Here is a 144,179-nt window from a genome sequence, read left to right as displayed (position 1 = left end):
CAACGTTGTACAGAACATTCCGAGTCTACGCTTCGGTGCCAAAGACTACGCTGTGATGGCTTACGTTGCCGCGCCGGACAATTCCTGCAAAAGAGTGATCCACGCACTGGACGTCGGGACAACACCTACCGAATTGCTATCCCATCTTAGGGTGCATATCCATGCAGTGAAAATCCTTAATGCACGAATGCTTGCGAAATCTCAAAGCGCCGTTATAATAGTCGAATGGGAGATCATCCCTAGCTACGTTTACTACTACGGCGGCGAGACGCGTTTCAACCTCTACAGATCATCGCGGCAAGTTTGCTATATATGCTTCAAGCCTGGGCATAGGGTGGACGTATGCTCGACACCTGACGCCCTTGTCTGCTCGACGTGCGGTGAGCCAGTCATCAAGGACGGCCATTCGTGTGAGCCCAGATGTGCGCTGTGCACAAACGCGCATCATACAGGGGCGAAGGTGGGCGAGCAACGCCTAAAAAAAAAACGAGGAGTCCACGGACCAGAACGAAACAGGAGACCGACAGCGGAGCAAAGGGCGATGGCGGCACGGGAAGACGCGGCCGGGCTCGGAAGCGCTGGTTTAAATCAGATACTACTTCTCCATCAGGGTCTCGATTGACGTCGTGTTCAAGATCAATGGCCAGGGAGCCCCCAGAAGCAAAACAAAAAAACAGCAACAGAAGAAAAAGACAAAAAAGGAGGAACAAAGTTGAGCTGGGCAGCGCAGCTTTTCTCTACTTCTCCCACTGCTCTAAAGAACACGAACGGGCAGACACAATTCAGTCAAAACGCTAGTGGGCAACCTAATGAAGTGCAAGAACTAAGAGAAACCATGACAATCAGGACGGTAAATGCCGAACTGAGAGAGAAACGTAACGACCTTATAGAAGAACTCAAGGCCCAGAGAACAGGGCTGACTGACACCAACGCATAAGCAGATGAGACTCACCCAGCCACCATTGGGCGGCAAGAATTCGCAACTGTCATGACAGCCATTAACAACTCACTAGCGAATCTTAGTAACCTCATTTCTAACATCCAAGCAGAGGCGCGCAGACATAGAGAACGCCTAGTACAATTCACGAGCTTGAAATCCAGAGGCAAACCCTATAATAGGCATGGCGAGCATGGCGAGGAACCGTAAAAGCTCAGTCAAGTTGGAAACCCTTGAAATATGGCAGTGGAAGTGCCGCGGGATACGCATAAAGCGGGGTTTTATAAAACACATAGCGAATTACACCGTACCACCAGACATGATCGCTCTACAGGAAACCGGCTGCTCACCCACTCTTCCGGGCTACTCAGCATATGAGGGGCAGGGGGAAAGCAAGGTCGCCACGCTGGTTGTTAAAGCTGTCATCGCAAACAGATACGATATCGACGTAACGGACATTGACCACGTTCTTATCGAAGTCATTACCCAAAAGAGAAGCCAAGAAAGCATCTTCCTGCTTAACGTATACAGCCCGCCCAGCCAAAAGAACGCTAGCTTCAGCTACCTGCTGGGCAAGGCAGAACAAGCAGCAGGCAAGAGGGGTCTTCTCACCCTGGGGGACCTTACTGCCTGGCATAAAAGCTGAGGCTATGTCACAGAAACTCAGAAAGGCAGGAATCTAGCCAGAGAAGCTGATCGCAGAAGGCTCAGCTTAATCATAGAACACACCCAGCCAACGCGAGCGGGAAATAGCAACAACCGCGATTCGTGCCCAGGCTTAGCGTTCGTCACAGGAATAAGGCAGGCAAGGTGGGAAAACGACGGAGAGACGCTAGGCAGGGACCACTGCATATCGCGCATCGAGATAGAAACCCTCCCGATCAGGAAAAAGTATGGCCAGGCTAGACTCACTCACTGGGAAGATACAGAGATCACCGATATTAAGGACTGGGTCGCGGGTATCAAATAGGACTGAGAAAAAGTGACCAGGAAGGTCGCTCTCACCACCAACACGCCCAACGTGGATAAACATCTCTCACACCTCTAGGGTGCTAGACGGGGTTTGCTATGGAGATGTAAAAAGCAGAAGCACAATAGAAAGCTCGCACGTAAGATCGCCGAGGTCACAAAGCAAGCCGAAGAGTATGCGACGAAACCCTCAAGACTGGACTGGGGCCAGAAATGCAGCGAGCTGCAGGGAACCCTGGGCTTGGCCAAGACGTGGGCTTTGCAAAGGGCTCCCATAGATTCAACTAAGACCAAATTCTAAAATGAAAAGACGATACAAAGAATCGCGCACCAATTCCAAGGTACAGACCGGTGACTGCTAGAAAACATCAAGCACCGATAAATTGGCGACAAAATGGACACCGACTACAGCTCGCCATACACGGGTGAAGCAAATTCCGCTCTCGACGAACCCATTACCATAGAAGCAGTCAGACGCGCTGTGCTGTTTGCCGCAAAAGAACACCACCCCAGCAAGGATGGCATTACCAATGCCATGAAAAGACACCCGGACGAGAAATAAATCAACAGATTTATAGATGTCATCGACACACACTGGGAGTAGGGGACCATCCCGAAAGTCTGGTCGCATGCGGAAATAGAAATGATTCCGAAATCCGGAAAACCTCCCAGCCTAGAACATTTACGACCCATTTCGTTAACGTCATGTTTGGGAAAGGTATACGAAAGAACTGTGCTTCAGAGTTTACAAACCGACCTGAAGGAGAAAGACCTCGTGCCGCATACTATGCTCTAATTCCGAAAACACCTCTCAGCACAAGCCATCCTCCTGCATATCAAGAAAAGGTGATCAACACTGTCCCGAAATACGGATAAGACATCTTGGTCGCACTCGACCTTAAAGCGGCATTCGACAATGTCAGTCACAGGGCACTGCTGCACGGGCTCTGTAAATCAGATTGCGGGCAGAGAATACACAGCTACGTGAAAGCCTCCCTGAGTAACAGAACAGTCACCATTGGAATAGGAAGCGCCAGGACAGACGCCTTCCACACCCTCAAAAAGGGAACACCGCATGGTTCAGTGATATCCCATATGCTCTTTAACATTGTTATGATCGGCTTATCAAAGAAACTCGAAGAAATTGAAGAAGTCAGACATGCTATCTACGGTGACCAGGGGATCCTCAGGAGAAACACAAGACTGTCTGCAGAGAGCAGCAGACACTGTCAACGCATACGCCCGACATTGCGGACTTGAATGTTCCCCGGAGAAATCTGAGGTGCTCAGAGTCCACAGAAAAGGGTACGATCTGCCCAACTCCATAGACGTCCACATATGACGGAATAAGATGCCGGAAGTGTCGCAAATCAAAATCCTAGGCATGCGGATACAAAGCAACTGCCGTATAGATCAACCAATCAGGCAGCTAGCAAACACCACACCGCAGATCACGCAAATCATCGCAAGAATCTCCAACAGAAGACGAGGCATGCCCGAGGAGGACACATGCAGGCTGGTATAGGCCCTTGTTGCAAGTCGCTTTGTATATGGCGTCCCCTACCAAATTGCGCTCGAACAGCAGAAGTAACAACTGGAGGCAATACTGAGGAAAGCCTACAAATTCGTTCTTGGACTACCGGTCAACACCTTGACGGGATAATTCTCTAAACTGGGCATAAACAACACAGTGCAAGAGCACATCGAGGCCCACCTCCTCGTGCATAAATAAGACTCATGCAGACGCAAACGGGAAGGAACACACTGAATATACTGGGCATGAGAGATGCTTGCACAGAAATACCACGGGGAGCATACCGAAGGAGATAAGAGAGATCATTAGGGTCAAGCCGATTCTGGAAAACATGCATCCGTAAATACATAGGCCAGAAGAGAGGCAAGATCGGAGGCACACGAAAAAAGCTTCGCGGGAAAAAAAGCATACTGTACGTCGACGCGACCCCATACAAAGTACAATACGGAGCGTTAGCCAGTGTGGTTGATCACCAGCTTAAGGAAGTCAACTGCGCCTCAATCAAGAGCAGCAGCATTCTCGAGGCTGAGGAAGCGGCTATCGCTCCAGCTATCACCCACCAGGGTGAGGAGGCTATTACAAAAATAATTACGGACTCGCAAGAAGCATGCAGAAGGTATAGCAGCGGACGCATATCCACTGTGGCCATCCGCATACTCAAGGCAAGAAAAATCATCTTTTCGAGATGCTTCATAACCTGGACACCAGGCCATGAGACTACCTACCAAAGGTAGCCTACGTGCCGACGCCAATGCCCGAGCTTACGCCAACCGGGAAGCGCACAACGACTTGGAACTGGACGCAGTCACTAGACGCTATGGAGCCATCCTTGAGCATCAGTCTTAAGGAGGACCTACCCACCTACCCTCGAAGACCTTAATAGAGTGCAGTCGGTTGCCTTGAGACAGCTACAGACTAATACATACCCCAACCTGGGTCTACTCAGTAAAATCTATCCCACAACATATGAGAATAAAAGACCACAATGCGGGGAATCCTCTACACTCTACCATGTTACATGGAAGTGTTAAAAAACGCAGATAGCACCAATAAACACCACACCAACACCCGAAGCAGTGGGAGGTTGCGCTGTCCTGCTCGACGCCAGATTAACAGCTCGAACGGATTGACAGAGCGCGCAATGAAGCAAAGGCCACTTGGGGCCCTGGAGTGAGAGCCCCACCCACGCCGGGAGAATCACGTTTGTCAAAATATAGTTTTGATTCATTCATACGCATCAAACAAGTTTTTATCTGCAATTAGAAGAGGAAAAATATCAAAATATTCTCGTCATGTAGCTGGTGTAGCGAGGCTCTTTAATTCCTTGCTGCTACATACTTCAAACACAGAAATTATGACCCAAGAGAAAGCCATCATAATTTTCTGGCCCAGCGTGTTTCGATAGCATTGCCGGAAGAGAACTTAGAAGACGCCAAGGGCCTATTAGTGTACGTAGCGCAGATCGGACAGCTGAGCTGCAAAATCGATTTTAATCCGGATCATTTTTATTTTGTAGCAATACCAGATTCGACAACATTTGAGTATTTGGCAATGACGAGACAGACAACCAATGACGGCAAGGAAATTTGCTTATTGAAAATACATTTATCAATACATTTATCCTTGTTGAGAGGTTGTCAAGGCAATGCTTATAAGTTGTGAGTTCTCATATCTAAATTTAGCGTTGGCTACGTACAAGCTCTCCTCAAGCAGGTCAATGAAAGAGTATTTTGCATGGGGGTGACGACTCGGAGTTAATGCAAAGAGAGCAGACATCATAATGACTGCAGAGAAATTCGCCAAGCAAAATGATCAAAAAATGAAAACATCATAAAAATAACTAAGCATGCGGCGTAAAAAATGTATGCTGCGAACTGCGGCAGCTGAAAGGGGAAAAAAGCAAATATCGCAGTTAAACTAGATGACTTAAAAATATCAGAAGAAGATCCAGATAAGCGTCTACAATGCCTTCTAGGCCTGCAACGGCTGGCAAAAAAAGCGCTTGCTTGGCCTGAGGTATGATGCCGAATGGCATCATAACCAACGTTTATAGTATCTATAAACGTTGAACATAACAGTATGTTCGTAAGGCTGGCAAGCACAAAAGTGCGGCTTCCGAATGAGCTTAAGATATGCTACCAATCAAGCATATGAGCTCCTAATTCACGTATTGATGCCCATTACCAGAAACTATGGCTTTTACTGTTGAAGCAATGAAAAATCACATTCAAAAAAGATAGCAGGGAAAGTTAGCCACGTATACGCCCATTTTCCATCGAACAGAGTAGAGGATTATGCTGCCCACTCAAATATTTCCCAAAGGACGTATAGTGTGCTCCTCTGAATTGCTTGCAATCTTCCGATGTGTGTCTATATTTACGAAATCAAGTTAGGGTTGTTTGCTTCATTTGATTTGCATACATTAGTGTTGTTCACACAATCTCATTTTTCTCATTGTTTCTTGCAGCTTAATAAATATTGCATTCATGATTCTTACACCATTTGCGGCACTGTAGATGCCCTGAACATCGTGTGTGAAACCTCCAGTCCAGTGCTAGTTTCAAATTACATTATTTCCCCTACAAGCAGCAAAATTATGTCGTCGCAACTTTTCTCTATATCTGTGTGCGTGTCCGTGCGTGCGTGTGCGTGTGCGTGTGCGTGTGTGTGTGTGTGCGTGTGTGTGCGTGCGTGCGTGTGTGTGTGTGTACGTGCGTGCGTGCGTGCGTGCATGTGTGTGTGTGTGTGTGTGTGTGTGTGTGTGTGTGTGTGTGTGTGTGTGTGTGTGTGTGTGTGTGTGTGTGTGTGTGCGTGCGTGCGTGCGTGCGGGCGTGCGGGCGTGCGTGCGTGTGTGTGTGTGTGTGTGTGTGTGTGTGTGTGTGTGTGTGTGTGTGTGTGTGTGTGTGTGTGTGTGTGTGTGTGTGTGTGTGTGTGTGTGTGTGTGTGTGTGTGTGTGTGTGTGTGTGTGTGTGTGTGTGTGTGTGTGTGTGTGTGTGTGTGTGTGTGTGTGTGTGTGTGTGTGTGTGTGTGTGTGTGTGTGTGTGTGTGTGTGTGTGTGTGTGTGTGTGTGTGTGTGTGTGTGTGTGTGTGTGTGTGTGTGTGTGTGTGTGTGTGTGTGTGTGTGTGTGTGTGTGTGTGTGTGTGTGTGTGTGTGTGTGTGTGTGTGTGTGTGTGTGTGTGTGTGTGTGTGTGTGTGTGTGTGTGTGTGTGTGTGTGTGTGTGTGTGTGTGTGTGTGTGTGTGTGTGTGTGTGTGTGTGTGTGTGTGTGTGTGTGTGTGTGTGTGTGTGTGTGTGTGTGTGTGTGTGTGTGTGTGTGTGTGTGTGTGTGTGTGTGTGTGTGTGTGTGTGTGTGTGTGTGTGTGTGTGTGTGTGTGTGTGAAGGGGAGAGGTGCTTCTGTAAACCGCGCGACTCAGAGTAAAATTACAACTTTCTGTGATTAATCGCGATACTGTTTTGAATAGACTGATGCTTGCTCAGTCATTTCCTTTCCCTCAGTGCGCACGCCTTTTCTCGCTGATCCCTGTTTCAGTAAACTTGTTAAATTACTCTACACATCTGATGTTCTTTTAGACGAGCCAGCAACAAAACGTTTTTAACATTGATATATGCGAGAGTGCCGATATGAAGCTGTGTTCTAGGCCAGTCCTCTAAACAGGACATTAAGAAAATAGATTCTAATTGAACGACGATGGCGACCCTTTGTTCGTATTCTGTGTTCACTATATCATTTCTCACGAGTGACCAAACGCCATGCACTGCATGAACAGGCTGCCCAGGCTAGCCGCTTTCTTCATGCTATGAAGGCAATCTGCGCAGCGCAGCAGTGAACGTGACATCCACTGCGTTACCTTCAAACCTTAGTGTGCTCCTATGCCTTGAACATTTGACTAATTTGCTTGCATGACAGGAACTATGCCCTGAAAGAACACACTACAAAACACAAGCGAGAGAGTAATGCAAGAAATACTGATTATGAGCAATCCAATGTCACTGTCGAACTTGTTTCACTGCACTGACAAGGGAATTTCGCTTAGCGCAAATGCGTTCTCCAGGCTGATAATCATCATCATCATCATCATCATCATCATCAGCCTGATTATACCCACTGCAGGGCGAAAGCCTCTCCCATTTTTCTCCAATTAACCCGGTTCTGTGCTAGCTGCATCCACTTCACCCCTGCGACCTTCTTAATCTCATCCCCCCACCTAACTTTCTGCCTCCCCCTGCTACGCTTTCCTTCCCTTGGAATCCAGTTTGTCACCCTAAGCGACCATCGGTTATCCTCTCCTCGCACTACATGTCCTGCCCATGTTCATTTCTTCTTCTTCATTTCTACTAGAATGTCTGTAACCTGAGTTATTTCTCTGACCAACTCTGCACGATTTCTATCTCTAAATGTTACCCCTACCATTTTTCGTTCCATAGCCAGGCTGACGCGTGTCTTCAAAACAAAAGCTGTTGCAAGGAAGTTATAACTTTACTGTAGCCGTGTAGAGTGCAACGGCAGCAAGTAACAGCTAAGTGTGTGCCAGGCACTGCACGCCTCTGCGCCGCGTTTAGCAGACGACGCGCCCGGCAAGAAGCAAGAGTTGACTGCAGTGCCGTTAGTTCTCGCCACAGTCACCCGTGACACATTCCTCCATTGGGCGGAATTGGGAGCTATAAAAATTCGTTTCTTTTAGTTGCTTTGCACATGGCTCCGTGCGTACATCCGTGCCATTTCAAAGGCACAGCAAATATTTTGATTACAGGAGCACATTTTTAGGCTTGCACCGCTGTTTCCGCGTTGGCGTCTGCAATGTTAGCCCAGTCCATTCCTTCGGGCCTGTTTGATTGCCTTAATTTCTCAGTAAACTTGGGTATAAAAAATGCATTCTGTAACACTTTGGACCACTAAAGTGCGATAAAGCCCAGTCGAAAAATACTTCAGAACTTTGTCAAAAATTCGACAAAATATCCTGTAGTTCTGTCGTAACCATCAGGCTTTTCTGCAGTTCTGTAGTACTTTCCTGTAGTTCTGTAGTTTTTCTGTAGTATATTTCTGTTGTCTGTAGTTCTGTGGCACTTTTCTGTTGTAACTACAGAAATTTCTGACGTTACTACAGAATGTTCTGTTGTCACAACAGGTTTCCCGTCAAAAACCGCACAGAAATTCTGTCGTAACATCAGAAAATTTTCTGTAGTTTTTTTCGACTGGGAGCGAAAGCCTTTGTTTGAAACTTCGCTGATTCCTGTTTTTACTACATCTGCTTCTATAGGCCCTGCTGTGAGGCGTTCGAGGAAGCGCCAAGTGAAAGGCGTCACACGGACGCCGGAATCGATATGACTAGATAGCGTAAGCTACCAGCCAATATATAAAGCCCCGCTTTAACGAAGCCGTATGGGCGTGTCTGCGTGGCCTAGGGATAACATGAACGCAAGGGTCTTGGCAGGCTAATTTTGATAATGTCACCCTCCCATGTCAACGGAGAGGCCCGAGTTGGCAGCGCCTGCCAAACGGTAGTGCCCTGTGATTGATCGAGACCCCTATGACGTCATCCCCACCTCAGCCAATCACAGCGCCGCAAAAGCGTGACACTTTTGCTTAACCACGCGATAAGCAATTAAAGGCTTTCGCCTTAATAAACTTTTGATACAAAGTGAAAGTGCTGCTCGCCATTATTGCGGGACGCGAAAATGTTGCTTTCCGAGAAGGTGCATTGAAGCTGCTATATTTAGAGCACTCTCCAGTAAAGTTTGGCTGTTCTGGAGGGCAAGTGTTTAGTGCGCGTCGCTGCTGAGGCTTCTTTAGATAGAAGGCAACCAAAAACACTTCGTACAAATGCGAAAGCATTTCTTGCTCATAAGAAACCTGTGAACAAAGCGTATCGCCAAACGTGCCACCACAGGTTTCCCAGTGAGCTTTCTATCTTTAAAAAGGAAACATGGCCGTGTCCACGAATTTCATCCTTCTTTGTCTCTACTAAGCGCGCTATCCACGTTTGAGCTTTGATCCCTTGGGCATGGGCTCCAGCGTCCGCGCAGATCACAGCAGGCATCCATCCACAAACAAGAGCAATCAAATAATCTTTCCTCGTACATCCTCTCACTCACACATGCAAACATCGGCTCACCACGAGTGCCCTGAACAAGTTATTGCACCGAAAGGGCCGGTGTGGGCTCTGCATGCATTTTCGTTTTCACTATGTTTCAAACAACAAAATGCCTTTAATTGCGAGAAATTACCTCTTAGTAAGCTGAACTCCATTGATGTTAACCACATACCAGAACTTGAGTTTATCTTCTATATGATTTCAATTCCACGATTATGCTACAGCTGTAACAAACAATCTTCGCTGAAAAATTTTTCTCTTTTTTTTTGCTGTTGATATTCAAGAAATGGCAGGGTTGTGTTAGAAAATAGAGACTTTTAGTATAGCGTACACGGACACACGCAGAGGAATAGCACACGCCAAAAATATCGTGACGCGCACTGCGCATGCGCTATACGATACCCGGGACCGAGCTCTTTTGTACAATCGGCCAGCGTACGACGAAACTTGAGTTTATCGTGCCCAGCCCTCACGTACGATGGGAGATCAGCGTTGACAAGATGGCGGCGTCTAGGCCGCCCGCTTCAGAGTGAATTTGTCTTCGTTACCGCATTTTAGGGCGCACTGCCGTCTATAAATGGCTCACGGGGTCTTCGCTTTGCCTCGTGTAGCATTCCGCTCAAATATTAAGTGAATAATTTGCTTTGTTTTTTTTTTATTTTGAACGGTGGCAGCGCAGTCCCTAAGCCTGACAAGTAGCGTTGCTTTGTTGGCATCGCAACGCCATGAAACGGATCGCCTTGGCTTGACTGCTTACACGTGTGTATCCGTAAAAATGTGCTTGGCAGTACGGGGCTGAAAGGAGGTCGGTACTCACCATGACGGCAATACAAGGTAAAAGTGTTCAACATGGAAATACCAACGTTGGGGAGTACAACGAAGCTGCCGCAACACAAACTGGTTAAAATCCCGATGCGACTCGGCTAGTTTTGGCTTGGAAGTAAAAAAAGAAAGCCTGAATGTGTTTTTTAATTTTAAATCAAGATGTCGCCACCGCAGTTTTCGTTCGCGCTTTCGTACGGCCAACTAAAAGCGGCGATGCAACACACGGAGTAGTGTCCCATAATTTGCTGGCGTTTATCGTACGACAGCGTCCATACGCTATACTAAAAGTCTCCAATACAACGCCCAAAATGAGGGTGATGTGAACCTAACATTTCTAATCATACTCATCTTCCTCTCGGTAAACGCCCAATGCAGAATGCATGCCGTTCAGCATCGAACGGTTATGAATGCCTCAAATGCTGCATGTATAACAACGGGACTGAGCAAAACCCCATATAAAATATGCAATCCTCACCGTTGGGTGGGCGTGAATCACATAGGCTACCCTTAGAAGGTCCCGCATGACCTCAAATGTCATTAGCATAGCAAATCCGGAACAGTAAACGAAGTATTTCTCTCTTGGGAAGTCCTTTATCGGCACGTAGAAACGGCTGTGTGGATCCCGGATCACTTTTCCGCCGACGGCATTACAGTGGAGAGACCGCGACTGCCGTTCCACCGTAGTCTCGAAGTAGCTCAGAACCTGTAAAATAGCAGATTAGTTCGAATAGTGACAAAACAATAATTGAACATCGTGTTTTGAATGAAGCATTAAAATACAAACATATAATGCTATATAGCAGCAAGCAGCAAATAAATATTCTGCAGTATCAATGTAAATAAAATAAAGAGGCACGATGTAAAACCAGTACCATTTTCTTTACCATTTTCTTTGAAAAAGACTTCTAGGTATATCTGGTTATGCAGATAATGTTTTTTGAAGAAAAACTGCCGATATAATACTCGATAAATTAAAGCGTTAGCTCTTCTACTTTAGAAATAGAAAAACATTCAATGCCTATTGTCCACAAACTAATTAAATTAAATTAATATATAATATTAATTGGTTCACAGGAAATGAAAGGCGTAGTATCTGCCACACTTGTACCGTAGACACCTGCGACGGCGTAAAGGAAGGGGGCAAGCGGAGAGCGAAAGTGAATAGAGAGAAAGAGGATCCGCAGTGCAGGGCTACGGAGTAATTTCGACCACACGGACAGCTCTATGTTTCGTCTCAATCGAAACGCAGCAACCGGTGGTCGGGATCGTACCAGGGTACTTCGGCACAGTACTCTGGCGCCTTACCCTTGCACCAACGCGACGGACGCCTATTGTACCTACATTCCTGTGTGGAGCCATCAGCCTAGGACCCTATGTGCCGCTACGATCATGCAGGCTCGCCCGAGGAGCTGCTGCTTGTCCTGCAGTTTGGTGCTGGTCAGACCGGTCTCAGCAAGAAACGTGAGCTCTCAGTCTATATAGCCCCGTTTCCTACGCTTCCTTCTCAACGCGTTTGATCAGTCGGCTCTGGTTTGTCGCCTCCGTGCTGGCCAATACATCTTCCGTAAAATAAAAAGTCGGGATGAGTTAAGAGTGACACGCCTGGCGGCGTGTCACTCAAGTCTGAGTGGTATCTTGTAGCTCGCTCGGTGTTGCTGACAGCCGGGCATATCTCTACGTAGACGGTGAGCAGGAACAAGGTTAAGATACGTGTTAGTTTGAAGTAGATGCCATGCCAGAGCTTCAACCTTTTTGAGTGTTTGGCGAGGTCGTTGCAGTCTTGTTCTTTGCGAACGGTATTATTGCTGTTATCTCTTTCACTGTCTTGATGGGGAGTAGTGAAGTTGCATGTCGTCGGCATGAGGATGTATTAAAACAAAGGTCTAACGGGGTCACATATTACAGAACAATCATGACCGAACCATGTCTAGCAGTCAGCTCGCACAACACACGCTCGTAAACACACACGCACCCTGTCCCAAAAGTCGCTCTCCCGTTCGCAAATTCCGTACATGATCCATGACAATGATAGCTCTCTCGACGCGCCACCAGACCGAATTTGTGTCCTCTAATGCCGGAGAGGGAGAAAGTCACTTGCAGGAAATTGTTTAAAAAATAACTAACACTCGGTCCTCCTTACAATACAAACTTAACTAAAAGCAAACGACGACTTTTTCTACCCGCGCCTCTAAATTCTTGCAAGACTTGAGGAAAGTGCTCGATCAATCATATCACTCCAATCTCTTGTTGGAATTAATGTCATCTAAAAAGCAATTCACGATAGTGCCTTTTAGTTGAGCGAGCACTCTGTTCATAAGCCGTTGGAAAGCAGCGGGTGCATTTGCTGCGAAGAATATCATTCGTTCGAACTAACTATAGTCTCATCTGGAGAGATGAACGCTGTTTTCGTCTTGGCTTCTTCTGTCAGGGGCACTTGCAAGTAGCCTTGAGCCAAATCAAGAACTGTGTAAAAGATAACTCCTGCAAGAGCCTCAAACTGGTCGTCGACGTTCGGAAGAGGGTACTTCTCTTTCACTGTAGCCTACGGTAGTCAACAACGAGCACAGGGCTAGCGGTGTCTAAGTTGGTCTCAGTCACCAAGCAAAGACCATTCAACCCTTTACCAATCATTCAAATTGCTTTTCGCCCTCCCGCGTTTGCGTTATGTGGCCACCAGTGAAACAGGGGTGCTGCCCAGAAATTCAAAGACTTTCATCTCCACGATTGTCGTGCAGTCCAACTCTGAAGAATACATTTCGAAACACTCTCGGAATCTTCCTTTTTCACAAAATGTGGCGCCTCTGGGAGTGTTTGAAAATTCGTCTGCTACTGGTTCAAAACGTCCTTGAAAAATGCAGCCGCCAGCTAAATATGTGTGTATCTTGTTGACAGTTACCGCCATCTATTGATTACGCCTGTCACGAGTAATGGCTGCGCCAATCGCAGAGGTCAAAAAGTGCGCATGCGTAGCTTGAGTTGGTAGTTTGTTTTCAACCAGGGGAGCGGCGCGCATGCGCAGAGCGGCTTTGTGAAAAATGCGAATAGTGTTAAAAGAACTACAAGTTCTTGATACCGTGAATCGGTCACGGAGGGTCCAACCTTCACTTCCGATCGCAGTATTCGCTGTCGATCAGTTAGCACATGCAGTTCATTTGCAGCGCTATTTTCCTCCTCAGTAACTACTAGCACCGCCACTGGCGATGTTTAACCAAGCAGCTGACCCTTTTGTAAGACAGCCTCGCTGTCACCCGCTAGCTGCATGGGAACACTTACTTCCCCAAGCACAATGCGTGCAGAATATCTTTCCCGCCGTGTCTATAGACTGTGTTAGTTTTAAGCGTTTGCTCAGCAGTCAATGATATCCAGTTCATGGTACCCCATTTTAGCACGGACCCCTCCCAAGCTTTCAAGCGGAAGCTTCGTTTTTGTAGGGCTCTACGTGGGCCGAAAGGACAGTCATTTTGAGGCCAAAGCCGAAGAAGACATCCCACTCTTGCATATGTAGGTAACTCAATAAATGTACACCCAACAAGCATATCTACAGACTGGGCTTTATCATGCGCAACAAGGACTGGGACATCCTTCGCCAAAACACCGTCAACGCTCAAGTCCACGTTGCATCTTCCAATATTCTTGGTCGCATGCGCGGCACTAATTGCAAAACCGTACAGGGCTCCTACCTTGGATACAATGCTGCCGATGCACGCATCAAATAACCAGAGCAACCTGTGTTAATGAGTCCAACAAGTGTTAAGCCGATCCAATTTCCTTCAGCCCATCAACTGCACATCCTGATATATTGGCTCACTCAGCGTCCTTGCTTCACTGTTTTTCCCAGCTTTTTGCAGTAACACTGCACGTAGTCTGTTCCGTTACACCGAAGGCATTGCATCAGTTCTTTCGGCTGTGGACAGTATCGAGCAATATGTCCATTAGGGTGTAGTTGTAGCATTCTAAAACTCCCTTTCTGTTTGACAGAGGAGGACGTCTGACCTTCGTACTTCTTTCTACGACTGGGGAAGCATGCAATGCGCTAGTGCCATGAACGCGTTGTTCATTTTCGCGGATCTACGGCCACGCCATGACAGCCAAAAATTCAGCCTTTATCGTTCTTACGTCTCGAATTTCCGTACGTCGTGCAGTATGTCATCATCTTCATAACGTTTCTAAGAACATCGTCCTAAGGCGTTTTGCACGTAGCTTCATGAACACTTGCTCACGAGTATCCGAAAAATTCAATCTCCCTGCATTCCCGCATCTCGGCGTGGAAGTAAGCAACAGTTGCCTCGATGCGTTGCTGAACGCGTCCATGCATCTTGAACCAACGTTCGGCCATACGCGTCAGACTAACGAATGTCTGCCGAAAACATTGCTTGAAATATTGCCATGTTTTTATTTCAGCTCTTTAGCACGCAGCCAATCTCTCGCAGTCCAGTCAATCGTGATGTTTCGGTCTCTAAAATGAATGACTATTGTCAGATGTACAGCTTCATTGTTAGGGGGAGATTTCCAATGCAACTTATCGCACAGGATGCTTCCTTGCGTCCCTCTAAGCGCAAAACCTTCCCGCAGCCACCAACGTTCCTCTTCTGAGGGCGTCTATCCTTGGCCAGCTAGCCGTCACTCTCGTCAGCACGAATGGTACAGCGGCAGCAGGCGTACGCCGCTGCGTCGGCAGCTGAGACGCAAGCGCGGAGCTCTTTGCTTGTTTTGTCTGAGCTCGGTGCACGGAACCCAACAACGACACAAAAATCAATACACGACACTCTTTAACAAAATATACAGAATGTTTCGGGAACCCTTTATGTAATTTTGAGACATAGTAGATTCAAAACAGAACAATATTTTCAAGAACACATTTTCTGTCCCAGCGGACATCACTTGCTGCAAAACACCTTTAATTATGAGTACATTTAACAAATTTTACTAATTAACTTCTTAAAAACTGCCCTTTGGATGTTAGTTTCAATAGACAGTTTGATGCCGTGAACCATGAGATACCATATTTGTTTTAAAATGAAGAAAAATTCATTTTCTGTAGCTCTGCACCTCGATGGAACCCTACAGTTTTCCCGCACGCGACCGAAGCTTAGCGCACGAGTAGCACCAGAAATGTGGCGCAAGCGGTACGTCCGCTGGTGATGTGTCGTAATGAATGCAGCGCCCAATTCGAAGCGCGTGTGCTAATTTCCCTGGCTAGGGAGCATAGGCGCTTGAACCTATCCGCCGTTATCGTCTCCTTCGTTACTCGGTACAAGAAAAGGATAATCACCGCCAGCCGCAAGGACATCGGTTCTGAGAGCCCCGATAGGCTGAGCTGCAGTTTTAATTTTTTGTTCGCCACTCCTGTTATGGCTGTCTGGGGAGCTTGATTTGAGAAGTCATTATGCATTCAGTTACTCATTAGGTTGAGCTTCCAACTTCCTATAATCCCTGCATATGGGGTGAACGGTATTGGAAAAAATGGCTGAGGCTTAGCTTGGTTAAGCCTGGTCAGATGCGAAGCATATTGATGGTTAAACTCGGCTTTCCATGGTTACACTTGGCTAAACTTTTCTTTCCTTGGTTAGATCTCCTCTGTCGTGACGTAAGCGTATCACTTGGTGTGACGTCACCATACCACGTGGTCCGCACGGCGTGCAACCGCAGCCGACGGCGCGAGCCGGTCCCCAATCTTTCCTCTCTCGTGACGTCAGCGTATCACGTGGTGTGACGTCACCATACCACGTGGTCCGCAGGGCGTGAAACCGCAGCCGACGGCTCGAGCCGGTCCCCTGTCTCTCCTCTGTCGTGACGTCGGCGTATCACGTGGTGTGACGTCACCATACCGCGTGGTCCGCAGGGCGTGAAACCGCAGCCGACGGCTCGAGCCGGTCCCCTGTCTCTCCTCTGTCGTGACGTCGGCATATCACGTGGTGTGACGTCACCATACCGCGTGGCCCGCACGGCGTGCAACCGCAGCCGACGGCGCGAGCTGGACCCCCGTCTCTCCTCTGTCGTGACGTCAGCGTATCACGTGGTGTGACGTAGCATTCTACATTCTTTGCATGGCGTGTAACCGTCACGAAGGGCTGTGGTTTACCTCTAGCAATACGCTTCGCATAAAAGTTTCTCCGCGTGGGGGTTTGCGTGGCATTGGTTATATGCTATCAGACTGTTCTTGCGGTTGTTGTAAGCATGTGTTTCTCAAAACCTTCTGGCGCTTTTTTTAGGTGTGCATGTGACAAGACCATTACCGTGCCAGTGTTTCAAATCATTTCGATGTGTGGAAGTGCCGCCCTAGTACAAATAGTCACGTCGTATCAAGTTAAATATGGGAATGGCCACGCCAGCGCAACTCCGAAACTCCACTGTTGAGTAGGTGGATGTTGTGGTCGCTTATTCCAGCGCGGAAATTGATGAGGAGCTGGCATCCAGACTGCATGCTGTCCAACATCCTCGTCGCTGTGTGCCAACTCGTACCAAGATCACATCAATATTTAATCGATTTAAGCATACAGTGAATCAGTACATGTTCAGAAAAGCAAAATGCCAGGGAGTGGAACCGATCATTTTGGCATCTATGTCCTCGCTTACGTTTTATAAGGCGGAAAGCTTAGCGTCAGGTAAATTTCTAATGGGTCCAGAGCTAGCGCTGCTTAAGTTTTCAGGTCACTTTAAAGACACAGCCGCAAACCTTATAATGTGTGTTTTCACGAGGAACGCTCATCGAATGACTTTGAGAAATGGCTCAGTTTTTAAAATTGTGCATATTTAAATGTTATGAACACCCAGAATTTCTAAGCATAATAATTTGGACAGATGAGGTCCAATTTTGCAGGCACTGGAATGTCATTTTTGCACAATGCCCATTATTGGTGCGACAATATAACCCACATTGGCTACAGCAGCACAAGAACCGTGTAAAAAGGTCAGAATATCCTCGGTGTGGCATGTGTAGCAGCCGTATTGTTGGTCCCTACTTCACCGATGGAAGCATTAGTTGGAAAAAGAACACACATACTGCGTTCTAAAAGGCGCTGTCTCTCAATTTCCAGCGGAACTACCAGTGGTCGTTTAAAAAAACTGAATTTAGCATGGCGGAGCCTCGAAGATACTTTCTTTTGTCCTTCCTGGCAGGCATCTTTCCCAATCAATGGATTGGGCGAGAAGGGGGGGGGGGGAGAACAGGCCTCCAATGTCGCACGATTTGTCACTGCTGGATACGCTCTTCGAATATGCTAAGAACGAAGTTTTTTTTAGATAACGTCAGTGAACCCTAAAGACTGGAAGCCGCATCTCAACATAATTGCTGAGGAGATACCCGGAGAGATGCTCATTTCTGCATTGAACTTCTTTAAAGACTGCACTCTTCTGTGTAGCAAAATGAGCAGCAATAAGTTCAAACACGTCCTGTGAAAATCATTTCCTGTCATCCCCAGCGGTATTACTTTCACGGGGTATACAAGTACAGCTGCAACGAACTTACTCATTAAAGCTAACCTATTCAGTTTATTCTCATTTGTTATACAGGCAACTAGAAAGTGCATGCTTAGCATCGGAAGTCGAAGCCTACCAGTTGGTACAACACGAGACGAGTGTGATCCAGCACACAACAACCGTATCCAACTATCTTGTGCAAACCAGTGTATAGCGAATATACTGATTTTTTTCAGCAATCTTTCCAACTTACGAAGAAATTCTCAACCTTTTTTAGCTGTCAAGACAATACTGCGTTAAAATCAATAGAAGTTCGACTCAAATAATGCAATGCATGTCTGTACACCGGCAACGTTTAGCCTTAAACAGCCATCAACATGCTGTCACATAAGCATAGCGTTACTTTTTTGTCACAATGCTAGCGATGAATTTAAAAAAAGAAAAGATGGAAATGTTTCTTCCCAAGGTTATAGGACAGACAAAGCGGCATTCCAGAACTTATCAGTGTTTCAATAATGCAATGCATGTCTGTACACCGGCAACGTTTAGCCTTAAGCAGCCATCAACATGCTGTCACATAAGCATAGTGTTACTTTTTTTGTCACAATGCTAGCGATGAATTTAAAAAAAGAAAAGATGAAAATGTTTCTTCCGAAGGTTATAAGACAGACAAAGCGGCATTCCAGAACTTATCAGTGTTTCAATAATGCAATGCATGTCTGTACACCGGCAACGTTTAGCCTTAAACAGCCATCAACATGCTGGAACATAAGCATAGCGTTACTTTTTTTGTCACAATGCTAGCGATGAATTTAAAAAAAGAAAAGATGAAAAGGTTCCTTCCGAAGGTTATAGGACAGACAAAGCGGCATTCCAGAACTTATTAGTGTTTCAATAATGCAATGCATGTCTGTACACCGGCAACGTTTAGCCTTAAACAGCCATCAACATGCTGGCTCATAAGCATAGCGGGTCTTTTTTGTCACAATGCTAGCGATGAATTTAAAAAAAGAAAAGATGAAAATGTTTCTTCCGAAGGTTATAGGACAGACAACGCGGCATTCCAGAACTTATCAGTGTTTCAATAATGCAATGCATGTCTGTACACCGGCAACGTTTAGCCTTAAACAGCCATCAACATGCTGTCACATAAGCATAGCGTTACTTTTTTTGTCACAATGCTAGCGATGAATTTAAAAAAAGAAAAGATTAAAAGGTTCCTTCCGAAGGTTATAGGTCAGACAGAGCGGCATTCCAGAACTTATTAGTGTTTCAATAATGCAATGCATGTCTGTACACCGGCAACGTTTAGCCTTAAACAGCCATCAACATGCTGGCACATAAGCATAGCGTTACTTTTTTTGTCACAATGCTAGCGATGAATTTAAAAGAAGAAAAGATGAAAAGGTTCCTTCCGAAGGTTATAGGACAGACAAAGCGGCATTCCAGAACTTATTAGTGTTTCAATAATGCAATGCATGTCTGTACACCGGCAACGTTTAGCCTTAAACAGCCATCAACATGCTGGTACATAAGCATAGCGTTACTTTTTTTTTTCAAAATGCTAGCGATGAATTTAAAAAAAGAAAAGATGAAAAGGTTCCTTCCGAAGGTTATAGGACAGACAAAGCGGCATTCCAGAACTTATCAGTGTTTCAATAATGCAATGCAGGTCTGTACACCGGCAACGTTTAGCCTTAAACAGTCATCAACATGCTGTCACATAAGCATAGCGTTATTTTTGTCACAATGCTAGCGATGAATTTAAAAAAAGAAATGAAAATGTTTCTTCCGAAGGTTATAGGACAGACAAAGCGGCATTCCAGAACTTATCAGTGTTTCAATAATGCAATGCATGTCTCTACACCGGCAACGTTTAGCCTTAAACAGCCATCAACATGCTGGCACATAAGCATAGCGTTACTTTTTTTGTCACAATGCTAGCGATGAATTTAAAAAAAGAAAAGATGAAAAGGTCCCTTCCGAAGGTTATAGGACAGACAGAGCGGCATTCCAGAACTTATTAGTGTTTCAATAATGCAATGCATGTCTGTACACCGGCAACGTTTAGCCTTAAACAGCCATCAACATGCTGTCACATAAGCATAGCGTTACTTTTTTTGTCACAATGCTAGCGATGAATTTAAAAAAAGAAAAGATGAAAAGGTTCCTTCCTAAGGTTATAGGACAGACAGAGCGGCATTCCAGAACTTATTAGTGTTTCAATAATGCAATGCATGTCTGTACACCGGCAACGTTTAGCCTTAAACAGCCATCAACATGCTGGCACATAAGCATAGTGAAAGGGGGTGTTTCTGTCCTTTAACAGGGATAATAGCCCTCTCCAAGTTGCACAAAGAACCACACAAGAGCACAGCCAGTCTAGGCATTCCACAAGCGAGCTCGAGCAGCGCAGCGGCACTTTGTCGTCCTTATCCTCGTCTTCGTGGTATTCTCGCCTACTTCATCCTTGTCTTCGTATATCCTCGTGTAGTTCACTACAATTTCCCCCGGGGCGAGGTGGAGCCATCCTGGCGACCTATGGTGAGGGCAAGAGGAGCGGATCGTAGTACGTTTTAAGGCGGTTCACGTGCACAGTTTCGCGGCCGCGATGACGCATGTCCGAAGAGGTAGTGAGTGGCTCCACGATGTAATTCACAGGGGAGGTTTGACGGATAATGCGGTAGGGGCCGTGATACTCGGTTCGAAATTTTGATGACAGTCCCGGTGGGGTGCCGGGAACCCAAAGCCAAACAAGGGATCCTGCAGGAAAAACGTGTGGCGTCTCATCTTTGTCGTGGTGATGCTTTTGGCGGCCTTGAGATTCCGATGTAAAACACCGGGCCAACTGGCGACATTCCTCCGCATGTTTGGCAACGTCTGAAAGGAGAGTACACTCGGAGGAGTCAGGACGATATGGTAAAATAGTGTCCATCGTGGACGACGCCTCACGCCCATAAAGGAGGAAAAAAGGGCTAAATCCAGTAGTTGACTGCGTGGCGGTGTTGTAAGCGTATGTCACGAAAGGAAGAACAGCGTCCCAGTTCGTCTGATCGGCGGCAACGTACATCGTCAGCATATTTCCGAGAGTACGATTGAAGCGCTCAGTCAGCCCGTTAGTTTGAGGGTGGTAGGCCGTTGTGGTCCGATGTATGACGCGACATTCGGCCAGTAGAGCTTCAACGACGTTGGATAGGAAGACGCGTCCTCGGTCACTTAGCAGCTCTCGCGGTGCGCCGTGGCGAAGAACAAAATGATGGAGTAAGAACAGGGCAACTTCACGGGCAGTAGCGGCGGGTAAAGCGGCGGTCTCGGCATACCGGGTGAGGTGGTCGATGCCGACGATAATCCACCGGTTCCCAGAAACCGTGCAGGGAAGTGGCCCGTAAAGATCAACGCCAATGCGGTCAAAAGGCCGGGCCGGGCATGGAAGTGGTTGTAAGGGGCCAGAAGCACGAGGTGTGGATGACTTCCGGCGCTGACAGGCGATGCAGGAGCGGACGTATTTGCGAATATAACCGTACATGCCGCGCCAATAGTAGCGTTGAGAGATTTTTTGAAACGTCTTGACGACACCAGGATGGGCACACTGAGGGTCGGCATGGAAAGAGGCGCAAATTTCATGTCGTAAATGGCGAGGAATGACGAGAAGCCATCGTCGACCATCAGTCATATAATTGCGGCGGTAGAGAAGGCCATCTCGTAGGGCAAAGTGTGGTGCTTGACGGCGTAAAGTCCGAGAAGGTGCAGCAGCGTTAGAAGTGGACACGACGTCGATAAGAGAGGCGAGCCACGGGTCTTTGCGCTGCTCCGCAGGCATGTCAGCGATGGTTAGAGAGGAGAGGACGGGATCAGCCGCCGTAGAGCAAGCAGGTTCGTTGGAGAGGGGAGAACGAGACAGTGCGTCGGCGTCCATGTGTTTACGGCCAGAGCGATATATAACGCGGATGTCAAATTCCTGTAGGCGGAGAGCCCATCGTGCGAGGCTGCCGGACGGGTCTTTAAGAGAGGACAGCCAACATAACGCGTGGTGGTCCGTGACGACGTCAAACTGGCGACCGTAAAGGTAGGGTCGGAATTTCGTCAATGCCCACACAATTGTCAAACACTCCTTTTCCGTAACTGAGTAGTTGCATTCGGCTTTAGAGAGGACACGACTCGCGTACGCGACGACGTATTCGTGAAAACCATTTTTCCGTTGTGCCAAGACAGCTCCGAGGCCAACGCCACTCGCATCAGTATGGACCTCGGTGGGTGCTGTCGGGTCGTAGTGGCGAAGGATTGGTGGCGAAGTCAAAAGACGGCGCAATGCGTTGAACGCTTCGTCGCACTCGACCGATTACGCAGTTAAGTCATTGTTTCCTCCGAGTAGTTTCGTCAGGGGTGCAATTATTGAAGCAAAATTCTGCACGAAGCGCCGAAAATAGGAGCATAGACCTATGAAGCTTCGAAGTTGCTTGAGCGAAACCGGCTTAGGAAACTCCGCCACTGCGCGCAGCTTGGCCGGATCAGGGCGAACACCTTCCTTAGAGACGATGTGCCCCAAAATAGTCAACTCCCTGGCACCGAAGTGGCACTTCTTGAGATTCAGTTGCAGGCCGGCGTCAGTAAGGCAAACCAAAACTTGCCGCAAGCGCTCTAGGTGCGTAGCGAAGTCGGTGGAAAAGACAACAATGTCGTCCAAGTAGCAGAGGCAGATGTGCCACTTGAACTTCCGCAAGATGTTATCCATCATCCTTTCGAATGTGGCGGGCGCATTGCACAGACCGAAGGGCATCACATTAAATTCATAGAGGCCATCCGGCGTCACAAATGCGGTCTTCTCTCTGTCACAGGCGGCCATTGGTACTTGCCAGTAACCTGAACGTAAATCAAGAGATGAAAAGTACTCGGCACCTTGGAGGCAATCAAGAGCGTCGTCTATACGCGGAAGGGGGTAATTGTCCTTGTGGGTAATCTTGTTGAGGCGCCGGTAGTCGATACAAAAGCGAAACGAGCCATCTTTCTTTTTCACTAGCACCACTGGTGAAGACCAGGGGCTTTGTGATGGACGGATTACACCACGTTGTAGCATGTCCTCAACTTGCTCATTGATCACGCGACGTTCTGCCGCTGACACACGATAGGGGCGCTGTCGAAAAGGCGAGTTAGAGCCGGTCTGAATGTGATGCGCGACTGTGGAAGTACGGCCGAGAGGTGTGTGGGCGGCGTCGAAGGCGAAGCGAAATGTCTGTAAAAGGGCCACAAGCTGAGTCCGGTAGGTGGAAGGAAGAGCGTCATCGATGGCGGTTCGGAAGAAGTCGTCTGGCAACGAATCAGGCGTCGGATCGGACTGCAGAGCATCAATGTAGTTGCTGCGGTAGGTCTCGGAGGCGTCCAGGCCAGAGAGAAGGTGGGCTGGTTGAATAGAACCCGGAGATTCCCCACGTAGCAGAGTAATCGGGTGCGGAGACGGATTGTAGATGAGTAGCTTCGTGAAGCCACCGTGAACATTGAGAACAGCAGATGGCAGCGGCAGGTGCTTGCGGTGGATGAAGGATGCAGACGGCGTAAATAAAACACTAACGTCTGACACAGCAGGACACAAAAGAGGCACAAGGGCACAAGCCTCTGGTGCTACGTCGACATCTTCAGCGATGGTGAGCTTTTGAGGACACACTGAACGGTTGTCGTCGGGCAGTGCGTCGCACAGTGCAGAAAATTCTACTTCAGCTCGGGCGCAATCGATCACGGCGTTATGTTTAGACAAGAAGTCCCATCCGAGGATCACGTCGTGGGAACAAGATGACAAAACGACGAACTCGACACTGTACAAAATACCTTCAATGACGACACGCGCTGTACATGCTGCTAAAGGTGCAATTCTCTCTTCACTGGCAGTGCGGAGTGACAAACCGTTAAATGACGTCGTAACTTTTCGTAATCGTCGGCAGAGTTGCTCATGAATCACTGACACTGCAGCACCCGTATCGACCAGCGCATATACGGACAGACCATCGATAGAAATCATTATAACGTTCGTGGGAGAAATATGAGGCCTTGAGCTTTTCGCAGAGTACGCAGTTCTTGCCTCAGGAACCGCGGAGCTTAGTTTCCCTCGTCAGCAGGTGGTGGTCGCCGGCGCATTGGTGACAGTGACCTGCGACGTGGAGAAGGAGAACGATTGGTCGTGTACGAACGCTGTTCGGCGGCGTATGCAGGAGAAGACGGAGTAGAACGAAGCAGCGGTGGGGAGTACTCCGAAGACGCAGGCTCGGGACGCGCAGCCATGCGGCGACGGCACCGACGGGCCACGTGTTCAGGGCAACCACAGTAGTAACAAATTGGGCGATTGTCAGAAGTACGCCACGGGTTGTAATAGCGCGGAGTCGCAGGATGAAGCGGAGCCGTTTGAGGAAGCGGTGCATGGCGTAGGACAGGCTGCACGGGTGGTAACGGCTCAGGCGGAGGCCGCGCAGCCACTGCCGCGTAGGTCAAAGGGGCTGGGACAGACGGTTGGCTATATTGTAGTGGTGCTCCGACGTATGTCAAAGGAGCGACGGCAGGAGCTTCAGGAAGCGTAGGAAGTGCTTCTGCGACTTGTTCGCGGATGACTTGCTGCAACTTTGGCGCCAAAGAAGAGGAAGCGTCTGGACGATGGGGAACGAGGGACAGTTGACGGGCAACTTCTTCTCGAATGAACTGCTTGATTTGTTGCAGCAAGGGGGACTGTTCTGCGTCAGCTGTTAAAGCTGCAAGAGGCTCCTGGTGTGAGAGCGAAGAACGAGTGATTTGACGGCGCTTGCGTAATTCCTCAAAATTTTGGCATGCATTGATGACGTCGACCACGGTTGCTGGGTTTCTGGCCAGAAGCATTTGGCACGCGTCATCGTCGATTCCTTGTAAAATATGACTAATCTTGGCCTGTTCTGTCATTGAAGCGTCCACGCGCTTGCACAGATCTACAACATCTTCAATATAACTCGTAAAATTTTCGCCGGGTAGCTGTGCACGGCGGCGCAAGCGTTGCTCAGCGCGCAGCTTGCGCACTGCAGGCCTACCGAAGATATCGGAAAAAGTAGTCTTGAAAGCAGACCACGAGGAGATATCGGCCTCGTGGTTGCGGAACCACAGGTTGGCAACGTCCGTCAGGTAGAATATCACGTTATTTAATTTGAGACCGTCGTCCCATTTGTTGTGCGTACTGACCCGCTCATATGATGACAGCCAATCTTCCACGTCATGGTCGCCGGTTCCGCTGAAGATAGGAGGATCACGCTGGCGCGAAGCTCCAGCGCAAAAGACGGCGGATTAGGGGCCGGTTGGACTGGGGGTGGTAGCGTCGGTCATTGCTTGTGTCGGGAGTGTGCGGCTTCGAAGCTCCAGGACGGCAGGAAATCCTGACCTCCACCAAGTGAAAGGGGGTGTTTCTGTCCTTTAACAGGGATAATAGCCCTCTCCAAGTTGCACAAAGAACCACACAAGAGCACAGCCAGTCTAGGCCTTCCACAAGCGAGCTCGAGCAGCGCAGCGGCACTTTGTCGTCCTTATCCTCGTCTTCGTGGTATTCTCGCCTACTTCATCCTTGTCTTCGTATATCCTCGTGTAGTTCACTACAATAGCGTTTCTTTTTTTGTCACAATGCTAGCGATGAATTTAAAAAAAGAAAAGATGAAAAGGTCCCTTCCGAAGGTTATAGGACAGACAGAGCGGCATTCCAGAAATTATTAGTGTTTCAATAATGCAATGCATGTCTGTACACCGGCAACGTTTAGCCTTAAGCAGCCATCAACATGCTGGCACATAAGCATAGCGTTACTTTTTTTGTCACAATGTTAGCGATGAATTTAAAAAAAGAAAAGATGAAAAGGTCCCTTTCGAAGGTTATAGGACAGACAGAGCGGCATTCCAGAACTTATTAGTGTTTCAATAATGCAATTAATGTCTGTACACCGGCAACGTTTAGCCTTAAACAGCCATCAACATGCTGGCACATAAGCATAGCGTTACGTTTTTTGTCACAATGCTAGCGATGAATTTAAAAAAAGAAAAGATGAAAAGGTTCCTTCCGAAGGTTATAGGACAGACAAAGCGGCATTCCAGAACTTATCAGTGTTTCAATAATGCAATGCAGGTCTGTACACCGGCAACGTTTAGCCTTAAACAGCCATCAACATGCTGTCACATAAGCATAGCGTTACTTTTTTTGTCACAATGCTAGCGATGAATTTAAAAAAAGAAAAGATGAAAATGTTTCTTCCGAAGGTTATAGGACAGACAAAGCGGCATTCCAGAACTTATCAGTGTTTCAATAATGCAATTAATGTCTGTACACCGGCAACGTTTAGCCTTAAACAGCCATCAACATGCTGGCACATAAGCATAGCGTTACGTTTTTTGTCACAATGCTAGCGATGAATTTAAAAAAAGAAAAGATGAAAAGGTTCCTTCCGAAGGTTATAGGACAGACAGAGCGGCATTCCAGAACTTATTAGTGTTTCAATAATGCAATGCATGTCTGTACACCGGCAACGTTTAGCCTTAAACAGCCATCAACATGCTGTCACATAAGCATAGCGTTACTTTTTTTGTCACAATGCTAGCGATGAATTTAAAAAAAGAAAAGATGAAAAGGTTCCTTCCGAAGGTTATAGGACAGACAGAGCGGCATTCCAGAACTTATTAGGGTTTCAATAATGCAATGCATGTCTGTACACCGGCAACATTTAGCCTTAAACAGCCATCAACATGCTGGCACATAAGCATAGCGTTACTTTTTTTGTCACAATGCTAGCGATGAATTTAAAAAAAGAAAAGATGAAAAGGTTCCTTCCGAAGGTTATAGGACAGACAGAGCGGCATTCCAGAACTTATCAGTGTTTCAATAATGCAATGCATGTCTGTACACCGGCAACGTTTAGCCTTAAACAGCCGTCAACATGCTGGCACATAAGCATAGCGTTACTTTCTTTGTCACAATGCTAGCGATGAATTTAAAAAAAGAAAAGATGAAAGGGTCCCTTCCGAAGGTTATAGGACAGACAGAGCGGCATTCCAGAACTTATCAGTGTTTCAATAATGCAATGCATGTCTGTACACCGGCAACGTTTAGCCTTAAACAGCCATCAACATGCTGGCACATAAGCATAGCGTTACTTTTTTTGTCACAATACTAGCGATGAATTTAAAAAAAGAAAAGATGAAAAGGTCCTTCCGAAGGTTATAGGACAGACAGAGCGGCATTCCAGAACTAATTAGTGTTTCAATAATGCAATGCATGTCTGTATACCGGCAACGTTTAGCCTTAAACAGCCATCAACATGCTGGCACATAAGCATAGCGTTACTTTTTTTGTCACAATGCTAGCGATGAATTTAAAAAAAGAAAAGATGAAAAGGTCCCTTCCGAAGGTTATAGGACAGACAGAGCGGCATTCCAAAACTTATTAGTGTTTCAATAATGCAATGCATGTCTGTACACCGGCAACGTTTAGCCTTAAACAGCCATCAACATGCTGGCACATAAGCATAGCGTTACTTTTTTTGTCACAATGCTAGCGATGAATTTAAAAACAGAAAAGATGAAAATGTTTCTTCCGAAGGTTATAGGACAGACAAAGCGGCATTCCAGAACTTATCAGTGTTTCAATAATGCAATCCATTTCTGTACACCGGCAACGTTTAGCCTTAAACAGCCATCAACATGCTGGCCCATAAGCATAGCGTTACTTTTTTTGTCACAATGCTAGCGATGAATTTAAAAAAAGAAAAGATGAAAATGTTTCTTCCGAAGGTTATAGGACAGACAAAGCGGCATTCCAGAACTTATCAGTGTTTCAATAATGCAATCCATTTCTGTACACCGGCAACGTTTAGCCTTAAACAGCCATCAACATGCTGGCCCATAAGCATAGCGTTACTTTTTTTGTCACAATGCTAGCGATGAATTTAAAAAAAGAAAAGATGAAAATGTTTCTTCCGAAGGTTATAGGACAGACAAAGCGGCATTCCAGAACTTATCAGTGTTTCAATAATGCAATGCATGTCTGTACACCGGCAACGTTTAGCCTTAAACAGCCGTCAACATGCTGGCACATAAGCATAGCGTTACTTTGTTTGTCACAATGCTAGCGATGAATTTAAAAAAAGAAAAGATGAAAGGGTCCCTTCCGAAGGTTATAGGACAGACAGAGCGGCATTCCAGAACTTATCAGTGTTTCAATAATGCAATGCATGTCTGTACACCGGCAACGTTTAGCCTTAAACAGCCATCAACATGCTGGCACATAAGCATAGCGTTACTTTTTTTGTCACAATGCTAGCGATGAATTTAAAAAAAGAAAAGATGAAAGGGTCCCTTCCGAAGGTTATAGGACAGACAGAGCGGCATTCCAGAACTTATCAGTGTTTCAATAATGCAATGCATGTCTGTACACCGGCAACGTTTAGCCTTAAACAGCCATCAACATGCTGGCACATAAGCATAGCGTTACTTTTTTTGTCACAATGCCAGCGATGAATTTAAAAAAAGAAAAGATGAAAATGTTTCTTCCGAAGGTTATAGGACAGACAAAGCGGCATTCCAGAACTTATCAGTGTTTCAATAATGCAATGCATGTCTGTACACCGGCAACGTTTAGCCTTAAACAGCCATCAACATGCTGGCACATAAGCATAGCGTTACTTTTTTTGTCAAAATGCTAGCGATGAATTTAAAAAAAGAAAAGATGAAAAGGTCCCTTCCGAAGGTTATAGGACAGACAGAGCGGCATTCCAGAACTTATTAGTGTTTCAATAATGCAATGCATGTCTGTACACCGGCAACGTTTAGCCTTAAACAGCCATCAACATGCTGGCACATAAGCATAGCGTTACTTTTTTTGTCACAATGCTAGCGATGAATTTAAAAACAGAAAAGATGAAAATGTTTCTTCCGAAGGTTATAGGACAGACAAAGCGGCATTCCAGAACTTATCAGTGTTTCAATAATGCAATCCATTTCTGTACACCGGCAACGTTTAGCCTTAAACAGCCATCAACATGCTGGCCCATAAGCATAGCGTTACTTTTTTTGTCACAATGCTAGCGATGAATTTAAAAAAAGAAAAGATGAAAATGTTTCTTCCGAAGGTTATAGGACAGACAGAGCGGCATTCCAGAACTTATCAGTGTTTCAATAATGCAATGCATGTCTGTACACCGGCAACGTTTAGCCTTAAACAGCCATCAACATGCTGGCACATAAGCATAGCGTTACTTTTTTTGTCACAATGCCAGCGATGAATTTAAAAAAAGAAAAGATGAAAAGGTTCCTTCCGAAGGTTATAGGACAGACAGAGCGGCATTCCAGAACCTATCAGTGTTTCAATAATGCAATGCATGTCTGTACACCGGCAACGTTTAGCCTTAAACAGCCATCAACATGCTGGCACATAAGCATAGCGTTACTTTTTTTGTCACAATGCTAGCGATGAATTAAAAAAAGAAAAGATGAAAAGGTTCCTTCCGAAGGTTATAGGACAGACAGAGCGGCATTCCAGAACTTATCAGTGTTTCAATAATGCAATGCATGTCTGTACACCGGCAACGTTTAGCCTTAAACAGCCATCAACATGCTGGCCCATAAGCATAGCGTTACTTTTTTTGTCACAATGCTAGCGATGAATTTAAAAAAAGAAAAGATGAAAATGTTTCTTCCGAAGGTTATAGGACAGACAGAGCGGCATTCCAGAACCTATCAGTGTTTCAATAATGCAATGCATGTCTGTACACCGGCAACGTTTAGCCTTAAACAGCCATCAACATGCTGGCCCATAAGCATAGCGTTACTTTTTTTGTCACAATGCTAGCGATGAATTTAAAAAAAGAAAAGATGAAAATGTTTCTTCCGAAGGTTATAGGACAGACAGAGCGGCATTCCAGAACCTATCAGTGTTTCAATAATGCAATGCATGTCTGTACACCGGCAACGTTTAGCCTTAAACAGCCATCAACATGCTGGCACATAAGCATAGCGTTACTTTTTTTGTCACAATGCTAGCGATGAATTTAAAAAAAGAAAAGATGAAAAGGTCCCTTCCGAAGGTTATAGGACAGACAGAGCGGCATTCCAGAACTTATTAGTGTTTCAATAATGCAATGCATGTCTGTACACCGGCAACGTTTAGCCTTAAACAGCCATCAACATGCTAGCACATAAGCATAGCGTTACTTTTTTTGTCACAATGCTAGCGATGAATTTAAAAACAGAAAAGATGAAAATGTTTCTTCCGAAGGTTATAGGACAGACAAAGCGGCATTCCAGAACTTATCAGTGTTTCAATAATGCGATCCATTTCTGTACACCGGCAACGTTTAGCCTTAAACAGCCATCAACATGCTGGCCCATAAGCATAGCGTTACTTTTTTTGTCACAATGCTAGCGATGAATTTAAAAAAAGAAAAGATGAAAATGTTTCTTCCGAAGGTTATAGGACAGACAGAGCGGCATTCCAGAACTTATCAGTGTTTCAATAATGCAATGCATGTCTGTACACCGGCAACGTTTAGCCTTAAACAGCCATCAACATGCTGGCACATAAGCATAGCGTTACTTTTTTTGTCACAATGCCAGCGATGAATTTAAAAAAAGAAAAGATGAAAAGGTTCCTCCCGAAGGTTATAGGACAGACAGAGCGGCATTCCAGAACCTATCAGTGTTTCAATAATGCAATGCATGTCTGTACACCGGCAACGTTTAGCCTTAAACAGCCATCAACATGCTGGCCCATAAGCATAGCGTTACTTTTTTTGTCACAATGCTAGCGATGAATTTAAAAAAAGAAAAGATGAAAATGTTTCTTCCGAAGGTTATAGGACAGACAGAGCGGCATTCCAGAACTTATCAGTGTTTCAATAATGCAATGCATGTCTGTACACCGGCAACTTTTAGCCTTAAACAGCCATCAACATGCTGGCACATAAGCATAGCGTTACTTTTTTTGTCACAATGCCAGCGATGAATTTAAAAAAAGAAAAGATGAAAAGGTTCCTTCCGAAGGTTATAGGACAGACAGAGCGGCATTCCAGAACCTATCAGTGTTTCAATAATGCAATGCATGTCTGTACACCGGCAACGTTTAGCCTTAAACAGCCATCAACATGCTGGCACATAAGCATAGCGTTACTTTTTTTGTCACAATGCTAGCGATGAATTAAAAAAAGAAAAGATGAAAAGGTTCCTTCCGAAGGTTATAGGACAGACAAAGCGGCATTCCAGAAATTATCAGTGTTTCAATAATGCAATGCATGTCTGTACACCGGCAACGTTTAGCCTTAAACAGCCATCAACATGCTGGCACATAAGCATAGCGTTACTTTTTTTGTCACAATGCTAGCGATGAATTAAAAAAAGAAAAGATGAAAAGTTTCCTTCCGAAGGTTATAGGACAGACAGAGCGGCATTCCAGAACTTATCAGTGTTTCCAAAGCGACGTTATTACAGTTGGCGATGACTATCCTTCTCCTTACTTCGGTTGACGAAGCAGACGATAGCGTCGGCCGCGGTCTAAGCAAAGCGCCGAGGCTCCCTAGCAAGGGAAATTAGCACACACGTTTAAAATTGCGCGCTGCATTCATTGCCGAGCGTCACCAGCTGATGTTGCGCTTCCGCCATACTTCCAGACTTCTTGCGCGCTCAGTTCCGGTTGCGTGTGGAAAAAATCGTCTGATTTCATCGAGCTGCATGCCTCTAGAAAAATGAGTGTTTCTTCGTTTCAAAAATAATTTGGCATCATCTCATTCACGGCATCAAACTGCCCATGAAAACTGTAAGCCCATCTGCAATAATTAAAAGTTAATTAGTGTGATTGTGTTAATTAGACTCATAATTAGAGGTGTTTTGCCGCACGTTATGTTCGCTTGGTCAGAGAGTGTGTTCCTGCAAATATTGTTTTTTTTCTGTTTCTAGTCTACTATTTTTTTTTTTAGTTGCATGATGTCTTCCCCGAAACACCCTGCAAAATAGAAGCATAGTTGGGACCTGCGAGAACAATGATCAGACCGTGCACTGTGGTGATCTTCCTCGACGAAAGGAGAAGCGTTCTTGTTTGGTACCCTCGGGAGGCGAATATAAAGCGGATAAAATATCCTATTATAAGGGAGACGATTACTGTACCGGCCACCAAAGCAACTAATAATTTCCCAAACTAGTTGCAAGTATGTCAATGACAAACCACAAATGAAAACTATGCAAAACGAATGGTAACAGTTCCTACGCGTGTGAGAATCGATTTAGACTGAATTACAATCCCGGGTAATTTGGCTCCATCTAAAGATTGCTATTGCCATAATCTCACATCGTACCATCCGTGCTAAAATTGTCAGAAACACACAGATGCTTTGTCAAATCTATAGACAGCATACCAGCTTCACTCAAGTATTTTCAATATCCGCGTTGTTGTGTCGTTTCAGTGAAGGCAGAACTCAAGACACCTTTGTACTGAGTGGATTTAGCGCGCATTAAAAAAGACCAGCAGGTCGCAGTTTACTGTGATACATCACTACTGCCACTTGCATTTCATTCTTTTATTTCATTTGTAGGCACCTGGCTTACCGGTATTGAAGTCGTACACTAAGAATTTAGACATTTTCTGTGCCTTTCCAATGCCCAAAAATATTTTTTTCACGTGTCCGTTGAAAATGACAAACTGCGTTTCTCTTTCCGAAAAATCATACATCATTTGACAAAGCAGACACCAGATCTTACTAGGTTATCAAAATTTTCAATTTACACACGTTTTTCGAAAGCATAGATACCAATCGTCTCCTCTACGCACCTTAAATGGGTCAACCATAACGTCGTCGTCTATCTTAAGGATCCACTTGACGGTGGGACAGTGGTCGGCTACCCAGCGCATGCCTCCCAGGAACTTGGGCGTTATGTTGAATTTCCCGTCTTCAATCGGGAACACCACCAGGTCTCCTGTCATGTCCGCCTCCAGATCGAGCCATGCGTCCAGATCCTTTTTGTTGGTACGCCGTCCCACGAAGAAGACTCCCGCCGTGCTTAAATTACGCGCTGCCGCCTCTTCGAAGAGCGTATCCCGTAGCGCTGCCCGGCGTCTCCACTCGTACGCGCAGGCGTGCACGAAAACAAGCAAGTCTAGTGGTCGGCGACAGCGCTGCGCCACGGCCCAGCCTCCTCGGTGCGCCAAAAGCGGCTCTGTCCAAATTCTGTATTGGGTGACACCTCCAGCATTGTACATCCAACCCATTCCAAAGCGGCTGAACATCTCGGCCGAAAAGGGACTTGGAAACATCGCTGGCGAACATACCATGAACACGTAGAAGAATACGCCGCACGCCTGAACTCCCAGTGCGGTCGTCCTCAAAGAGCGCAAGCGCATCAACTTCTTCACGCCTTTTTTTCCTGTAGTCATGGTAGCAATGACCACAGTCATCAGTAATGACGCATAAAGTGCCGTTGAAGAAAAGCTTGGCTTCTCATCAGTGTAGACTTCTTCTTTGTCTCGCTGTGGGAGTGGCTCGTGAGCAGCAGCGTGGGCAAGAGATCTGCACGGGTCCGTGTTCCCTATACAGCTTTAGGTAATTTGAAGAAATTTTTGGAGAAATTATTTTGGGAACTAATATAATAAACCTGTGTAATCGAATCACAAGTCTTTACATTAAATTCTCAGTAAACATAAGGAGCATACCGGATGATATGGAGAACAGCTTCAAAGGAGTATAAACACTTCATTTTAGATTTCCTGTCCTATCGTCTGCAATGTTACGTAACAAATTTCAGCACTTAAATCGCCTCATAATGTTTGCCTACGGCCGCTGAATAATTTATAATCAAATTTCTTTTCTCACCAGCTTCAGTTTCGGTTTCAATAGTCAAGCGGTGGCCGTGATGTCAGTCAAGTCAAGGTCACAGGAGGGGTGAATGAAGCAGAGATATAATTGTTCCTGTTTAGTTTTAATTCACCACAACACTAAAGCTAGCATGCCTCAAGGACAGAAACTTTAAAAGGTGAATAGTCAGCGATCATATCGCTGTTTATTCATTTGCGCATAACCTAGACCTGATTGTGACATCACAGCCATCTCTCGGTTCCTGAACCCTACAATGCTCCACGTCTTGGATAGGTTCATGCCCTTTTCCATTCCTACCAGATCCGGACAAATAAGAAATGCAGGCAAACATCAATCAAATCAAGGCTAGGCACGCGTTCGAAAGGTTGGATGACCAGCTAATTGACAAATTATTCGAAATACACATAGGCCGAATAGAAGCTGAAACGATACCAAAATATACAGGTCAATCCAATCTTGAACGAAGTGCTCCCATCAGAGAAGGTGAGGTTCGAGCCGAGGTAATCGGCTTGAAAACGAGATCGGCTCCGGGACTCGATGGAATCCCAAACACGATCCTCAGAAACCTTGAAGATCAATGAATACCAGCGTTTACAAAACACATCGGTGAAGTATGGGAAACCGGAAGTCTTCTACAAACATGGAAGAAAGCGACTGTGGTTCTTATACCGAAGCCGAGTAAACCACAGATATTGTAAAACCTGAGTTGCAGGCGAGACTCTCAAAATTCATAAACAAGAATACTTCTGGCCACATAAAATAGTGGGCTTTAGGCCGGGCCTCGGCACACAGGACGTTATGCTCGGGCGTATGTACGACATGCTGAACCAACATACTCTGGACACAAAGGCTGTCCTCGGACTGGACCTAACCAAAGCCTTTGACAATGTCAAACATGGGGCGCAGTACTCGCTGTACTTCAAGAAAATGGAGTTGGCGAGAAAATATGCAACTACATTAGAGACTTTCTCTCGAACAGAAAGATTGTCATGAACTCCCGTGACATCAAATCCCCTACAACCACACTATGGTGCAAGGGAAACCCCAAAGGCTCAGTCCTGTCCTCATTTTTGTTCAACTTAGCAATGAAGGAACTTCCCAATATATTAAACCCATTTCAGGACTTAAAATTTGCATGGACAGTGACGCGGAGATAGAGTGGAAGCTGCAGGCTACCGCAGATGCGGTAGTCAAGTACGCAGCCGACCGAGGCCTATCATGTTCTCCGCAAGCATAGGTGTTCTTTATCTATAACCCAAAAAGCTGAAAAAAGAAAGAGACAGATATAAAAATTAAAGTCGAAGATTCTCTTGTCCCTCGAACACGTGACATCAGAATATTTTGTATGTTCATTCAAACGAATGGCCAAAATATGTAAACGTCATAAGGAAACTGGAAAATTGCGCGGCGCAGGTTACGGGCATGTTTAGTAGAGTTGCGATCAGAGGCCACGGCCTCAAAGAACACAGCCTCCTAAGGATGACGCAGGCTTACATCATCAGCCACATATATTACGCCACACCCTTCCTCGATATAAGGCAGTTGAATGGGACAGAATTGACATCGTGATTAGAAAATGCACCAAGCGGGCACTAGGACGTTCTATGAAAGCTAAACATTTCGACAGATTTGCCTGTCTGGTTGGGTTGATAACTAAATAAGACTTGAAATTTCTCCAACCAACACTTTTATTTTATAAAACCCGACGTTTCGGAGCCGGCTCGGCTCCTTCTTCAGGGGTGCATGACGCGGGGCTGCGTGCAGCTATAAGTAAAGGAATGGTCGAGGGGGAGAAGAAGGTGGGGGGGGGGGGGGAGAACCTAACCCGAAAAAACAACCGCCTGCGATTCTCCGTATACCGAAAACCCACCCACACAGGGCGATATCTGCATTTCACTTCGAACCACCCGACAAGCCATAAAGCGTCAGTTGTGAAGACCTTATTACAAAGAGTGGAAACACATTGCACCACAGAGCCCGACAAAGCAAACGAAAAACGCTTAATATTCAAGGAACTAACCATGAACGGCTACCCAAAAAAATTTATCCGGAAAATCATTCGCCGCCAAAAACGCAACGACAGGCCCCGGGAAGAAAATAACCAGCAGCAAACAACTACATCTCAAAAGTACGTCACTGTCCCCTATGTCCGAGGCGCCAGCGAAACCATCGCCCGTATTCTAAGAAAAGAGGGAATTCGAGTGGCGCACAAGCCTTCAAACACTTTGGGGAGCTTGCTACCCTTCCCCAAAGATCGACCACCAAGAGAAAGAGCCCAAGGCATTGTCTACAAAATTCCCTGCGCCGACTGTGATGCTAGCTACATTGGCGAAACAAAAAACCTAAAAGAAAGAATTCGGCAACACAAGAACGATGTACGAAATTTTTCAAGAGAACGCAACCCCATAGCTGAACATTCAGAAGATTCCGACCACAGAATAAATTTCGAAGAAACGTTCATCTTGGAGACCGAGACCAATTACCGCAAAAGACGCCTCCTCGAGTCATGGCACATACAGTCTACCGCAAATAACATCAACCGGACAACAGGCAACCTCCCTGCTGTATACTTGCAAGGTCTTCGCTCTCTCCTGGCCACTTCACAGAAGAAAAGAAAAAAGTCGCCAGCGAGCACACCTGCACCTGCGGCACCCTCACTCGTCTAAACCCCCCTCCTTCCTTCTCATTCCTTTCACACACATTCCACCCCCTCCCCATTCTCCCCCCCCCCCCCCCCACCTTCTTCTCCCCCTCGACCATTCCTTTACTTATAGCTGCACGCAGCCCCGCGTCATGCACCCCTGAAGAAGGAGCCGAGCCGGCTCCGAAACGTCGGGTTTTATAAAATAAAAGTGTTGGTTGGAGAAATTTCAAGTCTTATTTAGGACGTTCTATGTTCACTTCGACAGAAAAGCTGGAAAAGATGGGGATTCGCAGTACATGGCAGTAATTTACTGAGGTGGTCTAAATCGCGCAGCTTGAAAGATTAAGCCAGACAAAAACGTAGAGAACCATCCTAGAGTGGATAGGTCTCCAACCAAATATTCTCCGCAGACACATGTACCACGCCGTGAGGGAGGGAAGAAAGGTAGGAGTGAAAGAGGAAAGGGAGATAGAAATGCCGTGGTTGATTTGGATTGGAAAGCATTTATTGACAACAATGAGCGATTTGTGGGCGCTACACTTAAATGGCCTCAAGTCCGTCGCTCTCGGCGACCTTATGAGCCCACTCAGAAGCCCGAACTTGCGTCAATGGTTCTGAGCTGGCCAGTATAGCCTCCCACCGTTCTAGAAAAGGGACTGGTAGTAGGTCCGCCGGTGGCGGTGCTTTTTTGCACCTCCATAATATATGATAGTGCCAGGCTATTTCGCCGCAGTGTTGAAAATTTGCATTGTATTGTGCTGGGTACATGATTGCAGCGCTCGTAATTTGCAATCATGTACCAACTAGCTCAACTTTCCGGGTTACTGCTGGGTACATGTGCGCTAATTTAGGTGGGCTGAGGAAGGTACGCGTCTGGAGCCGACGCCAGATTATTTCCTGCCTTTTGTCAAGTTTCTTGTCTGGTCGAGGATATATCCGCCTTTCTAGTTTAAAGTGATTAGCGTAGTCATGAAATGAGATAAGTGCATCTCTCGAGAAATTGGGGGAATCAACCTAGCTCACTGCTCGGCTGGCATAACCTCAAGCTATACTGTGAGCAAACTCGTTTCCCTTGTTCCCCGAGTGTGCCTGCCGGCACCCATATTAATTCCACCTTTTTTTTATTCCAGTATTTATATCCTAAAATTCGCTCTGTCCCTTGGGCTACGATCCACCGCACAATAATCACTTTCGCCTCATCGCACTTTAGTGGTCCAAAGTTCCCTATAGAATTTTTTATCTCCTAGCGTTAGCGGACATGGAGCTTCGACTATTGCTGCCGGTTGTTTCGATTGGCTTACCTTCTGTATTGTGAACATTTTGCACATTTCCATAAACGTTGCAACATTTTCAAATTTAATACACCGAGCCAGACAGCATCTGGCAAACGAGTAAGGGATATTTAAGCGGCTCTCGTGAGGCTCGTTCTGATGGACGACGACGAAGGTTCAGGCATCCACGCGACCCACGTGAAGAGCCTTGCTCAGTGCTGAATGCCATCACTGGAGCTGCCATTCGCTGGATTTTTTTTCTTGCCTTCGCATTTACAGCGTCTTATCAAGGAACGGTACTGGTAGTACCGAGATATACTGCAGGTCCAAGCCGCTGAGACTAAGGTAACCCGCACACGGGAACCCGTGAGCACACCTGAAGGCAAGGACAACTTCGCTCGGCGCTTCTTGCTCGTTCCTGGAGGCCTGTGCAACCGTCCCGTGCCGAAGAAGACACCATTCTGGTACCGTAGCTGCTCCTCTTTATATACGCGCATTAGCACGCTACCGTTAAAGACGTGCGCTCTCCTGAAAATTCGGGGTGGGCGCTTTGAGCGAAAAATCACAGCATGACTTTCTCGCTAAGAGCCCCAAATAAGTGTTGAGGGGGAGCCTCAGATCACAAGCTAATGTTTCGAAAAGACTCTTGTCTTCAATAATCATTGACTGAGATTTGTACGCTTCTTCTTCCGAATAAAAGATGGGGATGTGGGAGAGGAGGAGAAGGAATGAAAGGTATTCTACAGGGGCGGATTTCTGTTAACTTGGAGCAGCTTCTGGCCTGAAAATGCAAATAAAACGGCGGCTTGAACAGGGAAAGTACAGTGCGAAGTACCTGAGTGAGCAAAAGACGTTGGGGAATTCGTAATTATAAGGGCGTTGTTCGAAGTCATAAGACAACGGGGTATTACCAGGTTGGCAGGCGTTGCCAGCTCGGACCTAAGGTAGAATAGTGAGATGGAAACCCATCCCTCCAAGGCCCCTTGGTTCCCGAGTTAAACATACGCTACCGCTACACAACGTACGCACTTTTGTAAGGTTTGCTTAAACGGGGCTTTATGTTGGGGGGTCTTACACAAACTGTGGTAGCTGTGGTAAATAAGTATAGTGTGAGACAATAGAGGCAGGTAATAATTATTTGCGAATAAAGAAATATTAAAGTACATTTGTGCGAACGACAATCCGCAAAGAGAGCTGCAGATGGGTGTCATTTGCACTGCCGCATCATAGCATTTAAGGTAGAGCTTACAAGGTGTTTTCTTCTTCCTTGTCCTTCGTCTCCGCGCTGTTATTCCTTAAACATGTACCAACAAGCTTCACTCTCCGTTTTATTGAACCTAAAAGAATATGGACACTTATATTTGGAGTTCGCTTTTTATTCTTTGCAACAATGCGCAAGACATTACTATACATTGGTCACCGCGTTATACTTGCATACGACTGGTAAAAAAAAATTTATAATGTTCCTTTTCTCACCTCTTTCAATTTCGGGAGCTTCAACAGCCGAGTGATTTCTCAGACTTCCATCTAGATCAGGTGATGGTTGAAAAGCTGTGATAAGCGCTCCTGTCGCTTTAAATCACCATACTAAAACCAGCTTATTTCACGAACAGAAATCCCAACTGTAGGAGTGGTGATCATATCGTCGGTTGTTTTTCGCTCACATTACCTAGACTTGACTTTGACGTCTCAGGCATCTCTCAGCCGTTGATACCGAAGCAGCAAACTGAAAAACTGCACAATAAATTTTCAACAATCGCAGTTAACGCAGTCATCAATACAGCGCAATTATGTTTTATACGTCGTTTGCAAGCAGAAATATGTAGCCAAAGTTCGATGCCTGTACTCCTTTAGAGGATCCCTGATATGCTAATAATTGTAAAATTCCAATACAATTACTAGAGGTGGTCTTTGTGAAGCCTTTTGCACAACACGAAAAACAAAAACAAGGGAACACACACAGACAAACCAAGTCCGTGTTTGTTTCTTTTCCGATTTCCCACCTCTCGCCCGGTATTCAGTTTTCTCTTTGTTGAGTCATATTTCAAGTCCTTACGTGTAGGTGATAATTAGCAAGTAATTTTTTAAATGCAATCTTGGCGACCACTTGCAATCGATTTGGGAGGCCCATGGCCGAGCGCAGGCCTCCCCACTTACATCAGAGGTACCGCTGGGCGCGCTGACTCATTGGATGCTCCGAAGTTAGGCGAGCGGGACGGGGCCTTGCGGGGCACCGTCGCAACCTTTCTTTTTTTAGAGCACAGCTCTTTGGCGCCCGTTCCTGGGTTTCGCGTCGGCGTCGCCATCGGCGTCGGCCTCGTAGCCAGCTCCGCCCCCTTTTCAACCCCCCAGATCAGCCCCCTCTTCCTGCATGGCGCCGACCACGCGTGTTATCTTATAGCTGCGCACGCTCCCCCTTTCTTCGCTGCTTATACCCCCCTCCCCACTCATCCTGCGTGGCGGCGAGGATACTCTCCGGTTGCCGAAACGCCGGCTCGCTATCAGCGGATCCCGGTGCGTGCATCCCAAGCCGAAACACAGAGCCACGTTCTCTTCACTCGCTAGAGGCGTCAGGGGCATCAGTCAGTCGCTGCTATCTGTTCGTCGTGCAAAGTTACTATGGGCCAACGCGCTGCCTCATGCAACTTCCCGATAACTTAATTGCTATCTTCATTTCTCCTACCACAATGCTTCTTTCGTGGCAGCCAACTGTTAGTAGAGTGTTTCTTGAAGGAATACGCGTGAAAAATTAAAAAAACGGTGTCTATAATTGTATATACGTGTCTTGCTCGAAATCTGTGCCTCCATCTATCGAAAAAGTGAAGCAGCTGATGAGCTTCGCTCAAATGTCATGGTAAGATGCAACGTAATCGTCGGCAATTTTTTTTCTTGCGAGCCTACATGGTTTGATTTGAGGGAGAGGGGGGGGGGGGCGTTATATTTCGGTGCTAATGAAGTTAGCTTTAAAGCATTTGCATTGGAGAGAGGATTGATTAGGCGCCTATTACCAGTGCGCATTTTATGTTCCTACTAAAAGACTTTTCACGGGCCCTTTAAGAGTTTTACTGCTCCCCATTAGGCCTCATGCGCAGAAAAAGCGGCGTCGACATCACCGTCGGCGTTGGCGTTATGAGCGGGAAAAGTTGGGGGAGGGGACTAGGCAAGCGTGGCATGAACTTAGTAATAGAAGTGAGATCGCTGCTCAGTACGGTTATGCATGGTTTGACAGTCTGAATTAGGGGACGTTCAAGCTTCGCTTTAAACAGCCGCATTAACTCCTCTAACTAAGACTTTTCAATCCATGCTTTTTTCATACTTTTTTTTTAAGTTAGGTTTTGAGGGGAAGTAGGCACACTTTTCGCTAAGCATTACGGTACGTTGCACACCTACGCTTAATCTAGTGAGGGTCACAGCGCCTTTTTGAAAGTCAAGCGGCCGGAACGGTTGAGCTGGTACATGGCAGAGTGAAGATTTCATTTCAATATGGCGATCATGGAGCTGACAGGTTCTCTAGCTGGCCGCTGACATGATCGAACAATACCTGGACGTAGGGCTGACTATCGTTACGTTTAGCAGTAGCTGCCAACTCTGGCTCCTCTTTTCATATGGGAAGGTAGTGTCAGAATCAGCCTGCCAAGATCTTTGCATTCATGTTATCCCCAGGCCAGGCAGGCACGTTCCTACGGCTTGGTTAAAGCGGAAATTTATATTTGAGCTTGTACACCACGCTATCGCGTCATATCCTTAAAGACGAAGCTTAAAGAGACACTAAGGACACCCAAATATGCTATCAAAGTTTAATAAACGGCATTTGGCGACGCAGTCACCGCATATCCGGTAGCAAAAAATCAAATTATTGCTGAGATATTGCGATAAGAAGTTGAGGTTTTTTTTCGTTCCCGCCGGTCGAATTTAAACTGTTTTCTGCTACTCTTAGTAGGGTAGGATGACGCACACTATGATGCAAGAGGAAACTGCGTGATAGCTGGCGCGCGGGGAGCGGAGAATACTTCGCACGTGCGTACCGAGTCATGATATTCATTCGATACGCACTTAGGGTAGACACATCTGCTGCTCCGAGCTCGTATTTCAGGCGCCGCAGGCCCAAACCAAACTATGTGAGCATGCACGAAGTGGCTGAGCCGCAACATAACGAAACTCGAGTGGACGCCTGCAGCGCTGTGTTAGCTAAGAGACTAGCAGCATCTACCGACAAGCGGACGAAATGAGTATATTTTGATATTTACTTTGCAATATTTAGCTTGTCGTTTTGCTTTTTTGCCGTCGTTTATGTGTGATAAAAGTATGTTATCATATTCGAGACAAAACCTACGACTGCGTTCAAACGGTCAACGTAATTCGCATTTGTCAGCCTCCGGGATCCCTTTCGCGTCCCGTGATATATAGTTGCAAGCACCGGCCGTTTCGGCTGTGGTGGTGATACCTGTATTTCTGTTCTTCCTCTTTACTACCTTATAACAGCACTGTTATCAGTAAGAGTGGCTTTTTTGTAACCAGGAACTGGCATTCTATCGATGCAAGCCCCCTTCATTTTTCTCTTTAGTGTCCCTTTAAGTGTCCCCCTTAGTTTCCTATACTCCATTTGTAAGAGCTTTTTCTTTATAAGGCATGCTTCTGTTGGCTCAGTAGGATCGGCCGAATGGACGATATGGTCGAGCGCTGAATATAAATGAGAAACGACCGATAGTAAATGCAAGAAACATTTGCCTTACCAGTCATTCTTAATGTACTGTACTGTACATGTAAAGTGGTTCGGGCTCTCAGCGGTATAAGAACAATCTGCTTGGATAGAATCGCTTCATCTTGATATAGTAAAGGAATGGAGGTCTCCAATCAGAGACAACGACAATTGAGATGTGTTACAGCGCGGACTGCAATACATTTCTGCGCTCAGCAACTGTGCGATTGCAGTGCGGTTGCTGGCTGGTTCCTATACGAGGTAGGCATGCGCGCCGCTGACTTACCTGCGCTTGAAATGGGATATGCACATGAGATATGAGGTCCGCGGTATCGAATCGATCGCGGATCGTAAAGAGCAATGAAATTCTTTGAAATGAAGGCTCCATTTTGAATTTTTCATCCTTCGTCGCAGGTGTCCTGTATAGGCTGTTCTCTGAATTACCATGCAATCTTCTAAGCTATTGCTGATTCGTCCGTGTTCCCCGCATGCATAGACCTCATGCAAAAAGACACGGGTAGTTCACTAGCCTTTTAATAAAATATTAAACAGATAAAGTGCGAGGTGGGAGGTTTGCCCCTAATTGACTCATGCCTAACGCCTGCGGCCAAGCAAAACCAGCGCTGCTCGAAAATAGTTCCAAACCATCGTTTGGTGTGCTTTAAGGCCCGAAGAGAGCCAACCCTTAAAACGTAGTCTCGGTAAAAATCCTGAAGCCAAATAATTTCCGTCTCAACTGAAAAAGGAATATCAGTGTACGAGAAGCGCAGTTACCAAGACACACGAGAAAGGAGACACACTAGCGCTGACACTCACACAGCTCCCGTGTGTGCGTCTCCTTTCTCGTGTGTCTTACTTCACTGCGCTGCTCGTATGCTCATATGCACTACCAACTAGCCCTTTACATCACCCTTGCAAAATGAAGCCATCATGGCGCCATTAAAGACTAAAGAGCAATGAAATACTATGAGAAAATTTTATAGAGTGATAAGAAATTATTTCATGATATTTTAAGCGTCCTTTATAGAGTGATAAGAAATTTTATAGAGTGATAAGAAATTATTTCATGATATTTTAAGCGTCCTTTGGCCTTTGATGATGGCACGAAGGCTCGAGTTAGCGGCTGAGACGAAACGCCTTTAGCTTCGGGTGACCAAGACTGTACATGCGTTGGCGGCCATTTGATGGGTGCGTGACCGTCAAGATATCATATGGTCTTTCTTTTCAAATTTATTTTTCCGCTTCTCGCTTTGACAAATTTAACCTTGCGCCAATAATAATTGGAGGGCAGGGAGAAGCAGGAGCTAAAACGCCGCATATTTCCTCTTCCCCTTCCACCGTACATCCCTTCCACAAGTACCGTATTCGTTATCAAATACATTTATGACGTGAGTGCACCGGTGTTCAATAAGGTATGAACAGTGTAACAGTGAGCGAGGCCGCAGTTCTGAAACGCAGCGCAGTCTCTCGTTCCTTGCTTGATCAGCGTCAGCGGAACCGATGGACAGCTATATGGTGACAAGGAGCCACCCTATCACAGTCGGCACTTCTAAGCACAGAAGCACGATTCTGCTTGCCTTCCCGCAATTACCTACCATGCATGGTTACTAGAAATGTATAGGTCTCGTAAAGTTTGGTAAATTGAAGCATTAGGATCCTGAGAGACTTTAATGCTATCGTTCCCTGACAGAGGCGAAACTTCAGGTTACAGTCAGGGACAAAAGTTTGGTGGGCGCTATTTAATGGAAATATATCGTTCTGTGGGGTCGACCAAATATTAAGAATGACATGTACTGAATCACGAGGGGTGATTAAAAATATCAGAATACAAACTAGCGATGCAACGAAGAAATAACCTTTTTTCATATATCTGCCTCCCGAAAACTTGAATCTCTGACTGTACGTAGGACAGGATGCCCCAATTTGTCACCCTATTGCAAGCGTTGTGAACCGCACTGATTAGAGACTTGGAGAGCGAGGTGAGCGGAGAAGGTGACAAGGTGGAAGAAGGAGGTGGAAAGCGGAGGAGGAAAGTAGGCGGTGTGTACTGTAAGAAAACATGAGCACGTCTCTTGTGCGTGGGACTTGGCAGGGGACATGGATTGCAGGCATAGAGGTGATACACTCGTACATTGCCCCCCGAATGTCCAGTTGTCAACGTGGTAGCTGCCAGGCGAGAAAGTGGTACGGGAATGAGCCATGGACCGTTGAAGACCGAGTCAAACATGCAATCTTCTGTCCAACACGGGCATTTGAACGGCTTGCTTAGAGCGGGAGGTCGTCTTTCGCATAGTTATGCGAATCGACTATATGCGATGTGTTTTCGAGGGGATGTGCGATATGATAAGGGCGCAAATTTGGATTAGTGACGGAACGAGTCAAGACCTGCATGAATGGGAACGTAAATTGGAAAGGGGAACCCCAAACACGAGCAAGCAATGCGATTGCATCTTAAGACTATGCGTGGATAATCACGTTTCCGCTGAGTAACAACGGGGGCATGTCAAACCATGCAACGCTCAAAGCGACCTCATCAGCGACCTCAGTGGTGCTGACAGGTGTAGAAGACACGAGCTGCAGAAGCTTTCAATGTTATTTCAGATATTGGTATGGCAGACAATATAGAGCAGGCTTAAATTGCTCATTTAGATATTATGCTACTGAAATTCTTTACCTCAACATATTACAAAACTAACATGCTTGCAGAGCTACGCTTTTATTGTCTTTGCCGAGTATCACATCGTCGGCAACAATTTGTTATACTGCCGCTTAAACACATCCGAAGCGCAGATCTCGAGCCGTTGGGAACGTCGCTGCTGTAGCATAACTTCTGGAAATGGACTGCAGTTCCTCGACCATGAAGCAGATTTACCTGGTGGCGTGGCACCATGTGTGGCTGGTGCGCATCAAGCGCCACTACCTGGTCACGCTGCTAGAGGTTTCGTGCATGCTGCTGATGCTGAGCTCGGTGTGGGAGGAGTCTGTGGCACCGTTCCGGGCGCGGCCGAGAAGGGACCATTTCTTCGACACGGCAGGCGCGTTCGAATACTGGGGACGGCCCAACGAGTCCTGGTCGCACGGCTCCCTCGCCTTCGCACCCAGCGAGCACCTCTTCACTGAGCTGGCAACCAGGGTGTGCAAGAAGTTGGGAAGCGGTTGGAGTAAGTGTTCACGGCGTGGGGGAAGGAGAATGCGATGGTAGATGCCCAAGTATCCAGTATAGTCAAGACTTGCACGTTTCTCACCAGGAAAACTGCACGTAATACAAAAAGTGTTTGCTGTGTTCAAGATTCAAGTTACCTGTAACTTTCTGCTATTTATACAGGACACTCCCTTTTGCATTCTTCTTTCTATCAAAGGAGCCTACGGAAGGAACTCTGCTCGAGCCTCTTTAACTCTTTCTTCGTCGTCGTCTTAAGTGCAGACAGCAAGCTAGAATAGTGCTCGCAGAGGAATTCTCATTAATAGCGTTTTCTACTTGCGCATAAATAACAATTTATTCAAAACGCGTGATCGTCGTGAAGAAATTCGAAATTATTCAGAATTTTATAAGTTAAATACAACGGACTATCGTTGCGAAACGTTTCTAGCTTGTTTTATATGACTACAACAGATGAATGGGCTTGCTTGCCATTTATCGTGCTAAAACAGCGCAGCAAATACACAGCGAGGAAGGAAACATGGCACAAGTGCTGTTTTCAACAAGGTTTATTGGAACGAACGTCAATATATACATGCGCCATAAAAAAACAGACAACTGAAGTACGCCTTGTCACATTCACATTACATGTGTCGAAAAAAAATCACTGATTAAGAAGTGTTTAAGAGCACAACATCTTTCTTAGTGAGCGATACAGGAGGTGTGCTAGCACAATGATTGTGAATTTTTTTGCGATTTCAGTAGCCTCGATTATCTCACGCACCAATTTTTCTGTTTCTAGCAAGAACTCTGGCTCGCAATTCAGGATCTGGCAATCGCTTACAATTACGACAGTAAGTCATCAGTTTCCCCTGACAACTTGGTAGACATCGCAATATTGGGCTTTTAACCTTTCATTGGCGCATATTCTGGTTTGGCCAATGTATACTATGGTTATGTGCAGTCAACAAAGTGATTACGATGGTTGATGAGGAACCTTCGTTGCTTTGTCTACCTTGATTGACACGGTTACACAGGTACTGAAGCTTTTGAGGTGCGGAGCAAATATCAACGCAAACTCGGCTGCCTATTTACTTTAGCTGGTGGGAAAAATTGTGAATGTAGGGAACAGATACAACCTTTCTTTTGGGAGTTGCGGTCTCGACGGGAACGCTACTCGCCTTTTTCAACTTGTGACTAAGGCACTCGGCTGCAGATATCAAAAAGGGTTCAGGATAGCCAACGAAGGCCAAATGGCTTACCTTATGGGCAGAACTAGATTCTATGGCGTTGACACAGGATTTCATCAAGGCATTTTGAAGCAGAGGTTAACGTGAGTTGTTTTTTTTTCACCAGCTTCGAGTGATACGAAGGAAATGGTAACAGCGGCTTTGTTTGCCCTCGGCTAGTAGGCCCCTCAAGTGTGGTGTCCCAGGAAAGAGATCTTGAGATCCATGAAACGGAGTGAATCGTTCTCTGCAATGTGAGTGGGAATTAAAAGCAGAGGCTTTGGCTGAACTGCCCTATTACATTTTGCCAGTGCTTCGTCAGGATCGGAGACTTTCCCCTCGCAGAGCACTAGGTAGTCATCCACGAATCTAAAAACTTTACAAACACAAAATACCGCTAGTTCATTTTCTGAAATTCAATTTCTTCCAGTCAGAAATAAGTCACTCAACACCGGCACCAGACAAGACGCAATGCAAATACCAGTTTGTTTGTTTGTTTGTTTGTTTGTTTGTTTGTTTGTTTGTTTGTTTGTTTGTTTGTTTGTTGCAAAAACACGCTCTTTTCAAACTTCTCATTGGTGGACGGAAGGTATGAGGTTAACGGCGCGACAAATTCTTCGCTGAAACTCCCGAGGCGTTTTGAAATGAAACTTCTCTGTAAAGGTCATTAGCTTCGTCAATGTTCTTTGTTCTGCCTGAAGGATGGTATAATATAGGTCATCGAAGTCAACAGAGCACCCGTGAAGCTGGTGCGAGCGCTTTTGAGAATGGACCGCGTTGCATCTTTTGAAGATTTTACTCGAAAAGGGTGATCAATGCTAAGCACGTTAAGTTTCTGTAGCAAGAAAACGGCGATTTGTTTCTACCCGGTTCCCTTCTCTGAACCTGTACCGTGTTTCCTCCCTTGTTCGTGTCTATCCTGCGGTGTTTTATTTGAATGTGTTATATGAAGCAACACTTAAACTGAAGAGAACTGCGTTTTGCTTATTTGTTCTTTAGGTTTTCTCCTTGTGTTCCTGCGAAACATGTCCTCATTCTTGATTTCTGTGGTTTTCATTGTTTTTCACAACAGACGCGTTTCCCGTCTACCATATGCGCCAGTTCTTTCCGACCGCCAGGCTGATATTTCATCTTCGTCTCGCACTCACCAATTTATACCAGCAAGAACACATTTTCCGACACACACGAGGCCGTTTCAATGAGCAAGCGGGAACACGTCTGTCGCTAAAATTCAAAACAAGCGCGATGCCACTATTTACATGCCCTTAGCTACTAGCTATTGGCTATTTAGCTATTAGACCGGTATGCATAAACCTGTACTTCATTTTCTCACTGTAGTACACGCTTTCCACCTGTTAGATGAAGGAATATGACAGGGGCCCTCACAAGTGCCCTTCGCATAGGCCGCGCTTTAGTCATCGCGGACAATTCGCAGTCTTCCCAGGTGGACTGCTTTACCTGGCAACATGGTATCTCGTTCACACAGGAATCATACTTAGTAACCTTAGATGGCGCAGTAAGTGTTTAATTTTTCTATAAAGGCTACTACCATGGAATCAGGGAAGGAGAGAGCCGAATAAGGCCTGTAGTAGAGTGCAACAGAATAAATTTGATCATCCAAGGTTTTTCAGGTAGCATAGCGCACGGTAGCCCCATGCATCTCGACTCCACCGAAAGTCAAAGGTGTCCGTATGGTGCCATGTCAGACAAAAAGGTTCACGCGAGGCTTCCGATCGAGTAGCCTCTAGCCGCGAGTAGCTGGATGCCGTTGAGACATTGGCCGTGATTATTTGCAGGAAAGTCACAAATTAGCAATAAGTATTTCGTTGTCATTACATTAAGCGATTGTAGTTCAAAATTTAAAAACGACTGTTAATGAGCCGTTTGCAGTATTGACAATTGTGCCAGCCTTTCAGTGAACGACGCATATAGTTCAGTGTTACCAGCAGATAAGAGTCAAGCCGTTTTGCAAATAAACGCTTATGAGCTCTTTTCAGATTTTAGGATCTTTTCGATGAGTGAAATTAGGGTTGACTTCTGTGGTGCTCCAACACGTGAGGGCTGTGGGTTCCGGTAAAAACCTAGTGGAAAAACTAAAGGCCTCATGAGTAACTGGTCTCCTGGTAAATAATTACAATAATTACATGATAAATACCTGACAAATAATTTAGAATGTGGCTCGAATGTTTCCAGGGCTTTCGTCTCGATGGCTTCCATTGTCACATTTGCCGCCATCACTGAAATTTCGGCTCTCATAGCTGTGCTGATGGTCTGTCGTAAATACACCCCCTTGGAAGAAATAGGCATTTTCAAGGCAAAAAGAAAGAAGCTTACATAGATAGGGTACCTCGAACGGTGTGCGCTCTTCAAGAGACGAGTCTTCGCTCAAACAAAGCTTGCTCGATTGTTTCTGCATCTTAAAGAAACAACACGTCCAGCGTTTCTTGAACCACCTCAACGGCATAGAAGCCTCAATCAATTTCACCGTCGAAGAGGAAGTGAATGGCTGTTTCTTGTTTCTCGACACTCGAGTGACGCGAAAACCCACGAGCCTGCATTTCACCGTGTACAGAAAGTTTACTCAGGTTGTTATCTCGACTTTATTCTGCCCGTTTGATGGCACACAAACGATCTGTCGTCTTCTCCTTAATCAAACGAGCAATAACCACGTGCTCTAACCTGCAATCCCTGAAGGAAGAGATAGGACTGTCGAAAGTGATTTGACTAGAAATGGTTACCCAAGACGCTCTGTGGCAAACACAAAAAAGAAACTCCTACAGTAACCGCCACCTTATGACGTTTCCGATGCCTCTAAGCCAAAATGCGCAAGCATCCCTTACACCCCACAGATCAGTGAAGCGTTTTGTCGGATATTTCGAAAGTACGGGGTGCAAGTTGCTCACGTCCCAACGAGCTCGTCAATTTGAAAGACCCCATTCCCCTTAAGAGATATCCTGAAGTTGTGTACAAGATTCGTTACGCAGATTGCAAGCGCAGTTATTTCGGATAATCAGGAAACTGGTACAAGCAGTACAAAAATGATGTTGCGAAAGGACACAGTGCTACTAACGCTCTGGCCGAACACGTGCAAGAAACTGGACACGCCATCAACTGCGACGTGGCATGTGTGACTGTCAGGGTATTGGAGCGAGTGCTCTCCCTCTACGGAGGCCCGAAAGGGAGCTCGTCTCGAATTTTTGGTCAGTCTAACTCCTACGCTGCCCTCCCCTCCAATTTCCCATAACCCTATCCTTACTCTATACTTCCCTTTACCCTACAACCCATCCCTTCCGCTACTTTCCAGGGGAGATACGTGGGTTCTCCCCAGGCCCGCTTCCTCGGCTGTGGGTCGCTTAGTAGCTCTCCGTTTTTATTTAATAACTTCCAATCAAACACTTTTGCCCGGATGGACCTGTTCATTAATTTCTCCAATTTCGGAACTTTCTCTACCCGCGATACATAAGTGGTGCGGGCGGAGTCTGTCTTTGGACTCCATCTTACATTCTGTCAGGGAACGATCGCTTTTATACGCTCGTATCTAGAGTCTTTGGTGGCTCATACCACTCATGGTACACTAAATCGGACGCAAGGGAATATGCCATCTGATTACACAAATCATTACGATGCATTTTGAAGTAGCTATAAATGCATGCTTTCTGTCTGGTTTCCCCATTGTGAACAAGGAAGCCGTAAGGATTTCGAAACATCATTACATTTTCATTAAACTCACTTAAATTGGTCAGGGAACCTATACTTTTCTTCATGCCACCACCTGACCAGACGATCTTTCGTCAAACTCTTGATTACAAGACAAATGTCGCTTTTGAGTCTTTACAGCACCAGGAAATACGTTATGGGGTAGACCAACGCACAACTTCATCTTCGAAAACAAGACTAAACGACAATAATGAGGAAGGAACAGAGGTAGAAAGTAGCGACAGCTGATATTAAAGTGAGGATTGTGAACAGACGTAGGCGTAAAGCATTATAAAAAATGTGGTTCACGCAGCTATTGTGTGCAGCAAATAGAATGTTTATACGAGGCTACAGCCCTTCTTCTCAAGTTCAGAGCCTGAGAGGTTTTGCTTCTAAGGCAACTGCAATATCAATGGATGTCCCACGTTTGAGAGCGTTCAGGATTGGAGTTGCTGTCATCTGCTGGAAGGTCAGGTCGCATTGGTCAGCAGGATGCGAGATGAACTGAATGTTTTGTTTGCTTTGCTCAATAAATAATTTGATCTCTCTCTTTAGAAGCGCACCTCACCCAGAGCATCACGCACAGAAGATTAGACAACCTGTCATTTTCACATTTCACGTAATGCTGAGAGCATACAGGCGGCGGTTGCTCAGTATAACAGAGCTTAATACCAGAGATGGCAAATTGCGACAAAGGAAGAGGGGGGCGGGGGTTAGGGGGGCACCGATGATACAATATGAAGGGCGATGTGCGCAGGATCATCATCAGCAGAAGCAGCATCATCATCATCATCAGCCTGACTATACCCACAGCAGGGCGAAGGCCTCTCCCATATTTCTCCACTTAACCCGGTTCTGTGCGAGCTGCATCCACTTGACCCCTGCAAACTTCTTAACCTCATCCGCCCACCTAACTTTCTGCCGCCCCTGCTACGATATGATAGGATATGAGCAGGAGCGGCGTAATTTTTATGCAGTGGGCTACCTGGCCTGACGACGGCGATGACTATAGTAGAGTGTGCGTACTGAGTCTACTGACTACCGAGGCAACGTATCGAACTTGTACGACAGCACCTTTACTATACTAGTGCCCTATTTCCTGAGAGATGTCGGTGTCCCAATGTCATTGGCGTAGGTGACGAAATGTGTTTAAATCCGGTCATGGTCTCGTGGAATGTTTGCAGGTGTGAAAAATGATCATATTCACCGTGGCTATAGAAGCTGCTCCTGGCAAATAAAGTTGAATATACAAATAGGTGACCATATATTTACTAAGTTATACTATACCAGCTTTAAATTATAAATTATTTGTTGCACTAAATACGTCCTTTCAACTGCAGCCATCGCACCACGGTGGCGTTGAAGTTAGGGAGCTTGACTGCTGTAGTCAAGCATTCGGCATCGAATCTCGGCCACGGCTGCCGCTTTTAGATGGAGGCGAAAAGCATGGTGCCTGTGTGCTGTGCGATGTCAGTGCACCTTAAAAACACTATGTGGTAAAACCTTCCTGATCACCCCAGTACGGCGTCTCTCACAGCCTGAGTCGCTTTCGGACGTTAAACCCAGTAAACTAATCTAAGCTAAAGTAACCTGTAAAGTAAATACTAAGAAGTAAATACTGTTCATTCAAGACGTAAATACTGATCATGAAGTAAATACTGTTCATTGACAGCAACAGCTTTCGTTTCAGGGCGATAACAGTGTTGAGAGTCGTAAGTGGACGGCACGTTTATACTAACCGTTGATTGAACCGTTCTTGGGAAACCATTTCATCTTGGATGACCCCTCTTTAATTAACCTAACATGTCGCAGAGCCGGTGCCCTTCAAAGATGCGGAAGCAGCAGTCAATTTCGTTGACGTCAGCGCCGCGCAGCGGAAGGAAAGAGCGCGCACTGGCGACACACAGCAACATCAGGAGCCCCCTGTGGTGCACCGTCGCGTGGCCGTGCTGTTCGAGCGCGAGGCAGCGGACAAGCTGACGTACCGAGTCCGCTTCCGCGACGCCTCCTTCGACATGGAGCGGCAGTATCTGCGCAGCCTGCTCGTCCCCGGACCTCTCGACACGGACCGCTTCGACGAGATGAGTTGAGCGAACGGGAAAACCATAGGATTTGAATCTTCAGCTAGCATTTAGCTCCGCTTAACAACGCCTCCTGCAAGTTCCGCGCCGTTCACACGGTTCGCTTCGCAGTGAACAGATTTTGGACAGATCTGTTCATTTATTAGCGCTGTAGTGCCAGGTATCAAGAGCCGAAGCTTAGCTGCGGGCAGGCACGGTCTTTCACTCCGTCAATATGGTATGGTAGTGCTTCTCTCTAAAGTACCGCGTCTGAAAGCAAAAACAAAACTTTTGGGTATTTTTCGCACTATCTCTCATCTGTTACATAGTGTTATCGCTTCTTCACTGTACGTGCAGAGAATGCATGGACACATGTTATCTGGAGAACGTAAGAAAGGGCAGTATGATAACATCTGAGCTGCATGAACTGATAAGGCTGGTATAAAGTCGAAATCCTTTAATGTCTCGTACTGTTTGCAAATGTGTCCGCGTTTTCGGTGCATTCCTTATAAGGGCATATGCCGAACACATTTGCAAACACTTCAGTTCAGTCGTTCAGTCGTGTCCGACTCTTCGTGACCCTATGGACAATTTCACGCCACGCTTTCCGGTCTCTCACTATCTTCCTAACATCACATAACTTCATCTGCAGTGCCTCGAGGATGCCATCTAACCATCGCGTTCGCTGCCTACCCCTTCTCCGGCGACCGTCAACCTTTCCCAACATCAAATCTTTCTCCAGTGACTCCTCTCTTCTCATCAGATGACCAAAGTAGCTGAGTTTTAACTTTAGAATTTGACCCTCCAATGAGCAGTCAGGGTTCATGGTCGACAATATCGACCGATTTGATCTTCTGGCAGTCCAAGGAACTCTCAAGAGTCTTCGCCAGCACCACAATTCAAACGCGTCAATTCTTCGGTGGTCAGCCTTTTTCACAGTCCAACTCTCGCATCCATACATCACAACTGGAAAGACCATAGCACGAGTTATACGGACCTTGGTTGGCAGACTAATGTCTCTGCTCTTTACTAGGCGGTCAAGGCTAACCATTGCTCTCTTTCCCAGAAGCAGGCGTCTCCTAATTTCATGGCTGCAGTCTCCTTCCGAGGTAATCTTGGAGCCCAAGAAGAGAAAATCTGTCACAGCTTCCACTTCTTGTCCATTGATGCTCCAGGACTTGATAGGGCAAGACGCCATGATCTTTGTCTTTTTGATGTTCAGTTTAAGCCCAAACTTCTCACTCTCTTCTTGTACGCGCATCAGAAATCTCTTGAGTTCCACTTCACTTTCTGCCATTAAAGTGGTATCATCCGCATATCTAAGGTTGTTGATACGTTTTCCAGCAATCTTCACTCCAGCTGAAGACTCGTCCAGACCGGCCTTCCTCATGATGCACTCTGCATATAGGTTAAATAGGCAGGGCGACAGTATGCAGCCTTGCCTCACTCCTTTCTCAATCGGAAACCAATCGGTAAGACCATGCCCAGTTCTGACTGTGGCCTCTTGTCCTTCATACAGGTTCCTGAGGAGACAGATGAGGTGAATTGGAACACCCATCTCTTGGAGAGCTTGCCACAATCTGCTGTGATCTACGCAGTCAAACGCTTTCGCATAATCAATAAAGCAGAAGTAGATGGGTTCCTGGAACTCTCTTGCTTTTTCCATGATCCAGCGGAGGTTGGCAATTTGGTCTCTAGTTCCTCTGCCCTTGCGAAACCCAGCTTGCACGTCCGGAAGCTCCCGATCCACATACTGCTGCAGCCTACCTTGGAAGATTTTCAACATCACCTTGCTAGCATGCGAAATAAGTGCGATCGTGCGGTAGTTGGAACAATCTTTGGCACTGCCTTTCTTTGGAATGGGGATGTAAACTGACCTCCTCCAATCCTGTGGCCACTGCAGAGTTGTCCAAATCTTCTGACATAATGTATGCAGAATGCTAACAGCGTCATGGTTGAGGTTTTGAAGCAACTCAGCTGGAATGCCATCACTTCCGCTGGCTTTCTTCTTAGCAAGACTGGCTAAGGCCCATTCAACTTCACTCTTCAGGATGCCCGGCTCGAGATCAGTAATCACAGCCGTCTTATGTTGGGTTTGCACATTCGGGTCCTTCTTGTACAGTTCTTCTGTGTATTCCTGCCACCTCTTCTTTATCTCTGAGGCTTCAGTGAGGTCCTTGCCTCGTTTGTCCTTTATCACGCCCAGCTTAGCACAGAAGCTTCCTTTGATATCTTTGATTGTCTTGTACAGAGCTCTTGTGTTCCTGAATTGGCTGTTGTCCTCAACTGCTTGGCACTGTATGTTCAGGAAGGCATTCTTATCTCTCCTTGCTATTTTCTGAAAATCCGCATTGAGAACCTTGTATCTTTCTCTTTCCCCCATAACTTTTGCCATCCTCCTTTCCTCAGCTATTTGCAAAGCCTCTTCAGATAACCAGTTTGCTTTCTTGCATTTCTTTTGCTTTGGAACTACCTTAGGTGCAACTTCTTGTATTATATCACGAACATCAGTCCACATCTCTTCGGGCTCTCTGTCTTCTAGATCTAATTCTTGAAATCGATTGCTCACTTCCACAGCATATTCTAATGGAATTTGATCCAGATCATACCTGAAAGGCCTTTTAGTTTTCTGAGTTTTCCTCAATGGAAGCTTAATTTCGGCAACAAGAAGCTGATGATCGGTGCCACAATCGGCCCCAGGCCTTGTTTTTACTGCTTGTATAGCGCTTCTCCATCTCTGCCGGCAAAGAGTATAATCGATCTGATTCCTGTACAGACCGTCCGGTGAAGTCTATGTGTACAGGCGCCTCTTGTGCTGTTGAAAACGAGTATTCGCTATGGTCAGGTTGTTTTCTTGACAAAACTCTACAAGCCTCTGTCCAGCTTCATTTGACTCGCCAAGACCGAACTTGCCTACAATTCCGGATATTTCTTCACTCCCGACCTTAGCATTCCAGTCTCCTACGAGAAAAACGACGTCTGATGATGGGGTGCGGTCTAAAAGGCATTGTATGTCCGCATAAAATCTCTCAACGTCAGCTTTTTCAGCAGTAGTGGTCGGTGCATAGACTTGTTCTGATAACTGTTATGTTGAAAGGGTGACCTTGGATCCGAAGTGAAATCATTCGGTCGTTTTTGGGGTTGTGCCCTAGCACTGCTTTACCCATTCTTCTGTTTACTATGAGAGCGACCCCATTCCTTCTCTTGGATTCGTGCCCACAATAAAAGACATAATGGTCGCCGGAGTTAAATTCTCCCATTCCGGTCCACTTAAGCTCGCTGATACCCAAGATATCAATGTTCAATCGGTTCATTTCTCGCTTGACGACATCCAGTTTACCTTGCATCATAGATCTTACATTCCATGTTGCTATGTGATATATCTGCTTGCAACATCGGACTTTCCGGTCGCTTCCCGACACATCCACAACTGAGCGTCCTTTTGGCTTTAGCCCAGCCGCTTCATTCGTCCTGGAGCTACTAGGAATCGCCTTTTGTTCATCCCCAGTAACATGTGGGACGCCTTCCAACCTGGGGGGCTCATCTTCCGGCGCCATATCAATAATGGTATTGTGACTGGCCATAGGGTTTTCTTGGCAGGAAATACTGGAGTGGGTTGCCATTACCTTCTCCAGTGAATCACATTTTGTCAGAACTCTCTGCCGTGACCTGACTATCTTGGGTGGCCCTACACAGCAGAGCTCACGACTTCATCGAGTTTCGCAAGCCCCTCCGCCACGACAAGGCAGTGATCCATGAAGGGGTTGCAAACACTACGAGACATTAAATCGTACTGTTTGCAAATGTGTCCGCGTTTCGGGTGCATTCCTTATATGGGCATATGCCAGCCCCGCCGGGGTGGCGCAGTGGTAAGACGCCTGACTACTGTTCCGGAGTTCCCGGGTTCGAACCCGACCTCGGTGGCTGCGTTTCGATAGAGGCGAAACGAAGTGGCGTCCGTGTGCTGTGCGATGTCAGCGCACGTTAAAGATCCGCAGGTGGTCGAAATTACTCCGTAGCCCTCCACTACGGCTCCCCTTTCTCTCTTTCCACTTTCACTCCCACCTTCCTCCCTTCCCTTACGGCGCGGTTCAGGTGTCCACAGAGCAAGTGTGACAGATACTGCGCCTTTCCCTTCCTGTGAACCAACCAACCAACCATATGCCAATCGACATTGAATCGATACTTCATAGAAATTGGATGATATCAGAGCCCCTCATGATAATTTATGACTAATAATAAAATAGTCAAAACATGCCCATAGAAGCCGATGCATTTGGAGGTCATCGTACCTATTACTAACCATCACTTACTAGCTGAGGGGTGTTTAAATAACACGAACTAGATATTAACTAAAACTCAGAAAGTGCAAGTCTGGTTAACTATCACTAATCAATACTAATGGCTAGACGTTTCGAGACGTCCATTGCTCTCACACGGTGACATAAGTGGCCATGACGTCATGGCCGCAAGTGATAATGACGTCACATGCTGTCATGAAGTCATAACTAGTGATGACGCATATACGAAGCTGACCCTGCCTGGCATTCAATCCAGGCGTCCGTGCTGCGCATTTGGCGCTTCGTCGAACGCCGAACCACACAGCATATATAGAAATAGACGCAGTGCACCAAGCACCAGTGGCGTTTAAAATTGGTTGACAGCAAAGAAAAGGCGGCGTATCTGTCAATACTAGTTAATCCCAAAGGGTCTCACAGTCGATGTTTAAGCATCGCGGCGAAGGAGAAGCACTTGGTGAGGCATATTGCGTTCTGATTTTTTTTAGATCGCAGACGCTTTGCCGATAATGCCGAGCCGTAGCAAACTAACATGCATAACAGGCATGTGGAAGAGAATTCACAGTGCGGCAATTGTAAGTGCTACCATTGCATGAGTCATCGGTGCGGGGCTGCTCTCTGATCCAACGTTCTTATCAATGGTTCTGGCAACGCTGAGAGAGTGGCCCTAATATTTAGTTGCAGCAATGAATATACTGTGAATAACTGGCTGAAAACAAGCTATAAATGTTTGGTTTGGTTTGGTTTGTGGGGTTTAACGTCCCAAAGCGACTCAGGCTATGAGAGACGCCGTAGTGGAGGACTCCGGAAATTTCGACCACCTGGGGTTCTTTAACGTGCACTGACATCGCACAGCACACGGGCGCCTGGCTTTTCGCCTCCATCGAAAAGCGGCCGCCGAGGCCGGGATTCGATGCCGCGTCCTTGGGAACAGTAGTCGAGCGCCCTAACCACTGCGCCACCCCGGCGGGGCCAAGCTATAAAGGAACAGCAAACGTGAAAATAAATGGGATTAAGGCAGGGCGAAATCAAGCTATAAAGGAATGATTTCGCCCTGCCTTAATCACATTTATTTACACGTTTGCTGTTAATAAACTAAATTCACCCAGTGGACAATAATGTTGCAACGCATATCTGCGGTTTTTCTTTGTGCTTTGGGAAAAGTTCAAAATTTGTAGGCAGCTCTGATATTCTCATGCTACACTTTCGTATTTTTTCTTTCGCATGGAACGATTCCTCCGATGGCTGGCAAACTTCAAGCAAAAGTAGGAAAATATGAAGCTGCTGGGCCAGTTGGTGAAGCAGCATATTCAAAATAACTTTGCGCAAAACAAGACTGCGCAAGGAGGAAACACGCACCACACACACGAGCGCTCGTATGTGTGGCCGTGTTTCTTCTTTTTATCATGTCTTGATCTGCCCAGTTTTTTAAATAAACGATAAAAGTATTGCACGACGTATAGAGTTCTGCAAATAATCTCGGCACACGTTCTATGTTGTTGCCTAATGTGACACACTGTCTGCATTGCTGTTGCAGGACTGCTTCTTCCACTGCAGTTCCTCATCGAATCGACATTTCTCAATCTGATGGGTGAAGCGGCTCCTAAAACGGTTAGTGTAAACTTTCAGAGCGGTGTTCGCTAAAATAACAGAGGGAAGGACACAAAATCGAGGCGAGAGCAAAAAGGTGACTGCACAGTGCATTCGCATCTCTCTTACCTATGCCCCCATCACAGCGCGCTGCTTGTTCTTTGCAGGGGTACACGCAAAGGTGCGCATTTTGATGACTTCGAATTGCACGTTTTCTTGAAGATTAAAAACGTATAGCAACATATTGCTACTTAGCGGTATTCGCTGGTCGCGCTGAGGATGACGAAGGGCAACAAACTTTTATAACACGCAAAAGTGATGTTTCATGCAGCAACCAGCAAATTTTCCTGTCAAATAAAAACTTCTTTCAAGCCCCTTCCTGCAGCAGTTTGGAAACAAAGTCAGTTTAGAAAATTAAGGAATTACGGCTGCTGAAATTCCTTCGAGCTTCAAAAATTGGTTTATTAAAATTAAGTTTTCATCGAAACACACCCCCGTGAAAAAGTGGTAAACCGAAATCTTTCCTGCACATAGGTGGCGCTGGGAACAAACAATACAGTATCCGAGACTATTCCTTGGGCTAACATAATAATAGTCTGCACTGATTTTTGCTGTGACAGGAATACTTGTTTTGTAGCCACTGGATTCGTGCCGTCACGACGACTCTGGGAGAGAGCAACGTTAGTATTTATCGACGCAGTATTCCACTATAATAAAAAAGACGCGCCATGGCAACGGGACTTTCCTAAGTTAGAAAACGGAAGCACATACTTCACCCATTGGTCGTTCTCGCAAGAAATTGACTATGGCGCCAGTATAAACCACACCCTACCCACAGACGGAGTCCTTTTAATTATGAACAGGCTAGATTGATTTCAAGCAGTGGAAGAAAAACATCGCAGTCGATGCCGAAGTTACGGTAGATTTAAGGATGAAATGAACCAAACGAAAGGCATACCTCGCCAATTGATTCTCATTTCTGCTTCCCAGTGCCTGCTGCGATGGGGCACCGGAGATGTCCACCGTGAAGTAACAGTCTTGCACATTTTGAAGCGACAGCGTTAAGCCCCGTTCATTTGAAAATTCGGCGTCGAAGGCCCTCCATCGGCGTTAGAGTTGTGAGCGGAAAACCAGTAGCACAGCGCTGGGACACGGTAGCTGACATGACCGATCACTAAGTGGACGCAAGGTTGCCTGAAATCACGTTTAGCAGGGATGGCCAACTCGGGTCTCTCCTTGAATCTGGGAGGGGGATATCAGAATCAGCCTGCCAGGATCGTTACATGCATGCTCCGACAGGTCATGCAGGCACGATAATACGGCTTGGTTAAAGCGAGGCTTTATAGGTGGGCTGGTAGCCTTAGCTATGGCGTCGTACCATTATAGATAGAGCTTAAGTATCCCGTATAAGTTTCAGCTTTGCTCAATAAACCCAGCGCTGACGGAAGTAACACTTTATGGCGCATGCGCTGTACCCCCGTGAAGCTAAGCCTGTAGGCACCTCGTAATGCATAATAAAACTTTGTTTTTTAATTGTGCATTCGTTTTCTTCTTTCTGTTCTTTTCCTTGTTCTCCAGTACCCTAAACGCATTTCATATTTTATGAGGCGACTTAGCCAATTCGCATTGCAAGGGTTTACTAAAAACAGTGCTCTGTCCAAGGCTATAGGTGTTTCCAGTTCGGCCCAGAGCTGCGTCCTTTTCCGATCGTCTTATACTTATATCCTTGCCGCTGGTGTTTCAAGCACCAACTATCCCTCTTACACTTATTCTCCAAGTGGAATATTTCTAGCAGTAGAACCACCCTTCGCAGCAGAGCAAGGCCAAATACGGGAAAAATGAGCCGAACAATATATTTTGTCTAAGAAAAAGGTTGGATGAAATCCTCATTAACATTTCAAGGCGACCACATGGCTTGAAATGACCTGCAACCGTGGCGCTATCCTCATCTGCCACTTATACATTCTCTTAATCCTCCCATGAGGTCCTGAATACCGTTCACGATTGGGGGACATGGCTGCAGCCCTTAACGTGAAGAGCGTGTAACTGTCGTTCAGTTGCGGAATTGATGGAGCTTCGAAGAAAAGAAAGCCGCTTTAGGAAACAACAAGCCTTTAGATACGCATCCAAGGAAATATGCGAGGATAGTGCGTCCGCGGCTTGTCCGGAAAAAGGTTCACATGAATAAGAGAGGTTTGTCCCTGAAGAAGTGTGATTACGACGGTGATGATCGCAAACTTTGGAGTGATTTTCATAACCTATAAATTTTTGCGATTGTTGGGCTTTAAGCAACTGAATGGACATAGCAAATCTCCACTACAGACTGGAAATGTTGGATTGGGCGTTTCTGCATGAAAAGCCTTATTGAATTCAATGCCCCATCGGAGTTAGAAATTTGTATCTTCACAGGTCTTAACGCCCCGCCATTTTTTTCCATGCACCAGCTTAGTAATCAGGTTATCATTTCTTTATGTTGTCATGTCGTCGTTGCCTAAGGTACGGAATAATTAACGCCGACTTCCAAATAAACGTCGGGCACCTTTCTATGCAACGTTTGTTTGTAGTCTAGTCGGTTCGTGTTTCTAAAGTGGAATCATTTTTAGCGCAGCACATAAGGAGCAAGACAGACGCCTGTCTTGGCTTTATTAGGTTTTGTACTAAAATGGATGGCACCTAACTTGAAATGTTAATTGGACAAACTAGTGCTGCAAGAGCGGAAACAACTCGGTGGGAATAGCAAGTCCGCAGGCCAGGCGTCGGAATTAAACACATTAGCGTCGGTATCCAAGCTCACCAATACTTCCAGAAGCTACAGGAGTCCCAAGTCAGCCACCGTAATGCTGTAACGATCTTTAAAATGGTTCTGGATCAGCTTCGATGCGTTTTCTCAAACGGATATTAAAAGGAATAAGCTGGCTTGCTGGCAGTATAGTTAATCGAAACCGAATAGCGTTGAAGAGATATGGCGGGTATGCGCGTTCTTTGTCTTCGGATATCACTGCCCCGTGGACATTCCAATCACGCCTTGAGAGAGTCTTGACAATCTCTTGATTTTTTTGCTTTTTTTTGTAGACTAACGTTTTAAAGCGACTCAGGATATAAGAGACGTCGTAGTGGAGGGCTTCGGATATTTCGAGTACCTGGGCTTCATTACCGTGCGCTGACAAAGCACAGCACACAGACACTGCTTTTTACCTCCATCTAAAAAGGACCGCACGGCCCCGCATCCTAGGACACAGTGGCCGAGCACCCAAACCGCTGCACCACCACAGCAAGCGGCAATCTCTTGAAGAGTCTTTAGAAGCAATATGCGCAAGGCTGACTTCCGCCTCGGATGGTGGTTTGTTGGAGCAGCGGTCCTTTTATTCTTTAACACCCACCCCCAAGTAATGATCTCTCTGCTTAGAGGAGCACAAGTCCTCTTGTCGAAACGTTTGCACGGCTTATGAACTGAGGCTCCCCCTCAATCCTTGGTCAGTGCTCTTTCACAGTGTGTAGCCGTCTTTTTTAACACATTCTAACCTGTGCCAGTCAATTATAAATGTGTAATTAGGAACCAGCGGCTAAACAGTTGAACACACAATAACGGGTTTAGCATGAATCGGATTAACAATACTTGGACTTGGTAATGCGAGTTTGCATTTTACCACTTAAAGAACCTATGTGTTGTTGGCGTGCTATTCTGCGGTTCTTATCTCAGATTCTAGAATGGGTCGTACACATTTAGAGCGGTAGGGCTACTCAACTTTAAAGTCGCTAACTATACAGTATGTGCCTGGGCTCTACACTTCTGACTGACTGTACATAGCGTTCCCACTACCTCACCATGGTGGCCAATGGTGCGCATCGCCCGAGATCTTGATATTTGACTTTGACACCTCAATATCTGACTTTTGCTTCCTGAAGAACAGCCCCTACATGAATTACTTCGAAGTGACCTGTTGTCATTGCCTGTTTCCCGTTAAAACAAATAGCAGCCCATGAGCGCTGTCATTCCTGATGTTTCAATGAAAAGTTAAACCCTACCTAATTTGTATACATGTGCTGACACTCATAATCACGTGCGTGCGTGTGTGTACTCTGTGGCGAAATCAGGTGCAGCTGATACGGTTCCCTTACCCGAAGCTCTTCTATGGTTCCGAGGAGCGCACGCTGAGCCGTGTCGTCCTTCGCTTCGGCATCGGCTTCTTCATCCCCTTCTGCATTCTCGTCGTCAAGCTGGTGCAAGAAAAGAGGGCCGGGACCAAGGTATGCTGCTGCAGCGCCTTTGTGAATCATGTTGTCATGCATCACTCGCGAAATGATTCATCGATGTTGTCTATCAGCATGAAACCAGGACGCCGGACAAAAGATATAGTACACACCACAAGCCCTCACGTCACGAATCGATACCAATTTACCCAAATTGCCATTCTTTTAATCATCATCATCATTATTTACTTTCCAACATATTTTGGGGGTCCCAAGGCGAAAATGCTGTCGAGAAAGAGATTGAAAGTGGATGGGGCCCATACAAGGCAGCAATATACAAAGCATGTAAGTTAACAAAGAACAGTCACATTTTCTTTCAGTGCACATATCGGAATTACAAGCAAAATAAACACATAACAATTATCCACGAAGGAAAATGTAATATAGTAATAGTTTTCACGATCCAAATACTGAGCGCAGCAGTCAAATACATCAGTCGGCCAAACGAAAACTGCATGAGAGACGAAACTGGCCTGGTTCACTGCAGAAACCTGGGACAGTTGGTAGGAATACATAAATTACAAGCGCACGGAAGAACGGACAACAGATAGAATTTGGACACTGCAGGCGCTCACTTACACTTCTTTTTAACTCCAGAAAGGAAAGTGCACTTTGCAAAAAATCGGGATGAAAGAAACACATAACTAAAAATACCCACAAAAATCGTCAAATAAAAAACCTAAGAAATTACAAACCGAAAGCACATTCGACGTATTTTCTTTTGCGATGTGTACTTTCCTTTCTTGAGTTAATAAGGTGCCTGATGTGTCCCTGGTGTGTCCCTGGACTCGGTCTCTCGCGTTTCTGTGCTGTTGTTAGCTATGTATCTATTACTCGCAGTAGGCGTATCCTGGATACTGCTCGCCGTAAAAAGGAAACATCTAGACACGAAAGTCTGATGGCAGTTCTCATCTCCGCCGTTACACCGGCTAAACACACTCTCATGCTTCCCCTCCAGGAGATGTTGAGACGCGCTGGCCTCTGCGACACGCCCTACTGGATGGGTCACTTCTTTGAGGGGCTCTTCGTTGTTGTCTGCGCAATCCTGCTGATGTACGTGCCACTGTTCGAGGTGCGCAACGTCCGCGGCACGGCGTTCCTCGAACACGTCGACCGCGTACTCTTCATGGGCGTGCTGCTGATGTTTGGCGTGCTCACCATCTTGCACGCCATGCTGCTTTCAGTCTTCCTCTGGGGACGTAAGTGAACCGGATTCCTGACATACTTACTGAAAATCTGTAAGGGCCAATAACCTCACATTTTCTCACACAATCTCACTCAATTCACATAAGAAATCACGTACAAGTCACATATAATTGCATGAGTTCTCATAGTTTCTTGTACATTGTCATAAATTATGTACGATATTTTATGATAATGATGTGCACCGTATGAGACTCTATGCGATTAAATGAGATTTTATGAGGTTATTGCCCCGTAGAACTTTTGGTTTTTCAGTAGGATTCTCCTCATTTTTTTGGACTCCGGCGAATTTCTTCATCTTGCTGGTGGAGTGTGCCCGATTTGATGTTAATGAAATTATCAGTTGATTGTGTCAGAATATTACTCGGTCTCTTCGCATCAAAATGCGACAAACATGACTGCGATAGTCAATGTTTTGTGTCACAACGGGCGCTTTTAACGCAATAAGTTTAAGGCCACCGTGTCGCAGAAAAGCCGGCGTCGGCGTTGCAGTTGTAACGCGAAAATCAAAAGAAAGTAAGGCAACAATTATGTCTTGCGGAAACCCACGCAGTCGGGCACGGTTCCTTCACAGTGCGACGCGAGCGCGCAACCACTCGGCCAAAACACCGCATTTCTTCTGTCCGAATAAAAGTGCACTTAATGTATGCACTTCATGACCTATGACTAATAGCTAACATTTAGGTGCGTCATTACAAAGAAAATTATTACGGATGTAATAGTTAAAGCAAAGAACACTTTCGCTTTGCTTACCTTTGATGCGGCGCTCGGTGGAGAGAGAGAAATAACATGTATTGGCACCCGTCAAAAGGTTGGCGAGGATCCCAAGCGCAGCTCTGTCCCAGCCTTGTCCTCCTCCTCAGCCGTCGACCTGGATCTCTTGGATCTGAGCTGCGGCCAGGGCGAGACGGATGACTGCACGTTGCCCTTTCTCGTCCTGTTAGAGAAGTAGTGCCTCCAGTACTCATCTATTCTGTCAGGTTCTCCAAATCTAGGACACTTCCACAAATTCCTTCAATCGTACGCCGCTGCCGCAACAGATAGTTCGAGCCGCCGTGACATTCAAAGCGTTATACATCCATCCATCGCCTTAAAAGCAGTGGGGTTTAAATGGTTCCGCTTTGAGCTCCTAAATGCGAAGCTTAAGCTTCGTCCAATTTTTTGTTCGTATTAATTCGAAGCGGTAGAAGACAATTATGTTACTGGCCACTTGCAACCCTGAAGCGTACGTAGAATCACAAATAAAGAAAAACAATTCCAGAATTTTATTGTGGCTGCCCTGTCGACAGCACAAAGGTAAAAACAATGTGAATAAAATAACGTGCGTCACAATTCAGGGCACCATTCAAACTTTACTGTCCATGGACTCACGAAGCTACAGGGTCGTCTCCGTAAAAAGTTCTTGCAGCTGAAATGGAAACCCGGCGACTTTATATACATTCACGGAATGTAATTAAAGTCTAGCGTGAATGTAATTACAGTAATTACATTCACGCTAGAGCAGTCGGCGGACAACTAGAAATGGCCAGCGACGCAAAAGCAAAAAGTCAACTTAATAATAATATTCTTCACGCCGCCAATTCTCTTTGACGCGTCAAACATGGGGCCTAAGAACAGCGTGAAGGAAGAAAACACTATATTTCTGCCGACATGGGGGTCAACAAACCCAACCAATGAGAAAGCTCCTCATACATGTCGACTACACATATGAGCGCTAAGAGACGCACATAAAGGAATTTCGAGCTGCTGGTGGCAGTTTAGCATAAGCATTCTTTAAATATTTTGGTCAACAAGACGTTTGAACTCAAGCCTTATTGGGTCAGGTCCTCACATATCTAGGTCGAGGTCTTATTCCGGAGCGTGAAACGGGACCTTGTTAACAACTCAAGCTGGAAAAAAAAAAACATTTCGTGGCCACAATATAAAAAATTGGGTCACCAAGAAGCATACATAGCAGTAATTGAATTACAGTAATGAAATTACTGTAATTTAATTACTTTTCTCGGTAATTTGTAATGTAATGAATTCCTTTTTCAGGTCGGTAATTTAGTAATGTAATGAATTACATTTTGACAGTAATTTCGCAGCAAAAGTAATTAATTCCTGTCGAAATTACTTTTACTAAAGTACGCCACTACTCCTTCAATAGACAACGCAGTAGAGTGCCGCGAAAGCAGGAACGACATGCGGCTAGCGAAGCCAGCGTAACGTATCGGCAAAGGGGGACAGAATTGAGCAGAGCAGTGCGTCTGAGCCCTCGTGTGTAGCAGGGGCAACCATTCTCCAAGCAGCAGAATACAAGGCGTCAAGGGAATTCCGAAGGGAGAGAGGGTGCAAGAAGGCTGGAGCTGAAAACTAGTTGGGAGCGCGGCGCAGCGGCACTCCCTGTTGCGTCGGCCAGGGTACAGTGGTGCCTGGTTACACTCAACACCAGGGGGCGAGGGAGGATTGGGGTTGGGGGAGATAGGCGGAAAAGTCCTTGACGTGAGGCACTGTCGCTGAGCAGTGAGCACAAATGTGCCGACATCGATTCTTGGGACGGCGGAAGTAATAAATAACCTAGCTTCTTCGGGCCCTTCAAATGGGGAGACAGATCTGGGCCAGCAAGGCGCTGGGTTCACCGGTCATTTCACAACCGTTCGACCACGTTTTTTTTTTGTAATGGGACGGTGCTGTAGGAGAGAGGGAAGGAATAGCTCTCTAGGACAGAATTTGGCGGGAAGACAAAAGAATGTGTGTGCTTCGCGTCTGGAGAACAAGTTTTTGTTTTATTTATTAGTATTGCATAGTTTTTTCATGCATGGAAACTAGAAAGAAATTTTAAAAGTAATTTAATTACTCAGCATAAGTAATTGTATTGTAATTTCATTACTTTTAGGAGCAGTAATGAGTAATGTAATTTAATTACTTTTCTGCTATTTTCAGCAAAGTAATTAGTAATGTAATTTAATTCTTTTTCGAAAGTAATTTTGCCATGTATGCCAAGAAGTACCGTTTGTGTCAAATCAAAAGTAGCATATTCCAGGGCGTCAAACATGACACCAACAATATAGCTTTGGCAGGACCCAGACAAAGTCAACAGTAGCACGCACTACTAGCCAAGTGTTTAAAAAATTGAAATAATTCATAAAATATCTGAAGACTATAAGAACTAACAGTAACAAGCGCGGCTAAAATTATTAAAAAAGCGCTAAAAAACAAGAAACATTTGTCTCACGATTTGTGTTGTTTAACGCTCCAAATTGACTGAAGCAATTAGGGACTCTTGTGAGCAGAGCTCCGAAATTTTCGCCCCCTTGCGTTGTGTACCGTGCACAGAAACGCAAAGTACACGGATGCCTTGCTTTTCGCCTCCAACAAAAAGAAAATTAAGATGCTTACTGGTAAAATCGTTCAGTATTGACGAAGGAAACCACAAAGAGAAGATAATGTGCACAATCATGTTCGAGGCGGCCAAGAGTGAGAGGGAAGTGGATAGAAAACAGACTCGTGTTTGCGGCGTGGCGTGCTTCCTCTAGCGACAAACGGCATTTCACAGGGGGAGTGTCATAATGTGCAGCATCGATGAATCGTTGCAAAAAAGTAATTTTTTCCCAAAGCAGCTGACGCCATGCCGTCAAAGGCACATTGTTCAACGCCTTTGTATCACACCTCCAAAATTTATTTCTCATTGTTTCAGAATCGACTTAGAACACGTACGAGAGTCCATAGCCTGTTGTGCACGCCTTGCCACTTCATCAATGAAATGCTCATGGCTATAAAATGATCAAGCAGCCTATCCTTAGCACTTCTGGGAATATACAGAATTTCCCACAGCCCAATGAAAATTTGCTAGGCCGTGCCTTTAACGCATTCCACGTCATTCGTGGCTTGCCTGTTCTGATAGGCATTTTTCCTTTTGCTGTGGCTTTTTTACATTAGGTCACAATACAGGTGACAAGCTTGCACGGGGCTATAGACGCAGTGTACGAATCACAGTTGTAGGCAGTTTTTCGCTTTATCACGTGAAGGAGGAACGCGTTCAAATTGGGAAAGTCCACAATCTCAGCCATATCATTCGGTTTCTCCCTGTCCGTTTCTCGGTCACCTTTCTTCAGTCTGTAAGGACTTTAGCTAATAAACTACATTGAGACCCTTGCTTTCTTCAAGTCGTTCAGCTTTTCTCAGGCACTGCGCGTTAAAATAAGGCAATTTATGTGTAGGAAACACTTTTGCTCCCCTTATTTCATCACAAACGTTGAAAGTTATTCGAAGTAGTCTCGTTTTGGAATCTACACATCTACAAGTATAAACACAGTGTATGCAAATTAAAGATGTTATTATTATTTATTAATGGCCGTTACGCTATTACGAAATGGGGATGGGCAGGTAATTTCAGCAATGTCGTGTGGAAGTCCATTCCAGTTTACGGCTGAGCGGAAAAACAATGATGCTCCTAATGTTGTACTATGGGATTGTGGGCGGGCAACTTGCAGGGGATGAACAATGCGGGCTGAAATGCGGGCCAGAGTTCTGATGTAGGACGGAATTCAAAATACGACGCAAAGAAAGGTGTGGAACAAACTCATACAGGCGATTCGATGACGACTTGCAAGATTTGCTAGACTTAGCTTTTAAAGATGAAATACTGGAATTGCACGAATAGCAGGAATGAATGATTCTAGCGGCTCGATTCTGTAAGGATTCAAGCGAAGTTATCACATAGATTTCGACTGGACTCCAGATGGGGGATGCATATTATAGGTTTGTTCGTATCAGTGATTTGTGTGCGAGAAGTTTTACATCTGGTGGTGCGTGACACTAGTGCCATCTTGAAAAACCACGAGATCTATCTGTTAGCTGATGATAGGATGTTGGTAAGATGCACATTCCAGGTTAGATCTTCTCACAGGGTTACGCCGAGATTTGATTGGTTCTATTCTGACGCCTGAGATTAAGTAGAGGAAAAGAATGAGGTTGCTTTTGTGGTTGAACGACGCGTGTTTGCATTTAGCTGGATTGAGTTCCAATAGCCATTTTTTCTACCATTCTTGTACATAGGGTAAGTCATATTGAAGAGCTAGCTGATTAGACATGTTAGTGACCGTGCGGTAGACGACGCAGTCATCGACAAATAAGCGGATTTTAGAAATAACATGCGAGGGTAAGTCGTTTATGTGTATAAAAAATAATTGAGATCCGAGCACAGAAACCTTGGGGAACGCCTGATGTTACTGCAAGACAATCTGAAGAGGTTATGCACTGTAAGCATACTGAAAGGCTTTGAGGGGAGCATCGTTTAGGGCCTTCATCACGGCGGTTTGGATGGCATCGATGGTTTCAAAACGCGCTTTTCAAGGCGCGGTAGATTCTCAGAAATAGACAAAAGTTTTGTGGCGCTAGATCAGGACTATAAGGCGGCTGGGGCAGCGTTGCCAAGATACGTTTGTCCACCAACTCCAGTGCGCGCAGAGAAGTGGGGCTGGGATCTTTGACGTTGTGCAAGTTCCAAGTCCACGCAATCACTTTTAGCTTGCAGAGGGCTATTTTTTGCAATATCTCGTGAACATTCACGTCATGGACAGCAGTCATTCTTCACCCCGGGTGCGAATTCTTTGGGAGCCACACCTTAGCACTGACAAAGACTATTAGCGAGGTTTTACCTTTTCACCTACTCAGTGCTGACCTGGGGCGAAAAACTCCGAGGTGTGGCATTGAGAACTTTGCTACACTGTCCAAAAAATAGGTTCATTTTGTACGTGTTCCGAAGGTTCTCTCGCGATCGTCCCTCAGGTGCTGTGGTCATCCGCTAAGTGTTTGGTAACTAGCTTGGTGCACAATTTAGGGTAAAACTATCGCTTACGACGTCGTTTACAGTGTTTCGCCGACCGATGATCAAAGCATGATAAAATTTGGCCATAATTTCATCACTTATGCTCGATAACGGCTGTCCAATGCAGGATTCATCATCCACATCTTCTGGCCCGCAAAGCCTGCAACCATCTTGAAGCCTGCGAATATGGCAAAACAAGATATCCATAGGCTTGCTGAATAATTTTGTGGATGTCGGCAAAACTCGTATTGAATTAAGTTTAGCACAGACCTTTCCGAGTATCGTTGTTCGCCAGCAGACGCGCGTCGAAACACAACCTTATCGGGAGGTGTACGAAAGCCGCGGTCCTGACGCTTAGCGTGGACAGCGTTAGGCAATATTGAAAACCTAAGCGAAACTGCCCCACTACTCCCACAGAAACACCTGACCCAAGCAATGCGAAGGCGTCGTGAATAATGGCAGTGTCAAAAAAATAATTACATTATATTCCGCATGCACCTTTTATATTGGTTCTTTTCTAAAATCCGCCATGAATATAGGTTTTCTAAATACCTCTTTGATATATTGTCAATGGTAATTTTTCAAGACTGATCTACAGGTATGTGGCACGTTTTTACGAACGAGAAGAATATGAACAGAGTAGCTGATCTCTGAAAGACGCACGAGATGGTTGCAATGAAACGTACTTGGGCTAGATTGTTTCCGGATTATATAAGTAACGTGCAGCAAGGAGTCCAACAAAAACTTGCTAGTGCAGCCAAAAGCCGAGTCGCATACGAATCAAGTGCTGATAATGAACACTTCTGAAAGAAATGAATATTTTCACATACTTCCAGAAAATTCGCACCGGACAGCTAAGACTTTAGCGGGCGTGCTGCGAGCTGTAGTTATAAATGCCAAAATGTGCCACACTAATGTTGAATGTTGGGCCAGAAATGAAAACTCCATTAATAAATGTACGACTGTCTAAATATTGTGTGAAGGGATGACAGCGGATAGTCAACGCCTCATCTCAGACATGGGAACAGTGACAGGTTGAGGTCTACGTACGAGCCATAATCTCAGAGATCATTCTCTTAGTCTAAAACAAGGCAGGGTTTCTTAAATCAACGTCTTGCCTAAACCTGCCTGAGCCCTGCCACTATTCGCCCATCTCGAAGGCCACACACAAGCGGTATGAAGACCGCCGCATGAATAGATTTCGTCGCCGTGTCAAACTCTCCGTCCTATGCAGACCAATTAGAGCAACATGCTCTCCGCCATTGAAGCGCGTCCTGCTTAATGCGATAGTGTAACTGTTCCGTTCGCAGGAAATCCGTCGTCGACGTCGCCATAATTGGCGATGAATAAGCGCCCTAATTGTTCGACAGGGTCATGACGGCAGAACTGCATGAGTTCGCGCCGGAATTTCAAACACCTGATAATGTTCACGCGGATTGCAACGCAAAGCGCAGAATGAAAGAGAAATAAACTGTTTCTAATTATTTAAACTTGTTAATTCGGCATATACACAAGCAAAGAATTTATAAGGAATTTGAGCCTACGGCTATCGGTTTTCAAGTGGTTGTGTTGTGGTCGAGAGAAAGCTACTTAAGTCTTTTCAATCAACGGTTCTATGGTTTTTGGACTTGCTTAGCTTTCAAATGGTAGACATTGCGTAGCAGACTAGACCATTCAAGACACGCTTTCACGGCAGCGGGTACCAGCAGATATGTATATATGTATGTCATGTGATCTTTCAATTCAAGTGTCATCTTATAAGTTTTCACTAATATGTTGATGTGCAATTAGAGAAAACAATAGGCAACGTGTCCTTAATTCTGTTTAAAGCAGTCGTCGATGGCAATCTTGGTGCACTTTATTCAAACTGCAAGCCAATTATGAGAAAAGCGAAAAAATTTGAAAATTTCCTAAAAATTTTCACATTTTTTCGAATAATTTGAACATGCAATATTTGGTACATACTGTCGATCAAATATTAGGATATCGTTTTGACTATTCAAGAAATTTAAATAGCCGGAAACTATTACATTTTTTGAGACACCATTACTTCACGTGAATCGAGCGCAACCAAGAATGTTGTGAGCTCGAGTAAAAAAAAAAAAAAGAAACTTTGTTGAGTAAACCGAAGCCAAACACAACAACGTTTCATGTGAATCGGATAGGAACCTCGTAACTGCGATACACTCTCGCGCTGTGCATTACACGACGTCGTGTTAAATAAATAAGTTAAATTGGTTCACAGGAAGGGAAAGGCGCATTCACTGTCACACTTGCTCTGTGGACACCCGAACCGCGCCGTAAGGGAAGGGAGGAAGGTGGGAATGAAAGTGGAAAGAGGGAAATAGGAGCCGTAGTGGAGGGCTACGGAGTAATTTCGACCACCTGCGGATCTTTAACGTGCGCTGACATCGCACAGCACACGGACGCCACTTCGTTTCGCCTCCATCGAAACGCAGCCGCCGCGTTCGGGTTCGAACCCGGGAACTCCGGCACAGTAGTCGGGCATCTTACCACTGCACCACCCCGGCGGGGCGCGTCGTGTCCATGAACTTCAATTTGTGCAACAAAAAGCTTTTGCAGGTCGTATTCAGTTTAGTTACATTAAAACCCGTCATCTGTTTCAGCTTAACTTATTTATAAGTGCCTCAAACTATAAATCTAGACAACTCTAGAAGTGTGGCCCAGATAACACATATTGTACTAGTAACGACCAGTTAGGTACTCGCTATAGGTGTCAAGAAAGATGGCCGAGGACCAACCAGGGACGAAGTTAAGCCTACAGTTCTACACTACATGTCGCACAAAATAGCCTGAAAAAGACGTTATTACATTCTTTTGTTGCCGATTATCACCGCTAGCTTTTTTCGTTTCGCGAATTTGCTTTTGCTTTTGAGTTGTGCGTTGCTTCACGTATGCGTAATAACATGTGATAGCCCACCACAATCTTCGGCTCCTGTGATGTTTCTACCTCCTGCCACAACTCGCTGACGCTTCCGCACCCACGCCTCTCTCCCATTCGGTGTCGGGAGCATAGTTGCACACTTTACTCTTGTTAGCACAGCTATACCTACTGACTTAGGCAAATTAGGCGCCATCAATTTCTGGCGCCGTCAATTTCTTATGGCGCTCTGATGAGCGTCACATGGCTGTCTAGGGCTTATTTTATTTATTAAGGCATCAGCCTTACTCGGCTTCCCTTGCAAAAACGAGTGCAAAAAAAAGTGGAAGTATGTGTGGAAAGAAAATGTGAAAGCGAGATATAACATGTGCTGGGACATTATATTAAGACAACGCTGGTAGTGATGAATGTTTACGTAATCGCAAGTGGTCTATAAATATTGTCATGCCTCGTCATGCCATATGAGTCATTATACTTCAGTCATGAGTCAGTAAGACCGGAAATACAATGTGCATAATTAGGAGTTCATGACTTCTGTAAGCGAATCAAAATATGGTCATGACTACTGTGTCTAGTCATTACATTCAAGTGCCGAGTCACTCAATTTTTAGTCACGATAGTCTAGGAGCTACTAAAGAGCACGCAACGTACATGCTTTCAATTTTCTTCAATGCAGATCTGTGCAGTTCTCTCAAAGCATTTTTTGCTGGCTAACCACATTTTATTTCGAACGTTTATCTGTTTTCTTTCATATCCCAATACAAACTATTTTTCTTGGTCTAAACTGCATATCACTTTATTTCAGCGATGGTTCGTAAAATTTTGACGCTAAAGATTTACGCCACAGCCGCTGTAGCAGGTGTCTTGTTCAGTATCTACGGGCAGCACTTCTGAGACTCCTCTTTTGATTTGGCTTACGAATAAAGAGCGTACGCAAAGCATTTCACAGCCGTGTCCGCACTAATTGTCGGAAGCCACCTGCCATGTATTTGCTGAAGAAAACACCGAAAGTGCACACCAGAAATGGTTTTGATACACCTGCTGTGTTGATAAGTAAGAGAAGTTTGATAAGTGTTGTGCATAAATGTTGAACAAGACTCTTGCACAGTAACGTCGTGGTTGATATACTTGGAAGCGATCACAGGTGGCCTTCAGGTGTCTCCGTGAAATAGAACAAATCGCGATGTTAAGGTGAACAGCGGAGGCATTACCTTGAGGGTCTCCATTGAAGAGCGCTTGCCGGTTTGTTACTAAGTTATACAGACTACAGGTCTATGCATTCTGAATCGGTGCCATGACTTCCTCTTTGTACAACAGCCGGAGCAGCGTTCGTGGTAGCGGTCGCGTACTGGTTCACCCTAGGCCTGTTCCCGTACGCGATGAATCAGAACCTGTTTGGCCTTGGCTACTACCTCACCTCCAGGTATTCCAAGCTGTATTCAGTAATGAGCCCCATCATGTACCTGCACTGGTGCGTTCGGGTAATCGAGCGCTTCGAAAAATACGGTGAGTCGTACAACTTTCACAGGATCTTGTGTTTGGCAAGGTGTCCTGCTTCGCTGAAAATCTAACAAAGACTTTGTTCGGCCTAATTGGGCGAATGAATTAAGATGTGAGATTTTCTTAAATATGCATGTAATCTTGCTCGCCATCTTTTTCTGTCGACGTGAAGATTTGTGCCCACTGTGTGTAACCTCATGGAAATTCGTTATATTCTAGAGTACACAATCGTCTCGAGTGCTTCTGTGTCCACTAAACTAGCAGTGCTGCTTCTCTTAAAACGCAGTTGCTTTTCTCTTCCAATGCTTAAATCAACGTTTACTTTCTCCCTGTGCATCTCCTGGTGCATCGGTAATAATGATTAACTTTACTAAGTGAACCCAAACTGCGGAGCACTGTGCGCGCTCCACGCGGCGTTTACCACTTTATCACAACTTAATTGATGCAACGTTCAGAATACCCCTTCACAAGTGCCTGAGTGCACATTTAAAATATCGAAACGCAAATGTTATCTTGTTAGTGGCCACGATGTCATGGTGTGTGTATATATATATATATATATATATATATATATATATATATATATATACCCTTATAAGACACCATAGTCTGATTTTTATTAATCGGTGAGGGAAATTCGATAAGCATGTCCCACATCTTTCTCAACATTCTCAGTTTATTTTACCAACAGGCTTAGATGAGCACCTCATGAACAATGACCACCTTAGTGATCAGTCTAAGCTTGATGAAGGACTGTACACTTTCCGAAAGTGTCTGCAATATAAACTGAGAGAATTAGAAAAATTGTCAGACATATATATATATAAAATGTTACGTACACAGTGCGTAGCGGAAGTGTATTTTTAGTCGACGGACTGCAAATTCCATAAGCATGACAGCTTCTGGTTCTTCTTGTACTCTTCTTTTTCTTATGACACTGAAAAGCACGTCACATGGCAATATATATATATATATATATATATATATATATATATATATATATATATATATATATATATATATATATATATATATACATATATATATATATATATACATATATATTCGCTTCGCTTCGGTGCGCTTATATATATAATGAGAGAGAGAAAGAGAGAAGAAGAGCGAGAAAGAGAGGGAATCCTTTAAGGCGTTGCCACTGCTTTCGCCGTGAGCATACACATCTCGAAGGGATTAAGCACTAATGGCAATATTGTACTACACCTGGTGCAATGCAGAGGTACGGCTGACCTGGGGAAAAATAATGGACAGTACCACCACGCTGGACAACGTCAGCATAGGCGAGCTGAGCATCTGCAGCTTTGCCGTCGTGCTGTTCATGTCGATGCTCATCGTTTACTTGGACAACGTGGTACCTTGGGGATACGGCGTCCCGAAGCCTTTCTACTTCCTCTTTTCGGTGCGTGCTCTGGGGCAGAAGCACTGACACAACCATTGCAGTGGTGCATTGTGTATTTCCGGTTAATTTCAGTATCGCAAGGAAAACATCAGAATCAGACTTTCTACGTCTCGGAAGCTTATAGACCGCTTTGGAGAGAATGCTTGACTTCATAACTAAAGCTGCAAAAGCTGGCCGATGTATTGATCTCGCGAGCCACACATTCCAGAGCATGTCTTAGAAATAAATTTTAATATAAAGTGGTGTACCTTCTCCCCACATGAGCTGCTGTTCACCACTCTTCACCATGATGTTCAAATTGTCGATGTACAAGGTCATGGCCATGACCACCATGTTCACTGTAGTGGCCATGGTGGACTTGGTGTTTTGGCCTTGTTCCTCCACATTTTCACCTTCGTACTTTTGCGATTACAGTGATTTTCAAGCTCTACACGCACAATAATGGCAATGGTGATGTAGGCACACGTCTCATACTACTACAGGTAGTATGGCTTTGATTTCTCTCGGTTAGGCATCGGGATCGAATTAGACAATGAGTTCGGCTCTTCTTACCAACTGTCGGAATTTGAGTTATGTTCTTTTTTTGACGAACGTTTCCAGGAGTTTGATTTGACATATGGTATTGAACGTACCAAAGTGACTCAGGCTCTGAGAGACGCCGTAGTTGGAGGGCTCCGGAAAGGTTGCCGCCTGGAATTTTTTAATGTGCCCAGATATGGCACAACCCATTGGTGCATTGCTCATCACCCCCCTTAACCACGGTTACCATTTTTATATTAAGCTCATGAAAGCACCTGAAAATGTCCCAGGGTAGGCGTACAAGTATTTAAAAGATCGCCACCTTTTCGTTTTCTTTGACAGCCTTAATTACTCGCTGTGAGCGCTGGACAAATCTTAGAAGCAAAGTTTTGCCATATATAGAATGATTGGACAATGTCTAGAAACATGTACTTAGCAATACCTTACGGTATCCCATAGTTCACTCCGAATTATAGGTCTCAGCTCTTGTAACACTGCTTGTTCTCAGCTGCTGAGATCCCAATTTCGCGCTGTGGGATATCGGCTGCGGAGGTCGCATTTCTGTGGATGGAAATATCAATATCTCGTGTGGCCGATGTGGCAAACTGTAATCGCGTTCATGCAAAGACGAGAGAGTGAAGTAAAAAAAGCAACTGATACGCAGGCCGACTACTATTGGCCCAACAGGAAGTGGAACATTCGAAATGTCTCCCCAAGCACGGACACGAGGTTCTGTGAACAGGAGCCCAAGGGTGGCCAGCCAGTCGTCCACCTGATGAACCTGTGTGCAGTGAGTTTTCAATGGGAGGGTAGAAATTATCTCTATCTGCATAATTTGGTTAAATTTATTGGTTTACTTATGTGGGACTCTCCAAAGAGCAGCGACACGAATGTATAGTTAGCGAGTTCACATTTCGAATATGGCGCTCAAGATAAGTGTGCACTGTTAGCGTAGCTGGCAAGTAAGCCCATGCGCTTGAAGGTAGCTGATGAGACTGCCTCTGCGGCATCTTGTTTCTGTTTTTTGGACAGCTGAAGATAACGTGACGTCATTCTAAAAATAACAAGGAGACGACCTCATAAGTAAGCATGGTCTTTGCCGGTAAAAGAAGTGTTCGCGTATTCAGACGTTCAGCGCGACGAACGATACGAAGGTGATGGAAGAAGATACTACGGCGCTGACTAGCAGCACAATCGGCTTTCATTACGCCTTCTTCATTTTTGCTCTCCTCGAGCGTGGCGTCGAATTTCACACATTGACTTACTGCCTAATTGTGTCACATATGAAATTGATCTCAGATTTGTGTATTCAGAGCCATATGTGGGACCAGAAACAGTGTCAGGTATTACCCGGACTGAGGTCATGCGCTTACCGGGCCAACTACAGGTTTTTGTAAAATCTGTAAACCTGTTCATGCACGTTATGATGAGCTGGCTATTCACAGTGCTTAACTGTTTAGAATAGTGAACAACTTTAACTGCACACCCGGGAGGACTTAAGCAGCATAAGGGGTAAGCATTCTCGTGAGTACTATCGGAAGTTAAGAACACAACTAAGCCATACATTCCTGTGCTAACACGAAATCAAGAACAAAAGATGTGAGAGCATGAGCAAATACGCACACTGGTGAGTCTATAGCTGTTAAAAACGCTGAAGCAAACATCTGTTGGTGGAGTGCTCGAAAATGTTTTTGAGCAGTGATTCACCTCAGAACGACGGTTTTGTGCTAAGAGCAGAGAACTTGGTTGACATTCAAGTCTCTTACCTGATCTATGGTAATAAGGGTATTAAGGAGAGTAAAAAAAATCAACATAGAGTTAGCCTTATTTGGCGAGATATGTGTATATAATTTTAGAATTTATCAACGATTAGAGAGATATAAAGCATATGTTCACTCATTCATTTATGCATTCATTCATTCATTCCAAATATACTTCAGATAACAGAAAACTGATTGGGGTGACCAAAGGCATACACTGTCTGACGTGACCACGCTAACTGCTGGTATACTGCTAGTCACTGCGGTGGCACAGCTCAAAATACCTCTGGATTCATTTTAGCCAATAAAACACACCACCGCTAACATTATTTCATCTATAATCATAAACAGATTGTGTAATCATTACACGCTTCCTTAGGTATTAAGGGATGAACAGTTTTCCACATAGAACATGTCTTCGACAGACAACTAGCGATGGACCTAAAATCGTATCCAACACCTCCTATATATACAGAGGCAGTTTAAGGAGCACTCTGAACACTCGAATGTGAAAAATGGAAATTCAAGAGTATTGGCAAGCTTGTCAAGATAGTATCATTTTATAGTGTATAAAATCTACACAAACGAAAAAAAAAACGTTTGTTTTTTATATGCCGCTAGAAATGATTCTAGCAAGCAGTTACCAACTAGGCCAACTTGAAATTTTAAGCAATTGTTTGTCTAGATGAAGGTATTGAAGAATTGCAGTTTTCGTGTAAACTGGACAGCGCTATGCTCTTTTATTATACGCGGTGAAAAATTCACCAGACATGCTTCTCATGTTTCCTGTGACTGGTGTTAAATTTTTTGTTCTCTCTTGGCAGGCAGGAAACGGCAACAGTGATATCCAGAACTTCAGTCTTACAATCTACAACAAGCAGATCACTGTGATACTCGGGCCACCGGGCTGTGGTCACTCGACAATTATCGACGTTATCACGGGTACATGCTGGTTTCTCTCTCTCGTCAAATGAATCGGCATTTAATAGTAATATTCGGTTTATTTTCTACCAAAGAGATAGATGGGCGCTGTTGGAAAAAGCTTCCAGAAAAAATTTCCGGTGATTACGTTACTTTTTAATGCGATATTTGAGCGCAGCTCATCAGCTGTAACACCTTTTCGATAAATTGAGGCAACGATTTCGAGCATGACACGTATGTACAATTACAGACAACTTTTTTTAATTTTTCACACGTACTCCTTCATGGAACACTCCACTAACAGTTTTTGGCTGTCATGAAAGAAGATTTATGGTCGTAGAAATGAAGGAAGCAATTAAATTATCGGGAGGTTTCGGGAGGAGCGCGTGGGCCCATAGGAACGGTGCGCGACGAACAGATAGCAGGACTGACTAATGCAGCTGACGCCGCTAGCGAGTGAAAAGAACGTGACTGCGTTTCGGCTTGGGATGCACGCACCATGATCCGCTGATAGGGAACCCGCGTTCGGCAACCGGAGAGCACCCTCGTCGCCACACAGGAAGAGAGGGGGAGGGGGTTATAAGCAGCGGCGAACCGAGGAGCGCGCGCAGCAATGAGATAGTCAGATAGCACGCATGGTCGGCGCCACGCAGGAATACAGCTGGAATAGGGGGGGGGGGGGGGGGGCTGAGCTGCGGTGCTGAAAGGGGGGAGCTGGTTACGAGGCCGACGCTGACGCGAAACCCAGGAACGGGCGCCAAAGAGCTGCGCTCTATGACACCAGCTTGACAAGAGCCCACAGCCCCCTCGTACAAGCCGGCATTGAGCATACAAAAACACAAACCATACATCAGTTACCGCAAAGCATTCGCATGTCTCGAATATCCTGACAGTAATATGTTTATTCCCGGCATCGCTTGCTTACATGACTTCCATAAATGTCAATGGAACCCTACTAGCCACTCAGCAGCAAGCCACCGGGGCTCTAAAATTTTTAGAAAGGCTGAACCTAACTGCGCGGCACTTCTGAATGCTATTTACAGTTATAAAGGAAGTGGGCACGTCGACTTGTAGGGAGGAACAATTATTCAGTTTCAGGAACTTTTGAAAGATCTGTTTCATCCAGCTTTGGTGTCTAGAGGCGTTAAACACTTGGGCACCCGTGTTGCATGATGTGCGGTACCCACTAGTGACTCCGTGATCACCGGCGCCGCATAATACCAGCAATAAATTATTCGCGCCAAGTGATAAAGTAATTATCAATGAGTTCCTGCAGTGTGCATAGGCGATAACTTTGTGTGCACTTTGAGCTGAGGACATGAAATAAAACGAAAAGCGTAATATTGTGCAAATTCGTACGCTCAGGATCCCGCGCAGTAATTCAACGATTTGAATCAGCTTTCTGGACAAAGCTGCTGCCTTCTATAAACTGTGCGATTGTCCGTACCGATACTTCCTACTTGAGTACAGCGGATAATTGAAAGGAAGACATAGATAAACATTTGCTTAGTGTTTTCTTTTTGCAATAATTTACTCCATATTAGGAAATATGCACAGCACATGGATTACGCCAACAAGGAGTAAATAACTGAAACTGAAAGTTTTCCTGTACTCTTGCGCATGACTGCTTTGAATTAACATACGATTTGAGGTCATGTGAGACGTACAAAAACTAGATATGACCCCTCCTCTCCTCATTTTATTTGAGACGCCCTCTTACGCAAACCCCTCTAGGAGTATGTGTAAGAAAAAATGAAGTGAACTAGCCTTCAATCGCAGCTTTTACATGATTAGCGTTGTTTCGAGTGATGTTACGCCGCTACGTTATTCAGCTGTTAAAGGCGGAACCGAAACGGCACGGGAAAGAAGGTGCAACTGTATACTATTCAGCTCGCATGTAGCTCATGTATTTTCTTTTCCTACGTTCTAAAGAAACAGCATTGAAGCAAACATTTGGTGTCTCGGCTTCTTTCCCACCGAAATGCTTCCGAAGTGCTCCCTACCGAAATGACTTCTCCGCAAGCAGTATTTGATAAATCCCACAAATGCTAGACGAACAATATTCATGATTTACATTATATGGTATTTAGAATCGAATATCTATTGTGTTTACGGAAAGTAGATTTTTTCGTTCTCTAAATCTCTTTGCTCTTATATGGCCATAATACCTATCCACGGTACACTCAGTAAAAAAAAGATCAAAATTACGAGGGCGCCACAGCGTCGAGAACCACCACACTGCGCAGCTGGTGTGGCTTCGTTCTTTGCGAACACATCTGACTCTGGTATCGGCGTATTCGTAAACGCAGCGCCGAGCTGTTTCATCTGCCGCTCCGGAAACACGTGACTAGTGTTAATCGTCTTTTACTCACTATTGTACCATGATACGTTTTGCAGTAAGAAGGGCATCATAAACAGCATGTTCACGTAGCCGCCATCCCCACCTAACCTCACTGCACTCTATAGATTTCTTCGTGCAAAACTACCGTAACAAAGTGCAAACACAAAGTGTAAACTATATCCTCCATTGAATCATTTGATTTTCCTTATCTGGCAGCCGACAGATGGCTACTGCTTCTATTGTACGGATAAGCAGGCCCTGCTAAACGGCACTGCTGGCGCTCACACGTATACATCTCCTCGGCAGGCATGCAGCTGCCGACGAGCGGCGAAGTGTTCGTGAGCAACTATGACGTCAGCGACTCGTCCGGCCGCGCCTGGGATTACATGAATATCTGTCCTAACGAGAACGAACTTTTCGACGACCTCACCATGGAGGAGCACCTGCTCTACTTTTCCATCGTGAGTGCAACAACGTCGTCTTGCATCAATTGATCCAGGCAATATATTTTCGGGACCAGCGTCGGGTGTGACAGTTACGCGTTCATTGCAGCGTTATTTTGTTTTTAAATAACATGAAAAGGTGACGTGATGATTTTAACGTAAAGGGTCGTTCATTCTTAGCGTGACCACGCGGGCCTGTGGCTGCTCCCTTCGGAGCGGCAGCGCTTCTGCTATAACAATGCAGCGAAACCGTAGAACATTATTCCAGTGCGCTATAGTTTTGCTTGGGTCGAAGTATAGCTGATTACCTTACAAGAAGTTTGGGCGGCGTTGCGTTCCTATATGGCGGCTTTCTTTCGAACAGAACCCTACTGAAAAAATCAAAAGTTCTACGTGGCAATAACCTCATAAAAGCTCATCTAATTGCATAGACTCTCATACCGTTCACAACAATATTATAAAATATCGTACATAATTTATGATAGTGTACAAGAATCTATGAGACCTTATGCAATTATATGCGATTTGTGTGTGATTTCTTATGCGAATTGAGTGAGATTGTGTGAGAAAATGTGAGGTTATTGCCTCATACAATTTTTTCAGTAGGGAAAGGTGAGAGTAAACATCTATTATTGAGCAGCTTTGATGTCAGCCGCTAACTTGGTAGCCAGCTTGCTACACCAGTCCCAGCAATCTGCCGTACCTTTTATTGCGGCATTTTCACGATGTGACAAGCACTAGCGCTGGATGAACAGCATGTATTATTATCAAGCGTGAACAGTGAAGGTCGCATCCAGCATCCTTTTTCGACGGATTTCATGACATCGAATTTGCAGAATATAGCATACCCTCAAACGGCGCAATGTTTTGCTGTTAGAAATGTATGGAATTTGTACTGCCCTGCAATATATTCTGACACCTGCACCTTTGAGGATCATAGTGAAATTGTTGAACTTACCGAAAACTCAGCACGTACTGAAGCGGCAATGCGAGATATGTCTCTCTCGACACTGTCTTCATACGCGGCATTTCATCGAGGACGATGCTGTACAGATTTTTTAACTTCGTTTTTTTTTTACATCTACAGTTCTCCAATTCCTCTACGTGAAACGGCCTTTGCGTGAGACGTTTTTTTGTGATTCTTTTTCCGAGGAGCACACTAAACGTTATTGCCATTTAAGTCCGTTACCTCTCACGAAGCAATATACTCTCGTTAAACGTGGCCCACTCAACCCTACCAAAAAACCAAAAGTTCTACGTGCCAATAGCCTCATAAAATCTCATCTAATCGCATAGACACTCATACGGTTCACATCATTATCATAAAGTATTGTACATAATTTATGATAATGTACAAGAAGCTATGAGACCATATGCAATTATATGCGGCTTGTATGTGATTTCTTGTGTAAATTGAATGAGATTGTGTGAGAAAATGTGGGGTCATTGCCCCATACAATTTTTTCAGTAGCGAATCGACACGCGACTGCATGCCTCGCTAATGCCATTAGTTGAGTTGTTAAACCTCTACTCCGCTATGCTGTCGCTCTTTAGGGTGCGTAAAGAAGGCTGGCACACTGTAAACATTTTGTAATATAAGGAGGTCCAAGACGATTATTAGTGCGAAAATGACGGCAACGGCATCTTGACAATATTTCAGACACCAATCGCGTTGCCTAGCCTGGCAGTTGCACCAACAGCTACAGCTTTAACTCATTTACACTTTCGGATACTCTGTGTGCTAAGATGGGGAAGTCAAATATGCATCATGCTTGCCCAATGGGTATGCTATTTGCAGTTGGCGGCCTCCAATGAGTCCGGTTATGCTGGGAAGTTCTACGGCGTGATATGGCTGCCAGGGACGATGACACGTGCAAGCACGTTTAATTCGCCTCCAGAAGACGTGATGACGTATTTAGCACAAAACTTGAACTCTACGGACAGCAGTGACTGCAGTTTAACTTTATAACCAAAGTTACCTATAGCAGAGTACTACAGCAAATAAATGTCAGGGACGCTACTCCTAAGACACGCAGCTCGTGCATACGACTTGGCTAAAGGGAGAGATGTATGCGTAGGGTGGTAGCCTGCGCTATCGCACTATTCCCTTAAAAGCAGAGCTTAAGCGTACCTAATTATTTTTTCCCTTTTGCTTCCCTGCCACAGAGCAGCAATACAATATCGAGTTTATTGCAAGGGAAGCTCCTCGCCCTGGGTCCAGGCGCCCGTGCAATCGACATCCCCTTTTCTTGCCTCATATTTCACAAACGACGTTGCTGTTCGTAGGGTGCTTATGAGAGCTCCTTGTTTTCCTCATCAAGCCGCAAGGCATGTGATTTCACGCGAAAAGCAGCCAACAGACTTCATCGCGAGGCTCGGCGACGGTAGTTTTTTTTCGTATTCTCGGCTCAATGTTTAGGGATCTGTACATTGGTCAAGCCAGAAATTTCACTGTCGAAGCAGCACTGAACTTTAAGTTCTTGCGAGGGAACCAGTCTAGCTTTGCACTTCAAAGACTGCCATTGTCTTCCTCAGTTTCACCATGCCAGTATTATCGGTAGTAAAAAATCTAAACCTAAGCGTCAGCTGCTGGCAGCGTTTTTAATCAAACATCTTGAGCAAGCATGCATGAGGTAATCATCAGTTTTTATAATCGAAAAAAGTACGTCTTTTCATGAATGCCTTTTTTCTTTTTGCTCGGAGAATGGTTAGTTCTTCTGTTTCTTCCTCGCAATATATCAGTTGTAAGTCCAGATATGTTGTGTGTCCGCTTTTGGTCTGGTCCTGCGTCTTTATTCGCTGCTTCCATCTTTGTAGGCATTATGCACCAATTTTCCCAGCAGTTGACGCTCTTGAAGGGACACTTAGAGACGGTATCTACGCCTTATGCGAATGAGCGACTTTCAAGAAGAGGCTACACTGAGAAACTGCTTGGCCCATTGCCGCTCATAACGCGGCGCAAAACCAAATGAAATTCTTTTATGAGTACGATAGCTTCGAAGAGTACCAAAGATCGCTATTTACGCTTTGTGGGCCTGCTCCGAACGCTGTGCTTCGAGCGGGGTGTATTAATGAAACTGACATACCTTGTACTCAAGGGCCGGGAGCGGAACTGCCAACATTAACATATGTTCGAACATTCAGCGAACAGGCACACTTCTTAACATTGACGTATTGAAAATCTATAGGGACAAGTTGACGTGAGAGACTACAGAAGCCTAGGCGGTCAGTGTCTGATGAACATTGTGTTAGCACGCCTTCCGTTTTTCTATTGAAGAAGATGGAATTCCTCCGCTTACTGGTCGGACAAGTGAAGGAATAAAGCTGTAGTTGGGTGTAAGGAAGTGAAAAGAATTTTCGCGGGTATAAATAAGTCATTTCTCACTGCAGCATTGTACTTGTCTGTGTGTGTGTGTTTGTTCAAAGTATCATTGCCTGTTCAGTTGCTCTGTTCATCATGGGGACAATGAGAATTACAAGGAAAGATGTCCTCAGAACAGGCATTCATATTGGCATTTACCATTTATATTGACAACTGTCTGCACGACACACGCAGCTTAACTCCGTGCCCTGGAACGAAGCTGAGCAGTTGTGCAGCGTGGTTATGCGGCAGCTAAACATCGAGCAACACAAGGATACCCTGGTGTCTGCGCTGTCTCCCCGACAGCAGAGGGCGCTGTGCGTGGCCGCCACCATTTGCGGCGCTCAAGACGTACGAGAATTCTTTCTGCCCTCTTTCAATGCAGCACGCCTTTCAGAACTGATACACTGTCGATATACACGTGATCGATGGCACACTGCAAGAGTACAGCGATCTTATTCGTGTGGAAATGCGAAAGCGTGAAATCGCATTGTTTTCTCCCTTACTTGAGCGGTTCGCAGACACAATCACGCGTTATTTTCATAGTTTCACACAAGGCATAAACGTAGAAATGCATTTGCCTCAGTGTTTGTGGTCGTAACTAAGTAGAATGGCTAGTTACTGCGTCAGTGACAGAGCGCTGCGCACAAAAGTTATTAGAACGCTCGGACAGTTTCTATCTAGACATGAATGCGTTATCTAGATTACTGTAATTGGGATTGCTTTGGCAAATAATATATTGTTATCAAGGACGAAATTTAAAATCAATGGCACACTGAACAATGCCTACGCTTATCACATCAATGTAACTAGAGACAGGCTATCCTCTACTAGTAATAAGGTGAAACGCATACCGCACTCTGCCTAAGAAACCACATAGCCTAGGAAGTCAGAAAAATCGCAACTTCCTTGGCTGAAAACGCCAATGTGCGCGTCGGTTTGCGCGCAGTCTCCGCTGCTGATCTTCCAAGAGCCGACCAGGCTGATGGACCCCAAGTGCCGCCACGAGGTGTGGGAGGTGCTGGCGCGAAGCAGTTACCGCAGCAGTGTCTTGGTCACCACGCAAAGCATCGAGGAGGCAGAGGTGCTCGCAGATCGGCTCATCATCATGCGCGAGGGCCGAATTATGTGCGCAGGATCACCCACCTGGCTCAAGAAGAGGATGGGCAGCGGGTTTTTTCTGCGTATCACCAAGCTGCCCGGCTTCAGGTGTGAAACGTATCCGTGCAACTACAGTCAGCTGCTGCGCGTTCACTTTGTTAATCGGACATAAATGAATAATTGAGGGAGTGGCAGTTGTACACGACAGATAACGCTGTCACGAGTTTTGCTTTTCGGGATGGCTGTGCAGCTCGGTGTCTATAACTGGAGTTCCAGATCTCTAGTGTGCAATACGATAAGCCCTGTTTATCACTGTCCGACGGCTATCGCTTACATAGATGTGAAAAGATTGCCACCAGTCGACTTACAAATAATCCGAGTAGGCAGTTTTGTTTGCCAAATGTTGCTGTAGACCCCAATCAAAGAATTTTAAACTGGGTTCCACACAGCCTATGTGTTCCGTGGGCTGCTTTCATGGGTTACACGTGCTCCAATACGAGACCGCTCTTCCTAACTTCTTGTGGAGACATCTGTGATGCAGGAAGCCAAGGCAGGAATACGTGTGTGGCTCAATGAACGGTTTGATGTTTTTGTGCATTGGTTATGACTTATATGCGGCTAGCCAGTAAGCAGTTTTTATAGCGTCAGAGCTGTTATAGGGAGACGCTGACCAGGCATAGCCACACAAATTCACTCTGTCGCCGTAGCATTCTGCACTTGTATACTGACGTCTTGCTATTTACCTATGGTCATAACCGATAGGGTCCCCGCCAGTATCTGCAAAGGTTAAAAAATAAAACAACAAGAACGCCTACGCCTCCAAGTCATGGAGGTGCAGATTAGAAAATAAAAGCCAGGTGAGCCACCACGTGGTTCTGTACCCAGCCTGTTGAGCACTCGTATTAAATGAAATATTTGCCTTGTGTCGGCAGTGTTCTGCATTCTTGTCTTAGAATTTTATGTTTAAGCATAAGTGAGAGGTGGGAATGTAATAAAAAAAAATAAACGGTTACCGAAAGCATGACAACAAAAATGTTTGCAGAAGTGTACAAAACGGTGGAAAGGGGGTGGGGGGGGGGGGGGCACACGTTAAGGACCCTAGGTGTTTCTTGCGGCAAAAGTGTTTGAGAATCCATCTGAGAAAACGTCTTTTGTTACGAACATTATAAGGTTACTCTATTATTGGTAGACTGTGTGAGCAATAGCCACAAGCAGCCGCTTTTTACCTGAAGAAATTAGCCATAGTGTATCGGTCATAATTCAGTATTTACTGTCTGAAATAACCGTTCAAGTTACGTTCTCAGCCAATATGCCCTTTAATATATTCCTGTGCCGTTTTGTCGACGAACAATATCGGCGCCTCAGTCTAATCAGGCACGAGACAAATAACTCAGGCCGTATACCATAGCATTCTCTCTACACTGCGTCCTTTCTATATTCCCTCTGACGCAGAGAAAAGGATGTCAAGAAGATCGTCGAGTACCACATGGGTCCCATCGAGCCCAAGCGCGCTACCAAACTCGAGACGGTTTTCAACGTGAGCGACTCCTTGCAGGTAAGGCAATCTCAGTAGTACTTGCGAGCGGGCTAGTTGGCTAGAGGACGCCGAAGACCTCTGGCACAGCATAGTTATACACAAACACAACACATACACAAGAGATTAAAGTAAGCGCATCATCGATGTGAACGTCTTACTTTTATCTCGTGTTTGTGTTGTGTTTGTGTTTAACGATGAGCGCCAGTGGTCTAGTGAGGCAATCTCATGCTGGGGTTTCTTTTTTTTTAATGAAGGATGTCGGCTCTATCAAAAGGAACTTGGAAAGTGCCGTCTGTTTCGCGTTTTCATGTAGGTTTCTGCTACAGGTGGTATTTTTTACTCAGTAAATGCACATGCGCAGGGCCAGGTGCTGATGTTATAGGCATGCACGAGTTCTAGTTTGGACCCTTCGTGACGGCCACAAGCTTAATTGAGACGCCCTTTTCTAGACATAAACTGCATCTGTAACAAGTAGGTAGCTATGGGACAGATGTAATTTCTCCATCAGCCAATTTAGGGCAGCCCAGTTGGCTTAAAAAAATTTTTGCCACGGAAGATGCGCCGAGATATGTGGTGTATGGCGTGCTAGTAAGCTTTTACATCTTCATCTAGATGTTTTTGCGCCCACCGACGACCGCCGTGCACACTTGCTGCTATCCAGCCCCCTATTCGCTTAGTTTTTTTGCGGGTGAAAGTCACTCGAATAAAGAGATCATTACAGCGAAACTCCGGTCCCCTTTCCTGCCTTCGACATTGCTGCAAAGATATGCATATTTCGTCTTTACGCTCACCTTTCACTAGGCGCAAGTGTAGCTCGGTGTGAACAACAGAGCTCCATTTGCGCCTAGTGCACGCCGGTCTCTCTACCGCATCTTAACCGTCTAGAATGCCAGAACGCTATTGGTGAACAATCTACATGACGGTATGACGTCATGCAGTCAGTTTTACAGCCTACTATTCATTTGTTTTATTCTCCAAAATTGTAAGTCGGCGTGGGGAACGGATCACACTGTCTATAGCAGGCCAAAGCAAACCAAAAAAGGGTTGACTGAAACCTCAATATGGTAGCCAATGTTTGTACAAGTGGACTTGTCTTCGTCTCTGAACAAATGAGTAAAGCGTGTGCTATATACTAAACAACTCTACTGAAATTATAGAGGCAGTTTTGAGCAATTGCGACCAAGATTTCGTCACTGGTTGTCACTACTTGAGATAAGTGTTTGAGCGCAGCAAAAAAAAAAAACACAGATGCGTGCAAGCCGTAGTCCTTTGCAATTGTTCATTATACACGTTTAAATTTTTTCAAGAATGAGTAAGAATAAAAAGCTTATATAAAGTAAAAGTTAGAAAAACGCAGGAGGAGTTTTCTGTAGTGCTGTATGAAAAATGCTAAAATAGGAAGTTTATGATAAAGGCAAATAAAATTTTAATTATAACGCTCATGTGATATCACTTCGCAGAGAGAACAAGCGCGCCAAGCAGGGCTGGCGGTGTATGGCGCTGCTACTTGAAGACTAAGAATGCCTTCAGATAAGAAGTCTCCTCCCTGTTAACTCCAACAACGCCAGTATGGCTTGCGGTTCTTTCATTACTTGCAGCTCACTACTCGTGTGGCCAGCATGCTCCAATATTTGGAGAAGAAACGCACCGTCCTGGGAATTGCGTTCATGAGCCTCACCTCTTGCACGCTGGAAGACATCTACATCAAGTGAGCGCGAAATCTGTCATCTTGTACCGTTGTCAGTAGCGGGGTCGCTTCTGTACCACGAGTACCACGTGACCTTTATGGACCGCCATGGCATGCGCATCCTGAAAACCAGTTCGTGAGCGTGGTTACGGTCACCAACCTTGCATTTTGAGGAAGGCGAGGCCTGAGTAAATGTCACTACACGTACTGAAATTTTGGCGGGTGTAGAAAATTTCTGCGTAAACTTCTTAAAACATAAAGACTACCTAATTGTTTTTGTATACTGGAGATTGCAGCGCAGTAACGGTCGCAGTTGCTGTTGCGGAGACCATATTTAACAATCGTAAAGTGGCCTATCACAAATGAATGTCGAAGAAACGTACATGCTGTAAAACAAAGTGAGGCAGATAGGAAATACAGGGGGGGGGGGGGGGGGGTCTATAGCTTTTATAGTATAGTATTCAGCTCCACTGTCATATGGCAGCATCTACCTAGGCCAAATAGGGAGGTGCCTTAACACAAGATTGCGAGAAGGTAAAATAAATCTAAGAGGCCCAAACTCAAAGAAACTTGCCTTGCATTGCAGTCAGTGCGAGGGCTGCACACCTGCTATTGAAAAAACTGTTATTCTTCACAAGTGTCGGGGCACCACCATAACAGAGATAGTAGAGGCTCTGGCGATCTCAAAATGCCCAGATACATAGGTCAGCGACCGCCTTAAAAAAAAATGAGAAATTTCATTTTTGAGCGACAATGATAACATGAAAGGTTAACGGAACGAGCGACTATGGCGATAATTATGCCACGGATGCGTGATGCGATGTTTTGGTTTCTCGTTTTATTGCTGTCCAATATAATCTGATTTAGGGAAATTGAATGCAGTCGTTAGTCAGCGCTTTTGTTTGCGTTCTTCTAGTCAATCTCCTGTCTAAATTTTGATGCAGGCAGTCACGGCTAAATCTCTCGTAGCGTAGTTTTTCCACAATAACCTAAACTTATTAATCGTTTATTGTTTCCCCGATTGGCAAAGACTAATTTTATCTGAACTACGTTGAGCTCATTTTCTGCATATAGAGAGGGGAGGAGTGATAATGTTCTGCGCAGTATAATAGTGCAACGTCAACAAAGGCACGTTAATACATGCGTTATGGTCACTTTTTAAGAGGCACACTTATATGCAACTTTATCCAATAGTGATAAACAAAAGCGCTTCTACGAGCGCTTCAGTGACGACCAAAGGTGGCTGCTGTCATCAGAACGACAACTTTCAGGACATACAGCATCTGCTTCTCTTGTACTACAACTTCTCTTAGTAACAGCGACCGCAGTAAATGAAACGCTGAATGCGGCCTCCTTATCTTGGTCATTGTTTCTCGTACTACCTGCCTATCTTAAGTGCTGTTGTTATCAAATGAGCAGACGCACGATACGAGTTAGGTGAAACTGCATATTTGATTGTTTCTTTTTGCCACGAACCACTGGTATTTCTTCTTGCATGAGTAACTATTTTCTGTCCTATTGAATCAAGTGCTTTGTACGATAGCTACATTTACTTTCAGAAAGTACATTTCGAAGTATGAACTGCATTGTACTTACCTTTTTACCCCTAAGCACGCCGTTGTGACGCTGTTCAGTGTACGGGGGGTCTGCAGCTCGTCAGGCTGTCATTTATGAAAGCTTTTTTTTGCAGGGCTCTAGTGTCGTGTATTTTTATGGGCGAATAATTGCAATATTATTATTGAAATTATTATTATAATAATATTTTAATACTGCAGTTCTGCCGGAGTCATCTGTACACAGAGAGCCATTTTAACAATGAGTAAATTCAAAAAATTCGTCTACGGTCAGAAAATATTTTATCATTGCATTTCTTCTCCTACAAAGCTTCATTTCAATTTCAGATTGTCAAACGATGTTTCCGACGTGACAAATTGTGTGTGCCTTCACGTGGTTCCTACGAAATTGCAGTATAATAGCGCTTTTACCAGCCGGCTTCTGACGTCGCTTAGCCTAAGAAATGTTTTGATATAAAACTGCCAAGCAGCGAATATTTTTCAGCTTGAGATGCGCCATGTGAATCATACTAATTTGTGGTCTCGGAACCTTGGTTGGGCATCCTGAAACCACTGCTATATCACCGAAGAAATGTTATTATAACTTATTTACTGAATGCAGGGCAATTTCACGCGATACACGATTACTAATGTCTTACAGATAGTTCTAAGGCAAAACTGCAGTAAGAAATATTTGAAATATTTAACCCTTTGAGCCGATCTACGCCATGTCTTCCAAAGCGAGAAAGAGAACGCAGGTTTGGCTCTTATTTTTTCAGCATGGTGACCAGCCCTATACAAAAAACCACGGTCGGAGGAGGAGATAACCTCCTTCCAGCCCTGAAAGAGCCTAATGTGGACCCACTGAAAGGCCAGCAAGGTAAGCTTAACCATAAAAACAAAATTGTGAGTTGTTGTTGTTGTTGTGGCTTTAGGAAGAAGGAAAAGAAAATGCACGGGCCTGCTACTGGCTCTGTAGCTGAGCCACCTCCGCTACCTCGTGCAGATAGAAGAGAATATAGAGAAGAAAGAAAAGCAAGAGGGAAAGAATGACGCGCGCCGCAACAACAACCGTCGTCCACCACCAGCGGTGGCGTGTGCAATGACGGCCTACAACAGATAAAAATTCGGTTCCAGGCCAGCCCCCGCCGCAAGCAGCGGTGACCCACCTGCACCAGCCCCATCAGGGCTGAGCACCCAAAATTGCGAGGGCGTGTAAAAGGTTGATGCCGTGAATTGAAAACCCAGATTCATTGACTTTTTGAGAATTTACACGCCACTTAAAGAAAACTTCATAGCGATGATGTTCGCTGACCCATTGATCAATAGTTTATCTGGACTGGTCCTTAATTTGGGCTTTTCTTTTATCAAGACAAAGATTAACTATAAATATCGTTAACAAATTTGATTCGTTGCGTGTGTAATTCAGCACGTGTCCTCGATACGATGCAGTTTCTGTGTGTTAGGGCCCGGTTACGATAGGATTAGCAGCGGCCGTTTGACTCGGCCTTTCCTCGATCCTCCCACCCCGCCTCTTGTGTTTCAGTGAATTATAGCTGCGCCTTAAAAGATCACAAATGTTTGTACGAGCGTAAGGAGCGGAGGCGGTAAATAGTCACTGATCTCGCTATGTATAGTCGCCAGCACGCTTAAGCCAAACGCTCGACAGCGTGGCTATATTGACGCTAGCGTGACTATACTGACTCCAGCGATGGACAGCGTTGGCCGCTGGCGCTAAGGTGCGAATGTTTGCGGTGGCTGATGACAGCTGGAGCGCAGTTTGAAATGTCTTGCCTTTCACCCTAGAAGTGAACGCAATCTTGGTGGTCTCATGATATCGCGTTTAGCTCGTTTCTGTGGTCAACGAAGTGCGCAGAAAACATGTATTTTTTCGCGATTTAACGAAGTAATTTTATGCCGCAGTTTTGATTTAACGACGTCCTCGCGCATTGCATGCATGTATCGGCAGCCACCTTGACAATGGGGTGAGAACTAAAACTTTGCGAGACACACCGCACTTTGCATTTGCCCGACATCGACAAGCTTGAGGGGACGGTTAAATACGTGGGAAGAAGTACTTTCAGATTGTTGATAAATTCACAACCACCATGGAAACAGGGACTCCGGAACCTGGTAGTGAGGAGGGTGGTCGTCCCCCCAACTTTTGTTCTGGGGTGGTGGAGCACGCTGCAAATTGCAGCGTTTGTAGTTTGACATTGCGTGCGACTGCTCTCGCACCTTTAAAATTTAACTTAGAGCTCGCAGATCAAGTGCTTGGCCTAAGAAGCCGGGGAGTTCTATCCGGCTATCCGGTATATTTATTTGTTATCCAACATTACACACGCCATGAATTAAACACGTTCGCTGTGCCTTTTCTAATTTTCCTATCCAGTGGAGATTCGTGGTCAATCCTGAACGGAGAGCAAGCTTTCACACACCATGTCGGGTGTGTGAAAAGATAAGCACTTTTTTTACGTGTGAATGCCGTCTCGACACCGTACCACTTACCTTTAATATTCATCTTGACCGGTTTTATGATTTAATTATTCTTCCGTTTTTTTTACGCCGCCATTCGTTTGCGCGACATATCGAAAACAGGATAGAGACGAAATGAAATCGGAATCATATCGTAATATCCACCGCCTTCCATTTTTTCTACACATGGAGTAGGAAAGGCAGGAAAGCAAATAAAACGGGATCGGATGTCGCTTTTGTCAGGGGTGATATATTAATGCGAAAGTATTAAGTAGCAGGATAAGCTGGCACCATAAGTGTTCGCAAAAAGTGTCCCGTAAATTTGTCCCTTCCTAACATCATCAGTAAATGACCGTATGAGAGTTGCAAGTCATGGCACAAAGAAGTGGACCATCATCAACGGGTCATGAGTCATTAGTCATGCGCATGAAATGCAGTCAAGTAATTTATTAGTGATTTCAGTCACTAATCATGTGAGTCGTGGGTCATGAGACAAAAGCGGCATAGTGACGTCATCGAACACTGGCACCGGATGTCCAAGAGTGGCGATCGGATCTTAACGGAGAGGGTAAATAGATGTAGAAGGGCGTCAACTGGGAGCCAATCTTAACGTTTTGAATTCTGCCAATTCAGTTTCTTCAGTGACTTGAATTATTTTGATACTGCGACTGATAATTACTTAGCTGCTCGATGAGCTCATTTTTGGTGCATGTTCTTAAACAAAAACATGTTTTAGCTTCTGCAAGTTTATGTTGCCTTTGGGAGAAATAATATTTGAGTGTTTGCTTTCTTTTCTTACGGGGGGGGGGGGGGGGAGAGAACTGTGAACGCCTCCTGGCCTACGTGACTGCTGCTGTAGATAATTTAACTATTTGCTTTACCCTCAGGCTTCGGAGTACTTTCAAATCTGGAAGGCCGGTTCGCAATAATATTTATTTAAATACCCCCAGGAAACAAAGACATTACAGAGGAGAGTGGAATGAAATGCATAGCATGACACAACACAGCAAGAGAAAAAAATTAGGCTTCAGGCTGCAACAGAGAAAACAAACCCACTTTGTTACGAAAATAGAAACAGTGCAAGCAAATGTATATATAAAATAAAATTATTTAGACAGAGATTGACATACAGCAGCCTTAAAAATGTTAGTCACTAAGATCGACTATATGGCTGGCAAGCTGGTTCAGTCCAACAGAAGTACTGGGAACAAATGAATAAAAGCAATGTTTAGTGTGACCCGGATTGCCTACTGCATGGGGAGGGTCGATGCGGCCAGAGATATTTGTCTCTGAAGGAGTGAGTTTTCATAATTGATCTTATGCAACCCGCATGCGATATTGGGCGGCTGGAAATAAGTGGCAATGATAGGATGAGTATCATAGCGGTGACACTAGAGTTACGATGATACTTCGACAGCATAAAAAAGAACAGAAAAGTACGACGGATTTTCCTCACGCTCGACTATGTCTGGTGCTGCTGATAACTGAGGTTAGCCACTTCATCATGTAATGGCAGTGCACACGATGACGCTCTTTCCTCCTCGCCTAATTCATCTGGCAGAGCTGGAGGCTGCGAATCAACTGTGCACAGCTCGGTCGGGCAAGGCTGGCACCTGCGCCGTGCTGTCAGCGCTGCTGCGCAAGCGCTACAACATGTGGGCGCGCGTCTGGTGGATGAAGCCTTTCACGGTGGGAATCCCCGTGGCCGCAATGCTCCTGCTGGTGCTGTGCGAGCGCTACTTACTCCTCGACATGATGCCGGCCGCTGTTGATCTCACCTACATGCCGAAACAGTTGCTGGGCAAGGTCTACGGATTCATCGAGAGTGACGATTTGAGGTTGGTAGTTGCAGGGCTAGCGTCATTTACATTTGTTTTATTAAACCAACGTTACTTCCCTGTCGGAAGAAACTACAGAACATTTCCTGGTGTTACGATAGAATGTCTGTGCGGTTTTTTGACGGGAAACCTGTTGTGACAACAGAGCATGCTGTAGTTACAACAGAAAAGTGATACAGAACTACAGACAGCCGAAATATACTACAGAAAAGCTACAGAACTACAGAAAAGAATTACAGAACTACAGAAAAATGTGATGGTTACGACAAAACTACAGGTTATTTTGTCGTGTTTTTGTCAAAGTTCTGTAGTTTTTTTCGACTGGGTTATGTTTGTAGAGAGCTGAACGAATATCATGATCATAGAAAGACATGCAGGCATGAGATAGATTGTTTCAACGGATGGGTAAAAAGACAGAAAGAAACAAATAACGAAAGGGAAACTTCCACGAACATGGCCGAAAAGCTTTCTTCTTGTTATTCGGTAATGCACGAGGCATTATCGACTTTTTTTTAGCTATACGCACTCCAGCTCTCTGGTACAGGCGGGAAAGTTCAATGAGGTTGAAGTCAACGTCGGGGTTAGAGGTTTGTGATCTTGAAAGTTTGCGGTTGGTTTAAATTGCACGCCAACGAGAGCAACCTGCAACTTTGATCTTCAACGATGAACATAATTAAGTTTGCGGGCTTCGCCCAAAAGCGAGATTCCGAAGGGGCAACCAGGGCCAAGGGGCAGCTTGACGCGGGCTGATTTATGATGGTCGCGCAGGCGGTCGCTTCTCGGAAGTGAGTCCAGAAAACATGGGAGCTAGCGACGCTGCCGGCTCTGTCCGTCCCGTGCCGCGAGGGAGGCAGGGCAGTGCAGTTAGAAGGCACAGCCTAAGAACAGTGGTTGTGGGTTCGGCGCTAGCTGCTATGTCTCCCGGTTCGAGTGGAGAGGGCACGGAGGCCATAAATCCCGAAAAGCGACGTAACACGGGCCTGGGGAGAACGCGCTGTTGACATGTCTTCACGGGAAGACGCCTGTACGTCCCTTTGAATCCGCCGTCCGCGCTCGCAACCGACCAAGGGCGGGGATTGGAATGTTTGGGCCTGAGGTTTGCGTGTGTGTTTATATGTGTGCGGTGTAACCGTCGACGCCGTTCGTCTTTGCGACTGCTTGGCGCCTCTTGCGTGGGGAATCGATGGGCTTCCCTATACAGCAGGTGTTTCTTGCTGTTTCTTCTGCCTTCGCTCGTACAGAGTGGTGTTGGTGACCACCGCTGCGCCCGTGGCTCAGCGACACATTACGGTGCGGAGATGAGGACTTCCCTTCTCGACTGTACACATTTATTTACACTTTTTACATCGACATATTTACAATAATGTCGTCGGATGCGACATCTAACATAAAGGGCTATCGGCAACTGGGTGCACGATCGGAGGTCAGAGGCTAGCAGAATCAGGCCTCGGCCTTTAGCTCCACTTTAGGCCGCCGTCCCTTGAAACCTCTGTCAGCCTAGCCTCCTTCCTCGAACAACCCGTCTGCCCTCGACTCTCGTCTGAGCCCAACTCTCTTCTCAGCCCAACTGTCTCAACGCTCGCTTCCTTAGCGTTCCCAAAATTCGAGTTTAGTCCGTTGACCAATCAACGACTAGTCACTCTGTGGCCAATAACATGCAATCCTTCAAAATGGGCTGGCCAATCATTGTGCCACATATACCCCTCTCCTACGCATGTCAAATAAAACACAAACAGCAAACGCACTCAGCAGCGAGTGGTTGCGTACGCAAACACATACATCTGCGATTTACTCCCTCTCCAAAATCCTGCCACGCAAGAGGCGCCAAGCAGTCGCAGAAACGAACGGCGTCGACGGTTACACTTCCGAAAACGCACACATATAAACACACACACGCCTGCCCTTGGTCGGTTGCGAGCGCAGGCGGCGGATTCAAAGGGACGTACAGGCGTCTTCCCGTGAAGACATGTCAAAAGCGCGTTCTCCCCAGGCCCGTGTTACGCCGCGTTTCAGGATTTATGGCTTCCGCGCCCTCTCCACTCGAACCGGGAGACATAGCAGCTAGCGCCGAACCCACAACCCCTGCGCTTAGGCTGTGCCTTCTAACTGCACTGTCCTGCCTCCCTCGCGGCACGGGACGGACAGAGCCGGCAGCGTCGCAAGCTGCCATGTGTTCTGGGCTCACTTCCGAGAAACGACCGCCTGCGCGACCGTCATAAATCAGCCCGCGTCAAGCTGCCCCTTGATCTTGGTTGCCCCTTCGGAATCTCGCTTTTGGGCGAAGCCCGCAAACTTAACTAACATGTTCACTTGCTGCTGTCACCGTCTCCTAGTTGCTTTGCGCATGAAGGCTCTCGTTCACCCGGCAAAGCATTTTAATTAAGTGCCAGCGTTCTGGTTACCTACCATACACGTCTGCGTCCGTAATGCGGTCGCGGCCGTTTGAGTGATCTCAGTGTTTGCCAACTTATTGTTTGCAGCATGACTTTCAGCAAAGAAATGCTGTTTTCGGTGATGTCCGAGCGTTCGGATCGTGTCTTCACACCAAAAACGCGGTTCGTGGAGCGCGAACTGCTCTTCTGGGCCCAGCGCAGCATCTACGACTACATCTTCAAGTACCAATACGGCGTGAGCTTCTTCGCCGAAAAAAGGTACTGTGGCGGCATCGATACACAGGTTCATTGCATATTGGACGCCCTGCGTGGATTAGACTAGGCTAGATCCCCCCTCCCCTCCCCCGATACAGCGTCCCTCTTTCCCGCGTATGGGAACGTTAAAACTTGCATACTACATTTACAGACCCGAATTTGCATATATGAAAGATCAAGCTCAGGTCTCCTCAATGATTACCACTAGAGGTAAATTTATGGCTTGGTGTGATGAAAACAACATCCCAAAGGGAGCATATGTGAGTAAGAATCACCTCCTCCAAAAGATACGTCACAGCATGCGCGCTTACATTAGACTAGAATCATTGAGTCTGACCGAAAAATATACCGGGAGGACAATTTAGCTGCGCCTTTAAATGCACTACGCGACAGCGGTAATGACTGCCATCTTCGGTCTTACTCCGCAGATACTCGTTTGCGTACAGGGTCGTTTGCTGTTAGCGCGAACAAGCTCGCTTTCTTCAAAGACGGTGCTTCGCATAGTCGGCGACTTTGCCACAATGCGCAGTCGGATCGGAAGATACGGCGTTTTGAAGAGTGTGTTTGTTCGCACTAAAAGTGGACTACCTTGTGAATAGGGCAGTTTCACTCATTTATTACTTTAACTTTCAATTTCTGCGTTGTTTTCCTACACAGGCTGCTTGGAATGTAGTCGCACGATGCCGCAATGCATTAAAATGCGCCAGATTTTTTTGAAGGTAGCCTAATGTGTACTTGAATGAGTATGACCAAAAAGATAAGTGCCTTCCGATAGCGCGCCTTTCAGTGCTCTGCACCAAGAAAGGAAGATAGAGGTTTACGAAATTCACGCGAATCCAGAATGCAGTTACTGGCTTGCTTGCACTCAGCCTGAAAGTAGTGGATGCTTTAGCAATTGTTTGGCGGTATTGTTTACGCACAACAGTGGCGAAAGACAACTATGGGAAGACCACCAAAACATTTTGGCCGCTAAACACCAGAGTATGCTTGGTACAATCCGGGTCAGGTACATGAGATGTACTAGTAAGAAGCACAAAGGAGAAAAAAGTGAGGTCGTACAAGGGGCATTCAAGATTAGTTAGAAAAAACGGTGTTAAGATCCTTTCTCTAGGAGCTGAAACCGATGACAGTAATAAAAACACTGCTTCTAGACTTTTGTTCTGGGCTAATACTACTGTCAGCTTCAGTTGTAACCCGGTTTAATTAATGATGATCGCGCTATACACACATAATGGCGCAAAAGGAGACATCGGTGAAATAGCATGTGTTCATGCCTCTTGCAGACGTTGGGCTCTGGAGTCATGGCATTGTAGGCATAAGGCTCCAGGTGCGGAACTAGGCAGACAACTCGGTTTATATGCCTAAAACGAACAGCCAGCCGTGGCTCCACCCGCCACAGCTAGGCGCGGTCTTTCATTTCTTCGAGCAGTCGCACGCTGGCCGCGCTCTTGGCGCAGCCAGAATGCGTTTCAGTACATTCTCACCAATCAGCCCTTGCGCATGCATGGGCTATGTTTACACCCTCTGGTTGCAAGGCAAACGCTTTTCAGACAAAAATCCAATTGATGCGGAATAAACTCAATGCTAATGAATGTAATGAAAATCGAAGGCTTGTTCAAGCAGTGCGGGCTTGATTTTGGGGTTGTGCAAACATACTTTATAATGCCATGTGTATATCTCGAAATCTTAGGCCCGACCAAATCTTTTTTTTTTATTACGTCTTTATTTCTGCTTACGGTAGGCGTTTACCTTGCGGCATAACTAAGTTGCTTCATGGATGTAGGGGTGGGGAAGCGGTTAAGGGGGGGGGGTCAGGGTATGTTTGTTCCGTCTTTTTTGTTCTACATTGGCTGGTTGGAACAGAAAGACTCTTGGTCGCCTTGTGCGGTGAGAAAATAACATTACCCACTGTCCAGCTCGTCTGTGACAGGCGCCTTTGAGAGCATAGTTACAGGCTGTGCTCGTCTCAGCGAAGACGCTATAAATAAAATGACAAATTACATGCGCAAAAACACAGCGTGAACGGCTCTTATAAGCCTGCGCACCTGGATGGCTTTATCGCTCTGCAAGAGTCGAAGGCCTCAGTTTTGTTTGACAAAACACGAGAGAAAGGCGACAACTTAAGACGCCGTTTACCACTGAAAGTGTCAATCATGAACGTGTCGCTGATAAACTCAGGGGCCAATATATAGAGTTAGGTCTGCACCAGTGGGAGTTCAGGAACCAAAAGAAAAAATGTGGGTGATCGAGTGTGTGAATTTATTGGCCGACGAAGGAGGAATCATGTGTTTCTGGGAAGAGACGATGTAAAAGGTTTACAAACAGCGGCTGTAGTGGCTTGTGCCAAATCTCTTCTGGCACCTATGGTATACGCCAGGATAAACAGCAGCACCACGAATGAGAAAGGTTATATGCTGGTGATAGGAACGCACGCGATTGAATTTATTATAGTGCGGCAGCGCACAAACACTAACTTAAAGTGTCGAGGTCATTCCACCGGCATTTTTCAAATTCGGAGTTCTTTCTTGCCTGATTGGTATGTGTATTGAAATGATATATTTTATGTGCCGCATCTCTTAACGAGAATGAGAATAGTATTAGAATGCTTTATGTTTGGCGCAGTAAAACAGGAAGTACAATGTCCTACTCAGGAGAAGAGGGTGGCACAGCATAGTAATCGGAATATAAACGTCGTGGGTTCACATCTCGTCGGTGGCTTGTGGCTGTTTATTATTTTTAATTAGTTACCGACCAGCTGTGAATTGAGTGGTGGTTAGTTAAAAACTGAATAACGCATGAGTGAAACGAAAGCACGTTCCTTTGCTTTCCTTCGTTGCGTTAGCTGTTCGTAACCTCATATGTATGTCGTAACGAGCCCCTAAATTCCGCATATTTGTCTTCTCTACTTTTAACAGTAGGCACAAAAGCGCCATGAAATGTAAACTCTTTCAAATCTGAGCTTGGAAAATGATCACCTGACCTCTGCACACCGCATCGTGCAGAGCCTACATCTGGTTCAACGGTCAGTGCCCATACAGTGCCGCGCTAGCAGTGAACATGTTTCATACGGCACTGCTGAGGAATCTAACAGGAAAGAAGACTTCTGAGATCACGCTTGTGAACTGGCCTTTCGTTGAAAAGGACCGCATTTCGAGGATGGAGTTCGAAAGACGCCATGGAAAGCTCGTCTTCGAAGCCGGTGAGCCCATGGGTTTTATGCCTTACCCACAAATTTTGGACAAATATTTGGAAAGACTTTTTGAACTTCATATTCTACTTTCTAGCCGAATAATTAGGGGAACCGCCCAAAATGGAGTAGATTTTATTAAAGCAGTTATTACTCATTGATATCCACCCAGTCTCAGCCATACGGCTACAAAGAAAATGTACTTATATCGAAACAGCGCCATAAAAATCAATATGTATGTAGATCCTTCCTGGTAGACTTGTAGGTTCTTGCTATTGAGTTTCAAATATGCAGCCCGCTAGTTTTTGAAACGGAAGCCTTACTTGTCTAAGAGTAGCATACGCAGGTTGTGTGCCAAGAAGCGGCAACAAAAATATTACGTGGTTTCTTATCCAACTTGTGACGCAACCATTATTTGGGCAGCGTTCAGGATGACGTCATGCAGTGTGGGTTTCTATTTAGCATCCATCAGCTAGTCATGTTCGAGGGTTCTTTGCAATACGGATTCGAACCATCGACATTTGTACCTCCAATTGTATGTCGTTAATTATAAATGTATGTGTCCGCGAGAACCAAGACAGATACTGCGCCTTCCCTTTCCTTAAAAACGAACCCAACTAAAGATGTTACTACCTTGCCAACGTCTGTGCCAGTTTCTGAATGCTAAATCACCAAGCAAAACCATACTAAACAGTATCTTGATTGCTTTAGGCGCAATTAATCTCCAGGCAATTGTTTATCGTAATCTTTGTTATAAATTCCGAGCGCAGGACGCCCTTCTGTGCAAAATATTTCTGCACATTCGAAGCGTGCGCTATTTCTATCAGCTAGTTCATAAAATTATTTTACGCTGTTCAACGGGTGCTTGACCATTATTTTTTTTTAAAAGAGCCCTTTGATTTCCCGCGAAGGTTTAGATACACTCGAGGTGAGTGCCGGAAAAATTTTAAAAGCAAACTTTTTGGAACGAGCCGAAAATTCAGGCAACGGTCATAAACAGTTTCTTGCAACGTCCCACATATCCCTTTCGATCTAAATGTATGTAAACATGAAGCAAGGCTCACGTTTTTGTATGAACGTGCACCTTTTTTGCAGCTAAGCTTTTTTTTTTTTTTTGAAGAAGCTCGAAAACCTTCAAAACAGCCCGTGTTTTTCTTTCATATCATGTGGCTCACCATTTCGAACACGAGTGAGCTGCGCCGACTGTGTGACGACAACCTTCATTTCGAAGACCGGTGTTTAGGTTTCGCTTACAAATAATGCATTAGTAGTTTCTCCCGCGCACTCATCGAATCTTAATTTCACTTTATTAGTCGTTTCACCGCCGGCGAACTAAACCGGATGGGGCAAAAGAGCAAAGAAGTCCTGAGCGCTATATTTCAAATGGCACTATATTGACTGGTAAAAAGCATAATGCGAGACCTCTTAAAGATATAATAAAATTTATGCAACGAAAACAGAGAACAAAACGGCAGTGTATTGGGACAATGAAACAAACTCCACATTATAGGTCCAGTCATTGAAGATTTCAAATCATCCAGTCATCAGAAACGCTTCAGTGAAGTAGTGTTATGTCGCATTCGCATCGGACACGCACATCTAACACACAATTTTATCCTCAGGAACGCAGGTGAGCCAAATTGCGAACAAAGTGATCATGAGCTTATATAAACCATATTTTGTTCTCGTGTAGAGTGCTTGAAAGACTAAGGAAGAAATATTTTAGATAGTTTTACATCGAACTTATAACATATCATCAAAGATTACTCCTAGGAGAGAACGCACTTGTCAGTATATCCACTGTTTTCAGCTTTTTAGAAGAATCAATGCTTCTAAGCAAACTGTGATAACCTAACGGTTTTAATCATTTACCAAAGAAAACACAATACACCCTGCGCTTGGTGTATGATAACTTGAGTCGCTTATGCACCATAAAATACAACAAAACACAAGCTCGCAGGAAGCAACGCAAGAAAGCATGCGAGCTTGGAAAGAGAAAACAATGTCATCTAAATTATGGGCTATTTCTGTCATGCTGCCGATGCCATATTTTCGGCCTGTCCTGATTGAACTCTGTTACAGTCTCGTGTTTCTGCATCGCTAACCAGCAAAGAGACTTTCTCTTGTCAAATTATTAGCAAGTTTGCCAATAGCTCTGTTTTGTATAACTGCTCACTTGTGTTCGTCGCCGTTCAAATACCCTTTCCAACATTAAACTAGTTTAGTATAAAAACAATTGGTCACCGGCGAGCCCACACATGTTACCGTTGTGCTGCTTACTAGCTGAATTTGCAATTGTTTTGATTCTTTGGTCTTTTCTCCGTTTTAAGCAGGTTATTCGTTGACATGGTGAGGCTTGTAAATTCTAATATTTGAGTACCATCTGGTCATCGCCCTGTAAAAGTTAAACTTGCTTGTATCGCTAGCTAGTAGAAGCAATGTCACTATTGCACACCTCTGTTTATTTTATTCACTCGAAAGGATTTTTTACATTCCTGGATTTCTCTTTGCTGTATATGGTAAACCAGCCCGAAACGACGAACACAGCAGAGAAGACAACTCGGCACAAGCGCCCACTCGCAACTGAACCGTTTATTCGGAAAAACAACATTAAGAACACAAGAGAGGACGAAAATACAAAGAAAAAAAGAACCCGATGCCTCATCAAAGATCCTAATCAGGGTATGAAAGCCCACAGAAGATAAACATGTAGCAAAGCAGAGTACACCGGCATGAAAGAAGCACGGAAAAAACTCATTTGTCATCAAGGAATGCAATTTCAGGGCCTTTTAATGTAACTGAAGGGGTGTTGAAACGCGTGTCAATTGATTTTGAAATGTTATAGGCTTCCATAAGCTCGCGCGTGAATTTGCTTGTATGTGTAAAAACGAGCAGTGGCATTCTCAATTTCTGGCGCATCTCATTTACACTTTCTTAATCTTTTGCAATACCGGCAGTGGTCGGCCAGACTAAAGCCGTCTTGACTGAACAAATTCTTGGATTCCATGAAACGTGTATTTTCATGAATACTTGCCAGCTTGGCCAACTTCTCACGTTAACACTCTTTTCTGTCATCATTCGAAAGATTGGTTTCCATTATCACTGGATATTCTTGCAAAGCTAGACCACTTACTAAACATGGTCAAGTTACAAGTGCATGAGGAGAATATGTGCACTTGTCGCTTTTAAATAGTTGTGATTTTTTCGGTGGTTTGAAGCCTATAATGTAGCACCTTCGCACACCGTTGTCAGTAATAGATACCACCTACATGTTTCAGTGACAGTGGTTCCTCGCGGTATGCATTAATGACTGCGACATTGCAACTAGCGCGGAATAGACACCAACTAACCCAACTGTCTTCCATAATCATACTCGCGTTATGCAGGACACTACAGCCGTGGCCACGAGATCGAGCTATTCCAGACGCGCAACATGATCATGCGCGTCCTCTACTCGTTCTTCGTGTCCCTGGCCATGAGCTTCTACGCGGCCAGCCACGTTTGGACGCCCTTGGTGGAATGGAGCAGCGGGCTGAAGCACCTACAGCTCATGACCGGCATGACTGGCTTGCTGTACTGGATGGGCCACTTCCTGTTCGACATATTCATGGCATTGTGGAACAGCGTGCTAATGACGTTCATATTCTTCATCAACCATATGCACATCCCGTTCCGCTACTACCGTACGTCAACGGCGTTGTTTCATGACCTTTAAGCTGCAAGAACTGGAAGCTTAAGCAACTATTCTAACACTAAATCAATGCTGGTGGCAACGCTTATTCTGTGGCGAAAGTGAAACGAAGAGTGCTGCTTGAGAAACATAGTTTAACTTTCGAGCAATTTTCTGAATACGGTCGATTCTTGTCGTCTTGGTCTGTTGTAGGATAAAAAAAAAAAAAGCTTTGCACAGTTCGCTACACGGCTCGAAGGGCATCCATGGTGTCCTCCATGTTCTCAGGCAACAAACCATATGAGCATAAATGTGCCTTGTATCCGGAAAGTGAAAGTCCATGAGCCTTTCACAAAGTTGTACTAAACACCAAATATATCAAATCTGAATATTTGGAATCTTTGGATTTGTGAAACACTGACATTGTCTTCTTGAAAATTTCATACGTATGCGTAGGAAAGGCACGCGGTATACTGAATTCCGCTCATTCGATATATGAAGTGGAGCGCCACACCTCATTGGCACCCGCTTGCAGTGATAGGTCTGAAGCTGCCAGCCGAGGCAAACAAGGAATGTTGTTCACTGCAGCGTTAAGTCACTCGAACTAAATTCTCACATCACCTTATGACATGCGGTGACGTCAGCCTAACTACAGCCGAGCCTCGCGTCGAATACTGAACGCTCACTTAGCTGTCTAAGGAATCGCGAAAACCTGCTGCCCCATTACGAGCGATTAGACTATTTATTTTGGACTGATAACGAAATTAGGTTAGGTATATCTTGATAGGCAGTGCCTAAGTTCAGAGCATCGTTCCCTGCTGCTTTAATACGCAGATGGTTATAGTTCTCAACACATACTGAACGGTGTGCTGCATTGTCTCTTTTTATACTAACTTGTGCATTTCCATGGAATGCTAAAGCAACAAAATCCAGATAGCTGCTTTTGACCTAGGTGGTGTCAAAAGGCAATAGTAGGCTTCGAGCAAGTTTAAGAAGCAGGGTTCACTAATTGCAGTGGCGGTACTTGTGCTGTTCATGGCCAATGCTTTCTCGAGCCTGCCCTTGGCATACTTGTTTTCGGGACTCTCCCGGGACTCCACTTGGTCTTTCTCCTTGTTCGCCCTCGGGCTATTCCTGGCCGGTGAGTATCCTATGAAACGCCTGCTGACACCCAAGGGTTGCTATTATAGGGGTCCATATCCAATAGCGTGATTACGAAAAAAAGGGACAAATTACGTCAGCGTGCTAGACGAAACGTATATGCCCTAATAGTTGTATCATACCGCTCCGATACTGATAAACGTGGTCTATTTTGCATGGGGGCAAAATACCTTTTGTCATTAATTGCTGCTGCTTAGGATTTTAAAAATATTTCTTTTAGAGCCAATTATTATTTTTACACTCATTTCCGACATCAAAATACAGAAGTAGTTCCTCGGCAACTAAAATTTTGTGCAATAAAAAACTTAAAGCTAGTAATGCTGTCTGGTTAAATAAAAACAGTGTAAACCCCTAAAGCCCCTTCATTTTGTCCACAGGTGATCCTCGTGAATAAAGATTTATGAATGAATTCGTCAGGTGACATGCAATGCTGGAAATATTATTGTGCATTTGATATATATTGGCGTAATAATTCGTTGAAATGCGTAAATTATCATCACGATACAAACTCAGTCTTGTTATGTCCGTACCAGTTGTGCCCGGTTCTGACCCCGTGTAGACGGTAGCATAAAAGATGGCGGCTTCATTAGGCTTAGAGGGCAATAAAAATACGTGTCTCTAAATATTGCGGAAAAGTAGACTGAACTTATTCACCAAAACAAGCTCGGTCATTGCAAGGGGCACAATACCACTGGATATCGGTTAAAGTGTAGAAAAGGGCCGCAAAGTCTTTTTATTTCGCTGAAGCGAGCGGCTGCTGCTTGTAAGGATTCTGCCATGTTTTCACGCTCAGTACACGACAGTTGTTGCACTAACGTTTGAAAGCTACGTCCGTACACTAACGCTATTTCTCCGTTAGTGTTCGACGCATGCGAACTTCAGACCGTGTATTTGGCAGAGCTTGCAATCACACAAAGGCCGCTATATACGAAATATCTCCAACACCCTAAATGCGTCCACTGTACGCATGAAGCACTATCTTCTTCGCAACGCATTTGCTGAAATACAGCAAGACATTGCCTTTAATGTCTCGCTTCAGAAATTAGTCACCAGCTTCCGAATATCAAAGCTCAAATATACTGCAATTCATTCATCATCTGTTGAAAGTGAGTATTTTAATTTCAATGGGAGTGGAACCTTCATAGTTGTGATGGTATTTTAAATTGTGTCACTCCATTGCTGCTCCACTCGAAGCTGCTCTCCTCGGTGAGAAGGGTATCAGACCCTGCAGCGTGCAGCGGTGAGTGTATGAGACGCGTGCATTTAAAAAGGTGGTGACGTATTTCAAGTTCAAATTTCAGTTTTTTTTTTTTTCAGAAGCAAATAAAAATATTTTCATTATACAGAAGGTTACAAAGAGGTCCCAAAGTTTGACACTGTACTGGGACTTCAATGTACAAACGAAAAAAAGAACAAATAACAACATGAAGCAGCATTGCAATAATTAAAACTTGTTGGCGAAATTTAAAAAATATAGCTTCATTAAGAAGGCACCAAATCACTAAAACGCGAAGTTTCAATAACGGAGCAAAGCAAATAAATATAAAGTGGAAAAATAGCATCAAGAACAAATAAATAATGAGCGTATCTCGCATTTGAATGAAGATATGCATTAGACGTTTTTTACACTATGAAGCAAAGAAAGCCATAGCTTTATTAACGAAAACCCGACTGCCTTATTTCCATAGTTCCAGTTTTTGGAAGTGCAAAATTATTGCAGGATGCAAATGTAGTAGATTTGCGACTGATCAGTTCTTGAATATGAATGCACTGTGAAATGTTACGGTTATTTAACACAAGATAAGCCAATATTCAAAGTTTAAACTTTATTATTTTTGAACTACGAAGGATATTGAGGTGAGAATATAATAATTGGAACAATCCCAATTTGATGAAGTGGTTATATGGACTGCTTGGCTTTGTGTTATCTGAAGTGCGGGAAGATAAGAATGATATGTCTGACCCCAAGAGATGATGCAATAGTTAAGATGGCAGTGAATGAAAGCACAGTAAGGTTAAATTAAATGGTTTAATCTAAAGTAATGACGTGCTTTTAGAAGAATTCTTATCCTATATGGACATTTTATTTCGAAGTTGTTGAATGTGGGTGGTAAATTTCAAGTGGTGGTCCAGTTCTACACCAAGAAATGTACAATTATCTCAGGGATATATAGGGTAAGAATTGATTCAAAGAAAAATTGGGACTGTAGTAAGCTTTGAGCTGAACACAATGAACTTGGATTTAGTAGGGTTAATCAGAAGACCATTTTTGACGCACCTTGCAAGCAGCAATATTAATGAAATCTGAATTGAGCTTTGATATCAAGATATCCGGAAATTTATGTGAAGAGATAAGGGTAGTGTAATCTGTATAAAGGATGTAATCGGTGGTAGCAGAGAGACAGGAAGATATTTTATATACATTACGAATACTTAAATGGAGCGATGGCGTACTATCCAAACGCGCACTACTGCGCCTTTCCTCCAGAATTAGCGACGAGACGCAGCGTCTATGTCGTCCATCGCTTTGTGAAGCACAGCGACGATGTGAAGCGGAGCTGCCGCAGCCGGTCGTGACATGAAACGGAAGTGGTAACAACGTCATGCTGTCTTCCGGCCAAACCTGCCGATTTCAGCAGAGCAAATATTGTTGCTCCACGGAGCGATCCGCGATCGACGCAAGATCACGATCTGTCATTGGAACAGACAACTCGCGCTCCCGTTCTGCCATTGGAATAGAATGGCTCTGGCCAGAGCAGAAAAAGCTGTTCCGGATCTGCCATTGGGATTCAACATTAGATATCTATCTTGCCCCACTGAAAATTTCTGCAAAAGTATCGTCAGACTCTCCCCCGTTTCTCTTCCCTGCCTAATGACCAGTGCGATAGCCACTTCTGCTACGGACACGACAAAAACGAAAAACACATCAGCTCTATGCCATGAGCTGATTATTAAGTGCATTGCGATCTGCAAGGTAATATCCAGACCTAGTAAAGAAAACTAGAGGGGTCGGTCTGGAAAGTAATATCCAGAAAACAAAAGCGACATTCTACTTTCTCGCAAAATACCAGCAGTTTGAGGATGGTAGGAACGAGTTTAAAGTGTCAAGAGTATATTTAATTTAAGCAGACACTTGTTATCTCAGATTAGGACGGTTTTCCTGTCTTCAACAGAGTTAGCCTTGTAGCAAGTCATGCTTAGCAACAAGATCAGATTTGGGCGTGCACTTTCTCTTTACCTTCATCTTGGCGGGTGGAATTCGGCCTTGGAAGTCCACAAAAACGATCGTGTAGCTGTGATGCCCAGATACTGCTTTATCAGTTACTAAGCTATATTTCAACAATGAACCTCGCAAGAAAACATCCGAACGCACACGCACACACACACAGCAGAGTGAGAAATGTTGCAAATTGCATACTTGTGTTATACAAGGCCTCACGGCCTTATGGCGCAATTCCTGACTGACGAAGTTGAACGCTTTCGGTACCAAATTCCCTTTTAACGTTCACAATCTTTTTCTTCGCTGGTTTAACGACTTGTTTCAAGGAGCTTTGAAGCACTGCTTCATTCATCCCCTAATAGAAATCCAAGAACCGTGTGTGAACCTTCGTTTGCCCTGTAACTTAAGACTTCTATTACCATCAGCTGAAAAGTTCAATGCTTTCTGTGGTAATTTAAAGGCTAGCGCCACATTGGGGCACTTTTAGGTCTCTTCGTGAAAGTTAAGCTGGTGTCATAATATTGGAGCCGTAACGTTGTCAGAATTTTCATTGAGACCATAGCATCGGCCTAGAGGGCGTGATGTGGGATTCTTGTTAGGACTTTGACACACTTCAGTTACAATGTCCGTTGTCGTTAAGTTAGGGAATGTCTGAAGCACTTAACAAAACCGTCACAGTAGTTGCAATGAAACTAGTTCTATGGTCTGAGCCAATCCGGCTGTTTAAAGGACGTTTGGTCAGCACGAGCAGCCTATGTATGACCCTAAATAGCGTGGTCTAGTTGAAGAGCTCTGCGCCTCTTAGGAGTGTTGATATGTAATTTGGTTAGTAGACATCAGGAGATCCGTCTCCCTCAACTCCACTTGTGCAGGAATGGCTGGCTCGCTAGGCGTAGAGATGCTGTTCGTGCTGGTGCAGCGAAGCCCTTCGTTGGCCATGAAAATATTCTTCTTCCTGTGGCGCTTCGTGTGCCGTTGGTTCCCCACCTACGCCCTGGTGCGGGGCGTCATCAAAGTGATGCTCCTGTACAAGTTTAACGCCATCTGCCTCACCGGAGGGGAACTGCTCGAAGATGCCTGCCACGACTCCCGCTTCAGCCTAGACGAAAGGATATCGCGGTGCTGCGAGGGTAAAATTTTTTTCACCAAGTCAGTTATCATTGTGCGCAGGAACTAGTGTACATTTAAAAGAAAATAGGTAAAGAAATACGCATACAGCCAATGCTCTTTTGGTTCTTTTTTTGGAAGTAAATAGGACGCGATAATTGGCCGCTTGCTCACGCCATGACACATTTAACCAATTGCTTGAACTCATCAAGTGGATTGTGCTGGAACGGTTGCTTGGCCTAAAGGATATGAATGAGATTTACGTGTCTTGTTTTGCTTCATTTCCCGTGCCTGCAGAGTTTGAAAATAAATTTGTCGGACTAAATAGTTATGCAACTTAGTTTCCGGATGCTCACACATGTTATGTCCACTGTAACACGAACCTCAATGAAACGCTTAAAATGGTGTGCTTACACACCACCGGGACAATTGTTTTGAAGCGAAAGCTGCACTACGCCATGTACAGCCCAGGTCGCCGTGCAGAGCTGGAGCCGCTATGCGCCGAGTAATAGGAGGGACGTCAAAAGTGCACGCCACAAGCTGCCGCCACCGACTCTCCAGCCTTGCTGCGCGCGTTTCGCAGTAGCTGCAGATTCGGCATGCTTAACAAATTCGTTATGGGTGACTATTGCAGTTGTTGTTGTGGCTGTAGCAAGAAGGAAACGAAAATGCACGGGCCTGCTACTGGCTCCGTAGCTGAGCCACCTCCGCTGCCTCGTGCAGACAGGGGAGAAAATAGAGAAGAAAGAAAAGGAAGAGGGAAAGAAAGATGCGCGCCACAACAACAGCCGTCGTCCACCACCGAAGCGGTGGCGGGTGCAATGACGGCCTACAACAGATAAAAATTCGATGGCAGGATAGCCTCCGCCGCTAGCGGCGGTGACCTACCTGCCCCAGCCCCATCATGACTATTGCAGTCCTAGCTACCGCCAGGGTATCTGGGGTGACTACTGTATACATACTAGCTACATGGGCGACAAACAGAAGATAAACAAGCTGTGGCAGTAAAGAGATAATTTATTACGTGTCACTGTGCGTATAAGCTTTCGCGACACACTATTCTTAACCGGAGCTGAACCACAGCAATTTTTTGTTTTAAGAGAGAAAAGCGTTTTGAATTTACTGGGCTTTCGCGGGGTATTAAGGTTCTTATTCTGTGTTTAGAGCAAATATTTGGTCCTTTTATGGGCCTTCAATAATCAAATTTGGGTACTGTACTAGAGAAAATGGCACTTCCAAAATATATTTGAATTAATCATGTCTGCCATCGCATTTAGAAAGCCTAAGTACATTTTGGGTAAATTTCAAATTCATAAAAACGTCGAATTTGCGCGTCGTGAACAGCTCTTGCTCGGCTGTGATGCGTTTATACCTATAACAAGCACTCCGAAAGCTCCATAAGGTAAGGACGACGAACCATTTCTTTCCAGAGGGGGCCCAGGCGTGATAATTTGCGGTTCTGGATGTCTGCTTCGCAATAGTTTAGAAAAGCACTTGCATATTTCAATGAACTCATAGTTAAGGATACCTTCCTGATAGTGATAATCGATTTGGAAATCAGAAAGTATACTGAAGTGATTCATTTCAGGTGAACAAAGCATGCAACTAAGCATGCGTATTCGTGGAATTTTGAAGAGCTCTACTTATCAAGTTATAATTCGTGTGATAACCACAGTGCGCTATAGCTGTTCTCGCGAATAGAGCTATACATGTATTTTTGAAAACATTACGTCGATACAGTTTATCAACACATCTGATGGTTACCGCTGCGCTTACGAAGAATAATCATGCCACGCCGTCATAACTTCTTGCCCGTGCGACTGGCTTGCTGTCTGAGAATTGACGGCGATGAAGTTAGTCATGAATTTAAAGCAAGTACCTGAACTGTCCCATTTCGGTAACCGACAGCCGTAAAGTTCAGCGGGAACAAATCTTCGCATTCCTTGTGATCAAAAGTCTACCCACTACCGTGCAGCAATGGAGCGAAATGAGACGGCACGCTTGCTGTATCCGCTGGAGCCATTCTCCGACACTGGCTTCTACGAGGCATTAAGCATGGTGGTCGTGGGTATGCTGTACATGGCCGTACTCGCTCTCCTGGACTCGCCTATAGCTTTCTGTCTCCGTTGGTAAGTACCAATTGTCCTAGACTGCAGGTAAACTGTCACAAAGCACTTCTCCCAAAGAAGTCCACCAGAATATGAACTGCATGTTCATGATGCTGAAGATGTGTACCATAAATATCGTTCGGATTTTAGTATTGCAGGAGCTGCTGCAAAGCACCTGTTAACTTGGGTTGAATAGCGGACGGTGTGGCCATATCTTATATAGGATAAATACGAAAACGACCGCGTGGTAGGGAATGACGGCGCATGTTAAAGACGTCCAACTCGACGAAATTATTTCGAAGCCCCCTGCTACATTCGTATAGCTCATGTATTGTTTCGGGTCATTAAACTGTACATTTGATCATTCATGTCTAAAATACATTTGTTAAATACCAAACTCAAATACGCTTTAACGCGAGGGCATCCAAATGTCCGGTGGCGTCAGCGTTAGTGGAGTCGATTGTGTCGACCGTTTCAAACCTCACACACCGCGAAACACAAGCGTTCCTCTGTCACGTGGTAGTTGGCAGGTGACGTGGCCGGAGAGGGATTGGCAGGTGGGTTATGCGACGTCTGGAGGCCACACAACATGGCGGCTTTGGCAGGCGCTGTCAGCCCGTGTCTACCCTTCAAGATTGGAGGGCGAAATAGGAACCAAGCCACCAGTACCATAGCACTATCAGTAAACATGCTAGTCGTAGGCTCTCTCATACCGTCTGGCCAAAAGGAGCGGGGGAGGGAGGTTATTTACAACAGCGATAATGCGGATTTACTCGAACGCGTGAGTAGTGTTTAATTACCAGGTAGAATTTCGCAACCGTGGACAGGATGGGAAAATAGTAGAGTTTATGGGGCTGCCCTCGCATTACCGGCACTTACGGTGGAATTGCCGAGTGTATTGAACAACCATGGCCACTATATTGGTAATATGGCGATGGACTTTAAGGCGGTCGAAGTGCTTTTTAAAGAGCAAGGTAGGGGCTGGGCAGGAAAATCCAGTTAAGAGAACACCGTGATTTCTATCAGTGCGTAACACACACACACACACACATATATATATATATACATGTGTGTGTGTGTGTGTGTGTGTGTGTGTGTGTGTGTGTGTGTGTGTGTGTGTGTGTGTGTGTGTGTGTGTGTGTGTGTGTGTGTGTGTGTGTGTGTGTGTGTGTGTGTGTGTGTGTGTGTGTGTGTGCGTGCGTGCGTGCGTGCGTGCGTGCGTGCGTGCGTACGTGCGTGCGTGCGTGCGTGCGTGTAGCTACTACAGCTATTTTTCAATAGACCTGTCCTTGAGGATTTTGACATTGACCCTGTTGTAATACCACACATTTCTGTGCTATCTACAGAATTTAGTGTAGTCACAGCAGAACAATTGCTACGAGCATACAGACTAGAGAGAAATACTGCTGAAAATTAGCTACACAACTACAGAAAAGTGTGATGTTGATGTTATTGCATAGGTACCGAGCAAAATTATTTTTTCTACTTTTGACACAATTCTATAGTTGATACTGGGCGTGGTTTGCGCAAATTCATAGGAGGCTCAGGCAACAGCCTTTGTTCATCCGCGCCCAGGTACGCGGCCCGGCGGTTCTTTGGAAACGAGGAGCCAAAGCAAAATACCGAAGATCAGCGAGGTCCCCGGCTTGTGGCCCTTTCCATGGACCCCGAGGTTGAGCGCGAGGTCAGATATGCCAACCAGGTGTGCTACAACAAGGCCTTCAGAAACGTCGCCCTGGTCATCAGGGATATGCACAAAACCATCGGCTTCATGAACCCGGTACGTCTTCAGTTGGTGATGAAAAGTCGGTGGCGATGCATTTCACCATTAAAGTGAAGAGCCTCCAATGGAGTGAGGACATGTGGTAACGAAGGCGTGTCCTTATGTATCGGAGCATCAAGGAAGCGTTGACAGACATGAAGAGACAGTTTGTTAGGGGTCAACAAATATGATTTGACTACATCCTTGGAAATGGACAAGGGCGTGATAACAGTGGAGAAAAATTGAGCTGCCGTCTGCGCTGGTTCTAAGAGGGGCAAACAGAGCGAGGAGTGCTAGCGATTCAGGTTGTCAAACGAGACTGACAAACTTGCGGAGATAGCTTAGGGTTCGCTGGCTCAACATAAGACTAGTTGGAAACACGTGGGAGAGGCGTTTGCCTTGCGGTGAATATAAATAGGCTGATGAAAAGTTTTATGAAATACATAGCACCAAAGCTACAGTTTGCATGTTGATCAAAAAGACCGACCACTGACACATCTCGCCGGATGTTTATAATTGATTATGACATGGCTGAGATCACTTGACGTAAAAAGTGCCGCGCAATTATATTGCTCAACGACAAGGATTAAAATGTCAGTCCCATAGAAAGCGCAGTGCAAATGAATCCACTGCGTCTGAACATTTAGCAAAGCCTGAGGCGTTTGCTCGATTCCATGTCTATCCATCAAATGAAACGTTTTGTTTTCTGTCCCTCAGTGGCACAGCTTGGAAAATTTTTTCTGCCTCTTTTTTTCAAATACAGGTTACGAATAAAGGATGCTAAGACGTTCCAAATTGTCTTTTAAACCTACGTGTTGTGAATCGTCCAAATATTTACATCGTATTTCGATGCCTACAGGCAGACCAGGGGAAGTGTTGTTCTCTTAACACATGTGTTCAACGCAGTGCGCTGTACTCTGCGTGGTAAATCAAAGCAATTTTTCTGCTAACGCCAGTATCCCCGACAGAGCCACAGTTGTGCTGTGCTGACATGAATATCTGAAGTTTCGTATGTGAGTTTTTGTTGTTGACATTTGACATTTGGCGCACTATTGACGCCATTCACTCCCTCACTCGTCTCATTAAGCCTCCTCTATGGGGACAGGTGAAGATCGTGGACGGCGTGAACATTGTTCTTAGCCGTGGCGAGTGCATTGGCGTGGTGGGCATAAACTGCTCAGGCAAGAGCACGCTGATGGACATACTAGTGGGTGTCAAGGTGCCCACGGGAGGTGGAGCGCACATGGCAGGATGCTCTCTGGTGCCGGACCTGCGCGACTGGCAGCAGAGCATCGGCTACGCACCGGACGGCGTGTCGGCGCAGAGCATGCCGTCTCTAACTGTCGGCGAGCTCCTAGACCTGATGGCCAGTCTGCGGGGCGTTTCTTTGAGGCGTCAGGCTGTGCTGGGTGCACTGTCGTTATCGGGCAGACTCATGGAGGACCGGATGGTTAACAAATGCAGGTGAGTTTTGAAATACCGAAATTTACACATAACTCGCGATAATGCAGCACAGAGGGAGAACAAGTGCAGCGCCAACTATAAGGCTCGAAATTACAAAATCATGCCCTTGCAAAACGTTTGGGAGCCCTTGTGGCTTTGTCATCTAGGCACGTTAAGCAATATGCCTAGTTATAGAGAGGCACCTCGGGCAAGATGCTCTGAGTGCCTTGCTGTGCACGTTTTTCCCAGATGTAGAAAACGGCTTCTAACATCGAGGGCAAGAATATGACCCGCTGTAAATACTGCGGTGCTGTCCTAAGCGTAAGCTCTACATGGACTGAACGTCGGACGTCCGATGTCGGACCTAGTTATGATTAAGGCCGAGATTTGATGCAGAAAATATTTCATGGAATTATGCAGATGAAATAAAAAAAAAACATGGTACCAACGTCATATTGGAAAAATCAGAAAATTAGTACTTGGAGGCGAGTGCGTTCAGGATACATCAGTCCTGAATATGGGGTGGGAGTGAAGTGAAATATAAAGTTTGAAAGATTAACAAATTGCGAACTGAGAACACGCAACAAAGGACAGCCAGCTCAACCTTGGACTGGCATGTGAAGCCCCTAGAGACGTTTGCCGATGTCTGGTGTCGCACCATGAGGTAAATAATAAATGAACACTAGCTTTTCAGGTGGGCGCGGAAGTCGAACCCACGCTGGCGTCTACGTTTAATTTCCGCTGGCTGCGTCGGGCTTCCTACGCGAGCGCAGCAGCCAAACTTTCCGCGTGCTAAATAATCACTCGCGCCCTGCTTTTGGATGTCGACGTGTTTTTATACTCTCCACATTCTCGCATGTAAAACTGGCAATCTGCTTGACGGATCCACTGGCGAAGCCGTCATAGCATTGCATGGGGCTGCTTGTGCCAACACAAACAAGCCTAGGCTAAGGCTAAGGATACCACTAATTTTATTGTTTCATAAGCCAGCATGATCTGTACAATGACACTAGTCCACGCGATGCAGTTGGCCAAATGAGGCGGCAAAAAAAAAGCTCCTCTAAATAGTCGATGATTATGATAAAATGATCGCGTACAAAGAAACATCGTCACCCGTGCACTCACACATAGCAAAACTACAAAGCCAAATTAAGGAATTCAACTGCAGTTAAGGTTAATCCGCGTATTGATGACGGCAGAAAAAACAGGTTTTTTCCAACACCGTCGTTGTCGGTGTTGGCCTTCTGGGAGCGCAAAAACCACCAGCGTGGCTCTGGCAGGCGGTAGCTATCAGCTTACATGGCCTTGCATAACTGACCGTAAGGTTAAGTGCCTGACGTTAGGTTTCACAGGAGCCGCCCACTCGGGTCTGTCCTTTCATATGGGAGGGTAATATCAGAATCACCCTGCCTTGTATTCATGGTATACCCCTAGGCCACACAGACGTCTTCACTAGGCTTTATTAAAGCAGGGCTTTATATGTGGGCTAATAGCCAACGCTATCGCGTCATGACCGTAAATGCGGCGCTAAGGTGTTCCTGATAATATCCTCAGTTCAAAAGCATGGTTTATTGGTCATACAGAAATAAACAAGCAGTCCTGGGTGCGAGTGACAGAAACCTTCAGTAAAACAGCGGAGAACATGCTTTATAAGCCATTGAAATATTAGGAAACGGCGGTGTCAGCAATATCTGTTTCAGGCGGGAAACACATTATCAGAAGGTTTACCCCCTGCAGTCTTCAGAACCTGTGGGCTGACACAAGTCTGGAAAATCGGCAGATGCGTTTTGTTTCTGTAGTGCGTTTTATCTTTCAAAATTCTGAAGCTTTTCTCCCAACTCTCCTCTCATACATTCTCTTCTTTAGCTTTCTTTTTCATTTAGAAAAATTTAATCCTTTTTTGTGATTACTAACATCTGTTGCGTAATAAATGGTTATAGCTTAGGGTGCAGTTGAAGCGCATAGCAGCGCCTTACTTCCAGCTTTCGTACCGGTCCATTGTTTGGCTCCATTGTGGACGGCTAGAATTGCCAAAAAACTTCATTTTATGGCCATAGCTTTTTCCACTGATCGTGCTTTGAAAACAAGGCGCATTGAAGTGTACTGCTAAATTCATCATGAAATATGAGCACTCACCACAGTTCCACGTGAGGGACAAGGCACACAGACTAAACTGCATGGCTCTTCTCACCTTTCGTAATTACATAGAGGCTAACAAAAGCTAGCAACAACCATGTGTTTGCTGTTTTGAGCAACCAACACTGTTCGAATCTGTCATAAACTGAATACTTTACTAGAATACAAACGGTTATCAGCGAGCACAACTCATTGAAAAAAGTACACGGAGTCATTTATGAGAGCGAGCTTAAGAACCCATGTGAAGAGAAATATTTAAGTGGACTGAAGAAGTAAACGTTTACTAATGTCTAGACAACTGAAGTATTATAGGACAATAAACAGACACTAAACAATATCTCGTCCCTAAATTGAGACATAGAAAACGGCTCGACTCAATTGAGACAGTAAACATCGAATCCACGACGCTGCTGCCTGTTTCGACAATGAGCACAACTCTTAGAACTCCCTCGGTAACCTCACACACGCCAATAGTTTCTCGCTACCAGACCTTATGGACAATGATCTGTGCAAACACTGTGGGGCGAGAAGGACCTTCGACCACATAATTAGGGAGTGCCCACAATCTCCAGGGTTAGGACAAAATATTACAACTAGAGTAGCCTGGGATACCCTGCTGCGAAGCGCCGACCCTGCGATCCAGCACCGAACCGTCCATCTGGCGGAAGAGGCCGCAACAAGCCAAGGGCTACCTGCCAGCCTCTAATCCGCGGGTGCATGACTCCCCGTCTTCGCCTGAGGTGGGGAAGAGGACGCCCATTTCTGATTGAATTGAAAGTTGTGCAACCAACCAACCAATCTCGTGACCATCCAGCAGAGAACTGCGACGCTGCATCGCATGGTTAACCTTCAAGAAGCTGTTTATTCGGAAAGGTTTTGGTTGGCATATTTTCTTATTGAAGTATTTACGTATTTTGCACACTTTTTCGCTTTTCAGAAATGCTTTGCCTCAACTGCAGCTTCGAAGTTTAAGGCTAAATTTTTAACCATAACTGCACACTGAAAAAAGTGTAATCCTTGACTATACGCCTTTTTGCTTAATACTTCAAAATCACCGACATACGATTTATCTCCTCAACTAAAATGTGACCGCACCCAGCAGCTGCTCTTACCTGCCTTTTATGCTAAGATCTAAATTCCCACTAAAATGTGGTGCGGCCTGATCACAAAATTGGTTCGACGAAACCCACCATTCCCCTATGAAGCATTCACTAGTTACAGGCGCGAAGAGGCGCTGTTATCTTCTTGTATGTGCACACGGATAGCGCATGAGTTTTCTGCCTGAAAATATCACACGCACCATCACAGCCACGGTGAGATGAAGAAGCTGCTTATCGCTGCCGCGGTGATCGGCGTACCACCAGTGCTGCTGCTGGACGAGCCATACGCCGACGTGGAGCCGCTCTACCGCAACGAGATCATACGCATGCTGCAGCTGCTGAAGGCCACGCAGGCCATGTCCATCATCATGACGTCTCACCGGTGAGGGTTAAATTTAGCGCTGTCTAGTGAACGCGAATTTCATAGCGATATGCTTCTGCAAATTAGCGACTAAACTGAATGTAGATGGAGAGATGCACTGTGCCACTTTTTTTGGCACATAATGCTAACGAGCTGTACAATATATGCGTTCTGTCGTGGTGGAAGTATGGTAGCTGTCAATAAAAACATTTGAAGCCTGTGAAAGTGCGCACAAATCTTGTACGTCATAAAAGAGTGTCATGCAGAATCTTTCGTTACGGAGTGATTAGTGTGATTAGCCAGAAGTGAGTCAGCCACCTGGGCGGAACATGCGAGATCAATTTCTCCCATGGCTTCCGTGCAAGCTGCTGACACGTCCCTCACTTTCTCGGAGTAACCTTAGTAGCGGCAGCAATGTACATGTACTACAGCGGCGCCGGAACTGAGAGACAATGGTGGTCATGCGACCGACTAAGCGACTAAGGCACGCTGTTTTAAATGCATGATTGTGAGGCCGTCGCTCAAGCACACGTATGACGTTATACATAGCCTTCGTGTAAGCGCGTATCGAAACGTATGCGCGTATTAAGAAAGGTTGGTGCTCACATGAGACACCCACGAAGAGAGTCCGAGCACAAAAACGTCTCGGGTAAAACAGAGAAATTAATACCTGCTTAACTGCATCAGATATTTGAGCCCTTGGCAGCTAATTCATACCTTTTGTAGTAGTGTGGGGCGCAAATAGTTCTCTTCGGATTATGCAGCGCCGCCTGTTGTGAATCACCGCCGCTTCAAACTCCCAGGAAAAGAATGGAACTCTCGTACTGATAGCTGCTAAACTTCGTGATTCCACGCACTCTACAGGGGCTCTTTGTACGGCTGCTGATCACTACCGAATACGCGTAACAGGACTCTAAGCTGCAATTCTTCTTTTATTAAGCCTAGGTCATAACAATTCTTTGGATCAGCGAAGGCTGTAGTCGGGAGGATTTCGTGCTGTTTGTACAAGCCAGCTCATTTGCCACACTTATTCATGCAGCATGTCGCACTGCGAGATCCTGTGCGACCGCGTGGCAGTCATGGAGGCCGGCAAGGTTGAGGCTTTGGGCGACGTTCTGCAAATGACCAAGAAATACGGTCGCACATATATCGTCACGCTGCGACTGCCGCCGGAGCGCCGTTTTGACTACCAATTCCAGCGGTCCCTCGTGGACGCCATGCAAGAACAGTTGCACCAGTGCAACTTCTGCCACAACTACAAGGTGTGTTGCGTCAAATAGAAAGGTTTCTATACGCTCAAGGATAAAAGTGGTTTAGGCACCTTCCAGAGCCTTCCTATTACTGCAGACTTTCATTTCTGAGCAAATATAGGTTTTCCTAGCTTTTTAACTTTTTGACTCAAATACACAGTGTTAACTGTGGCTGTAGAGAATTCGGCTGCTGGTACAATTCGCGGCATCAAGTTCCGACACAAGGTAGCCGTGTTTTGATTCAGGCGAAATTCATAACCATCGCTGTGATTTGAGATATCGATTTTCAGAACATAAAAACAGATACTACAAGATATTCCGGAGCCCTCTCTCTGTCTGCATTTTGGAAAGTAGTACACCTAAACAATCGGTTGGTGTACTACTCGGCTGTGCAGCAGTGCTGTAAGGGATGCGGAGAAAGTTCGCCGCGCTGCGAACCTCAGCGTAGGCGTATACAAGAGGAAGCTGTGCCTGCTTCCGAGCCAGAAGGTGATCTGTCCTTGAAAAATACCGACGTGCGGAGAGTGAGAATGGCTCCTGTCGCGTTAGCGGCGCCGGCCGCAAAGCATAGTAGATGGACCTCTTCAACTTTCTTAACTCTGTCTGCGACGGAGTTTGTGCAGAGAGGGAGCGCCGGAGTGTAACCGTATGGTAAGCATCAGCGGGTAGCAATACCGCCACAACAGCCAAGCTGTCAGCTCAGGCCGATTGTTTCATTAGGAAGTCGACTACTTTCTTCAATCTTTAGTATGTTAGCACCGGGAATCCATGTCCAATGATGAGCCGTTGTTCGTGTTCTAGTCCGCGGCTTCTGGGCTCGAGCGGCCGTGATGTTCGTGTCTCTGTCGGAAGTTTGCGTTACGCCACAGCATTATATATCATGGACGAATTGGAAGAAGTCTTCCCCTCTCACAGTGAGGTGGGTTCCTGGTCAAGCTAGAATACTCGGAAATGATACAGTGCATTTCCTTACCCGCGTATTTAGTATCGGCGTTTGGGAGATTGCCTGGTCTTATCCACCTACATTAAACGCTGCTCTCGACTACAAAAAATTACTCAATCTTCACTTTGACAATATTAGAGAAATTTTTCGTACACTTCCTCTTCCGCATAAACCCCTCACTGCCAGGCAAGTACGCATTCTTCGACGCATAAACCCAAATTCACTTCATACTTCTGCCCAATTGTTTGTCTACCGCATCAGACGTTCTCCCGCATGCCTGAATTGTCCTGCAGCCTATACGCTTACTTAGACCACTGCATGTTTTATTCCCCTGCTGCAAATTATTCACTTTACTTTCCACACCCTTCTTCACTAATGTGGCAGGCTTGGTTAGACACTGACCATCTGAAAGATAAGTTGCCCTAATGGTCGACCCTGGCCCAGGACAATCTCGACGCCTAATGCTGCGTTTAATTAAAGTGATTTCCTCCTCCTCGTTGAGATTGTAATTGAAACCATGCGAATTATTGTATTCCGAGTCAAATTTACAGCATTTGTCAAAAGTGTATAGCCCAGAGGGTTACCTTTTAAGCGGTAAATAATAAGCACGAAGAAAACTTCACTAGTTACGCGGGTGGTGAAGTAAATTAACATGATCGAGTGTCTCGATGGGAAAATCGCAATCGGATGGCCTTACCACTCTACCATCATGTCCTTCCCGACCGACCATAAGTGTCGACGTAATTTTTGCCCACTTTCCTGTCTAATGACTAAAGCAGTGTTTTGCGCAGGACGGGCTGCCGCGGATAACTATAATAAAACCACTGGGGACAGTAATGTTTTGTCGTTTAGGAGTGGCTGTATCGGCACTTTTTTTAAGGAATGCGGTCCTTACGGTCTACCTCAGTTGCTTATTTTGTGCAGGGATCGATGATGCTCAGCGTGGGAAAGACTTACACGAACTGGGGCGAGCTGTTCACGAAGCTGTCCAACATCAAGCGCAATTACGTGCTGCCCGAGATCTCCATCTGCGACATCACGCTCGAGCACATCTTCGTAGGCCTGGCGCGCCGACAGATCCTCTACTCGGGCGAGCGGGCTGCCAATTACCTGTCGGTGGTGCCCTCGCGCGTCGGCCCCCCGGATCCCGCAAGCCGCTTCCGTTATCGCACATAGGTGCCACAATAAAGAGTAATAGCAGAGTCCATCGATACCACTTGTTGATATCGACCACGAGAAACTCGGCAGTGTACAGGCACCGGAGACTTATTACTTCGGTCTGACAAGAATAGAGATAGGCACTTGTGCATTTGGCTTTGTTCAAGAATGAATGCTCCCGTATAGACCGTTTGTAGAAAGTAGGTCCACTCTCCCTAACAGGGGTCGCCACTATAGGACGGCCATCATTTCAGGCCGGTACGCATTGGCGAGCAGTGCGGACTGCTACTGTGCAGCTTCTATAAGAATGCCGGTTGACTTTTAAACACCACTGCTTTGATGCAGATGTCATCTGTCTTGTGGAAGTTATCTGCGGGGATGTAGAGCTAATGTCCCCGTTGTTTATTGGCGGAAGAACAGATGATGCTTTCTACATAAGGCGCACATTATGGCCTGGGCCGCCGTTTTCCTTGGAGGTCACGAGTTCACGCTTCTTTCTCGCAGAAGAAAGAGCCTGTGAGTTGTTGGGAAAGGGTATACATCACGCACCAGCTCATTTTAGCGCCGGCAGTATTCATAGGAGAACGACCTTGACGTTTTCACAGGAGCTATAACTATTGCGTATTTGCATTGCGAACGCGTTATTTTCGCAGGGTGTTAAAAAGTATTTTGTCGTGGCTATTAATGTCCTCGCATACATAATAATTGAATGAGGAGAGAGAGAAAGTCAGTGGGGGCACGTCAGTGAACATGCTTACTTTGGAGAAGCACTGCTGCAATACACGTAATAACTGCTGCTTTTGTGTTACTATGGGATGCACGCGTCAACGGTGAAATTCAGAATAGGATTTTTTATATCCCGGCTTGCTCGGCTTGCCTACTGTGGGTCCTGAATTCCGGTGCAGTTTCCAGTCACTTTTGACCGAGCACAAGTGAATGTCGCTGAGCGTCTGATGCGTTGCTAGAGCAACGTAATAGCCTGTTGACCCAGGACGTCTGCAGGAGATAACATATCTTATCATTTGTCGGTGATTACACGCGCATTCATATTGAGCAGTAAATATTGGGCACAATTCTAAGATTGTGAACATTCATAATACGTCTCAGTCAACACGGTTCGGACATGCTTTCCCCCTTTCAACAAGAAATTTGAAGAAGAAAAAAAAGCTCGAGGCGTTAGACATGAAATTTACAAAAAAAAACCGCGCTGACGGCTTATGGGTTTGTCGACACGTTCCAGCCTATGCAACAGTCAGAAGGGTGCAGTGAAAGAACTACATGGTTAAATTAAACAAACGTTTTGTAGCACCTACACATACTATTAGCATTAACATTAAGTTTTTGAGCTGTCTATAAACTCAATTGTCCTCAGCGATAGCTAGTACGCAGCATCGTGCAGCCGGGTGCTAGCGCGCCATAAGCCGTAAGACCAGATGGCCTGAAGGCTGGCGATGGCGGAAGGATCACATGATCAAATATGGCAGCGCCATGCTCTCGCACTGTAAAGGTTCTGACAAGCGTCAGCCGTGACATAAGGGGAAATGCGGCGGCGCTGGCGACAGCAGTGACTTTCGTGGTGCAGGCAAACGCTCGAGTCTTCTACATCGGGTACTCGGCGCTTGCTGTGTTTTTGAGCATGATTGCGCATGCCTTCGCGGATACGTGCGTTCCACTTCTACACTTAAGCTTGATCATGTAGTTTGCAACCGATAATTTTCATGGTTTCTTTTCGGCCGCACGACGGGGAGGGCAATAACAAACGCCTGCAGCTTGTGCACGTTTTGATGTATATACTCTCAAGTCATAAGAAATTTTGACAGCAGTGTGCGTATGATTTTAATCGAAGGCAGGGAAACCGCGCTGTCACATCCCATTCATCTGGAGATCATCTACTCCGGATAAATATGACTGTATGCTCTGCAGCCAGATCTTGAATTCCTCTACTCAACCTCTTGGCGCTAATTCGTTGATGAGCTTATTCCTTTGTATCAAGTTTCTTCATAACATTTAGCCTAATTGGACACCTTAACATCCTGTGAGCGCTGCAACACCCCATGCCGAAGGCCTCCACACCTTGCACAATGCATGGTATTGAGCCCATTATGAAATATATTTTATTTTTAGTAGCTTTTAAATTTTCGCGTTGGGCTAGTCCAGATCTTGAATTCCTCTACTTAACCTCTTGGCGCTAATTCGTTGATGAGCTTATTCCTTTGTATCAAGTTTCTTCATAACATTTAGCCTAATTGGACACCTTAACATCCTGTGAGCGCTGCAACACCCCATGCTGAAGGCCTCCACACCTTGCACAATGCATGGTATTGAGCCCATTATGAAATATATTTTATTTTTAGTAGCTTTTAAATTTTCGCGTTGGGCTCGTCCATTTACTTTTTTTTTAAGGAAATATTCATAATTCGTAAATAACTGAGTTCTGTTAATGCTACTAATAACTCTCCTGTGTATTTTCTAGAGCCTGTGCTGCAGGCTACTCTTCCTTCTCTTCAGTCTTCTTCTTCCCTGGAATACTATTGAAATCGGCCGTCAGGACAATACTTTGCATTTCTTACTTTAGCCATTGCTTTTTATACTGCCCCATCAAAGCTCTCAACTACGTGGTCTTCATGGCGTTATAAACATACGTTCATCTAATTTATACCGCTTATTAAACTTAATTATAATACCGGTCGCTCTCTCGTTAATGCTTTGCAATGTTTCTATGTTTCGAGATATATGCTCATGTACCAGCTCATCTACAACCCCAGTTCCTGCCTCTCTGCTAACTCACGATAGCATAGGACGTCCCCACCCTTTAGTATACTCATTTGTGCTTCTATCCTTACTAAGCCCTAATATATATCCCGTTTATTGCCAGCTAATTCTTCTAATGGCTACTAACTATTCCTGGACTGTCCAGGTTTAGCTCTCAGTGGCTGCCTGTCAGTAGATAGAAATTTGTGCCAGCGTTCACTGTGGCACAGGTGTGACCGTCACCATGTACATTTGTTTCGCAGCCGCATGGTGACTGAGGTCCCGCTGTTAATTCTCACTTAAACAGAACCCCGCCGGTGTGGCGCAGTGGTTACGGCGCTCGGTGCGGGATCGTATCCCGGCCTCGGCGGCCGCTTTTCGATGGAGGCGAAAAGTAAGGCGCCTGTGTTCTGTGCGATGTCAGTGCACGTAAAAGCGCATCCGGCCGCGCCGGATACGCTGACGCTGATTTAAAAAAACTGATTTATTTATAGGAAGGGAAAGCCGCGGTAACTGTCTCGCTTGTTTTTCTGTGGACACCGCAACCGCGCCGTAAGGGAAGGGAGGAAGATGGGAGTGAAAGTGGAAAGAGAGAGAAAGAGGAGCCGTAGTGGAGGACTGCGGAGTAATTTCGACCACCTGGGGATCTTTAAGCGCTGACGCTGTTGTTGTTGTTGTGGCTGTAGGAAGAAGGAAGAGAAAAGGCACGGGCCTGCTACTGGGCCCCGCCGGGGTGGTGCAGTGGTAAGACGCCCGACTACTGTGCCGGAGTTCCCGGGTTCGAACTCGACCATGGCGGCTGCGTTTCGATGGAGGCGAAACGAAGAAGCGTCGTGTGCTGTGCGATGTCAGCGCACGTTAAAGATCCCCAGGTGGTCGAAATTACTCCGTAGCCCTTCACTACGGCTCCTCTTTCTCTCTTTCCACTTTCATTCCCACCTTCCTCCCTTCCCTTACGGCGCGGTTCGGGTGTCCACAGAGCAAGTGTGACAGTTACTGCGCCTTTCCCTTCCTGTGAACCAATTTTAACTGCTACTGGCTCTGTAGCTGAGCCACCTCCGCTGCCTCGTGCAGATAGAAGAGAATATAGAGAAGAAAGAAAAGCAAGAGGGAAAGAAAGACGAGCGCCGCAACAACAGCCGTCGTCCACCACCAGTGGTGGCGTGTGCAATGACGGCCTAAAACAGATAAAAATTCGGTGCCAGGCCAGGCCCCGGCGCAAGCAGCGGTGACCCACCTGCACCAGCCCCATCAGGGCAGAGCACCGCGGAGCGCGGCCACGTTTCGCGGTGTTCGCACGTAATTAGGACCACCCTGTACATGAGAACAGTGCACGTGGAACAGGGCCATGTACACGGGAAGTGATTATGACAATACTGGCACCAAGTAGTGTTATTTCTTAATTTTCTTCCTGTTCTTGGCCTGTCGCGCTCGCGAGGGTAACAAATATACTAAGAACAATGGGGGACGAGTTGGTTCGACATTGTCGCAAAACGGCGCCAAAAATACATGGCAAACAGAGGACAGGGCGCTGGACATGCATGTAGGCCCCGCCGCAGTGATGCAATGTTAAGACGCCCGACTGCTGTGCAGGAGTACCCGGGTTCGAACCTGACCGCGGCGGCTGCGTTTCAATGGAGGCGGAACGAAGAGGCGCCCGTGTGCTGTGCGATTAATCACGTTAAAGATCAGCGCACGTTAAAGATCCCCAGGTGATCGAAATTACTCTGGAGCCCTCCACTACGGCACCCCTTTCTCTCTATCCACTTTCACTCCCACCTTCGTCCCTTTCCTTACGGCGCGGTTAAGGTGTCCACAGAAACAAGTGGGACAGATACTGAGCCTTTCCCTTCATGTGAACCAATTATAATAATACATGTAGGTACACTAATAAATGCATGCGGGTGAGAGAGAAGCCTCCATGACCTGCCTCATAATAGAGGACCCAAGTATCGCAGGGTGGCGCTGCGGGCGCCAGTGAAGAGCTCCCTCTCGGGCCAACGCCATGTAATTGGTCGGGCAGAGTGAATAGCTCACCTGTAGACTTTCGTGTCTTCACGGCTTCTGCACGCGGAAACAACTCGTTTTGCGCGCGCTCGCGTTGTTGAAAGCTGCTTGCGCGCGCGCGCGCCCTGACCGCAGTCTGCTCGCTTTGCGCCGCTTTTGGCGCGCTTGGATTTCCATGCTGAAAGAAAGCTGTCTTGCACGCGCGCGCGCGCTCCTGCTTCTACTTTTCAAACTCGCGCTTGGACGAAGTGGTGTTTGAAGCGAGTGTGCACCAATGTACGCGCTTCGATGGGGTTTAAAGAAAATAGCCGACAACGGTGGCTATTTTCGCAGCGCAAATGTCAAAAAGGGAGAGCTGTTAGTCAGCCATGTGCATTCTGTTGAGCAGATTGTAGAAGACAACACTGTTATCGTGAAGGCTAAGTGTGTGTCGCAGGTCAGCGACCACATCGTGTACGACGTGGGATTTGAGGCAAGTACTTCATTATACCCATTTCATTAAGGCCCAAATTTGTAAGGCGCATGCAACCATTTAATGCGCTGTTTGCTTTAATTTCTGAAGAGCTTGCAGATGTAATCTAATTGTCGCCTATGAACTTAATAAAATATACGTGGGTTTGTTCGCATCTTAGGCGCGCTTTTCGGTATATGCCGATATGTTAATTTTGATGTCGATTGTCGCGCAATTGCATACTCAGAACATTTTATACGTAGCTTCCACCTGAATAGAATGTGTATTCACATGTATACAAAGAAACGTCAACCCTTCTGCTACAAACGAAATATTTTCCTGCTTTAATTTTCGTGAATCGCATTCAGCTCCTAATAACAGGTCCCGCAATTGATCGAGTAATTTCAATTCCACAGAGAAAATTAGACCGTTCTAGACAATATCTAGAAAAACAAATTTTCGCTGCGTGGGTAGTACTTCATTGCTCCTATAGCTTTCATATTGGTATATAACTGTTTTATTCAATCACTCGCCCCGCCACGGTGGCTCACGCGTTAGGGACTGCTCGTCATGGCGACGCGGTGTTTTATCCCGGCCGCCGCTCGCTGAAGGCGAACTGCAAGGAGGTCTTTAAAAATATGCGTGCCCGCTAAATAACCGCGGAAAGAAAGGGGGGGGGGTGAATTTTTTACAGGTCTCCAATACACTGCAGCTATTGCGACGGAAGAGCCGCAAACGTCCCAAATTAAAAAAAAATTACGAGGCCAACGGAAGAAGCGGGCGAGAGCAGTCACAGTCAGAGGAAGAAATGGCCGGCGGGAGCAAAGCGGACGATCGTCATTTGAGATCGAGCTCCGTAAAAGCGTCTGAAATTTTGGCAGCTCAGAGAGAAATACCAACAAAAGACGAAGCTAGCGCAGAGTCCGTGCGCAGCGCCGCCGGTGATGATGAGCCCAACGTAAGTCGTTCCGTAAGCGAGATCGAGAAAGACGACTTTAATAAACACATATAAAATCAGTTCTTGAGCATCTGCGCCGATCTCCTCATGCGTAGTGTGGACGCAGGTCCATTTTAAGTAACCGCTGTGCCACGCTACCACGTGCAATAAATAAGCACATGACAGTAACACACTGCGCCACACACATTATGACTCACCTGCAGTAACTTCCCAAATAGCAAACTGCCACATTTCCTGACACGCCAACGGTACAGCAGGAAAATTCTCGCCTGTATGGCTGGCACCCATCATGAATTAAAATGCAAGGACTGCGGACAGCAGTGATCCATGCTTGCCGCCTCTCTTTCTCGTATCATCTGCCTGAGAAACGATAGAACTTCACGTGCGGTTCTCGCCCCTTGGTATTCAAGACACTGTTGAGACAGCCAACAACACAATACACTTCCCCACATTTCGAGCGTGGCGGAACCACTCCAGCCATGTTTTAAACTCAGCTGTGACACCTATTTGCACGCCTGCGAAGCCATGGCGACGGGCCTACGCGATCACTCACAAAGAGAGGTAACACGAGCTACGCGAGCAGCACACGAAGCCGCTAAAAGACGTTCGATCAAGCACCGCATTAGCGCCGCGCCAGACCAATGATTCAAATTTTTGCCGCTTGCGGAGGAGCGCGCTCTGCAGTCGCGCAGGCAAACTTGAGGTTGGGTTCCCTATAAGGAGCATGCAAAACACGGTGGATGCTGATAATTCCTGTTCTCTCATGCAGCGCAAAATAGAGAGGGAAATAGGCCCATGTGTAAACGACAGATTCTATGAGCACGGGCACAAGAGTGACAATGAGCTTTGGGGCCACATAACTCACCATTGTAAGGCCAACAAGTGCGAGCCAGACTTCGACAGAATGAGTGCTTAGCTTATAAAGACGTACTAGAAGCGATAGAAATCAAGAGTGGTGAACCTTGCGTTAGTGATCCCTCAATTCATTTATCGTGAAAAGGGCGCGTACCTCAGTGTGATGTGTAGAACGGGAAAAATTTGCATTCTTTATGCGCACGCTGTGCATGAGTCAGGTTTAAGGCGAGAGCCTTTAATGGCACATACTGTCGTTGTTGCGGCTGTAGGAAGAAGGAAGCGAAAATGCACGGGCCTGCTACTGGCTCTGTAGCTGAGCCACCTCAGCTGCATCGTGCGGACAGAAGAAAGTAGAGAATAAAAAAAGAAGAGTGAAAGAAAGACGCGTGCAGCAACAGCCGTCATCCACCACCTAAGTGGTGGCGGGTGCAATGACGGCTTACAACAGATAAACATTTGGTGACAGGCTAGCCCACGCCGCAAGCGGCGTTGACCTACCAGTCCCAGCGCCGTAGGGCCAGGAACAGCCACTCTTCACCAGACAAAAGTAAGGAGCCTTAGACAAAAGCTGTCCGCGCGAGCGGTGCACCTGATTGGTCGACAGTGAAGTGATGTCACCAGCCGTCAAATTCGAAGCGACCAATCATAAGTCTCATTTTGTCTAACGTTCCTACCATCAGCAATCCCACACTTGAACGCGCGCCAAGGAACGACACGCGACAAGACTGTCCAAACGCACACTTGCAGGAGCAAGTATGACAGATAGTGCGCCTTCCTTTCCTGGAAACCTGTTACAATTATATGTAGCACTGCAAAGAACACCGATAAGAGGCAAACGATGAGAGGCAAATGATAGGAGATGAAGGGTAGGCTTTCGTCATTCTCCTTTTAAAAGACATCTAAGAGACCATCTAATTTTTGGGGGGGCTTATCACTCGCTGGCATGCATTTATTCCTAGCGATAAGAAATAAAGAGCCCCTATGTGTGTGTATTAGTTAAAAAAGTAGTATTAGTTAAAAAAAAGGACGGATCGGTACGATTTTGTGCTGATTATCGCGCACTCAACAAAATTACCCGTAAAGATGTCTACCCGTTGCCGCGAATAGATGAAGCCCTTGACTCTCTCCAAGGCGCCGAATATTTCTCGACCTTGGATCTCCGCTCAGGTTATTGGCAAATACCTATGCATGAGGGCGACAAAGAAAAAACCGCTTTCGCAACTCCAGATGGACTTTACGAGTTTAATGCTATACCCTTCGGCCTGTGTAACGCACCAGCGACATTTGAAAGAATGATTGATACGGTACTTCGTGACCTAAAATGGAGAACCTGTTTATGTTACTTGGATGACATTGTTATCTTTTCGGCAACTTTTAACGACAATCTCACGCGCTTGAATGAAGTCCTGACGTGCCTTTCTTCAGCGGGCCTTCAGCTCAACACTAAGAAGTGCCACTTTGCACAGAAGGAAATTAAAATATTGGGACATCTGGTTAGCCATGACGGCATTCGTCCAGACCCTGATAAAATCAGCGCGGTCTTGAACTTTCCTCGCCCGCAACAGACTGCAGGTTTGCGCAGTTTCCTTGGCCTGGCGTCATATTTCCGGCGTTTCAAAAGGCATTTCGCAACTATTGCGGCGCCACTTCATAAACTACTTAAAGCGCGCAGCTCTTTCGTGTGGACTGAACAGTGCAACACTGCTTTTACCGACCTAAAGCACGCCCTCACATCAGATCCCGTCCTTGGCCACTTCAGCGACAGCGCTCCTACCATCCTGCACACTGATGCCAGTGGTCACGGTGTTGGCGCTGTCCTTCTGCAGCGCGATGCAACTTCGCGTGGGAAAGTCATTGACTTCGCCAGGTCGGACCTTGACTCCACCTTAGAAAAACTACACGATTACCGAGCAGGAATGTCTTGTCGTCGTCTGGGCTGTTCAAAAGTTGCGCCTCTACCTCTATGGTCGGCACTTCACAGTTGTGAGCGATCACCATGCTCTTTGCTGGTTGTCTTACACGGAAAAATTGACAAGCCGACTTGGCCGCTGGATTCTACGCCTGCAAGAATACAATTTCGACGTCGTTTATAAATCCGGTCGCCTACACCAAGACACCGACGCTCTTTCTCGCTGCCCACTTAAGGAATCAGCCTGCTGTTTTTCTTCGCAACGCATTTCTACCTCTGACCACAGCCGACCACCTCTTCCCCCGACGCATATCACAACAGTTTTTTTTGACGGTTATGAGCACCAACACGCACTCCGCTCGCAGCAATTAGCTGATGCCTACTGCCGGCCCATCATCGACCGCCTTATCGGCGCTTCGAACCCGCCCAATACTAGGCTTCGCCGACACCTTCGCAATTTCAAGCTCGAAGATGGCATACTACGCCGCTACGTGTATTGTCCTGACGGAACTCGTTGGCTCCCAGTCGTGCCGCGTGCGCTTCGCCCACATATACTGGCGGCTTTCCACGATGACGCTACTGCCTGTCACCTTGGTTTTGACAAAACATATGACCGCGTGAAAAGACGATTCTTTTGGCCTGGCCTATCTTCTACCGTAGCTAAATACGTCGCTTCCTGCAATCTGTGCCAACATCGCAAGCGGCCGACTTCTTCGCCTCCTGGCCTCCTACAGCCTCTTCCATGTCCCGCCACGCCATTCGACGTAGTCTGCATCGACTTATATGGTCCCTTACCTCTCTCCGATGGGGGTAACCATTGGATTGTAACAGCTGTCGACCACCTTACACGCTATGCTGAGACGGCCCCTGCACCGACTGGTTCCGCTGAAGAATAGCTAATTTCTTTTTGCGGTCAATTGTATTGCGTCATGGCGCTCCTCGGGTGCTTCTAAGTGACCGCGGGACGGCCTTCTTATCGACAGTCGTATCCGAAGTTCTTCGTGCATCATCCACCCTCCATAAGACAACCTCAAGCTACCATCCCCAGACTAACGGACTGACTGAGCAATTTCATCGCACCCTATCTGATATGATATCCATGTACATCACACCGGATCACCGAAATTGGGATACTGTTCTACCATTCGTCACATTCGCCTATAATACTGCAGTACAGCGGACTACCGGTTACTCCCCATTTTTCCTCGTTTTCGGCCGTCCTCCCACTACACTCCTCGACACTCTCTTTTTCTCTACGCCCGATTACTCCTCATCATTACCAGCCCAGTTCTTATCCCGTGTGGCCCGATCCCGTCATCTTGCCCGCCTCAACACAAAAGCGTGCCAGCAAGACACCAAGAGTCGCTACGATTCGAAGCATCGCGTGGTCTCTTTTCGTCCTGGTGACGAAGTTCTGCTCTATACACCACTGCGCACCCCTGGCCTTAGTGATAAATTTCAGCGCCGCTATGTTGGTCCCTACAAGGTCATCAACCAAACGTCCCCAGTACACTACCAAGTCACACCTGTTGATCCCCCAGCCGACCGACGCCACCATGAAACTGAAATTGTTCATGTATCTCGCTTGAAGCCATTTGTGCGCCGCAGTACATCGGTTGATTAGGAGCGGCCAGGCTGGCCGCTTCTGACCCCCCGGGCAGATTGTGTGAGCCCTCCACGGATCTTCTTTTATTTGTACATACCATGATATTCTTCTTCCTCTTGTACATACCACCATCATCGTCCCGCGGCGCCGGCTCCGGCACGCGCTTGGGTTCTGTCCATCGGAATCAACGCCAGACACGGCATCTCTTGCCTTGCCGTCTCGACCTTGCCGTTGTTTCAGCGAAGACTAAGTAATTTTAAAAATAGTATACAGTACAAAAAATATTTACAGGCACACTGCCCCGGTCGACATATCCTCCAAATCTGATCTAATTTCTCTAAATATTCGCGAAATTGATAGCAGTTCACTAATTAACTTTTTTAATTATTTTGTTTGGGTGGCTAGACCTAATATAAAGTTTGATTTCATTAACGACATTGCAGCGCGAGGACATGCTACGCTTTTTTTTTGCGCGCGCAACCGAAACTGGGCGTGCGAGGATCGCCGGAAGTATGGAGCGTTCGGAGCCAGACATGGAGAAAGGAAAGAACCACCGTGGAAAGAATTTAGGAGAGGCCCTGACGTCATTTTTTTGAAGCCGGCGCAACCGCGCCGCGGCCGGACGCTGCAACGTCTCTCCTCCTTTACCCTCCGCATTTTTTTTTTCTCCGCGACGCTCACTTACCTAGGGCCCTTAGCAACGCTGTTGCTAGTGGCCCGAGTTTTCATAGCAACAGCGTCTCCGTTGCTAATGGCCTGACTTGGCTAACCCTAAATTTTGACGTCATTTTCGCCACGCTTTCTCCAATGCATTGGGAATGGCAAGAGCCTCTCCTAAGTTGTTTCCTTCCTCCATGGAGCCAGAGTACGTGTTTCAGATCGGTTCCTGCGATTGTCAACTTCCGTGGCGGAAATACGACCTGGAATAACCTGATTGCCATCAAATCGGTCAGTGAAGGTGTTCCGCGCCAGTTTCGGACATTTTCGGACAATCTCTGTCGATAATTTTTCATCTTTCGAAGATTTCTTCTGTGTGCCGAACGCGTCTCGTCAGGCCTAGCTCACCAAGGGCTCCTACCTTTGCCGGTCAGGTCTAGCGCGGCCGGCTGCTCATCGGCCAAAATCCTTGAGTGCTTCATCTTTCAAGTTGGCAGTTGGTGCAGAAGGAGAAAATAATTCGCCAGAAGAATTTCATAACGATTCTCGTTGGACCCGTGCAGTGCAGGCCCGAAACGAGTTTTACCGCAACCTGAAGCAAGCCTACTAAATCGGAGCTGATCATACTCCTACCTCCTAGATGTCGCACAGAGAGAGGCCTTCCGCCCCACATCTTCGTGACAGTTGACGACACCCGGATACCAGAAGTGGACAAAATCCGTATTCTTGGTATCCTGATACAAAACAATGGCAATAATACTGCCACCATCACAAAGCTGACAGTGATGGTTCATCAAACAATCCACCTCATTCGCCGCATAGCTAACCGCCACCATGGCATGCACCAGCATGACCTCAGACGCCTGGTACAAGCCTTTGTCCTGAGCAGTGTTGTATACTCCCTGCCCTACCTCTTCCGTACGCGGGCGGATAAAGACAAGCTTAGCGCCCTCATCCGACAGGCGTACAAGACCGCCCTCAACGTACCCCGCTACACCTCAAATGAACGCCTTTTCACGTGGGCATCCATAACTCCCTGGCTGAGCTAACGGAAGCCCACCGCTCGGTCCAGTTGGAGCGACTATCATCTACCCTCACTGGCCGCAACGCCCTTGCTCGCATCCATTTCTCACCTCCCGGTCACTGCTCTACACAACATACACTTCCCCCTGCGGTACACCGCGTTCTTAAGCTGCATCCTCTGCCTAAGAATATGCGACCAGAGCACCATGTCGCTCGCCGCAAGGCACGCGCAGAAGTTCTTCACAAACACTATGGCTTCCAGACAGAGACTGTTTACGTAGACGCTGCCTCATACCCATCCCGCCCTGCGTTCGCTCTCAGCACTGTCTCCAACTCCTTGCAACTGGTCGCGGCCGGTACTACTCTTGGTTCCACTTCCCAGGAGGCGGAAGAGGCGGCGGTTGCCATATCGAGCCACCACCATCTTTAGGGACTCTAAATCCTCCGCGCGGAACTTCGCCCGTGGTCGGATTTCTGGCCCAGCCTTCCGGTTTCTCGCCTCCCTTCCCCCAACCGAACACCTTATTCAACTAATATGAGTGCCCGCTCATACGGGTCACCCAGACAACAAAGCAGCTCACTCTTTTGCTCGAGGATACGTCAGCCGGGCACGGACTGCCACCGCCTGAGGAGATGCTCGCGAGCGCATGACATGGCGCTCGGCCAGACGGATTACCTCCGGAAGCAGATCTTTATCTTTTTAATTTCGTCACTGGCATTGTGAAAGGAATAACGTCACGCATCTGTAACAATGGCGAAAAGCAAGGCGCCCGTGTGCTGTACGATGTCAGTGCACGTTAAAAAACCCCAGGTGGTCGAAATTTCCGGCGTCCTCCACTACGGCGTCTCTCATAGCCTGAGTTAATTGCTTTGGGACGTTAAACCCCACAAACCAACCAACCAACCTTTGCTTTTAAACGTTAAACGGTTCTGGAATATTGACATGCATTGCGTTAATATCTGTCAAGTTGAAGATTTTGTTCCTAACATATATCCGTTGAGGAAAGTATTCAGTGATGAAAAATCGGCCACCCTAATAGGTGAGGTTGTTGTTCTCCAACGCCCAATGAATAGATTGGTTGGGAGAGGCGCTGTCCAAGAAATACAATGCCGAAGGAAACAAAAATGTGGCGGGGTCCCTTCATGCTGAAGCCTTTATTTTTTTCAACACGACCAGTCGTGGCTCTCAGGCAAATTCACAGACAGCGCCTTTTAGAACGCACTCTGTACTTTTCCCACTAAGGCTTCCGTCGATAAAGACTGACAATACGGCCGTCGTAAATGCCACACCAAACAGTATAGCCAATGTGGGTTCTTGTCGGGCCAGTAATGGGCATTGGCAAATTGACATTCGAGTCCCTGCAAAATTAGGCCTCGTCTGTCCAAAACACTTTGTGCAGACATTTCGAGTTCATAACATTTAATTAGGCGCCATTTAAAAAAAATCTGTCCGTTTCTCAAAGTCATTCGTTGTCGGATCCTGGTGAAGATGTACAGGGTCGTCCACTCTAAGTGCGAACACGGCTCCGCGTGGCCGCGCTCCGCGGAGCGCCAGCGGATCCGGCGCGTTCGCGCATCGAAGCAAAGCCGCGCAGGCGCACAGGGGCCCAGGGGAGGAGCTTCGTGTCGTCTGCTTTCCAGCAATGCAAGCGAGGTGCGCGCCAGCGCTGTAGCAGACGACACGAAGCTCCTCCTCCGGGCCCCTGTGCGCCTGCGCGGCTTTGCTTCGATGCGCGAACGCGCCGGATCCGCTGGCGCTTCGCGGAGCGCGGCCACGCGGAGCCGTGTTCGCACTTAAAGTGGACGACCCTGTACATATGGTTTGCAGCTGTCTGGAAAATTAAGTGCACCCGCGTTGGCTCCATACGAGTTCGCAATTTACTTAACACTTCCTCCCGGCCTGACAGCAACATTGCGAGGACATTATCGTCAAAACCATTGATTCCACCTCCTGGTTTTTTTTTTCATATGAACGTGGACTGATACAGTAGTCTTAAATCGAATAAATATCGATATGAACGGGGGAATTAGTCGGCACACGACTACCTGGATGTTGAGCAACATGCAGTCTGGATGCCAACTGGGCGTACATTTGCACGTTGACATAGGCGATCACAGAGCCCCCTCTCGGCAATAGAGTATCGGAGTTGTGCTGGCACGGCCACCCCCACATTTCACACAAAACGGCGTGATGCCTTACTCCAGGCGGCACCTCCTCACATTCAGTTGATTGTGCAGTTTTTCCTATCCTAAAAAGCTGCTAACTAAAAAATGAAAAATATATCTCTATCTGCCCACTCCTAAGCATCTGACACTATTGACGCCCAAACTCCACTGCTTATTTAACTTACTTTAGCCATCCCCCCTCCCCACGCATGTTCCCTCCTACAGTAAACGACATCGCTTGAGACGCGCATGGTAATGAGACTTGTTGCCTCTCGGCACCCGGCTGTCTAATTTTGGAAGTGTCTAGCCGAGCCCTCTTCGTCGCCATGGAGGCACCCTGTCATTGCACCGGACGCTGACGCGTCGCAGGGTAGAACGACAGGGTCTGAAAACCTGAAAACCATAACTGAAATCCCAACGGCTGTGAATACCTGCATCTCTGGGGAACGGACCATCGTGGTATGCATGTTTGTGTAATCTGTTTTCGGGTTCGTTTTTAGTTTAATGTGTTTTTCTTATGTTATTGTTCTTAATCGTTTTTTTTTTCCGATTTCGGGCTTGCTACGTAAGAAACTATCCCCATTTTTTTCTGGATGCACGTGGATGCACGTGCTCTTATGCAACATTCGTCGCCTCTCGACCTTCTCTACGGTTTCCTCCTTTTCCATTTTGTTGTGCTCGTTAAAATTTATCAACGGGCGCTGTCTTGCTTTTCGCCCTTTCTGGCGATTCGGTGATGTGCACTCCTCTAAAGAAACAAAGCGAGAATCCCCCGTCTCCCTCTCTTTACAGTACCCTGAAAGTGCGAGCCATTCTGTGCTCATTTTACCCTGATGAAGGACGATCCACCGTCCTAAAATGTTGGTAAAATAACTAAGATCATCGGGAAAGTTTTGTGACATCCTTAGTGAATATACCTGGCCCGTGTTTCAAAAGAAAATATATATGCATATATGCAACAATAGTGCCAAAACATTCCAAGGTTGGACAGCCGTCAATGTAGGTCAGTTGGTAAACCGAACGCGATATTCTGAGGCGCATGTGCGTTGTTCTTGATTTTACAAGAAAACAAGAAATTCAATTATATTTTTAATTATTTTTATTTATTTCATTTAATTATATATATATATATATATATATATATATATAAGCAGATCAATTAAGGGGAAATGAGGGTGCTCGTTATAATACATGAAGGAAAGAAGCCAACAGTCGGCGAGGCCAAGGAAAGCGTTGGAGATGGTACTTTATGTTTATTTTTATGTTTATTTGGATAATCACAGAGATTAGTAATGTAATCTGTTTAGGGGAAAGATAATTAAACACAAAGTAGAAGAATATATATATACATATATATATATATATATATATATATATATATATATATATATATATATATATATATATATATATATATATATATATATACCCACCGCCGGACACCCACCGATAAAAATGGGTACAATCGTCCCCCGGCCTGGTGCTCGGCTTTTACAGGGGTGTGCGTTTGGGAGAAGCTCCGTAAACCCCGCTGCGCGCCCCTCCTCCGCAGTGGGCCCAAACCCAGTTTCGGACCTCGCAGCCTGCAAAGGTGGTTCTGTTTGTCTTGCAAAGGTACTTCCTTTGACCCTCACCTGAAGTGCTCCCTTAGAGCCTCAGCTGCAGCAGTCCTAAAAAAACAAAACGAAAAAAAAAAGGGCCACATAATGGGCTGTTGCCGCGTAAGGCGGACTTATTGTTGTCCGATGGCGGAACGAATCACTGCCACATCGGCGCAACTATTTGGGCCGTGACCCCTTTTCCCAAGCATTTCACCCCAGAAGAGCCGAGCACCAGGCCGGGGGATAGCTTGTACCCATTTTAAAACCGGTGGGTACCCGGCGGCACTAGGGATCGAACCCGGTACCTCCCGAATGCGAGGCGGATGCTCTACCACAAGGCCACCGCTTCGGTATATATATATATATATATATATATATATATATATATATATATATATATATATATATATATATATATATATATATATATATATATATATATATATATATATATATATATATATATATATATATATATATATATATATATATATATATATATATATATATATATATATATATATATATATATATATATATATATATATATATATATATATATATATATATAATAGAGCGAAGGGTACGCTTCATTTAAAGAAACATTTTATTAGACTCGACGTTTCGATCGGAGACCGATCTTTCTCAAGAGTGAATCTTCTTGGATAGTGTTGCGGCTTTTTAAGCATTTGGACATAGACCACACCTGGGTAAAAAAAAAAGAAAAAAAAAAAAAAACGTGGGAGACAGAGGAAAGAGACAGATACAGTAGGGAAGGATGATGTCCAGGTGTGCCATCGCAGGTGCATCGCAGGTGCTGGACAGGCCTGTCGAACTGCGCTGACACAGGTGCCTGGATGCATAGTCTCTGCTGCGAAAGAATGCGGGCTATTTTCACTCTTCCTGGACAGGACGGCCGAAGAGTGGGAGTAGGGAAAAAAAAAAATAAAAAAAAAGAGTAAATAGTAAAAAGAAAGAAAAAAAGAAAAAAAGGGGGGGGGATGGAGGTGGATAAGGAAAGGTGTTAGCTTAGAAAAAAAAAAAAAAAAAAGGTGTCGGAAGCAAGCCAAAGAAAAGGGGGGAGGGCGGTAGGAGGTAAGTGGCTCTGACAAGACCAAAGCACACCAACACTTTGGTATTCAAAAAAGGTGATGACCTCAGACGACTTGGCCAGGTGTGCACATTTCCTGTGTTCGTGACATCGGAAGAGAGGACAGGACCCCGTGGTTTTCGTTTAAGCCCTGTTGTAGAGTATTAAATTTAAATATGAAATATGATTCTCGTTGTTCGCGCTCACGAGTGTTTTTGAAGCCACTCTGTAATATTGTGACTTTAAGATTATCGAACTCATGTCCCTCCTTGCGAAGGTGCTTCGAAAGGGGGAGGTTGGGAAGGGTTTGAGCGTGCGAGCGGTGGTTATTAAATCTCAATCGGAAGGAATTATCTGTTTGGCCAATGTACTGCATACCACAGTCACCACACTCGAGCATGTAAACAACATTGCTAGAATCGCAATTTAAATCTTCTCGTATAAAATGTTTGAAATTTGAGTGGGTGCTTTTAGCTAGTGCTGTGGATTGCATGTGTTTACAGATTTGACATCGGCTTTTTCCGCATGACGTGCAACCCAAAGGTCTCGGTTTATTGACAGTTGAGTGGACAACGTGGTTTTGTAAATTCTTTGGTCTTCTGTATGTTACCTGAGGAGCAGTCGAGAATATTTTGGAAAGTCGTTGACTTTGTTCTATGATATTGAAATGTTTTTTAAGGATTTTGTTAATATTTGGGATATTGTCTGCGAAGGTTAGAATGAGATTACAGTGTTGTGGTGGTGTTGGCTGTGATTCCGCAAGGGTGTGATGACGATTACTTATTTCAGCCTTTTTTATGGCATCTTCGATGATAGAAGGCGGGTAGTGTTGTTTCTGTAGTGTTACTCGCATGCGATTAGCATTTTCTTGAAAATCTATGGATTTTGAGCAAATACGTTTGAATCTGATAGCTTGCGAGTATGGGATTGAAGTCTTGCAGTGGCGTGGATGGCAGCTTTTGAAGTGAAGGTATTGTTGTCTGTCTGTGGGTTTTTTGTAAACGCTAGTGATTAATGCGCCCCCTTCAACTCGAACCAGAACATCTAAGAAGTTGATTTTACTAGTTGAGTAGGTGTGTGTGAAGGAGATGCTAGGGTGTATGTTGTTGAATGAGGCGATAAACTTTACGAGTTCGTCCTCTGTTTCGGTCCAAATCATGAATATGTCATCCAGAAAGCGTTTGTAAAAAATTGGTTTGATTGCACATGAGGACAGAAAGTCGGACTCAATTTTGCTCATAAATATGTTTGCGTAATTTGGAGCCATTTTGGTGCCCATAGCTGTACCACTAGTTTGAAGATAGTATGAGTTGTTGAATTCAAAAGTGTTAAGTTTAAGGACCAGATTGGCTAGTGTCTCGATGGTACTTGGACTAGGAGAGTCTAAAATTTTATATTTCTCGTATGCTCCGATCATGGCCTGGATTCCGTCGTCATGTGGGATGTTAGTGTAAAGTGACACCACGTCAAGGGTGACTAGAAAAGCGCCATGAGGGAAGGTAATATTGGATAATTCTCTCAGGAAATGATTGGTGTCGCGTATGTAAGATGGATGTTTCGGAGGTATGTGTTTGATTAGGGAATCGATATAATCTGAAATTGGCTCTGTGAGTGTGCCGATACCGGAAACAATAGGTCGCCCTGGATAATTCTCTTTGTGTATTTTCGGGAGCATATAGAAGCGCCCCGCTGAGGCATTTTTTGGCGTCAGTGCCTTACTTACACGTATGGGTAATTCACCTTCATCGGTTAGTTTAGTCAGAGTTTTTCCTATGATGCTCCGGTGTTCAGCGGTGGGGTTCGATGAGAGTTTCTTATAGAATTTTGGGTTATTGAGTTGACGGTTGCCCTCCTGAATGTAATCGTCTTTGTCTAAAATGACTATACCTCCACCTTTGTCGGCGGGTTTAATAACAATGTCAGTTCGTTTGCCGAGTGAGCCTAATGCATTACGTTCTTTCCTTGTGAGGTTAGGTGGGCCAGATCTGCGTGTCCCAAAGGCCTGAAGAATATCCCCTTGTACTGCTTTTATATACATGTCAAGATATTTTTCCCTACCAGGTTTGGGCGTCCACGGTTCCTGAGGTCGGGGGAAGTGCGGATTACTAGAGTTTGGTTTATCGAAAAAGTATTCACGTAGTCTAAGATTTCGAGAAAAGTTATCCAGATCTTTGAATAATTGAAATTCATTATACTTTCTATTACTTGGACAGAATTTTAGGCCGCGTGACAAAAGGGACTTTTCATCGGAGGTGAGTTGAGAGTTTGAGAGGTTAATCATAATTTCTGGAAGGTGTGGTTCCTCGGGTGTTTGGTCTAATGTGGTTAGGTGTTCGGTTACAGTTTTGAGGTTCTCGTTGGATGGGTGTATGTGGCTCCTTGGTTGTATTTCTTTTGTAGGGTCTATGTTTGCATCAACAATTATGTTATCCCGGGAGAACTTTTTAAGTTTCTTTGTCCAAATTTGCTCAATTTTGCAAGACTGGAAGACCTCAAGCTCGGTTGCCTGTGATGTTGAAAGCAACATGTTGTGACGCGCCCGCCTCTCCTCGAAGTTTAATGATGCCAACGTTTGTTCGAAGTGCTCAATTGTTATTTTCAAAAGTTTAAAAGATGCCCCGAGTAGTTCTTTGGTCCATGCTAGTCGATGGGATTCCGAAAGGTTATTCATCGATGGGGTTAGAGATAGAGTAAGTCCTCTCGGTACAGTTTCCGATTTCAGATATATTCGAAGGGATTTTACGTGGAGCTCGTGCCTGATTCTTTTGTCTATTATTTTTCTTAACTTTAAAAAATTTCGAGAGTGTATGTCATCGCCAGAAGGAGAATTGGTGGGCGCGTGAGCCTGGTCGGCCTGTCAGTATTGCTTCAGCCGTTGGGCTGAGCCACAGCGTCGTCTGAGGTCATACCTTTGTTTTGGCGTGGTGGCTTCATCCCCGAAGCACTGCATGGTGACTGATGCTTGCTGGGATCCAAGTGCCGGCTCCATTGGTGCCGACATTGGAGCCATCCGTGGTCCCGGGGTTTTCGGCGTGGCAACCGGCGACGTGTCGTCCTTCCCCATGGGCGTCGGCAGTAGGGGCGGGCAGTTCGGTGTAGAGCTTGGGTGCCGGAGTGTGGTGTCTCGTGCTGCAACACTTTGTTTCGGTGTAGCGGCGCTCTCTGGACGGTCGTTTTCATTGGAAGGAGGCTGTTGGTGTCCCGTTGGGTCTCTTGGAATGGGCGTGTTGACGTTATTTCCGATGTCCTGCATGATGGATGAAGCTTGCTGGGATCCAAGTGTTGCAGCTGAGAGTGGATCCATCCGGGATCGGGGCCTAGTCGGAGTGGAGATCGGGGATGTACCGCCTTGCACAGCAGGCGTCGGTAGTAGGGACGGGCGGTTTGATGATGGGCAGGTGGGGTTATTCGGTGTGGGATTTCCTGTTGTTCTGGATGGTTTGGCGGCGGCTGGAGGCGCAGTGAGATGTGATCTTGGAGTTGGCAGCAGAGCTTGGCGTAGGGGCGTTTTCGTGAGTGTAGTGTAGCCTGAACCACTTGGTGGTAGGTTATGAGTGGCACGGCGGCATTTCAACCCAGATGTCCGTCCTTGGTTGATCAGATGCTCTGCTTCCTCAATGGTTGGGAAATCCGGGAAATACCGAATATATATATATATATATATATATATATATATATATATATATATATATATATATATATATATATATATATATATATATATATACCAACAGGCTTAGATGAGCACCTATGAACAATGACCACCTTAGTGATCAGTCTAAGCTTGATGAAGGACTGTACACTTTCCGAAAGTGTCTGCAAAATAAGCTGAGAGAATTGGGAAAATTGTCTGACATATATATATATATATATATATATATATATATATATATATATATATATATATATATATATAGGATGCGAGAACATTTAACGTACTTGGCCGCTTAAAAAATTATAGAGCGAAGGGCACGCTTCATTTAAAGAAACATTTTATTGGACTCGACATTTCGACCAGAAGCTGGCCTTCATCAGGAGTGTGAATGCAAGCGATGGGAGTAGGTTTTATATGCAAAGAGTGGAAAGAGAGACAGGTGCGCAGAGTACAATGGCATTGTAGTGATGGGTGGGGTAAAAAGCAGGTGCAGGCGGGGAGTGGAAGAAAGTGCAGGTGGGAATGGAAAGGAAATGGCTGCGCGTACTCACAAGAAGTAAACACATATGCGGTGGAAAGCATGCTGGTCAGTCATTAATGTGCATTTCGATCGCCCGGGCCACTGCCGCAACTAAGGTCCATATGTATGCAGTAGCACAACCCGTACTTATTGCGATGTTCTATTTTCAAATCTTCATGTTCGGGATGATTAGTGCTGTTGATATGAGCTGCATGTATACACCGTCGATAGGATTCATTCATTCGTGAATTCGGTACACAATTAAAAATTTTAAAAAAATTAGGCGACAGCATTGGTGTGTTAGGCTGGCTGTGAATGCCTAATATCAATCGGAAATACCGAATAAGATGACGACTTGTCAAGTACCACATCGCAATGAAGCGTTGACACGAACCAGCCTCGAGCTCGATGGCACCATGTGGCCGCTGGCACGAAGCGCATACAACTTTTACTGATCAGGATTGAAGAACTTACTTGTTATAGACATGGTTTGAAATACGCGTCATCGTTTTTTGGCGAATGCGGGCACCGCCGTTCTCATTGACGAATGATCACAACACGCAAGCGATCGTCGCGCAAAGTTGTCGTCTGCTTTCATGTAGCGGCTGCAGCTGCACCATTTCGGCACTGACCTCTGAGGTGGTGCACAGTTTTGCTGAACTTTTTGCGAACTCGAACTGCACGACGTTGCACTTTTTGAAACGACGTATCGCTGAAACATGATCCAGTTCACGTAGTGCGCAGGTGCACTCTAGAGCGGCTTTTACCGCCCGCAACCATCCTTCATGGGTAGCTAATCTAAAAAACTATTACCAT

General features: G+C 45.7%; 1 protein-coding gene across 1 annotated transcript; it reads left to right on the top strand.

Moving 5' to 3' along the window:
• The first annotated feature begins 45,084 nt into the window (after positions 1-45,084).
• On the top strand, positions 45,085-122,160 carry LOC146181080 (phospholipid-transporting ATPase ABCA3-like). The gene is made up of 28 exons (XM_084575699.1): positions 45,085-45,388; positions 52,104-52,376; positions 58,187-58,264; positions 61,345-61,352; positions 62,335-62,487; positions 63,449-63,689; positions 73,725-73,913; positions 75,143-75,324; positions 76,508-76,637; positions 78,432-78,545; positions 81,172-81,326; positions 84,865-85,020; positions 85,619-85,878; positions 87,223-87,325; positions 88,906-89,015; positions 91,327-91,427; positions 94,584-94,860; positions 97,341-97,511; positions 100,511-100,707; positions 104,082-104,378; positions 105,381-105,506; positions 109,619-109,876; positions 111,829-111,982; positions 113,537-113,741; positions 114,829-115,187; positions 118,611-118,784; positions 119,803-120,025; positions 121,881-122,160. The coding sequence occupies exons 1-28, from the start codon at positions 45,085-45,087 to the stop codon at positions 122,130-122,132; spliced, it is 5,250 nt and encodes a 1,749-aa protein (XP_084431825.1). The 3' UTR covers positions 122,133-122,160.
• Positions 122,161-144,179: the final 22,019 nt, after the last annotated feature.

This window comes from Amblyomma maculatum, chromosome 8 (assembly GCF_055883805.1).
Source record: "Amblyomma maculatum isolate TAMU_Amacu chromosome 8, ASM5588380v1, whole genome shotgun sequence".
Lineage (NCBI taxonomy): Eukaryota > Metazoa > Arthropoda > Arachnida > Ixodida > Ixodidae > Amblyomma > Amblyomma maculatum.
The sequence above is the reverse complement of the archived record's forward strand: the minus strand, read 5'-3'. Positions and strand labels throughout refer to the sequence as shown.

Excerpts from the sequence above, each read along its gene's own strand:
- LOC146181080 (XM_084575699.1), top strand. The coding sequence starts at position 45,085 with ATGAAGCAGATTTACCTGGTGGCGTGGCACCATGTGTGGCTGGTGCGC. Across the intron at positions 104,379-105,380 it reads CATCCCGTTCCGCTACTACC|TGGCGGTACTTGTGCTGTTC; the intron begins GTACGTCAACGG and ends CACTAATTGCAG. Across the intron at positions 120,026-121,880 it reads ACTTCTGCCACAACTACAAG|GGATCGATGATGCTCAGCGT; the intron begins GTGTGTTGCGTC and ends TATTTTGTGCAG.